Genomic DNA, 121,896 nt, shown 5'->3' with positions numbered 1-121,896 from the left:
TTTTGAGCCGGGGGCCGGGTTGCTGTCCCTCAGACAACTGGGGGGCCGAAGCCAAAAAAATAAATAATTAAATAATTTTTTAAAAAATTAAATAAATAAATAAACCAGGACAAAATTTTCAAATGGAGGGCACTTTTTAAATAAAAAATGGAGGTCATGCGAAAAAATTTGCTGATTTTAAAAAAAATGTTAATATAAATGCATGTTTCTGAGGCGTCTATAGACAATTGCCCCACCATGCCCCTTGCGCGAGACGCCAAAGGCCCCGGCGGCAATCAGCGTCAGGACCGGGCTGGGGCCGGTCCCAAGGCCTCGCCGGGCCGCATCCGGCCCGCGGGCCGCAGGTTGCCTACCCCTGCCTTACATCTCTCTCATACTTTGCAAGTTAAGCACTGATGTTATTCTCACAATGTGACACAGGTCTGGAGAGGGAACCTGTGCTGCTTGTCATAATACATGCTTCAAGTGCTATGCAATGGCACTTTCCTAACCACATTCCACACAGATTTGTAATTTGGGAAACGAAAAACTCAGCAGCCTTTCAGCACCTCCCTCCCCTTTTTATTTTTGGGAAGTAATTGGAGATAACAGGTTTATTTAAAGCTCGGAAATTTTGCTTTGGGGAATTGTGCTCTGATTTACAGCCCAGGAAAGTGTTGCATCAGTACATTTTCAGTGAACATATTTCTAAACCCCAAAAGATAAGGTTCCCAAGCAGTGTTTCTTTAATTCGAGTTTCTCCAAGGAAACCAATCTATTCCCTGGTCTATGACCAAGATAGAAACATAGAGTTGGAAGAGACCCCAAGGGCCATTCAGTCCAACCCCCTGCCATGCAGGAATCCATGATTAAAGCACCCTGACAGACGACCATCCAGCCTCTGTTTCAAAACCTCCAAAGAAGGGGACTCTCCAAGGTTGTGTCTTCCACCGTTGAATAGCTATTACTGTCAGGAAGTTCTTCCTAATGTTTAGGTGGAATCTCTTTTCATGTAGCTTGAATCCATTGCTATACATCCTAGTCTAGTGATTTCCAGACTCTAGCCTTCCAGGTGTTTTAGACCTTGGCTCCCAGAATCCCAGACCACTGTCTTAGATGGCTGAGGCTTCTGGAAATCACTGTCCTAGTCTCTAGAGCAGCAGATGTTACTCTAAAATTCACATGTCAATCCTAACTCCATGAATCACCATGGCCACAAGGATTCTGAACATTTTACAAAGATTGTCCTAGTACATGGCTGTTCCCTTTTGCTGCTATAGGCAAACTCAGTCTATTAGTCACTTGTGGTGGGTCCTCTTGAAATAAATGGCAAGTCAGCACAGGTAATCAATACTGTGTATTGATCTGCAATATATATCTATTTCAAAGGCATAATTTTATGCTAATTGTCACCCCAAACTTTATTCCCATCACCAGAGGAGTTAATTAGGCAGGAGTTATGTTTGCAAGGCAATGACTTCTATTTGATTTGTTTCATGTGAACAATGAAAGCAAAAAGAATCATTCAGCGGCACTTTTCACTGTTTGCACTGCCAAACAAATTAACATGGCACTATTTGATGCAAAACAACTGCTTACAGAGAGGGCAGCAAGACAGAATTTAAGGGGAGTTGTACACAAAGTTTGGAATCCTTTGAAGAAAATGTTTTGACAGCCTGGCACAAAATATTATGAATAGCTGTTTACATGCATTGTTCCATGTCTCACAGTTCCTTTATTAGTACACTTATGGAAATAGCAGGGTATGGAAAACAAAACTAGTCCCAGCATTTTCCAAACCAGTCAGAAAAATTATCAATAGGCGAAAATTAGAGAACCTTTGGAGATTTTCCTAACTTGATTGTCTCCAGCAGTGCTGATTGCAGTTCTTAACATATCCTGCCATTACTAGACCACTACACAGGGAGGGCACCTCCCAACATATTGTTGTTGTTGTGTGCCTTCAAACACTTCAATACTCAAACCATTGCAACATGCTGGATCTACTCCATCGTGTAGCAGGTGACATATTTATATGCTGTCTTCCCCAGAGCAGTGTATATGTGTGGTGTGTGTATGTGTGGTATGTTTGTTTGCTCTGAGATATCATGCAATGCCATTAGGCTTCTTTTAAAATTCATTTCCAGCTGGATCCCTTTTGGAATCATATGCACTTTTTAAAGGGGTAGTTACATTATTGGAAATGTAGTTAAATCACTGTTGCTTAGCCATCGGGAACAGCCTGTTGTGCTGCTCTTTGCTATAAAGGTGGTGATTAGAAACATGTGGTGGGTCCAAGATTCTTTGCTTGTACAGTCTCTCCTTCTCAGAAATGCCAGTCCCAAGAAAAATCTTTTGAGAGGAAAACACTTGGTAAAAGACTGAGTTCCTGTAGAATTCCTATTTAATATCTTCTTGTTTCTAGAGAGAAAGAGAGAGAATCCAAGGCAGATCTTGTTTCTTATTTCTGATTTGCAGCACCTTTAGGAAAGGGGGGAAAGGCCATTAAAAAAGTGGACACGCAAGACTTAAACTTCAGAACATAAAATAATAAAACCCAGATATTTTATTTTAGGAATCCAAGCAAAATTCTTTGTCTTTGTGGACTGGTCCCAACAATCTAGGAATGAAGGGGTGGGCACCAGGAAATTATGGTGAAATGACAGACCATGGGCCAAGTTTTGGGAGTTATCTGAAATGGAGCAGAGAGTTCTTTCCTATACAGGTCCTTAGATTTTGTAGTTATCTGTGGCTATGGGCAATGGTACGCAGAGATAGAGAGAGAGCTATACTGGGTAGGTGTCCAGCATTGTAGGCTTATATCTCTGCACCTGCCATTACTCTCAGTGTCTCATTCGCTCTGTCTCCCCATATGAAGTTCAGCCAAAGGCTCAGACCATGTGTTTTTGCCTGTGGATCTAATTGCTAGAATAAATGTGGTCAGAGGCTGTATTCAGGTTCTCCCTTTTATATGAATGTGCAGCATCAGTTTCTGAGCAAAAGAAATGGCTTTTGTGATGTACATTCTTGGAGGAAAACTTCAAGAAGCTGTCTAGTATACTTTTTAGAACCAACCAACCAACCAAAAGTACTACAGTCTACTTCTTGAACCTGGACAGACATTGGAAAGTTCCCTGCATGGTACTGTTTCATTATGTGCCAGTTACAAGTGATTTGTGAGTATTGTTTAAAGAGATAACAAGGAGTCAACATTGTGAGTCAAATATCTGTGGGTCAAACGCAACAGCCTGAGCAAGAAAGTGTGGTAATTAGGATTTCTGATCCATGATTTTGAAAATGTTACTCCTTTGAATTGTATTTAAGATTAAAAAGTGCCAAAATTTTAAATACTTGGGAACTATGACAGACAGCACACTGTTTAATTGTGCTTAATTCATGGATTATTCCTTTCCACTTTACCTGGATTTGCTGCTGATTTATTCTCAGATAATGGTGGTGGTGGTGGTGATGGGAAGACTTCACAGATCACATCTGTATGAAACAAAAGAAACAACTAGCAGAATGTGTTTGTCACTAATTCATTTTGAAGACAATAAGCTTTACAGTCCTGTCAATGGTCACAACCATTTAATTCACACAGAGATTGATCAAACTCATATCCTATTTATCTCAGCAGGATGTACTAACAAGTGTTTATAGAAATTAAATCTAAAAGGCTACACTGAACCTCAGATACATGCAAAGGTGATCTGTCTTGCTCACTGTAACAATAAACACTAAAAATAAAACTCTGTCCAAAGTAATGAGTGCATGTCAAAACTTGGGTGTTTACTCCTAATTGTTGCTCTATTGAACAGCAAAATGCTAGTAAAATTTTAGAATGATGACCAAACCTTGGAGACTACATTCAGTGGCCATGAGGCAAAACAAAACAAACAAAAAAAAACTTCTTGGCAGTTTTGGAAAATGCACAAAAACAAGGCATTTGTGCTTCACTATCAATACTGCCCAATGCTTTCATAATTTACTGGCAGAGGTTGGTTCCCTATAATTTTGGAACAATCATGCCCTTGGCTGAGTCAGTTTCATGCCAGCCCTATTATCACAAAAGAAACCTAGTCTGAGCTATATTTTAGAAGATGGTGCCATCACAGAATTTGGACAGCTAGTGTGGGCTGGTTATCTTGAAAATTAGTAATGACATTTTAAATACCTACCATCAAGAGAGAACTCTGCAGCTGGAATTATTCTGGGTGTAGAAAGAAGATAATGGGGATCATTCAGTGAACCACAGAGAGGGAGCAGATGAACAGTCAAACATATATATAAGGAAGGTTCTTAGCCTTCATAATAATGAAACATCATGAAACTTTGACTGCAACCCTACATCCAAAAAGAGATGCATAGTGTAATTTTATATGATCCATTTAGAAGAAGGATCCATTTAACACAAGGAAACTAACTTTTGCACTGTTCCTCTCTTCTCCTGTGGGATTTTCCTACCATGCTGCATGTCTGTTCTAAAGAAAGCACTCCACTGATTATTGCACCTGGAAATCCCACTGGGATAGACATGAGATTGAAAAGTCAAAAACGGGTGTTACTGCATATTGCCATGGCAGCGCAAGTGCATCCTGTATGCATCCTGGACCCCACCTGTGCTTACTGTATTCAAGCAACTGTTTTTTTGGGTATCATAATCTCCTTAGTTCTGACTCCACTTTCCCCCCCAAAGTTTCCAGCAATTGTGATAAAGGACCAACACATAATATACAAAAGCCAAACACAGTCCAACATCTTCGTTTAACAACATATCACTCAAATGGCAATAATGTATGTATCAACTTAGACATAAGTCCTGAGGTCAGTGGGGATTTCTCTCAATTAAATAACTGGGTACAAGATTGGTGTGTTAATACTGTAATATCAAGTGATATCATTACCATTAAGTGATATCATTATCATTTCTAATTCTTGAATATCATTTTCTAAAAAAGATTTGAGATGTCTTACAAGTAAAATATACAAAAATTAATAAACATTGTATAGAATATAAACCAAGAAACCATCATGGTTTGAGCATTGGATTATCAGACCAGTACTTACCATGGGATAAGCACTGGTAAATTGCTGCTGAAATATTGAGGAAGCGTGCATGTGTGAAAGCCTGGTGTGCTTCCTAAACATCAGGGAATCATCGGCTCCCCTCCAGTGTCACTGAATCATTCAGGGAGAGGGAATTTTCTCTGATCGCAAAGTTTCCATTCAGAGGAAGCTCCCTCTCTCTGAATGATTCAGTGATGCTGGAGTGGAGCCGACAATTCCCTGATATTTAGGAAGCGCACCAGGCTTTCACACATGCGTGCTTCCTCAACGTTTCAGCAGTGATTTACCAGTGCTTACCCCATAGTAAGTGCTGGTCTGATAATCTTCTATGACTCATGAGACCTAGGTTTGAATCCCCTCTCTGCCCTGGAAATGCACTGAGTGACCTTGGGCAACTCATACACTCTCATCCTCAGAAAACCCCAAGATAGGGTTGCCTTAGAGTCACTAAAAGTCGGGAACAACTTGAGGGTGCAGTACAAAAACAACGCAAAACCTCCCAACAAGAACAAACAGTAGGGGCAATCTATTGGTCTAAGCCATCCAATGCTTGGGAGGTGGAGAAATGTCTTAATCCAGCACCAAAAAGATGATAATGTTGGAGCAGCAGCCCACGATCTGAGCAGTGCCAGAGGGGACTTCATTATCCTGTGTCATCCTTTGCTCGGGGGGGGGGGGGGGAGAGGTTGAAACCCCAACAAAAAAGGGGTTTCCCCCAAGAAAACCCTATGATAGATTTGCTTTACGGTTGCCATAGGTCAGAAACAACTTGAAGTCACATAACAACAAAAACAAGCAACCCCATCAAAGAGAACAAACAAGTTTATATGAGCCTGCCCATGTTTTGAGATCTGTGGGGATGGCCATCTCTGTCTCACCTCTCTCACAGGTACATTTGTTGGGAACATGGGAGAGGACCCTCCCAGTAGCTTTCCCCAAGGTCTGCAACTCCTTTTCTAGAGCTGTTAGACTGGCATGCACCTTGCTATCCTTCTTTAAGCTGATGAAGACTCTTTGTTTCAGCAGGCTCAGATGCAAAGCAATCCTTGCCTAGTGTGTGATACTGTATGTATTTGTTGTTTTCCTTTTTCATGGTCATGCTTTCAACTGCTTTGAATTCTATTGATTACTTAAACATATTTTTAACTTTTGTATGATGCAAAATTTTACCTGTATTTGTTTTAACTTTTGCCAGATAAAACTGGAGAAAAGGTGGCAAATAAACTAAATAAATACATAATATTTACCCTGTCTATTTCATAACACTGTACAAAATAAACAAGTCACATATAATACAATCAAACCAGTTTATATGATAAAACTACATCCTGAAATCCATCTGATATGTATCCAAAAACTGGTTTCATACAAAAAAGTATCTGGAACCAGTTAACAACCTCTCCTTAAGGGTCTTGCTCAAGAAGGAGGCAGCTGAAAAGGAGGGCCAACAGAAGATTAATGAGGACTGCTCCTGCCAAATCAGGCCAGTTGGAGGATATGAGAAAGACAGAAGAAGAAATTGGTTAGCATGGGTTGGTGCCTTATTCAGATGAACTTTCTCCTTGATAAACAACTTGTGACTTAAGGTCTGGTACAATCCATTATCTAAATCTAAGTATAATAATCTCAAGTGGGTTTCTTTTTCAGACTTTGATCACATACAACATGTTCTGTACTGTGAATCAATTTATTGTGTTTTCCAGCTTGATTTTTTTTTTTGGTAACATATGCTTTTTACAATACCACACTACACTGTCATAGTACACTTTTACTGCTATGGCTGCCTCCTGTGGAATCGTGGGATTTCCATTTTAAGGAGGGGCATTTAGAATTCTCAACCAGGCTTCACTAAACTATAAACCCCAGAATGCCTCAGGAGTAGGGTTGCCATAAGTCAGGACCTCCAAACCGGGACAAATGTAGGACAAAATTTTAAAATGTAGGGCATTTTTTTAAAAAATGGAGGACACGCGAAAAAAATGGGTGAGTTTTTTAAAAATGTCAATATAAATGTGGAGGGGGCCCTGCCTGTCAGGAGGGGAGGGGGCCAGGCGGGGAAGGAATCCTCCCCTCAGGGAGGCTTTCTTTCCCTGCCTGGGCTCCGTCCCTGCCGGCGGAGCCAAGGCAGGTAAAGAATCCTTGCTGAGGGGAGGATTCTTTTCCCGCCTGGGCTCCGTTCTCGGCAGCGGGGCCCAAGAAGGGAAAGAAGTCTGGCCTCGGCGAAGCTTCTTTCCCTCCCTCGGCTCCGGCGGAGCCAAAGAGGGGAGGGAAGCCCCCTCGCCAATGGAGAGAGGCCTACACAGGCTTCTCTCTTTCCCCCGCCACCGCTGTTGCAGACTTTGCAACAAAGCCCGGGTGCGGGGAAAATCCCAGGGGCGGGGGCAACCCGGGGCGGGACCGTGCGGACCCGCCCAAAACTGGGAAAGTCCCACCCACAGGCGGGATATGGCAACCCTACTCAGGAGGCAATCACTGCAGTAAAAATTGAATAATAGTGCTATAACTGAATAGTGCAGTAGTCTGTTTTTCTCCCTTTCATTCAGTCACTGATCAATGGGCATTTCAGTATTTGTTTTTCATTGTTAAGCTTATTTCCTATTTAAATAGCTCCTTAAATAGAACTTAAATAGAACTGTTGCAGAATTTCTGCCCTACTCTTGGTCCTTATTATCAGTCAGTATGAATTACCCTTTTTCTCATGAAAACTGATCATTCTACATTCATTTAAGCTGAAAACAGTAATTCAATGGCCAGGTTTTTTTCCCTCCATCATAATTTTATGAAGAAAGATATGGAGATCTAACTGCATTTATCTGCAGTATTCATTCCTTTATGATTTCACTCACAAATGCTAAGACTTGCTACTAATGAATGGAAAACACCTTATCAGATCTGATGTGATGCACCCATGGAAAAACAGAAAAGAATTTACCTGCTCCACTGTGTTTGGTTAATGATTTTTCCTGCAAAAGTAAGAAAACAGAACAAGATTGGAGACTGATGCAAAACAACTCCAATAAAAAACACTTTCTGAGTTTTGTTACCAGGGCAGATTTGGTATGATGAGGTTCAGTAAACAAACAACCCAAGGAGCTGCCATAGGTGTGACATTTGTGAAATCATGTTCAGAACTGGATAATGAGCCATGAGATCAGGAGAAGGAAGCAAGTGCAAGATTGCTGGACTTGGACTGAATCCACACCTGCAAAGTAGTTCAGCTCCAGTGTGCAGTAGTGTGACCCAGTTTGACCATGGATTAAAACACTCACCTGTTTTAATCCAAACTCCAACTGACCTTGAAAGCCACACATTTCCCCCACCTGAACTCACACTGGTACAAAAGGGCCATTGCCCATGTGTTGAGTGAATTAGATTGTTTTAGGTCATACGACCACAGTGGCTGTATTGTTTTTATTTCTTCCCTGCATGATACCTGTATCAACTAATAGGCCTTGTTTTTCTGTCACTCTTACTACTCACCTATATTCCCAATGTATGGCTCCCTTGCCAGATGCCCTCTCCCTGGGAAAATTAAATACCTCCTCACTCAGTTTAGCCCATGACATTTAAGGTTTCCTAGCTCACTCCTTCATTTAGGTTGAGGGAGTGGGAACAGGGCAGGGGGAGTGAGAAGAGGGTGGGAAGGTGGCGCATGGATTTCTGTGGCAGATGGAGGGAGCAGGACAGGGGATGCCACAAGTCACTGTACAGCTACTGGAGAGTGAGCAGCCAACAGTAACTCCTGCACTGCAAAAGTCAGCACTCATATCTACAAACTCTCTAGGCATGTACTATGAGGGACAAGAAGGGTGAAAATGAAGATTTCCCTTCATAATCTTCACACACATCCCATTTGAATGTCAACATATGCAAAGGGTTGCAGAGATTCTAAAATGGAGGCATCACTTCAGACATTCAAATACACTGCCCTAAAAAAATGCTGCAGTGCTTGGATGGGGAAAGAGGGCTGAAAGGAGCCCAGACAGTGCCTTCCACCTTACAATCGCCCCTCTCATTTCTCCCATTCCTTCCTAACCAACACCACTCTTTCTTTCTTTCTTTCTTTCTTTCTTTCTTTCTTTCTTTCTCTTTCTCTTCTTTTTTTTGTTCCCCACCCCTTTGTCCTCTTTCTCCTCCTTTTTTCTTCTGCCCTCCATGTAGGATTGCAATAGTGCTGGACCTCCAAACCGAGAAAAATGTAGGACAGAATTTTCAAATGTAGGACACACAAAAATGTGTCCTACATTTGAAAATTCTATCCTACATTTCTCTCGCGATTGCGGCGGGGAGCGCAGGCCAAGCGGCGAGGGAAAGCCTCCACTTAAGGAGGCTTTCCCTCCCTGCCTGGGCCCCGGGCCTCGCTGCGATCGGAGGCCAGGATCGGGGCCTCGCGTCGTTCCTGGCCCCCGCAGGGACCAGGAAGGAGGCAGGGAGCCTGGCGGCGATCGCCGCGGCCTTGCCTCGTTCCTGGCTCCCGCGGAGGCCAGGAAGGAGGCGAGGAGCCCGGCAGCGGTCGCCGGGGCCTTGCCTCGTTCCTGGCCCCCGCGGAGGCCAGGAAGGAGGCGGGGAGCCCGGCGGCGATCGCTGCGGCCTTGCCTCGTTCCTGGCCCCCGCAGGGACCAGGAAGGAGGTGGGGAGCCTGGCGGCGATCGCCGGGGCCTTGCCTCGTTCCTGGCCCCCGCGGAGGCCAGGAAGGAGGGAGGAGGCTGCAGGGAGGCGGGGAGGTTGGCGCGGCTGCGCCCAAGAGGTGCCGCCTCCCTGCAGCCTCCTCCGCCCCAGGCCTCGCTGCCCTCCTTTTCCTCCACACGGCCATGCGCGGTGGAGGAGGAGGAGGGCAGTGAGGCCCCAGGGTTGCCTTGCAACCCCGCTGCAACCGGGCTTTTCCCGGTTTTTGGCTGCACCCGTGCCGTGACCGAGCAGGTGCCGCCAAAACCGGGAAAAACCCGGTTGCAACCGGGTTATGGCAACCCTACCTCCATGGGCTTTCCTGGGACTACAGCAAGTGAAGTGGCTGCCACTCCACACACCCTAATTCCACCTGATCCTGATTTGGAGGACAGGGCACACTTTTTTTAAATCTAGTTTCTTCAAGAAAGTGCAGAGAAAAGGATTTTTTTTTAAAAAAAAAAATCTCTTTAAAGCCCTCAGGTGTCAAAAAGAATTGTTTTCACTTCAAATCGTGAGTAACATCAGGTGCTCAAACAGGATGAGGATTAAGGTAAGTATGAATTATTTTACAGATATGGATTCAACCTTGGATGCTCCCTTCATATTTCAAGGGCTGCATCATGCTTTGTCTATCTTCTTTCCAATATCTCTCACCTATAGAAGTCACCTGCATGCAGAACCCTTTTCTAAGAATGTAGTTTTGGATGTTTTTCCAGTGTTGACATGCATTTGAAACAACCAACTCATTTTTAGGTAGTGTGCCCTTGAAAAAGAGATTTTATTTCTTTGGAAACACAATTCTCTGGTGCTTATTTAAACCTGCATATTTTCACTGCATGGCAGGGCCCCAGGGTGGGAGGATATGCAAAGAGGATTAGTGTCTGCATATCCTCCCACCCTGGGGCCCTAGCTCTCTTCTAGGCCTGCACCCTCTGAAGATGCCAGTCACAGATGCTGGTGAAATGTCAGGAATAAACTCTTCTAGAACATGGCCACATAACCCAAAAACACCACAAAAAACTATGGATGCCGGCCATGAAAGCCTTTGACTTAAAAGTAACATTCTATCTCTATGATAGATTTAGAAGATGGAGGATACACCCAAGGTAATTCAAACTGCATATAGAAGTATGTTACAGCAAATATGCGAAACGGGAGAATGTGAATAATACAACAGGCCCTTGGTATCCAAGGGTGTTTGCTTCCAGGACACCCCCCCCCCCAACATGGATACAAAATCAGTAGATGCTCATGTCCCATTAAATACAGTGGCATAGTAAAATGATGCCCCTGATATAAAATAACAAAATCAAGGTTTGTTGTTTATATATTTTTATATTTTTAAAAATATATTTTCAAGTCATGGATTCTTAAATCCATGGACACAGAATGCCGACTGTACTGGGACTGTTTGTACACCTTTTATATTTAAGAGCAAAATCTTCAGTTATTTCTCACATATGATTTTTTCATATTCACCATAACTTACAATTTCAGCTAATATAATTTCCTCTTTGTGTTGCTGAGGCTGTGTGGTAAGATATGTTCACTTACCATGTACTACTTGCATCAGTGTGTCCAGATTGGAGATGTAAACTGCTGTGTGATTTCGAACACTTTGAATGTCTGATTGATCCAGATGCACTGTTAAGACTTCCACACTGCCATTGCTGAAATTCTCTTTCTTAATCCTAGTATGCACAAGAAGTCATCAATCAATGTATGAATAATTCCTCACCTGATTGTTACATTTGCCACTCCTAACAGGAGCTACCATATTTTCCATAGGATATAGATAGAAGGTACTGTGCATGCATTGGTATTGTTAGCATCTTATGCAATATTAGAATTAATATTAATGGATAGCTGATTATATTCCTGTATGCAAGGAGTACTGTTTAACATCTTGTTCAAAACACATTCTGTTTTCATTCATTAAGTAGAGAATTGAGCAGGTAAGCTGCACAATAACCTATCCCTCACAGTGTAAGCTACACTTCAATCCAATCTACAATATGTTTCTTACCGTATATACTCATGTATAAGTCGACCTCATGTATAGGTCGAGGGCATATTTTGGGGCCAAAATTTTGGATTTTTGATATGACTCTTAGATAAGTCGAGGTTAAAACTTCGGGATGCGTAACAAAGGATATAAAAGATGAAGCAAAAGAAAAAAACAGTGCCAGAGAACTAGCAGTGATTAATTTCTGTAACTTTATAACTTTCCATAAATTTTATATTTTACAACTCTTTTGAGTGCAAGTTTGATCATGTAGTAAAGCACCAACTTCACATTTTAAAAAAAAGATTCATTACAAAGCAACATCATAATATCCTGTTTAACATAAGGATTGTCTTTACATTGAACTGAAACGAACAGTTTGATAAAGAATGGAATGTACATAGTTGGGTCATGCTACAACATCTTCTGAATACATTTTTAACTAGAAGTATATTTTAATGAAACCAATAACATGCTTCAATGGGTTATTACAGTTTAAAAGTTTGCACACTGGTTGACCCAGCTGAAATCACAAGGACTGCAATCACAAAAGAAGTGAATAGGCAATCCCCAAGGCTATTGTTCATAAGTTTCCAGGAAGCTTTTCAGTACTTTTTTTAAACTATAACTTTGCCTGATTTTAACGCAGAAAACTACTAAACAAACCCCTATCACCACTCTGTTTCTCTTGCCATTCCTTTGGCTTTTGCCAGAAAAAAAGCCTTGCAAAGGAGGTTTGGGATAGAAGGTTGATCTGGTGAGTTTAAGAGATCAATGATACTTGCTGAAATGAAATACTGAGTGTAGTTTCCAAATATCCTGAGTACTTCCATACCTCTATATGACAGCTACAGAAAAAGAGATTCCACCTCAACTTTAGGGGAAACTTCCTGACAGTAAAAGCTATTAGATGTGGAACACACTCCTTCAAAGTGTGGTGGAGCCTCCTTCTTTGGAGGTTTTTAAACAGAGGCTGGATGGCTATCTGTAGGGTATGCTTTGATTGGGAGTTCCTGCATGGCAGGGGGTTGGACTGGATGGCCTTGTGGACTGTTCCAACTCTATGATTCCCTCCATTTCTCTTTCTTTCTCTCTTGCCTTCCTCCCAAACCCAGCTTTGCAAAGGAGGTTTGGACTCTCTCTTTTTCTCCCAGCTTTGGTGATCCCAGCCAGACCCGTAGCTGTACATTTGGGGCCCTATGTTTTTTTAATGTCCTGAGCCCTACTGTGCACTGCGGGCGCCATCTTGGCGCACCACTGTTTACATGGGGCGCGTGTCAATGATGTGGCTCGTGCAGCTCCTTTGGGGTAGGGTTGCCATAATTCTCTACCACCAAACCGGGGGGAAATGTAGAAAAAATATAATAATTATAATAATTATTATTTTTAGCCCACTTCTCTCTTATGGATTGAGATGGGTTCCATAAAAATCCACAACAGTTACATCAAATGAAAATCATAAAATCACAATCCTCAACCCCAAAATTTGTAGAACAAAATTTAGACCAAAATGTAGGACAAATGTTGGACAAAATTTACCCCAAAATGTGGTGCATCTGAGAAAAATGGAGGCCATAGCCAACTAAAAGCTAAAAACATTAACGTTTTTTTAAAAAAAACATTAATATAAATCCTTATGTTATAGAGATCTTGTTGCACCTCTGAGACTAAATGCATCTGAGGAAGCAGACTCTTTCAGTTAATAATAATAATAGACTTAAGGGACATGTATATTTTGGAGCACCTCTGAGACTAAATGCATCTGAGGAAAGAGGCTTTTGAAAAGCTCATGCTGACAACTTCTTTCTTTCAAATAATAATAATAATAATAATAATAATAATAATTGAATTGGAAGACATGGAGATCTCTGAGGTTAAATGTATGTCAGGAAGTGCAGCAGGAGGCAGCGGTGGAGGAGGCCCAGGGTTCAATCCCTTGCTTGGGCATTGAAAAACCCCACTGGGCTAGTCACCTTAAGGGAAGGTAAATGCCAACCCCCTCTGAACAAATCTTCCAAGAAAACCTTTGGGAAAGTCACACACTCTCAGCCTCAGAAGAAGGCAAAGGTAAACCCTCTCTGAACAAAGCTCCCAAGAAATCTCCTTGCAGGCGCGCACACACACACACGCACACTCACACACCCCGAAGTCACATTGTCTCAGCCTCAGAGGAAGGCAATGGCAACCCCCTTTTGAACAAAGCTTGTAGCCCACAACACAGGAGGTGCCAAACCCCTGGGAAGAGCCTCCCTAGGGGTCTTGTTGGAGGGAGCCACTTTGTGGCAAAGTGGGGGGGGGGGGGGAAGAGCAGGGTCCCAACAGAAGGGAGGGCTCTGGGCCTCCTTTAGCCAGGGCCCGATGGCACCCACCCAAGGCAAGCCCCAGAATGCCCTCCATGCTCCAGCACACACACACACACACACACACACACACACCCTGGAGGGGAGGGAGGGAGGAGGAGGAGGAGGAGGAGGAAGAAGAGAAGGAGAAAAAGAAGGAGAAAGGGGGAAAGGAGGAGAAAGAAGGAGAAGGAGAGCAGCAGCAGGAGGAAGGTGAAGGAGAAAGGAGATGGGGAGGAAGAGGAGGATAGAAGGACCAAGAAAACCCCAGGTCCAAAACGACTTGAAGGCACACAACAACAACAACAAAGGAAGGGGTTGCTGGAGCTTGGCTTCAAGAGAGGCCATCTCCCTCCCCAAGGGGCTCTCCTCTCCCTTTCCTCCTCCTTCAAGGGCACATCCTCCTTGGGCTGCAGCGAGGCCAGAAGAGTGGCAGCTCCATGGGCCTCCGCCAGCCATCTTTTCTCTTCTAGCCCAGCCTCTTGAAGCAGCCAGCAGCATCTCTCTCTGCTTCGTCCTGGCGGCTGCGATGGGGATTACCGTATTGACCCTTATATACGTCTACCCTGGGATTTTGAAGCTCATTTTGAGGCACAGATTTTTCGACTTATAGTTGAGTATATATGGTATTTATCAATACTCATTTAGAAATAAGCATAAATAAATTATATCCCTATTCTAATCATCCTGCATTCTAGAAATTACCTGCCAGCAATTCAGATTACTAATGGAAAGATCTTATAATGTGTGTTTGAATGCCAAGGAGAAAAGCAATAGTTAACATAACTGTATGGCTCCTGCTAGTCTCATCTTGAAAGCTGTGTCTGGCCCCATTCCCACTGAGCTATAAAGCGAATCAAGAATCGGATTATAGGGACATTGTTCCCATTTGAACTCGTGTGCGATCCTTGTTTAAGGAAAATCGTTCCCATTTGAATTCACATTCTCTCCTCCTTTGATCGATTTCTCCAGCGAAAACCCGAATCAGTGGTGGCTAACCCAGGTTATCCTGACTGCACTTTTCCAGCAGTTTTTTTTTTTGGCAGTTGCTGTGTCGGATCCAGGGCAAACTAATGGGAATGACGGATGTCTGAATTGGTATTTTAGGAGGGGGGGAGCAATGTTCAAGGGGCTGCCCCGTGGGTATCACCAGCTTTGTTCTCTTTCCTGCATTCCCAGCGCAATTTCCCCCCATGTAACCTTTCCCCCGGTGGAGCGGGAAGCAGGGGAAGGCGATCGCGTGTGTAGACAAATTTATTTATTTTTTTTTTAAAAAAATCAGTTTTTGATCGCCTAGGCACTCTGTCGTGTGTCCGATCATTGCAAATTGTTCCATTGGCCTCCAAACGTGGTAAGCGCATGATACGCCCCTGCCAACCCCCCCTCCTCCACATAGATTGATGTATGAGGAGACCTGCTACACACCCTTTATATAACTATTATTTCTTCTTTTTCCTTTTTCTGATTTTGCTGAGCGCCTAAGCGCCTCAGCGCTCCAGCGTCTGGGCAGCAACCACAATGATGCCTGACTGCCCAAGTACTCAGGCGCTTCAGTGATCCATTGACCACAAAAACCGCCCCAGAAAAACAGGTTTGAAAGACGCAAATGGGAACCGGGAACAAAAATAGCCCACGTCAAAATGCATCGAAGCAACTGACTTCACTGTGACATCTAATTACCTAAGCACTTCATTGACAGCTTAAAAAAGGGGGGAAAAAACGGTTCCAGACAGGCAATGGGAACGGGGAACAAAAAAGTCCGTGTCAAAATACAACAGAGAAATATCAATGGGAACGGGAACATGCGTCAAGAAAAACTGAGTCTGTTTGCTCTCTTTTGTAATGGGAATGATGGATGTGATTCGAATACGACTCGGGAACTCACTCCGAGTCTGGCTCGCAGCAAGATTCATCGCTTTATTGCCCAGTGGGAATGGGGCCTCTGTCTTGTTCATGGCCAACTGATCTGCCCCAGAGCACCATCTTACGTAGAATGGGCCATATGTTGGACCAACAATAATGCCTATATCTTATTCATAGTAACAAAGGCCTGGGACAGACAGTCCCGAAGCGGCATGCCACCACCACTTCTAGCATTTGGGACCGTGCACCAACTGCACGGTCTCTAACCCTAGCATGGCACGGTGGCAGCCTAATGGCGGTGTCCCGTCCACACGGGCACCACCATCCTGACGTAACTGACATGCAAGTCGCTGCATGTCGCTTACGTCATGCGTAATCCAGGTTCTTTTTACTCCAGAGGGATGACACACAGTTTGGCGTCTATGGCGTCCCTCCGGAATTAAAATGGGTGCCTGCAGATCACCATTTTCAGGCAGTCTGTCTCGGGCCACAGTTAACTCCAGTTATTCTAGAAAGTTATGTGGAAGTTATGATTCTAGAAAGTCCAGTGGAACAGATAGTGCCACTGGAATGGAATGTCCCTACCCTCACAGTCCCTTATGTACCTCCAGATATGCATCTCTGAAGGTGTAGGGGCATGCCTGGAAGGAAAGAAAGATGAAGACTCATTGTGTGAACAGAAGCTCACTTACATGATGAGTAGAATCATAGAATCATAGAGTTGGAAGAGACCACAGGGGCCATCCAGTCCAACCCCCTGCCATGCAGGAAATCCAAATCAAAGCATCCCTGACAGATGGCCATCCAGCCTCTGTTTAAAGACCTCCAAGGAAGAAGACTCTATCACCCTCCAAGGGAGTGCATTCCACTGTCGAACAGCCCTTACTGTCAGGAAGTTCCTCCTAATGTTGAGGTGGAATCTCTTTTCCTGTAGCTTGCATCCATTGTTCCGGGTTCTGTTCTCTGGAGCAGAAGAAAACAAGCTTGTTCCCTCCTCAATATGACATCCCTTCAAATATTTAAATAGCGCTAAGTAGGTGACAAATACCTTGGGCTGCCTAGTTGCAACCTGATGGTATTTACCATGCATTTACGTGCCGCTGAGATGTTGCAGACCCAGCTTTACCCTTACATTTTCCCCTAAGCCTTCTCTCTCTGTAATGAGGAGTGGGATTCCAGCTCACTCCAGATACACAAACGAGGGATGAAATGCCACAGGTAGAACATGCCCATAGCTCCTTTTTTAAAAAAATAAATTTAAAATATTTCAAATAGTTTAAATATCAGGATACCAACTTCTCAAGCAATGTAGTGGTAAAATGACAAGGAGCAATCAGGTCAGTGACCACCAGTGATAATAATTAACAAGGATTCAGTCCAGAAAACACTAAACAAAATGGCAGCCAAAAGCCACCATCAGAAAACACAAGAAAACCAATGAATCATCAGAGCTTTCATAACAACCTACAAAGATGGGACCAAATGAAATCCAGAAACAATGCTTTCCAAAGGAGGTTGGCAACTCTTCACAGGGCATGCTCCTTTGTACTCACAAACTCAGGGCCTAAACAAACAGGCCGAAATAAAGCTGCTTCGGGTCACTTTGGAGGTATGCTATTTAAATGATGCATGCGTCCTAAGAGGCCGGAAGCTGCGCCAAAGCCATGCTCCAGTCCTAAGGACTGAAGGCTGCTTTGGCACAGCTTCTGGCCTCTAAAGATGTGTATGTGATTTAAACAGTATACTTCCAAAGTGACCTGAAGCAGCTTTATTTTGGCCTGTCTGTTCGGGCCCTAACTCCTCACCCACCCCATTCCTTCAGTAGGAAACCTCTCCTGGTTCCTGGTGCCATCAATTAATAAAATGGCCAATGTGGACCCAAGCTATTAAATGAAATTAAGAAAACATCAGCTGTTCTACGGGTAAAATGGTATCCATAAATCAAGCTGTAGAAATTTGGCATGTACATTCAGATGTTGATTACACAAGGCTCCATGGTGCTAAGTTTCTCATCTCATAAAATCATAGAGAATCACATAGTTTGAAGGGATGTTAGCAATCATCCATGTTCCTCTTCAGTGTTGATTCTAGACTAAATTGCAGGGTATATTAAATATTTATATGTAGCATGCAGCTGGGTCCTCTCTTTCTTTAGGACAACACTGTAAACCCTTTCTTCTTTCATTAGCCCCCTGTTATTTTAGTAAAAAAAGCAGTTGGGATAAGAAGGTTTAATTTTCCCTCCCCAGGTCCAAGGGGATTCTGATCCAGATGGGGAGGAGATGTGTTCTTGTTTGAAAGTAAAAAGAGAGACTTAATATCACACTTTGGCCTAAATCAAATTGCTGTTCCAAACTAGAGCAGACCCAATGAATCAATTCTTGAATGCTAAGTCAACCACTACGTAAGTTCCACTGATTTCATGGATCTCTTTCAGATGGGATTCATAATTGGATTCAGACCTATTTAACATGTATAATTTGGCCCTAAGAATGTTTTCATTTAGATGACCATTCTTTTAAAAATCACTTCGATTTACACCGAGGTACTATCTATGTTAACATGCAAATACTGGGGAAGATGTAATATGGACATTACCTCTTTTGGAACAGCTGAAAATCCTACAGGGAGGAGGAAAAAGGGAGAAAATGGTCTGAGTGAAAGGTAGAATGGAAGGGATTTAGCAAACAAAGCTTTACTAACTGAAGCAGAACAAACTTTACCTGGACAAAGGCCTGAGCATCTGTTTGTTCTTTCAATGCCTGTAGATCTTGAAGGTTCTGAAGAGCTTTATCCTTCTTCTCTTCCACTTGCTTTTGTAAGGCAATAATGTCAGCCAAATGCTTTTTCTCACTGGACTGAATATCACTGATGATCTGCTTCTCTTTTTGATCTACCTGAGCTTTGATCTCTTGGAAGATCTTTGACAGCTGGTCTGTCAATATTTTCTTATTGCTCTGAAAAGAAAAAAGGAAGAGGCCATCCATCGACCATGGATATGTTGCTACACTTAAGATATGGAGTCAGACACTTTAAATCATGGGTGAGCAAAGTGCAGCTCTTGTTGATCCAGCCAAACGTATGGTGAGCTTTGCTTGTCTCCGTGGATTGGGGTAGTCACTGGTAAGAATTTATTTTGCTCCCTGATCAGAAAGAAAAGGATTGAAATGCCAGCAGGTGCTAAATATCAGAGAGAGACTAATTTCCCACTGGGCATTTCAGGAAGATGTTTAGTTTTAGGCCACAAACCTTTATTTGATCCGCACTCTTCTGGAGCTGCCTGAGGGCTTGGTTCATGGCAGTTCTATTTTCCTGCATTGATTTCATCATCAAGGAGAGAATTTCCTAGTTAAGAGGGAGCAAAAATCAATCAAAGCAGAATAATAGGCAAAATTCAGTAAAACTGTAAATGACAATTAGTTGAACTGGTAAATTAATCCACTACATGTGGAATACCTCATGTGGAAAGGGGGGGGGGGATTCTAATAGGAGAAGACCAATTTTAGTGGGGCTAAAACTTGAGCACACACTTTTTGGAGGGATGTTTTAATTCTTTTCTATTACTGTAAATAAAAAGGTAAAGGTTTCCCCTTTGACTTGATTGTCAAGTCTTGTCTGAATGTAGGGGGTGGTGCTCTTCTCCGAGGGAGCCAGCGTTGTCAAAGACAACTCTGTGGGTCATGTGGCCAGCATGACTTCACAGAACACTGTTACCTTCCCACCAAAGTGCTACCTATTTATCTACTTGCACTTTTACATGCTATTGAACTGCTAAATTGGCAGAAGCTGGGATTAGTGATGGGAGCTGACACTGTTCCCTGGCACTTGGACCTTGACTTGCTGACCTGCCGATCTTGCAGTCAATCAGAGTCAGTGTCTAAATCACTGAGCAACCACATGCACAATACTGTTATTGTAATACTGTTACTGTAAGGGGGGGGGTAAAAATTAAATTGTCAAGACAGGCTTTCCTTTGAACAATAATAGCTAAACTAGCCAAACCCAATTGTTAATTCCAACTAGAGTAAACCCAATGAATCAACAGGAAATCAATAAGTCAACACATGTGTAAATTCCACTGGTTTTCTACACTAAGGCTATACACCAGACTTACCCAGTCACAGTGTGATCTGTCCAGATGGTGGACAGCTACGTCCACAGTAAAACCACTATTTTAACCCATTAATTCAGGAAACCAGAGAACCTTCAGTTTTCTTTGCTGTCTGGACAGCTAGATCAGGTCCAATTAAGCCTGATCCAGTTGTACAGACAGCAAACACAGCACTGTCTCCCTTACCCTGTGCTGAGCAGCACAGGGAAGGGGATGGGTTTCCTTTGAAGCTACTGCTGCTGTGCCAGCCAAACAGCTGTAATGAGACCCTGGCCAGCATCATTGCTTCTACTGAGGCTGGAACATGGCCTGTATTTGGTCAGTCATGCATAGGTAGAGCAACCCTCTCTTTGTTGATCACATATCTGGACACTCCGTTTTGACCTCAGCAGAAATAACAGTGATAGCCAAGCTCTCACAGGGAGCTGCTGGGCTGGCAAGGCAGTGGCAGTGGCACTGGGAACAAGGGATGGGCCAGCAGGGCTGATGTGGTGTTGGCCTGGCTGACCCATGTGTACAGTGGCATGGAGTTACACCAGATTCAGCCCAGTGTGTGAGGTCACCAGGGTTAGTCTGGAGCATAATCCTCTGGACTGGCCCCAGAATAAGTGGTCCCATCTTCAGTGGAACTAATCATTGGATTCAGGCCTTAATGGGATCTCTCTTCCTCCAAAATTTCTCAAATATTAACATTTTAGTAATAAGCAAATTGGTTTATTGAACTGATTACTACAGAGGGGAAAAAGGAGAGGTAAATCAAGTCTTGTTCCAAATCATAGCTCTAAAAATAGCACTGGTCTCTTCATGAGTTAATTGCTAACAGTTTATATACTCTGAAAAATCCACCAGTGATACCTTTAAAATTTATATACTCTGTCATTTGTGTGATGCAGATGTCTTTTTTTTTAAGTCCTGCAAGATTTGGCATTGTAGAGTTAAACTCAGAGGTGTGGATCTATCACGAATCATTTATCAGAAGTCAGTCGAGCACAATAGCTGAAATTATGTTTAGACAAGGCAAATAAGATAATCCACCTAGCCTTTTCTATCATGTAATGTACATTTTTTTACTTGGCACTTTTGTATCTCCCTCCTTTGTAATCTCTGTGTGTGGGATGGGGTAAAATCTGCTTCCTGCTCCCAAACTGGAGTCACATTTGCTTACTTTAAACTGCATTCTACATGTTTACTATAGCCCTAAAGCCCTAAGAAGTGTAAGCAACAGGCCTCTCTCCCATCTAATTGTCCCTAAGATTGCAGCCCTTGCACCAGGATGGGAATCATGTGTTGTGAAATGTAAGAAATAGCAATGGATTTCTCAAGCAGTCACAAAGTTGACAAGGCATGTGTGTGTCCGCCCACACACACAGGGTCTAGCAGAGAAAGAAGCAAGCTTGGTTGTCTTTGTAAAACATATAAAATTAGCTTTACTTACAAAATTTGTCCATAATCAGATACATGGTATAACGATGGACACAGAGAAAAGAGGAAACATCTGCAGGTTAGAGGGATGCCAGAAGAAACAGGGTATGGTAAAAGAAACAGGAAATCTACAAACATGCAAACTAGCAATTAGTGATACAAGCACCCAAAGACTGGTAACTCTTAAAAGCATGAGGCCCTCCAGGTATTGTTGGATTGCAAGTTTCAGAAGCTCTAGCCAGCATATCCACTGGTGATGAACTCTGGGAGTTAAAGGCCAGAGAGGAGCACAATTCCCATCCTGGCCTTATAAACTATATTTTACTCATATAATAGTGTTTCAGTACCACATATAAACATTTCTATGTTGGGATGAGCATTGCTTGTTTGAATTAAAAGGATCCAATGTAGGAAAGGTTAGTCATGCATAATGGATTGCAAGTAGTTCTACAGAATTCAACCAGCTGCTTTCTGTTGGACAGTATGTTTAGGATCACAGTCTTAAGATTGGAATGTACAGTATATTGATTTGGGAGTCTCATCAGTAAACTCTGGAGATACTGTTGTTATGTGCATTCAGGTTAACTGATTTATGGTGACCATACCTTAGGGTTTTCTTGGCTAGATTTATTCAGATGAGATTTTTGATTGGATAGTTGATGTTGTTGTTTTTAATCGTTGCCTGTTTATTTTAACCAATTCTATTTTATATTATTACCTATTGTTTTATACTTATTTTATAGATTGTACGCCATTGGCAGGTTTCATTTTTATTGATTTGATCATTTGTATGTACAGCTCTGTGTACTTTTACAGCCCTATAAAAATAAACTATAATAATAATAATAATAATAATAATAATAATAATAATTTTTCCTTTTAGGAGTGTCAGTTGCCCAAGGTCACCCAAAGGGTTTATCTCATTTAAACCCTGATCTCCCAGAGACCTAGACCAACATTTAAACCATTGCACCACACTGATTCATGCTGTAAACATTACGTCTAAGGAAATATGTGTATGAACAACCAGCGTGTATAGTGGTTTGAATGGTGGATTAGGACTCTGGGAGACCAGGGTTCAAATCCCAGTTGGCCATGGAAACTCTCTGGCTGACCTTAAACAAGTCACACACGCTTAGCCTCAGAGAAAGATCATGTCAAACCTTATGGCAAACAAATCTTGCTAGGAAAACCCCGTGATAGGGTCACCGCCAACCTGAAGGCACACAGCAACAACAGTTCTTGGTTGTCTTACCATCTTTCTATTTTATAACTTTATTCCTTATGATTATAAACATGGTTGCAAGTACAGTTAACTATGCAAACGTGTCCCACAGAAAACATAACTCAGCTAAACTGACAGGAAGCTTTATGAGAGGCCAAAGTCCTAATGGTTTCTGCGGGACAGAAGCAGGCTGAAAGTCATTACAGAAACCTGTGCAATTCATTGCTATTAAATTTGACTCAGTATATAATTTTAAAAGTTTGAAGTTTAAAGAGCACGCAATTATTAATAAGGAATCTCCCAGATAGGCCTGTTAGCTGCAACCAGCAACAGAAGATTCAGTAAACTGAATTCACTGCAATTTTCAAGAGATTGATAGAGCAGAACTTGGAAAAGTTACTTTTTTGGTCTATAGCTCTCAGATGCTGGTTGAGAGATTTTCACAGCTTTGGTCTCAAATGTAGCTTATCTATGCTCTGAAACAGAAAGAGGATTGCCATTCTGTCAGTCATTAAGATGGAGTGTGTGTTTTACAAAGCAAGGGTACCTTCAGAAAGTGCAGAGAAGGCTAAGCAAGGTCACATTACTAACAAGCTGGGGCCAAATAATTTTTTGTTTGGTGTCATGGTTCAGTTCAATAAGAGCTTCTGAAAATAGACTGACTCTCCAGAGGACAATGTGAATTCTAGTGCAATTCTAAATATATTTTTACTCAAGTGAGAAGTCTCACTCTGGCCTGTTACAGACTGCCAAAATAAAGCTGCTTCGGGTCTCTTTGGAGGTATGCTGTTTAAATGATGCATGCATCCTAAGAATCCGGAAGCTGCACCAAAGCTGCACTCCAGTGCTTAGGAATGGAGTGTGGCTTTGGCGCGACCTCCAGACTCTTAGGACCCATGCATCATTTAAATAGCATACCTCCAAAGAGACCTGAAGCAGCTTTATTTTGGCAGTCTGTAACAGGCCTAAGTCTGCAATTATAACTACACTTATTTGGGAGTAGTAAATGCCACTGAGGTCAATGGGGCACCATAGAGACCTTGCATAGAATTTTGCCTGGATGAAAGCTTAACTAAAATGAATTGTGGTTGTCTACTCAGTACTTACACTGGCCACTATGGGATTAGCTCCTCACTCAGCATGTGTGCTTTGATTACAGCCTTATTCTTCAGCTTGGCAAAGTTACTTTGGCTAGCATTGTGTGGAATCATAGGTGAGGAGTAAGACTGTTAAACAGAGTACAATGGGGCTGGTAAGCAAAGTCCCTGAATAAGTTGTATGGAGTGGGCAGAGTTTGGAGAGGTTACATTTTGGACCACAGCTTTCAGAAGCCCCTATTTTGGCATGGCCAGTGGCTGGAGATTCAGGAAACCCCAAAAGCTCCAAACTCTGTGTGAAGAATGCTGGTGAAACATCAGGAAGTAACTCTTCTAGAACATGGCCACATAGCCTGAAAAACCCACAAAAAACTATCTGTGTGAGGAAAATTATATAAATTATATGTGTGAATTTTCTGTAAGTATTTTTCTTATATCAGTCCACTCTTGCTGACCAGATTTTGTATCAAGTGGCCTATATATCCACCATCCGGCAAACTCCTTCAGGATACTACAGAAGGAGGAAACCAGAGGAGAAATGAGATGTCAAGAGAGCATTAGAGATGGAAGTAGGAGAGTCTTCCAAACTGTGTTGAAATTCCCTTGTTAGTAATATATCAAGGAGAAAAAAGTTTAACTTGTTACTCTTGAATTTCCATTTATCAAACTTTTAGAACTATATACTGAGGAAATTTGATATATTTTCATTTTGTGGTTCTCTCTTTTTTGCTCTCCTATTCTGACATCAGCTTGTGCATGTGTGTATGCATATAACTACACACATATATCCTAGGAAACTTTCTGACATTGCGTGGTTTGATGCTGATGATTTCACTTATCATTGGACTGCAACAGAAATTAAAATCTGTTTCACACCAAGTTATATATATATATATATATATATATATATATATATATCAAACCTGGCAATTTTCTTGGGGGGAAGTCACGATTTACCCATTGCTCTCCAATATATTCAAAGATATTTGGTATGTCATCCTAATTTGGTCAAAAGTGGGTCATAAATCAGTTTTTGACAGCAAAATTTACAGAATTGTTATTGTTTCTATTAAATAATACTCAGTGTTTGATGACTCGGTGATCAGATGTACGGATCTGTGTACCATAATAGATAGACAGACAGATAGAAAGAAAGAAAAACAAACACTTTAAATTATAAATTATAGCTGAGAGAGAGAGAGAGAGAGAGGCTGCATCCAGACACTGCAGAAATAATGCCATTAGATAGCACTTTTACTGTCATGGCTCAATGATACAGAATTCTGGGTTTTGTAATTTTGTGTGATTTAGCCTTCTCTGTCAGAGAGCTCTGGTGCCACAGCAAACTACAAATCCCAGGTTTCAATAGCATTGAGCCTTGGAAGTTAAAGTGGTATCAGATACAACTATTTATTTCTGCAGCCACATATGGCAAGACAGACAGTACACCCACCCACACCTAAAAATGTTGAATTAACTTGGGGAGACCCTTTGGGGTACACAATGTCTGGTTGATTTGGTTGAAGCCCCTTACCCTCTGCTTGTCATATTCATCCTTTGTGTGAAAGCTTGTGGCACAAACACAAGCTGAGTTGTCCAGACAGAAGCCTTCCAGCAGCTCTGTGTGTTCTGCACCAGTTTTCTCCTCCTCCTGGGCTTCAGCAGCAGAGACAGCCACTAAGGCATGGTCTTTCTGGGTGCTTTTAGAATTGTGTTTGTTCAGGTGGGCCCGACACAGGGATGCCTCACAGGTTAGGCACATCGTTACTGCTGAGTTAGGCTTCTCCAGGCAGAAATCACAGGGAATCATATCCTTTTGTCTGTCCGAGCTTTTCCTTTTGGACTTCCAAGTTTTAAGGACAGTTTTCTTTCTGACAAGGGAGCAAGAAACCAACTGGATTCACAGCTGTACATTGCCAGCTCCTCAGTGTGAACCTTGAACATGTAATAGGAGGTGCCACCCTTGGACTGTTACATGGCATTCCACATGCCCTGAGCATAGTCCTTACAGAAGTTGTGGCCACAGCTCAGAGACGTAAACTCTGCAAGATAATCTTTCAGCAGTAGGTTATTCAAAATTATGCTGCTCTCTCTGACATGAATCCCAAATTTACACTGATGACCAACTATGTGTCAGTGAACAAAAGAAAAGTTAATGGGAACAGGTTTTTTCCCCATTTCAGTCCTATGGGTAACTTCTGGGGGAATAGTTTCCTGTTGGGTTTGTATTAACTTGAAGAAAGCATTACAATGGATAGGAATCATGCCATTCCCTGATTAAATTGTATGTGTCTAGCATTTGTTTGTACTGGGTGTCCCAAAGCCAGAAATCGGTGTCTGTTTTGGCACATAACTATTACTTTAAAAATGTCTTGGGGAAATATTAGGGTGAGAGCAGTGCCTTGAAAATATTGTTTTAAGATACTGTTTGTCGCTGTTCTCGCAGCTGCAAGCTTCTTCAGACAGAATGATATAAACATGAGCCCTAATGGTAATGAAATGTGATAACTTAAGCACCACCTACAGTTGCTTTGCAGCCGGCTTTCTCAGATGTAATGGGACTATTCATTAAGTGACTGAATTTATATCCCACCTTTTTCCCAAAATGGGATCCAAGGCAGCTTACAACTTTAAAATGCTAAGAATCTAATAGAGAGGAAGGAAGGAAGGAAGGAAGGAAGGAAGGAAGGAAGATGCTGATGCAGGTAGGCAGGAGAAGTAGGGCAGGAGAAGAAAGAGACTGAGAAAGAAATGAATTGGGCAAGAATAGGATGTGTAACAAGGAGAACTGGGGAGGGGAAGAAGGAGAAAGAAGATGAGAGAGAAGGAGGGAGACTAGGGAAGAAGTGAGAAGATGAGTGTAACTAGAAGATGTGGGAAGGGGAAAGAAGGAAAAACTAGATGGGGGCAGGGGAGAGAAGGAAGACAAAGAAGATGAGAGAGACAGAGAGATGGGGAGAGGCTTCACTAGGAGTTTGCTTTTGGAAGAGGGGAAAGAGAGAAAAGAAATGAAAGGCAATAGCAAACAAGGGAGAAAATGAGTTTATGCAGGACTTGCAAAGGGGTGGGGAATGAAGAGACAATGACCAAGAGAGGAGGGAAGGAAAAGATGGTTAGGTGGAAGTTGTGTTTGAGGAAACAAGAAAGAAGTAAAATTAAGAATGGACCGTTGAAGAAGAAAGACTTGTGTCACATGTGTTTTGCTAACGATGCCACAGTTCATTTGCACTTTAGAGTAAAAAGGGAAGTTGTACTGAGTCTTTAGCCATTTATAGCAGGTTGAGGAAAGTGGGAACAGCACTGGGGAAGTTACAAATAAGACAGGAAAAGCCACAGAACAGTCATAATGTAGTACCGCATTCTATAACTCCTGACCCAACAAATATTGAGGTAGTTATATATTTTGCTGTGCTGACCACTCCTGCCTGCTGAGCTAACTATAATTTTTGAAAGTTTGGAAGCGAAATGAGGGGGGAAGCAGATCCCCTGGAAAGTCTACAGTGGCTAATCTGAAACAACCTGCAGACACAGAGGCCAGCAGCACATACTACATCATGCATGTGTGAATAAATGAGAATGATCACTATAGACTTTATCACATGGAAGAAAATTGGAAGTTTAAGCAGTTTATCCCATGAAAATTGTACAATTACTATTAAATTGTAATTAAGATTTTTAAATACAGCATGATAAAATAGCCATTATCCTGGGAATAACCAGGGAATAACCAGGCCATAAACTTCAAGAAAGCATTTTCCAGATTTTCCTGTGAATGATTTGTTGCTGTTTATTGCCTGGTTATTCATGGATTAATGCCACTTTCATTGCTTTTCAACACAACGTCGTGTGGAAAACTTTATCGCAGTTGCTCAATATTCACGGGATATTTCTGGGATAATGGCTGTTTAATCACAATATCTTGTGAAAATCTTAATTGCAAATGCATGATTTTCATGGGATAATCCCAGTTTATACTTCCAATTGTTCCCATGTAATAAAGTCCTATATCTGTGGGATTCCTCTCTTCACTCTGAAACTCTCTATTGATAATATGTGAACAAGACTAAAGCTACTATTTCCACAATCCTTGCAAAGTTTTTCCACTTGTGATATAGGGAGTGGTGGGTAAGTTGAGCAATTCCTCTTTCAGACATCTCTTTGTTTATTGGGTTAGTTGTTCTTACTTTGTCTTGAGGTTTGGAAGGAATTGCATGGCTGTGGAACTGATGAGCAGTGTTACTCTCTTACAGTACAATACAATAAATATCTCATTCTTTGTTCATCTGTCTTCTTTGCCTTCAGTCTCTGACTAGCCAATCGTTGTAAACATAGTTGGTGTTGCCAAGAGGCAAGGAGAAGGCAAATTATGTGCACAGAGCAAACATATAACTTAAAAAGAGAGAGCAAGAGCTGTCCTCCTCATTGCATTTAATTTGACCTTGCACATAGATCGGAGAAATTTGGTCCTACACAGATAGGTGGTGTGGAAAATTGGAGAAAAGTCATACTGTAGCTCTGTAGGAAGGGTGAGACAACAATTCAAGTGACCTGAATCCAAAGGTATGAGTAGGTAGTAAGAAACAAAATCCAGGTGAAATTTAGACGCCTGTAATCAAGAAGCGACAAGTCAGTGGTGGAGCAAATGCTTTGGATGTAGAAGGCCTGTTTCAACTTCCAGGTAAAGGTGATGGAAAAGATCTTTGTCAGAACCTATAGAAATGCCTGTAATCACTACTGGACTAGATGGTCCAATTATGTGACTTAGTATTAGCTTCCTTTGTTCTTGTAATGTCATGAAAGGACTTGCCAGAATTTACAGGGACATATGTTTGGCAGAAGGAGGAACTCTATGGAGAATATCATACGGGGACGGGATAGGGACGGGATCACTCCCCCATCCTTATCCATCCATGACCCATCTGTGACCTGAGTGAAAGTGATCATGTGATCACTTTCACATGAAAGTGGGCTGAAAAGTGCTTTCAGCCATCATGGTAATAACGTGTTCTTCATTATTAGAAAACACTGTAAATGGCAGGAGAAAGAGCTTTCAGCTGATGGCTGAAAGCACTTTTCAGCCTGCTTTCATGTGAAAATAATTTGCACACTTTCACTCACACTTCTCTGCCAGGTCAATGCCGGCTCATGTGTGAAAGTCCTGCCCACAATCGGGCAGGAAGGATGGGAGAGGAACGGGACAATGACTCCCCATTCCTCATGTGATAATCTCCTATGATCATATCCAGAAATTTTAAAAAATCCCATCTGAGTGGGAAGAATAATATACTAGTTTGCCTGTATTCATAAATAAATCTTTTAGTCACTATGTGATTTAGAACATATTTTCTCCTGCATTTTGCTGACTGTGGTGCAAGGCAACAAGACTATTTATTTAAACAGATTATAGCAGGAATAGTCCAGTGGCTGTTTAAGGGATTACTGAACTTGCGGGTTCCCTTAAAATTAAATACACTAGGCTTGTAAAAAAGGTTTGATAGGATCAACAATATGCCAATATGTGTATTTGTCAGTTGTGTGACGATCCCTATTATTAAGTTGCCAAGAATAAAAATGACTAAATGGAAGGACTAAACCAACATACTGTATGTAATAAACATTCTGAGTAGTTTTACAGATCTGCAGGAGAAACCCTTCACTTAGTCCCACCATCTTCATATGTAAGTTTGGTGGGGCACAGGAGTTGGTCTTCTTGGTGGCTGCTCACAGACTGTGGCATGTTCTTCCTGGAGAGATGAGGTTAAACCATAACCCAGCGCCATTACTCTTCTACTGGCAGGCAAAGACTAAAATAAAATAAAAATGAGCAAGACTGTCAGTAACTAAAGATGAGCAAATGTGGAAGAGTGAGGGGGGGCACACATTAGCACCCCCAGGAGACATATAAGGGCCACATTGCTGCTGCAGCTTCCCCCACAAACAACAAATTTTGTTTTGCTCTCAATGCCCTTTAGGGCATTTTCACCATTTGGGGGGCTTTCCTAAGATATTTTAGGCCCAGGAGAGGCCTTTTTTGAACAACAGGAAGAAAGTAGAAATCAATTCCTCATCAACTCCTATTCCAAAAAGGGCTTCTCTTGGGTTTAAATTGTTCAAAGGGACCTCTCCAAAGATAATGGAAATGCCTTTCACACACTGTAGGTAACTTTTAAGAACCAACTTTCTTTTTGCAAAAGAAAGACCAGGAACCCTGGTGGCACAGTTGTTAAATGCCGGTACTGGAGCTACAATGTTGTGAGTTTGATCCCAGAGGGCTCCAGGTTGACTCAGCCTTCCATCCTTTCATAGGTTGGTAAAATGAGTACCCAGCTTGTTGGGAGCAATTCAAGTCACACACCGTACCACACACAGAGTTGTAATTAAACACAGACTTCACAGGATATTTGTTATGGTTTATTTATTTATAGGCAGATCACTTCACTATTTACAGTACATGAATGTAGAGATTCTACAGTCTTTGTGATGTAAACAAGTAACTCCACAGCAGGGGAGTCTCAAAAAGAAGCCAGTTCTGAAGTATTTACACAATTTAAAATAGAACTTTTATATACCCAGCGGATAGATATAGAGAATACATTGAGCAATTTGGTTAAATCATCTACGAAACTATAGAATCTGACAATGTAAAAATACAAGAAAACATTCTCTCATTTAGAAGGTAGACATTGAAATCGCACTAGAAAGAAATATTTCTTTAAAAAAATGACAATAACAAAGGAAAGGCATAAGAATCTATGCCAATAAAGGTTAAAGTATATTACATAAATAAGGACACAACAGAACAAAACTAGGGGAAATTAAGTGAAATATAAAAAATTCTCTACTAATTTTTTTTTTGTAAAACCACAAAATAAAAGCTTGATTTTATTTATTAGAAAGGGGGCCAACCCTGCTGCTTTTACTTATCCAGGAGTAAGTTACCACTTAGTTAATACCTGTAAAAGAGAGGCAGAATTGGCCCTTCTAATTATTAGCAGTGTCATCTCCAAAACAAAAAGTAAAATCTAGCTTTTATTATAAATAACACATAGCAAATGTGCCCCCTTTTTAGGTGAAATTCTTACACTCTTCCCAAGAAATGCATCAATTTAGTTTCCTTCATTCTCTCTGGCTCACACACACTCATAAACACACACTGAAATAGTGGTATTAATTATTCTCCCCCGCCAACTCGCCAATAAATAATTATACCTTACGCATCAACTGCTGTACTAAAACCAGGCTCTTTGGGGAGGGGGGTACCTCTGGCTATTCACATCATACCTAGATTCTTCCATAAATAAATGAAACATATGTTTCCCAGAAACAGTGTTCTGAAAATGTGAATGTAAAATACGTTTTTTTTCCAAAATCAGCACCTAGATCCAGTGGTTTGAGTGCAACTTGGCACACAGTACGGTGTGCAAACTAGACTGCCCCCAGTCTGTCTACTGTTACAAAATGCTATGGGAGATACAACTCTCCATCTGCAGACAAAATGGGGGCAGGTCCTCCACTTGTAAAGCTCTGGATTTACACTGTGAATCACAGGCCAGGCCAAGGATGTTAAGAGCACATGAAACGTATGCTGACTGAGACCATGTGGCCACCTTCAGGAATGTAGCAGGTGGTGGTGGGGAGCAAAATGAGGACATTGCCCTTCCAAAATAAGAATTCTGCATCCCTCAATATCATTTCCCTTCAGTCCCCCAACTTCTAGCCTTGCAATTTAAGCAACCACAGAAAAGGGCAGACAAATAAGTTTATCGCATGGGGCTTCAACCGTTCCCCAGCGCGTTCTAACGGGGGCGCGCAGGGGCGTGCACGGAACGCGATGGGCACTGGATGGGGCCCAAAACGCGACTTTATCGCACGGGGGGACGCCGCCGCCGCGCGTTCCCATCGCGTCCCAATTCGGTTCCAGAGGGTGCCATTTCTGGGAACTGTTTCAAAGTGTCCCCAGAAATGGTGCCCTCTGGAACCGAATTGGGACGCGATGGGAACGCGTGGCGGCGGCGGCCCCCCGTGCGATAAAGTCACATTTTGGGCCCCATCTGGTGCCCATCGCGTTCCATGCACGCGCCTGCGCGCCCCTGTTAGAACACGCTGGGGAACGGTAGAAGCCCCATGCGATAAACTTAAAAGTTACAGACAAAATGCAAATACAAGAGTTCTAGGTCTTAGTCTCAGCAATGCTAGAAGTTTGGGGACTGAAAGAATTTTTTGTGGGGGGGGGCAGAGGAGCAATTCCTTCATTTTGTCCCCCCCCCCACACACACACATAGTACATCCCTGAAGGTGGCCATCCTTGAATTTGAGCTGAATCACAGGATAAAAGATAACTCCTTACTACTGTATTTTTATTTCCATGGATTCACATAACCCAGATTCAAGCAGTAGGACATCTTAGTCTTTAGTAAGCCTATGTCCATAATCTCCCTGACATGATCATTTTCCATGTGGAGGGAGCATATTCAGTCATGTGAGCTCAGACACAGGTTGCAAGATACAACTTAAGTCATAGAAACCCCAATGTGAGGTGCATCAGATCTACAACAAGGCCTGTGTATGTATTATATTTTGTACCATTGATTCTAAAATAAATTGGTTTTACTCCATAGTACTTGATCACCTCTAGTGCATTTCCTCTAGGCACTGCTATTAGTAGATATGCAGTAACTTGGAGGTAAAATGCAGAATGCACTCACCCTTGGTTTATTTTGGGGTGTGTGCTGCACTTTAAGTGGAAGAAAAAGTACCTGCAATTTAAGTGCAAAGAGGTACCTGCAATCAAATATCAAAAATTTCTAGATGGGTCACAAAGAGAGTCATGAGAATCAGTAATGTAGGTGTCAAGATCAATTGCAAAGTACCTAGAGGAGAATGAGGCCTAAACAATCTGTTTTCCCCACTGAATCTTAATTTTAAAAAAGAAAATGGAAAGCTGATGGCTTCATATGGTCATATTGCTAAAGTGTCATGAACAGACTACCCTGCTGTAAGAAGAAACTGAGGACTTGCTCAGCTACAAATGACATTATTTTCATCCAGCAAATGAAAATAAGAGTCACACATATATGTGCTTGGTGCATACATGCATACACACATACACACTGTTCTAAGGCTTTTGGACAATCTAATACTACCCATGGAAATTCAACATGAAGCTGACAAGAATGTTTCATGAGGGTAGCATACCTCAAACTGGGTAGAGGGAGTATGAGATGGCTATTCCCATCAGATGAGGGTGAAACTGCATTTCCCCCCTCCTATGCTTTCCTGTGTTCACTGTCTTCACCTTGGGTGTTTCCTCCCTCTATAGATTTCAGATGCTCAATTCATTGGTTTTGTGTTTTGTACAAAACAAAGGTTTATTAAAAGGTCCAAGGATAAAGAAATGGCTTATGACTTATTCCTATCTTAAGGTTTTTTCCTGATTTAAAATAAAGGAAGAGATTTCTCTCTCACACACGCATACACGCACGCACATACATATATGCAGGCACCTACATATATAGATAATTCTATTTAAAAAAATAAATGTCTCCCTTATGATTGCCTTTCTTAATACACCCTTTTCCCCGAAACACCCTGGAAAATAAATTATCTTTATTTGGTTTCTCTTACTGCTTTCACAAGGGCTTGGTTTGTTCTGCGGCTTGTTATTATGGCTCGGCCTACCCCTGAAATATGGGGATGCTGGCATTATTCATGTTATTAAGAGAAAGAATGGGGAAGAAATGTAGGCAGACTTTGCAAAAGTCCAGATTGGAAAAAAGCATTGGTGCATGCTCTTCCTGAAAAAAGTGACCATTCAATAAATACCTTCCCTTCGCTAATAGACACCTCTCTGCCACTGTTCTTAGCCAGGCAGTGTGGTGTCCGTTTTCTGTCCCTGTGAAGTCAAAATGTTCTGAACAGAACTCCTGTAAGGAAGAATCTGCCTGAATATTTTATGAATGGCAGTTTTGGCTATACTGAGATATCATAGTCATTTTAACCCCCCTGTCCTACAGAAGAAATTAGTGTTCCTTTCCCCTTTGCCAGCTCCAAACTGTGGCTCTCAATTGCATTCTGCAAGTAGTGTACATATATTGTGGATCCTGCTTGGTCAGTGAACAATGGGGGAAGGTCTAAGACCACACTCCATATAGAACAAATTCATGCTCTACAGTATGATCAAAATGCTTACGCTGTGTTCTGGACCAGGACTGTACAAATCACCAAATGGATCACATCCTACTTCAGCTTGGTTATTGGCCTTCAAGTAATTTCCAACTTATGGCGACCCTAATGCAAATCTATCATAGAGTTTTCTTGGCAAGTTTCTTCAGAGGGGGGTTGACATTGCCATTGTCTGAGGCTGAGAGAGTGTGACTTGCCCAAGATAATCCAGTGGGTTTCCATGGCCAAGCCAGGATTCAAACCCTGGTCTCCCAGTGTCCCAGTCCAATGCCCAAACCATTACACCACACTGGTCCTTTGCAGCTTGTAAAAGTACAGTAATTAATTCCTGCTTTCCCCCATTTTTATTTCATTGTATTTTTCCTTCCCCAGTCCTAGCAAGGAACACAGTCAGGAGGCTTGTCAAGCCTTGAGCTAGATAAGTTTGGGTTGGTGGGTCACAGGTTCTATAGGTCTATTATAATTACATTCACATGGTAAATCTGACTTGTGGGTAGGACCTCCATGGCTCCCAAATGATTGTCCAGATTCCTGTGCTATACGGAGCAAGACTTCATCATCAGAATCCCAGGACTACTTCTTGCAACACATGATAGAGAGCACTGCAGTGTGCTGCTCCACAGGGGGGAAAAGGAGGATCTTTAGTGTGTTCTGTCCCTCCTGGAATACCCTGGTAACATTACTTTTGGGGGCCACAACTCTTGTGACAATTCTGAGGACCAAGGGCCAAAAAAGCAACTTGTCCAAGCTCTGTGCTCTGACAGAGACTTCTTCCCTAAAGTTCTCCAGTTGCAGAGTGAACCTTCCCAAGCTACTAGAAGAGTAAATAAGAGGCAAGAACTTTCACGTATTGCTCCCTGTGTAGTCAATACAAATTTAGCTGTGCTTCTGTTAAAATAAGCCACAGGTACTGGTCTGCCATAGCTAGCATTCAATGTGCGTGCTTTTCAAACCATACTACTCAGGTTCTACATTCAACACAGCTAGCTTCACAGCTTTGGCTGTGTGCCCAGCAGCAGGAAGAGGGGTTTTGGTGCCCCTTCCTTTACCACCACAGCTACCTTTCCTTAATATATGTGTGCGTTTGTGCACATGTGTGCATATTGCATAAAATTCTAGTGAAGTTTCTTGCAAATAAAATAAAATAATATTTTTATAGGCTTCAGGCAACGCAAAGACCACTTATTGCACCTCTCCCTATACCTAGGAATGAGAGGCCATGTGCGTTACAGACTCTTCTTTCCTGCTCCGAGAACACGCTACAGGCATGTTCTAGTATCATTGGCATGTATAATCCAGCCTCTGAAAAGCAACTCAAGATACAAAACCCATTGAGTACAAAGCCATGTGTGCAAATGACTCATGCTGAAGGCCACTCCTCCCAGAGAGCAGAATGATGACAACTCCTCTGCTGCATCCAACAACATACTTAAAATTTGATGCATTTTCCATCTCTCTGACCAAAGCCAGTCATGAACTTTGATCTACCCTTGAACCCAAGTCAGGAGATGGAAGAATTCCACTTATCGATTGTTGGGGTGGTTACTATTATAATTATTATTTGTTTGATTGTTCTCTGAAAACATCAGCACAGCACAGGACAGGACAGTCCTACCCACCCTAATGTGTCACTATGTACATTCTACAGTAAGCTCTATAGCAATCACATGTAAACATCATTGTGGTGAGGAAATACTAAGACAGAAAAAGGCAGAGCTACAATGAGGCACTTGTCAACAGCAGATGTGTCACCCAGACTTTGATTTGGGAAGATTACAGAGAGCGGGATCTTCTGGCCTTGCCCAAACAGAGATGGTGTATGCAACACAGCAGCAGCCAATACAATGACCGTTAACTTTGGTGTATGAACCATAACGTTAGCTTCTGCATGAAATGAACTCTTGCTATTGTAAAAGCCCCAAATCCAAAGACATAAATACAACAATCAAATAACTGATTACTGAGCATGCAGTAAGTTACATGAGCTGACTCCTCGTGGTGTTTTTGACACACGAAGTCCCTCCCAAGATAACAGGACAGGCAAACCTTTGGATGACATGCCTTTGGCCTGAGGGTCTTTGGCAATCTATGGCATTTGATTCAAATTAAATACATGTTAATGCCAAAGAGACCTTCAGGGAAGAGATATCTATCTATTGGCAGAATTAAGGCTGTTGTAGTCTATCTACATGGGATGGTGCAATCCCAGAGGTCTCAGCTTTTTGTGGAAAAAAAATGAAACAAAAGACATGGTGTTTTCTGGAGGGCTTTGCAAAGTTATCTGAATTATCTCTTTGATGTTCCTGTTGTTTTTGATCTTCTCCACATGCCCTTGAACATTAAATCTAGGGAGAGTACCAGAGTAGCCCTACTCCTCATGTAAGTTGCTCATTTAGCACAGTGAACTGTCTGCTTGAATAGCAAGAATTAATTGCTTTACCTACTGTGACAGCTGAAAAGGAACATCTTTCTTCTAATAATTTATTCCGGTTTCTGACCATACAAGCTATTACCAGGCATCCCAGCCAACATCAAAGACTGCTTTTTTCCATAAATAATTTGTCTACATTATTCTAAATTATTCTGTGCTGACTCCCTGCCTTTGCTACATTTATATTATGTTTCTCCTCCAATGACCTCAAGGTGATGTTTATGGCTCTCTTCCTTTCCGTGTTATTCTCCCAACAAACCTACTAGATAGTTCAGGCTGAGTGAGAAAAACAGGCCACCCTGTACATTTCATGGGAACTTCAACTTGGATCTCTCAAGTCCCAGTCCAACATTTTAATCACTACACAAGGCTGGTTCTGAAGGACTCTTCGGGTTTTTGAATCTTTATAAAGTCAATCAAGGAAGGGTGTGCATGCATGTGTGACACCAGATCAGAGCCACAAGCAAGACACAGCCACAGGCAAATAGGAAGCAGCATCTATGGCTTTCCTGATGGAGAATGGGAGGGTGAATGAAATAAGTAAACTGTAGCAATAACTGTTATGTTTTATGGCTTATATGGCTCCTCTCATAGGGAATGTCATGTTGATACACAGACCTAGCCATCTCTGAGCACTTTGTATACATGACCACTCCACAGGCAAGGATGCCCTTGATCCCTTTTGGACTTGAAGAGAGAGTCCTTCAAACCCTAGGGAAGAGATTTTGCTTTGGTTAGATGACCAGATGGCTGAAGATACTATTCCTGAGGCTACTAGTGATATGATGTATGGCCTTCATACAAATTGTTTAATGTGTCGGTACCTGTCGGAGATGCTTTGATTTAGATTTCCTGCATGGCAAGGGGTTGGACTGGACGGTCCTTGCAGTCTCTTCCAACTCTACGATTCTATGATTCTAAACTCCAACATTGTGCAGAGATATCTCATGAAATGATGGCATCTATCATGTCATCTGTAAAGCTAAGAAAACTTTAGCATAATTCTCCTGGGAGTTGTTTTCAGATTTATTTTTTTTAAGTCTCACCATCAACTTTTGCAGGAAGGCTATGTCTATCAGTGGTTACCAGGAGAAAGCAATGCTTGTAGGTTTCTTTCAGGTTCAGAGGCAATCTAACTTTTTGGAAATAATGGCAGAGGACTATGTATCTATGTCATCAAGCCTTGCCTCTGGGATTCCCAGAATCATCTGGATCACACCTGCGGGAACTGGGAAGTTGGATATCATAGGCCTTTGGTCTAACCACCGGAATGACTTTTATTACATACCATTTCCTTGGCTTGGAAAGCTAGTGGTATTTTACTTCTTGGTGATCACTGCCAATCCAGGAAGCAAAGGAAAGTGGAAAACATCCCTTACAACTTTTCTTGCCCTATCATTTTTAAAAATTTACCATCAAACAATTTCATATTCATACATCCAGAGCCAGCTTGGCTGTGGAATCACAGTATGCCATGTCTAATGCAGCCAATGACTGGGGAGCAGAGATCCCAACATTTTACCCACGTGAATGGGAATTCTCCAACTTTACTTAGTAATGCCTTATAGGGCTGAATGTCCCACCAAGGAGGAGAAATAAATTTTGTGGTGAGCTGCTAATTGAAGAGCACCTTTTTGGATGGACACATCTGCTGAGGGGCAAGTGCCGCATTACAGTGCATAGTTAAAAATCAAGGAAGCGGTACAATAAATCTGAATTACAGTACATCTGAGCCATAAATACATTATAAGTATATATTTCTTTCTTCTATTAAAAATTAGTTTACAATCTTGATTCTATTCACAATTAACAATTTCATCATCACACACTACGGACAAAAAAGGAAAATAAAAAGAAGAAATGGTGAACACAGCTGCAATTTCACGGAAGAAGTGGGAAAGGGAGTCAGTGGGAAAAATGGGTGGAGGGCAAAGGAGGAAGAGAGTGGGCAGGTAAGGGACAGGAGGCTTTTGCAGGCTCATCCTAATACAACCAGTCAGAAGCAAAGATACTAATGTGTGGCAGTGGAACATCAACACCATGGGGACTCACAGACAGAAGCAGCCTGTTCAATGTAAACATCAATTCAAAAGGACAGCAGTCTCTCTCTCTCATTCGTGTTGTATACTTAATCAATTCTTTGAAACGTAAACATATTGGAAGTGCCTTGACTGAGGTATTGAGGTATTCCTCAAAGGTTAAGGCTGTTACCGATGCAGACTCTCCTGGGCCTCCTGCAGCAGGCTGTCAAAATCCATGGTCTCATATTTGCTTTTAACCGGGACTGGGGTGGACTCTTCTGTACTGGAATCTGCTGCCAGGAGAGACAGAACATCAGTGCTATTGAAAAGAAGACCCAGGGCCAGAGAAGAACCACAATGTGCAACAATATCTCACCAGTTTTATTGGCATTTAGTAGAGGGGACAGAGAGTGAAAACAGTTACACAGTATATTCAGCCATACCCCACACAAGGTAACAGGAATATGATTGGGTCTGACTGACAACACTGTATTATATTTGATACCTTAAATCAGTGCATCTCAAGCTATCTGATGAAGTGGACTGGCAATTTCCCCCCGGTGTACCAGAGACCACTGCCATATTTATCCATTGGCTACAACTGCAGCGGGCCCTCCACATATGATATGCTTAGATGTGCAGGACCCCATGGAAATTGAAAAATTGCAAATAAAAACACTATTTTTTTACTTGAGAGAACACCTATCTAGGAATCTCTTGGTCTTTCAGTGCAACTCTGTGGTCAACTTCCAGGAGAGTTGTGCTGGAGGACCTAGAAATTCCTAAAGAGAACGTATTACTCAAATCTGTGAAAAGCAAACCCTCAAAAGTCAATGCTGTAAATGTTGGAGGGCTGGCTGTATTTCTTTCCTAGAAATTCTCCAAGTGCCAGCAGACAAAGGCTTGGCTGTCATGTAGCAGCACTGGTCTATATACCTCTACTTTGATCAGCACTGTCTTAAATGATTTACCTAAATACTGATTACTTCACTGTTTAGTGCCAGCTCAATTCAGGTCCTTTAACTCATGATTAGTAATATTCCTAGGGTTAAGCTTAAGTGGAGGTAAAGAGGAAATAATCACTAGCTTTTTCATTTGCCTCTGTCTTATTCCAAGTTTAGTAACCATGGAAATATTATCAAACTAGTTATTTCTGAAAGACTGATACAGGTGGAATGCAGAATTCTTAGCAAACATAAGTGAGCAGAGTTTTGAATTATAGCATCATAAGTTTGCAGGTGATGCCCACCAATCTTTCACCTTCCCATTAGATTTCAGAGTTCTGAACCAGTGTCTGGAATCTGGGATGGGCTGAATGTGTTCCATGTAGCTGAGACTTAATTTAAACAAGGAGTCCTTTTGGGGAAGAATCCCTTCTGGACCCAAGCTTTGCTTCTAGCTGATTAGGTAGTCTCTGTGGTCAGAAGCATTTTTGTACAACTTTGGCTAGTGTGCCAAGCTGTCATTTTTCCTGAAGAAAACAGAAGTGGGACTTATGTGGGTCTGCTCACATCCCAGAAAGGAAGACTACAGTGTACAGATAGACCACAGCAACACACACTGTGTTGGGTTTCCTTTGAAAAATACTTCAAAAACTGCAGCTGGCACAGAATGCTGATGGGAGCTTGTTAGTTTAATATTAGCAGGTTTGTACTTCCAGTTTATTTATGAAGCCCTTTGAAAGTGATCATTCTCACCTTTGAACCCCCTAAATGATACACATGTTAACATGTGCAACACTGAAATAAAAGTAGTAGTGTGTAAAGGGCTTTCTCTGGCCTAGCACAGTTGCTGCCTCACCCAAGTCAGTGTATCTGGTCCAGAAGAAGTGCCCAAAGCTCCCACCACACAGCTGGAACAACGGCTCATTTCTTTTCCTCAAGGAGGCACCATTCTTCAAGGATAAGGCGGCATGTTCAGAACATCGATACGTGATGATGCCATATTTATCTCCCCTGAATAACAAAAGGGGATGTAAGCATCACCAAGAACACAGAAAGAAAGATTTGAGAAAGAGAGGGAACAAAATCCAGAAATAGGATTGTGTAACAACTTTTTGGGTACCACTAAAATCTTCAGGAATCTTCATCAGGTTGAATCAAGGCAACAGAAAATTCACCTACTGACTCAAAGCCCACAATATTGACAGATAGAGGGAGCCAATTATTCTTATTTCCTGTGAGGTAATGATTCCCACATCTCAAGCTGACACAAGTTTGCAGATTCTGTGTAACTACAGATCTTGTAGCTTCAACATTAGGTAGAGTGACTTGTGGACTCTTTAATTTCTTGCCTCATGCCCAGCCCAATCAACAATCCTTGAGGATTTCAAAGTTCACGTGTTTAATGATATTTTATTTGTGGAATAAAGTTATTACCTGGTACTGTTTTTGCATATTTGTACAATTCTGTTTCCTCCAAAGGAACACGGGGCTCATCGTTTTATGCTCAAACAAGGTAGAATACATTGAGAAAGAGAGTCATTAAGCTAAAGTGTTTGATAATGAATTGAAATTCAAACCCTGAGACCATTATTTCTTTCTTGACAATTAGGTGGTGAGGAAATGAATGACAGTTCTACTTAGCTCATAAACCAAGAGTGGTTAATGTACCTCTAGAATGTATGAGCTTATTTATTTTAGTTCTTGGTTTAGTAGGAGTATTGTTGGTATCCTTGTCTGATCACCAGAAATGGACAACATGTGGCAGGCCACTACAACTCACATAATCTTTTACCACTGGCTTGCCTGGCTAGGGATGATAAAAGGTGTAAGTTGAGTAACATTGGGAAGGCTACAAATTGCCCATCCCTGAAAAACACACTTTCCTGGCAGTAAGGCTCACTGAATTATGAGGAGATGTGCACAGAATTTCATTGTCAGGCAAGTAATTGGACTAGAATCATAGAGTTGGAAAAGACCGCAAGGGCCATTCAGTACAACCCCCTTGCCATGCAGGAAATCTCAGTCAACGCATCGCTGACAGATGGCCACCCAGCCTCTGCTTAAAGACCTCCAAGGAGGGAGATTCCACTACACTCTGAGGGAGTTTGTTCCACTGTCGAACAGCCCTTACTGTCAGGAAGTTCCTCCTAATGTTGAGGTGGAATCTCTTTCCGTGTAGCTTGCATCCATTGCTCCGGGGCTTAGTCTTAGATTTAGACTTGAAAACAAGTCAGCTCCCTCCTCAATATGACATCCCTTCAAATATTTAAACAGGGCTATCATATCACCTCTTAACCTTCTCTTCTCCAGGCTAAACATCCCCAGCTCCCTAAGTTGTTCCTCATAGGACATGGTTTCCAGACCCTTCACCATTTTAGTCGCCCTCCTTTGGACACGCTCCAGTTTTTCAACATTCTTTTTAAATTGCGGTGCCCAGAACTGGACAAAATATTCCAGGTGGGGCCTGACCAGAGCAGAATAGAGTGACACTATTACTTCCCTTGATCTAGACACTATACTTCTATTGATGAAGCCTAAAATCGCACTGACCTTGTTAGGTGCTGCATCGCACTTTTGACTCATGTTCAACTTGTGGTCTACTTGGACTCCCAAATCCCTTTCACATGTAGTTTCATTCAGCCACGTGTCCCCCATCCTATATCTGTGCATTTCATTTTTCCGCCCTAAGTGCAGTACCTTACATTTCTCCGTGTTGAATTTCATTTTGTTAGCTGTGGCCCAACTTTCTAGTTTATTCAGATCATTTTGAATTAGATTCTGTCTTCTGGCGTATTAGCTACTCCTCCTAATTTGGTGTCATCTGCAAATTTGATAAGTATGTTCCCAATTCTGTCATCTAGGTCATTGATAAAGATGTTGAATAGTACTGGGCCCAGGACAGAGCCCTGTGGGACCCCACTGGTCACTTCTCTCCAGGATGAAAAGGAGCCATTGTTGAGCACCCTTTGGCTTTGGCCAGTCAACCAATTACAAATCCATTAACAGTTACCTTGTCTAGCCCATGTTTCACTGGCTTGTTTGCAAAAATGTCATGGGGAACCCTGTCAAAGGCCTTACTGAAATCAATATGTACTATATCCACATCATTCCCTTCATCTAACAAGCTGGTAGATTTATCAAAGAAAGAGATCGGGTTTGTCTGGCATGACTTCTTTCTCTGAAACTCATGTTGACTTTTTGTGATTATGGCACTGCTTTCTAGATGTTCACAGACTCTCTGTTTAATGATCTGCTCTAGAATCTTTCCTGGTATAGATGTCAGACTAACTGGACAATAATTGTTGGGATCCTCTTTTTTCCCCCTTTTGAAGATGGGGACAACATTTGCCCTCCTCCAGTCTGCTGGGACTTCTCCTGTTCTCCAGGAGTTCTCAAAGATTATTGCCAATGGCTCCAATATTACGTTTGCCAGTTCTTTTAATACCCTTTGATGTAGTTCATCTGGTCCTGGAGATTTATATTCGTTTAGATTAACCAGATATTCCTGTACTATCTCTTTACTTATTCTGTGCTGAAATTCCCCTAGTCTGTCCTCTCCATTATCCTCAGGTTGAGCACCATTTTCCTTTTCTGAGAACACTGAGGCAAAGAAAGTATTGAGTAATTCTGCCTTTTCTCTGTCCCGTTAGCATTTTGACATCTTCTCCACGCAGTGACCCTACCATTTCTTCTTTCTTTTTGTTGTTCTTAACCTCTCTAGCAAGCCTGAGATCATTCTGCGCTTTAGCTTTTCTGTCTTTATCCCTACACGTGCTTGCTATTTGTTTGAACTCCTCTTGTGATTTTCCCGTTTTTCCATTTCTTATACATGTTCTGTTTAAAACTTAGCTCAGTTGAAAGTTCCTCAAGCGGGTTCCACACCGCCAAAAAGTATGTGCTCAGCATGTACTAGGGTTAGGAAGGGGTGTCCTTCTGATTCATGGCAACCCCAAGGTGATGCTATCTTGGGGTTTTCTGGGAATGAGAGTGGGGTTTCTATGGCCAGGCAGGGAATCAAATGCTGGTCTCCAGAGTCATAGTTCAACACTCAAACCACTATACCATACTGGCACTTAACAAGAATAGACAGGCTATCTTTACAGTACTCGGGTTTTCAAAACTATGGCCTGTAATAATCAGACGTGGATGAGACATCTCCAAGACTCCCTGTCTTCCACTGCTCTGCTTAAGTTTTCCAGACTCATGCCCATGATCTCCCTAATTGAGTCTAGCCATCTGGTGTACAGCCTTCCTCTCTTTATACTACTTTCAACCTTTCCCAGCATTATTTTTTTTCCCTAATGAGTCATGCCTTCTCAAGATGTGGCCAAAGTACAGCAGCCTCAATTTGATCATCTTGGCTTCTAGGGGTATTTCAAGCTTGATCTGTCTAAGGACCCATTCATTTGTCTTTTTGGCTGTCCATGGTATGCTCAGCACTCTTCTTAAGCACCAGATCTCAAATGAGTTGATTTTCTTTTTATCTGCTTTTTTCACTGTCCAGCTCTCACATCCATACATTGTGATGGGGAATGTGCCATGAACTGAGGTCAACTTGAGGGCAATTAACAACAACAAACTCAGATATTCTAATTGATGAGGGAAGGGAAGCACCACTTTGACCCACCTTTTATTCCTGGTCAAAACACAACATTCAACAATCTCTCCAAACACTTCAAAGCGCTTCTTCAGTTCAGTGGAGCTCATACTGTTGGCCAGGTTTCTGATGTACACTACTCGGCCTTCTCCCTGTTCAGGGACAAGAATGACTGCTGAGGCCTGTCATGCTAAGATACTTGTTATGACTGAACATTTGACACCTCTTGCCCCCCTTTTAGCACCTGTCAACAAGCCAGTCCCAAATGTACAAAGTTTGATTGGCAAAGAGCTCTTGGAAGAGACTGCTACAACTATTTCTTCACAAGTAGCTTGCATAGTAATACAACCTTTATCCTTTTTTTCCCTTTGTTCCTCTTTTTTAGTCATCCTTTCCTTTGGAAAGTTCCCTACAGAATTATACCAGGACCTCAATGAAATGAATTTGAAAAGCCTGCTAAATACTACCTCACAACTTTGTTTGAGGGGTACGGTAGCCACGGCTAGATTGATTTCTAAGTGACTGATGTTATGCAAAAGATTTTCAATCCAGTCATTTAAATTTTTCAAAGAACTCAGTGTCTGGTAGGAAAAGATGCAAGTGAGTTTGGTGCAAGGAATGGTGGCCTGTAGAGTGCAAGTGAGAAAAAGAAATGGCATATCTGTAAATTTTGTTAAGGAAAAAGCAACATGGGATATACAGTGAGTGAAATAAAACTTGTATATGAGAGTCAGGATGACTCAGCAGAAGCAATAAAGAGCCACACAGGTGTAGAAGGTAATGAAATTAACAAGTCCTGAATGCCAAGGACAGAAATGTAAAGTGGATAATTGAACACACCTGAGAATTGTTAAATGGTCAAGGCTGAGATGATGAAATCATCAATTCTGGGTAGAAACAAGAGAACCAATGAGAATGGATGTACACGCCCACTGGGTGGAAACTGACAAGAGTGGGTGGTATGATCCATGGACTATAATAATGGCTATGAATCCTAATGTATTTTGTGGGTAGTAGTTGGGTAGTAGCAGTGGATAGTAGGAGTGAGAAGTATTGTTGTATTGGATAGTTTTGGAGCTGTATATAGTAGAATAAAGTAGATCTTTTATATAAGACTACTGAGTTGTCTGGTGTCTTGGGTGAAGAAACAAGAGCCAGCTGGATCCTGAAGAAGTGGGAAGACTTCTGTGGAAGCAAGAGTGAGAAGGCATGGAGAGTTTGTCAGGGTCTTCAGCCTATTCTCTGTAACTCTGCTGCTTTTGAAGCAAAGCTTTAACCACTGACCAAAACTGGTCAGCGCCGGTGCGTAACAAGGTGGTGAGTTCGAGCCAGAGGTGAAGAGCTACAACTCCCATCCCTGACAAATTTTGCTCAATCTGGATGAAAAACTACATGGCAACCTGGCCCCTTCAAGTACATTAGTTTAAGGTGGGAGTAAGGGGACAGCAATGTATTTAATCAGCAGACGAATCAGTGTTTGTATGACCAAAAGGCCCTGCAGCCTGTGTTAACAGTTTTCCTCAGCCATGTCAGTGTTGTGGTCTATACAGTGGAGCCGTTCCGGACCCCCCCCCCCCCCCCGCATAAGGCAAATTCCGCATAAGCACAAGCACCATTCTATTGAATAGGGCTTGCGCTTGTGGCGGTGCGGGGCACACATCCCATTCATTTAATTGCAGCGCAGCTTCTGCGTAAAGTGGAAGCTGCGTATGGCACGCCCACGTATGGAGCAGGTGCACTGTATTACTAATCTTCCTTTATTGGTTATATTTGCAGTCCACCTTTTCTTCCAAGGAGTGCAAAGCAATATTCATATCCTGTGTGGTCAGTCAGCCTGCAAGAAAGTGTCTCAAGTTGCCTCTGGTTACTTCCCTGATTCAATGAAGACTTGAACCTGGTTCTTTCAAGTCTGACATTCTAATCACTACACCACACCAGCTTTCTTTTATTTGCCCAGCTTTCTTCTGTAATGGCAAGACCTCCACAATGCTGCTCTTAAAGTGCATGTTGATGAATTCTGCACAGGATTCTTACTGTGCCAAGAACTCAATGTGTTGCCAGTTGCTTCTACTTTTATTTCTTGCTTATATTGGCCTTGGGCAGAGTTATAGTGTAACACTAGCCAATGTACTGTTTTACTCCTATCTTGAGCAGAGGTTGAATGGAAATGGCTTTGTTTCCAAGAAGATATGAGTTTTAGAAAGAGGAAGTCATTTGATCTGTCTGGAAGCTACATGACTTTGAATTCATTCACTGCAACCCTCCCTGAAGCTCCTTGGTCACTTACAATGGCCTTCTCTGTTTTCTTCTCCATCTGCCCCAGGTCACTCATCGTTCCATCTTGACACTGCTTTCCATTTTCAAATCTAGGCAAACAAGGAGGCACAGTATTCAGTCCTGAATGGATTCTGTCTGGTCTGAGTACAAGCAACTACAAATAAGGAGAAATACACTCCTTACTTACAGGATTCCTTACCTTTCAATTAAAAAATAAACCTAGAATGCTGTGGACTAAGATGGTAGATATTCAGAAACATAGGCTTGGATCTATAGTTTCTATAGCTTGGATCTATAAGGGAAACAGGAAGGCACCAGATACAAGGTGGGAAGCAGAGGAAAACATTTTTCAAGTATCCACTGAACTGCCAGCCCATCCGTGAACAGAAGGAATCTTGTCCTTTCACTAAAGGGATACAGTGGATCCCAGAAAAGAAAAGAAGCACAGAAGTTCAATGAGGCCAATGCACTCTGAAAATCTTCTGTGCACTCTGAAAACCTTTGTAGATCCGCTTGCGTCTTTGATATTTTTATGGACCATTTTGTGTCTTTGGCCTCCAATGTGGTGGGCAAAAGATCTTAATTTTTTTCTGTGCTCCTGGGTGCTTTGTCTCTTTTTATCTTGGCTATGGTACAGCAGCTTTTCTGAGAGTGGAAGGACTCATGTTTACAGAAAGGTTGGCAAGCCAACAGAGGCTGCTACTCAGGGAATGGGAAGTAGAGGTGATTTTTCTCAGTTCCACTTGCAGCCCTTAGAGCTACTTCTCATGATGTTTCTGAAAGTCCTCCAACCTTCTGGAGATCTTCAGGAGATGCAAGGAGGAACAGGTGAAAATTAACCTCTCATTCATGAGTGAGATTTCTGTGAATGTCCAGTGTCTTCTAAACTGATCCTATTCTTACTTTTAAATTAATATTGATATTTCTATCTTGCCTATGTTCCGTGAGCTCAAGGCTGCACACATGGCTCTCCAAAACCTTCTGTTCACTTCCTAACAATACTGTGAGGCAAGTCAATCTGAAAAAGAGGGAAAGATCATGCAGTGCATTTCATGGCTCAGTGTGGATGTGCACTTGGATCTTCCAGAATCTAGCCATTACACCACATTAGTTAACTGAAATCATGCTGGTTTTTATAGCTTCATCGACATGTATGGTGCCCCAGAGAGTAAAATAAAAAGAGACAGGTCCCTGCCCTGAGAACCTTACAAGGCTTGGACTTTGCCTTTACACTGCTACTGGATGGTCACCAGTAAAGCAGCAGGTGGCTTTGTTTCAAAATGCCACTTGACATGAGATGTCAATTGCAAGAGTGTTTAAAGGCCAGCCAGTGTGATTCACAGAAGATCGGCCCACCATTAATTTACTTGAGCCCCTTTTCCAAGGACTGTGCAAACTCTCAACTGTACCTCAAAGCCCATCGACTTGCAGGTGACCTGGATCTGCAGCATGGTGATTCTGAAGCAGACCTGCTTCGGGAACAGTAGTGCAAATTGGTCTTAGCAAGAGGACTCTTGTATGGACACATCTTGGATTCCAATAGACTTATACAACATGTTTCCTCCTCCTCCTCTTCTTCTTCCTCTTCTTCCTCCTCTTCTCCCAGTGGTGAACCAAACTCACTGCAGCTGTCATCAAAAACAGTGTCATATTCTGGAGTCTTGTCAAAGGCCATATCCCCATCATCCAGGGCACTGTCCAAAAGGCCAAAGTGTTTTGTCAAGCTGGCTCTGATCTCATGGTCTCTCAACTGTTTGATGCCATCCTTGGCAGAGGATTCATCAGTAGCCTGCTCACTTTCTTCCTGATGGGGTACATCAGACACCCTCCGCTTGTGCTGGCTTTCCACATGGCTTGGGGGCACCCAGGATTTCAGCACCTTCCTTTGGAATGAGGTCTCGGGCTTCAAGACCTGGCAATAGTCATGGTCACCAAAGGAGCGTGAGAAAGGGCGTTTCAACACCCCATGTTGTTCAGGCTGAAAGGGGTTGGCAGCAGCCCGGCTCAGGTGGGCATACAGCTCGGTCCGCACTGGGTGCTTCTTCTGGTGCTTCCTGAAGGTTGCCCGGTCACCTGCCATTAGTGGTCGCTCAGAGCTAGTGATGACAGCAGCTTCCTTTGTGGGCGTCTGGTGAATGTCTGGCTTGTACAGGTCCTCCTCTGAAGGCTTGTATGGTGGAGTAGTTGGTGGTGTGAGACCTTTTCTCGCCAAGAGAGGGGAGGAAGAGGATAAAACTCTTTCAGCATGGAAGTATGAAAGTAACAAAGGAATCCCATCTCATCATTCATTATACACTCCCACATTTCCTATAACTGGCTATGCCGTTGGTCTTGGATTACACCCTGTTGTTGATATTTAGCTTCCTGCCTTTAGAACAGGGTGACAGTGGATCATTTGGCCACTAGACAGGTGCATGCTGTTGCGAAGCTACCTTTTTAGGGGAACTGGGGCAGGAGGAGAAGAAGACAGTGCTTAGTGCTGTTTAGATTCCCCTCCCTTCTAGTCAGTGGCCAATAGTGGAGTTAAAATTCTGGTCAATGAGATTTTTTTTTATTTTTTTTTGCCATTGCCTCACCTCTTCTCCATAACTTAAAGGAACTGCTTTATAGTGGCAGCCTCTTGAAATGAACTCTTGCCCTTACCTGCAGTGCCACACAGCTCTACAGTCAGCACTTGTTCAAAGTTGCACTTCCCAAATGTTGGTTCTCTAAAGAAGATTGGAAAGGTTGGGTTACTTGAAAGGCTGAAGTGTAGAGTAATGATGGAGAATTCATTGTTCACATCAAAAAACAGACAGAAATAAAAGTAAAATGACACTGATGGAGGTCACTCATACTATTCATCTCTTAAGTGTCAATCTCCTGTGTTGACATCCTTGCAAATCAGATCTGGAAATCAAAGAACTGTTGATGGATTGCAGCTCCCATCTCCCCTAGCCATGGTGAGAAATGCTTAGAATTGTTGCACAACAGCAACCAAAGAGTTGCATCATTTTCACTTCTTTTGGAAAATGTTTACTCTACTGGCAGCATGCCATGATGAAAGATCATCATCATCATGAGTAAAGACCAAGTAATTATACAAAGAAGATTTTTATGCTGGAGAGAAATGCATTTTCTGCTCCCTTACAGGGTCCCAAAATGTCACAAATGGCCAACTTCAGCAAGTCAACTGTCAGTTAAATATCTTGGGTCAACTGATTTGCACAGCTGCATGCTACATTTCCAAACATATAAGCCCTCATCTGTATGAGGACATACCACATTCACTCTCAGCAGGAAGCAATATCTAAGCTGTAGCCAATGAATTTCCACTGAAAGGCTCTAAAACTACATAACCAGTCTGCATCAAAAAGAAACCATTTGAAAGTTTGAGGGAACAGATAAGCAAGATTTCTGCAAGTCATCCAGGAGATGCTCTCTCACACAGCTCAGATGGAACAGATACAGTTCATGGAATCTAACTGAATTATGGATGAGTAAATATGCATAGGTACATTTGTTGATACAGGCATTGGTTAAAAATCACAAAAGATTTATTTTGATCTGACACTTACACATGTGCCAAGGGCAGCGACAGACACCTCGGTGCTTCTGAAAGAAGAAAAGGTCAGAGAAAAGCAAAATGACTAAAAGAGCCACATCCATGCTCTCAAGAACATAAGAAGGAGCCAATCTAGGTCAGATCAAAGGCCTATGTGGTCTAATGTTCACACGGGGATCAATTAGATGCTTATAAGGAGCCTACTGGCAGGACAAAAACATATCAGCATCTTTCACACCACTCATGCTCCTCACAAGGACTGGAAAGGTGGGGCTTAACCCTACTTGCTTGTGCAGTTTCCCTGATTTAAATCACCCCATCCCGACCCCATGCACACTACTAGGAAAAAGATATAAATCTGCATTGTACCCATCACCTCAAACCCCTGATAAATAGGAGTTGTTGGTGAAAGGGGCAAAGAACGAATGAAAAGTAAAAAAAGAAAAGGGGCTAACTGTCTTTTTACACTGCTGATGTCCAGTTTAGGTCTCTCTGCAGTGGAATACAGTCAGCTGGAGCTGTAAAAAGATGGTTGAGTGTCCAGTCATGGATTTCCCATAAAATGTCAAATCTAATCTTTCATGACTAGGTCATAAGACGATGGGAGTTCTGAATGGGGTGGAGACTGCCATGGTTGCTCTGTCTGGCGATCTTCGTCTAGGCATTGACAGAAAAAGCGTGACCCTGTTGATGCTTCTAGACCTCTCAGTGGCCTTCGATACAATAGATCACGACATCCTCTTGGAACGCCTGGGAGAGTTAGGAATCGGTGGCACTGCACACCAGTGGTTCCGGTCCTTCCTCTCGGGTAGATTCCAGAGGGTGATGCTCGGGGAGATGCTCCTCGAAAACGGAGCTTAAATGTGGCATCCCTCAAGGTGCCATACTGTCCCCGATGCTATTCAACATTTATATGAAGCCGCTGGGGGAAATCATTCGCAGACATGGGGCAGGGTGTTATCAGTACGCTGATGACACTCAAATATATTTATCCATGTCCCGATCATAAGCTATGACAACAGATGGCATTTCTCCCCTCATTCAGTGTCTTGAAGCGGTAATGGGCTGGATGAGGAAAAACAAACTCAGGCTGGATCCAGACAAAATGGAGGTACTTACAGTAGGGGCCCCCAAACCAGGTATAGGGTTGCAACCTCTAGTCCTAGATGGGGTCATGCTCTCCACAAAGGACTGTGTTTGCAGTCTGGGGGTGCTCCTAGAGCCGTCGCTTCACATGAGAAATCAGGTGAATGCGACGATCAGGAGCGCCTGTTATCAGCTTTGGCTGATACGCCAGCTGCGCCCTTTCCTGGAAGTAAAGGACCTAGATCTGTTGTACATTCACTGGTAACTTCACGACTTGATTTCTGTAATGCAATCTACATGGGGTTACCCTTGTGCCTAGTCCGGAAACTTCAACTAGTGCAAAATATGGCAGCCAGGCTGGTCGCCGGAAAAACTAGGAGTGACCGAATAACACCCATCTTAAAATCTCTTCACTGGCTGCCTATTAGTTTCCAGGCACAGTACAAGGTGTTGGTTATAACCTTTAAAGCCCTACATGGCTTGGGTCCAACCTATTTGAGGGATCGCCTGCTTCCATATAATCTGCCCCACACCCTCAGGTCTTCTGGGAAGAATCTATTGCAGCCTTTAAAAACCAGACTAACTGCTACCTCCCAGAGGGCCTTCTCTGCAATTGCTCCCAAACTATGGAACGGTCTGCCAGATGAGATCTGTCAAATTGCCAGCTTAGACAGCTTTAAAAAAGCTGTCAAGACAGATCTCTTCCGGCAGGCCTTTCCTGAATAAAAGTGCCCGGCCACAGAATGACTGCCCCTCACATCATATATCAGCCCACCACTCTGTCCTGTAAGGAAGATATGGGGCACTTGCCTTGTTCAGGCTGACTATGTGGCTTCATTTCTACTACATTCACCCTCCTCCAGTATGGAAATATTGACACAGAAGAAGACCAGGCCTCACCACCACCAGCCCCCCACCTACATACCTGTTTGATGCAAGAAGGTATAGCACTGGCTCTCATTTATCTCACACACTTCGCTCTCCACTGAGCTCTCTGGCGAGGGGGTCTGCAATTCCATTGGGAGGCCTTGAAATTTGTTGTCCACCTCATCTGCACCACTTACTTCTACCTCAGCTGCTGGTGCTTCTGTAACAAAGTTCTGTAAGGAGGAGCACAAGGCAGGCTCAGAAGTGGCAGACTTGTTCCCTGCTGTCATTGTGGACACAGCAGGGTCTGGGGGAGACTCATCAATGAATGACAACCAAGGACTGAGGTCAGGGTTGAGTCTTTTGGAGCGTCGCACTGCGTAAACAGAGCTGACCTGCTTGCGACCTGCCTTGCCAGATGCCAGCTGATTTTGGAGAATCTCCTGTTTCATAGTGCCATCTTCTGCAGAGCTGCCAGTCTCTATCTTAGCCTCGGACTCTGCTGTGGGAGTTTGCCTTGTCTCACTTTTCACATCTAGTGGCATTTTGGTTGTTGATGTACATATCTCTGTAGATCCTCCCCCAGCCTCAAGTGAGGAGGCTCTTGGAGATTTGGGAGAGTGTGACTTGGCCAAGGAGGAGTACACAGGCTTGGCTAATCTGTATGGCTTGCTTACATCACAGGGGAGGTCTCTGGCAAGCAGCTCTTTCAGGATGGAGAACTCAGAAGCAAGAGCTCTGGACTGCTTGTTGCCCAAAAGAGAGAGACACCAAGAGCTAGATGGACAACTGTCCTTATCACAGAGCAGAGGCCTCTGTAAGGGACAATCTGCCTTTGCTCTTTTTGAGGGGCTGTGAAAATGCTGGTGTTTTACATCAACAAAGTTTGTAGGGGGCAACTTTCTTGAAGGAAGGCAGTAGGTATGCATGTAGCGTATGAGCTCCACTGCAGCGTGTAGTTCTTTCTCTCCAGGGCCTTCCTCAGAAGAAGAGGAGGAAGAGGAGGAGGAGGGAGGAGTTGCCACAATATGACTATAATTCAGCAAGTCTTCACTGGAGTCACTGTCTTCTCCATTGGGGGCAAAATATCTCTGGGGCTTGCTGCTATTGCTATCGCTGTGGTGACACTCATTTGGCAGCCACCTGGCTTCTGTGTTTGGGCAGTGCGTCATGGCTTTTGCAGCAGAAGTGAGGTGCTTATGCAGCTCTGTGCAGTTCCGACTGTGAGCCTGGAGGAAGCTTGACTTTCTGTCTCGGCCAGCATCCACCTTCAGGAACAAAGAGAAAGAAACTAAGAGGGGACTTCCCCAGCTATGCTTTGTAGAGTCTCCCCTCTTTTTAATGTCCTTATATGGAGAGCTAATTGTGTCACAATAAGTAGCAGATTTCATACTGTGTATATTATGCAAGTATTATATATTCCATAGAACCACAGACATGCCTATCATATATACTCATCTATAAGTCTAAAAAATTATGCCCAAAAATTGACCCCAAAATCCCAGGTTAATTTATTTATGGATCACTGTGGTAATGTGATAGCAGCTCTTTCAGATTTCCTCATTCAGTGCAGAGAGGAGTTTATTTCTCTCTGCAGCCAAGCAGAAAGAGTTCTGGGTGATTTATTGATATTGCTGTTGATTTAAGAGTCCCTCTCCTGCCCATGCCTCTGGCTGAAACAAAAGCTGAAACGATGAAGCAAACACCCTCAACGAGAGTCACTCTTGCCATACGTACACATACACACACTGAAGGAGCCTCCAAGTTTTACCCTTGACCTATCCACAGGTCATGGCAAAATCCATAATTTTGGCCATAAAACCTGACCTCAACTTATACATGAGGTTGATTTATAGTTGTGTATGTACAGTATTTTACAACTTCACACCAGACATTCATTAGTGTCACTGGGGGGCATTTTACAGAAATCCATATCAACCACCTCTCTGTCTGTCTGCCTGTCTTAACAAATAAAACAAGGCATTAGCAAAATAAAGGAAGTGTCATTTCCCAGGGTTACTTTTGGGGTCCATCAGTATTGTTTTCATAGCTGCTTGACAGATGTAAGGATCTTGCCACACTAATTTCATTATAGAGAACCTCAAGAATCTGGAGTTTGCCTTCAGCTTCTTATGTGCCGGACAAAGAGCCTTGAATCTAAGGCAACCAGACATACTTGCTTTTATTTATTTTTTTCTAGTTCACTTTAAATATCAGAGAGTGCTGTGATGTCCCACCCCAAAATTTCTTCCAGCATTCATGTTGCAAATGGAGGTCATGGAGTCTCCTTTTAGCCTGGGCTTCCATCCCTGCTCAAATTCCTAAGTTTACATAACTGAGTAAAAGAGATGGACTCTAACTGGTGATGCCTGCAGCAGCAACACTAAATAACAAGGGATATTTTCTTTGCCCTGAATCAGTGGTGAGATGAGATCATCTCATCACTACCTACCTCTGTCGAGATCTCTGCTGTCTTTCATCACAGACTCAGTCACACAGTATTTATTTGCAAAAGCAATGCTGTCTTTCTGCTTTCTTCAATGATTTTCATGGTTCTGGCCCTGGACTCCAGGCACAAAAGTTAAAGGGTCAAGCTATGAGAGCATTTGCTCATCACTGTTCTCATTGCACAAGTTCCAGTCCAACAACAGTGGTGGCTGCCCTAACTGGTTATTGTAAATAGAGGGGGAATGATGACCTTGTTACAGTTTGGGAAGAACCTTGCGGGTGTTTTTTTTAAAGTGGAAACTGTGCACAGAAATACACTTCCTGCAAGAGCAGGGACAGCATCACTTGAGGACTTTTGTCTTCCCAATCATTTCCAGTCACTTCAAAACAACACAGCAAAAGTGATTGTCCAGACAGTATAGTAGCACTTCACACAATTCTTAAAATTTATTTTAACTTTACATTTTTAAAGTGTTTTAAACTATAGCCAAAATTGTCCAGGTATGGTAGGGATTGTAAAGAATATGAACATGAGTCAACAATGCGATGCAGCAGCTAACAAGGCCAATGCGATTTTAGGCTGCATCAATAGAAGTATCATATCTAGATCCAGGGAAGTAATAGTGCCACTATATTCTGCTCTGGTCAGGCCCCACCTGGAATATTGTGTCCAGTTCTGGGCACCACAATTAAAAAAGGACATTGAGAAACTGGAGCGTGTCCAAAGGAGGGCGACTAAAATGGTGAAAGGTCTGGAAACCTTGCCCTATGAGGAACGACTCAGGGAGCTGGGGATGTTTAGCCTGGAGAAAAGAAGGCTAAGAGGTGATATGATAGCCCTGTTTAAATATTTGAAAGGATGTCATATTGAGGAGGGAGCAAGCTTGTTTTCTGCTGCTCCAGAGACTAGGACCCGGAGCAATGGATGCAAGCTGCAGGAAAAGAGATTCCACCTCAACATTAGGAGGAATTTCCTGACAGTAAGGGCTGTTCGACAGTGGAACACTCTTCCTTGGAGTGTAGTGGAGTCTCCCTCCTTGGAGGTCTTCAAATGGAGGCTGGATGGCCATCTGTCGGCGATGCTTTGATCTGGATTTCCTGCATGGCAGGGGGTTGGACTGGATGGCCCTTGCAGTCTCTTCCAACTCTATGATTCTATTCTATGATTCTATGACACCTCACACACTATCCAATTGCTACTGCTCGGCACAAATACAAAACTATCTCAGCAGCAACAAAATAGGAATCTACGTCACCAGCTGCCTCTGTGTGTGCCATGAATGCTGGGGTCCTGTCAAAGGAGCTGCTTTAAACTGAGATAGTCCAGCCCTGACTGTAACAACCCCCCAAGGGTACCATAGTCTGGAGGAAAAACACCTGTATGCCCTGCAACCAAAGCGATATGAGTGCTCTCCTTAGCATAGAACTCATGAGCACAACTATAGGGGAACATTATGCGTGTAGGTGGGGGTGGATCCATTTGTTATCCTTCTATTTTGTATATATCCAAAGACTGAAGAAACTTCAAGTTCTAAGATGATGAGATGGATAAGACTAAGAGAGATCAAATGTTGAACTGGGAAGATGTTGAATGTTAATGGAGGATTTAAAGAAGTGGGGAGATGAGATAGGAGAGAAGATCTGTGTGCTTTTAAAAGCTCCTTTTCATAATTGCTCAGAGCAAGAGATCAGATGCTTTATATTCTTTATAACTATTTTTTCAGAGTGCATTATGTACATTCCATACAATGAAAGGTACATAAAAGTATGGAATGTACAAATGGCATTATGTACATTCCATACTTTTATGTACCTTTCATTCTTTCTCTTTGCTCCACCTTTCCCCATGTGACCTAAATCCACTTGCCTATTTCACTGTACAGTTTCCATCATCTAAATGGGAAAATCTTTAATGGCCTCTTGTGCAGATTTCAGGGGATTAGCTTAAACAACTGCACTGTTTCACCAATTTAACATATAGCTATTTGCTCAGCTAGATGTAATTCAATCAGCCACTAGGAAATTCTGTTCTAATTTGGGTCAAGAAAAAAGAAAGAGGAAAAAGATCATGACAAAGTTTAAACAGAAAGGGAATCTGATGAAAAGAGAAGTCTCTTTGTATGCTGTACTCAACAAAACAGCTCCACAGGACACACTAAAGAAAGCCTTTTGGGAAACTATGTCATCCTTGTTATGAAAAGGCTCACCAGGTAATGATGATTAAAGTTAAACGAAACACTACCTGGAGTTCAAACTGCACAGAAGCTTTCTTTCTTTCTTTCCTTCCTTCCTTCCTTCCTTCCTTCTTCTTGCAAGTGTATGGTGGATGTGACACAGATCAGGCCAGTCATTCATGGGTAGGGGGAATTACAACCTCCACAGCTAATTCCCTACTGTAAATTCTAGCACTCTTCAGAACAGGAGCTAAAAATATTCAATCTTCACCTTTAAAATAGGTGTGAGTAGGTTCAGTAGTCCTGGCATTTTGATTTCCAAACAATGGTTCAGGTCTAGAAGACTACAGTCCAAACACCTCGATGTGGAACTGCTGCTAAAACTGCACAAGTAAAATTTAAAAGATTTTAATGATGCTTCATCCTAAGTAAGTAAAGACAGGATTGCAGTCTGCAGTTATCCACAGACTTCCTGATATCTCTGTTCTGTCAAGCTTCTATTAGTTTAAACTGCTCTGGTATCACACAGGACTGGGTCTGCTTTAATCCAGGATCTTTGAGTAGAAAAGGGGATTGTATCTCACAGGAGTCTTATATTATATTAATGTGTCGCGCGCGCGCGCGCACGCACACACACACACACACACACACACACACATTTTTGTAGGCTTTCAGACCCCAAATTCTGGTAGGATGGCCACATTAAAAAACAAACAAACAGTACAGGGCTTGTAAATGGCAGTCTGCATAGAAAGGTATATTAGAGGCTATTTCCATTACATGCAAAAGCTCTGACCTCTTTGGCATCTGGGCACCCAAACTTCTGGGTGCAAATTATTCACGTGACAGCATGATGGCTTACAATTTGGATGAAAATACAGTCAGTCCTTCTTATACACATTTTTTTTTATACATGGATTCAAGTATCCATGGTTTGAAAATGTTCAAAAAAAGTATAAATTTCAAATGTCAAACCTTGATTTTCCAATTTTTATAAGGGACACCATTTTGCTATCTCATTATATTTAATGGGACTTGAGCATCCACGGATTTTGTTATCCACGGGGGATCTTGGAACCAAACCCCAGCGTATAGCAAGGGTCCACTGTATAAGGGAACTGGACAAATTCATGGAAAATAAAGCAATCACTGATTACTAGGCATGGTGATAGCTACTTCAGAAGCAGTATGTTTCTCAGTGCCAGCTACTGGGCAACATGAGCAGGGAGGTGGTATTGCATTAATATCCCGCTAATAGGGTTCTACTAGAATATCAGTTGGCCCCTGTGGGAACACAGCACTGCACCAGACTGGCCTCTTGGCCCAGGCTGGCTCTTTATGGCTGAGATCCTACATACTACACTAACACTACACAGTCCCTATACTGAACACCACCATAGTGTAGTGGGGAAATGGGGATACATATAACTCACTTCATTGCACAAGGCACAATGCACAGAGGCTGTACACAGTGTACAATAGCACACTACTCTAGGTGCACCATTACACATTTGCAATGGTTTCATGTGGGGAACTCTGCTCCCATCAGCATCAGCTGGATGTGCCTGTTCCACATTGTCCCAAAAGGTAACTCTGCATACATTGCACAACTTATGCCTGTATATGCAAGCAACAGAATTCAACAAAGGATAAACCACTCTAGACTGACTCTAGAAGATGGAGCAAGCTTGTTTTCTGCTGTTCCAGAGACCAGAATACGAACCAGTTGATTCACATTATAAGAAAAAAGTTTCCACCTAAACATTAGGAAAATTCTTTACTGTATGAACTGTAAAAGTGCACTGGAGGGTAGTGGATTGGATGTCTTTAAGCAGAAGTTGGATGGCCATCTCCCCTCAGCGCTTTAGTTGTATATTCCTGCATGGAAAGAGGTTAGACTACATGGAACTTGCAGTCCCCTCCAATTCTTATGATTCTGTGGCATGGATTAACTCTTTCTTATGGAGAAAAACATGCTTGCATGGTCTGAAAATCACTTTAAAATGCATAACTACTAAGTCATCCTCAATACAGTAATTGTAGATTTTCTATCCCTTCTGTTTATTCCATCTAAGGGCCACCTCCTTCTGTATGAACTTGTCTGGGTCAACAATGGATGATCTAAAATATAAAGAAAGCTGATGGAGCAGCCTGGTAGAGCTCCTTTTACTTTATAGCAGTGTCTAGGTTGTGGAAACTGTCACATACATACTTTCAAAGATGCCCACAAGCTTACCTCTTTACTGGTCTTTTGGCGTGTGGCCAAAACATAGTTTTCCTGGAAAGTCTTAGCAGTTGATTTAGAGTGAACAAAGGAATTTATTGCTGTTGTGGCTTTTTGGATTTGTTGGTAAAAACACTGATACCATTTTTTGGGGGTGGGGGGTGGGGTGGGGGGTCTGCCAATATATTTTAGAATTATATTACTATAATTCTAATCTGAAATGTTTTACAGAAAAGCAAGCTAGACATATTTTAATAAATAAACAAAAATCTACACAACACTTCTCACAACATTGTTGGGGAACTGACTTAGTAAGTGCTTATGAATGTACCTTTCATATTTAAGATGGGGGATGGGATTTAATAAAGGGCCCTATTTCTGTGTACAAGGTTCACTTGCAGAAATTCCCAGCTTGAACTTCAGCATTTCCAAAGTAGAATTAATCCAAATATCTGTCCCAAAAGAATTTATTGAACTTCAAGTCATAGGGTCATTAGAAGGAATCAGTCTTGCTAGAAGTCAGATTTCTAGCACTATTCTTAAAGGATTTAAAAAGTAAGCAATACTAGTTGGTGAATATGGAAATCTGTCCACCAAGGCTGAAGATAGTTTCTATCCATCTTCCCTGAAGAATGTGGGAAAATGGATTAAGACCAGGCCTAAGGGTTGGGAAACACTCCTATCTGAAACCCTGGGAAAACTACAGTTGATCACCATAGATAACATCAGGCTAGATAGGCTACTGGTCTGACTTGGCACAAGCTTCCCACACACCTATTAAAAACCTAGCTAGATATAATTTACTGGTTTGTTTTAGGTCAAGGTTAGTGTGTTTGCATGTTTGCTAAAAGGAACAATACCTTTGTACAAAGTCGTTGGGATCTGGGTTTGGGAGTTCCTTGATGCCATACACTCCCTTCTCTTTGAACCTCATAGCTTGGAGGCATATTCGATGGAGAAAGAAGCAACGTCTTCAGCTGCAAAGGGAATTGGTGAAAGAAAGAGTCAGAATTTCTATATAAATGAACATCAACCTTCACTTAAATTATACCAGGCTTCCCACTGCACATACTCCCACCCTAGGCTTGCCATATCCCACCTGGGGGCGGGACTTTCCCAGTTTGGGGCGGGTCTGCACGGTCCCGCCCCGGTTTGGCCCTGCCCCCGGGATTCCCCCCCAGCCAGGCCCTGGAGGCGGCTCCGCGATTGCTGAGCCTTCCAAGGCCTCTCTGAGGCCTGGGAGACAGCGTCTACCAAGCCCCAGAGGGGCCTTGGAAGGCTCTGTGATCGCGGAGTCGCTTCTGAGGCCTCTCTGGGACCTGGGAGGCAGCGTTTCCCAAGCGCCAGAGGGGCCTTGGAAGGCTCCGCGGTCGGAGCTCCAGCCGCGGGGTCCTCCAAGGCCTCCGCGAGGCCAGGGAGGAGGAGGAGGCTGCATGCCATCGTGGCGATTGCCGCGATGACAGGCGGCCCCCACACTCCTTCCCAGCCTGGGAGCAGGCCGAGGCTTCCTCCCAAGCCGGGAAGGAGGACAAGGTTTAAAAATGTAGGACTTTAAAAAAAAAATTTCCTGGCTAGGAAAAAAAAAAAAAAGTCCTACATTTTTAAACCTTGTCCTACATTTGTCCCGGTTTGGAGGTCCTCAGCTATGGCAACCCTATCCCATCCCCAATTCACAGCAGGATAAGCAGTTTGGGCACAGATCTGAATCAAATACTCCAACTCCCACCCCAGAGAAGTGTTTCAGTTTACCTGGGGCAGATCTATAAGGCTCTCCAGCTCCTGCAGAAAAAGCATTCACCCAGAGTCTGGAAGAGTTACTTCTTTGGAATTCCAGAACCCTTGTCTGAATTCCAAAACCAGCAATTTTTCCAGATTCTGTACAATTCCCCTCTACATGGATTAGGAACATGTTGAGGCTCTAGCATTCAAGAGGACACAAGCCAGCATAGGCCTGGCAAAGATCATTTCTGAAGCTTGCTTCCTGAATAATTTCTGGCTTGCATTCCCAACAAGCACTGAATATGTGCCAAGACCCAGTTCCATGAAGACTTGCTGCTTTCTCATTAAGAGTTCATCAAAATAATAACACACTTTAATTCACAGACACACATAATGAAAATCTGCAACTTTTATCATACACCTATACAACTGGCCAGTAGAATTTATGCTATTTTTTTACATTATAAAGTGTAAGAATTATAAAGTGAAGAAGCCCTGAAAGAAAGGCTGAGGAAGATCATCAAAAATACATTTTCCTGGAAAGCTGTTTGGCTGCAAGTGTCAAAACCCCTTGCTTACAAAAAGAAGAACTACACTCATCCCTCCACATTCACTACAGTTAGGGGCACAGGACCCCCATGGATGTAGAAAAATTTCAAATAACAAAAACACTATGTTTTTACCTAAGAGAACACCTCTCCAGGAATCTCTAGGTTCCCCAGTGCAACTCTGTGGTCAGTATCTGCCAGACATTGACCACAGAATTGCACTGGAGAAGCAACGAATGCCTAGTGGAGTGTTCTCTCTAGAAATCTCTTGTTCCTTCAGTGTGATTTTTGGTTAAAGGTGACCATAGAGTTGTGCTAGAAGACCTAGATATTCCTAGAGATAACATATTAATTAAATCTGTGAATAATCAAATCTGCAAAAGTCAAAACTGCAAATGTGGAGGGATGAGTGTGTAAGGTCTTCAAATAATTTGGAAGCCCTCTGCAGCTGTATCTCTTAACATCCCTTGCCTTTAATAAGACTAATCCTGATCTCACCTTACATCAAGGCTACCTGTGCAAAGTACTTTTTGTTTCATTTCATGTTTTGTCATTACCAAATGAGTTCCTAGAATGTCACTCGAGATAATGTTTGACTATAGTTGCCATCAGCTCTAGCCAATATGGCCCAATAATGAGAACTATTCTGTCATTCCAATGTCATGTGTAGGGGACCAGCTTCCAATCCTTGCTGCATGTTCAGAGAGCCCAAAAGGATGGAAAGGTAGCCCTAGGCATAAGTCACTTTTGACAGGGAAAAGCCTTCTGAATAAGCAGGGAAATACAGAAGTGTGTTGAAAAAACCCTGAAAATTACAGAGTTCATGTGCACTGACCTTATGGTGTTTTAGAAAGTTGCCAGGAGGGAGCAGTATGCAAGTGCAAGTCCTCAGAAAGTCTTGGGTGAGCATACAAATGAAGAAAAGCAACTGGGATGATAACTTCCCTTCAGCAAGGGGCATAGTGGAACATGGGCTTGGGGAATGGATGTCCTTAGGTATACAACAGATGACCACACACTCAGAAAGGAGAGCTGTAGTAGTGATGGGTGACTTCAACTATCCTGATATTTGCTGGAATTCAAACTCTGTCAAATCCTCAAGTTCTAGCAAATTCCTCACTTGCCTTGGAGACAGTTTCATTGTCCAAAAGGTGGAAGAGGCAACAAGGGGGGCAGCTATTTTGGATCTGATCCTAACCAACAAGGATGACTTGGTTAATGGAGTGCAAGGGGTGGGATCATTAGGTGGAAGTGACCATGTTCTCCTGGAGTTTGTTATACAACAGAAAGGAGAAGTCAGGCATAGTCAGACATGCCTTCTAGATTTTAGGAGAGCAGATTTTAGTAAACTTAGAGAAATACTGGGGATGATCCCATGGTCAGGAATATTAAAAAAATAAGGGAGTTCAAGACGAATGGGACTTTCTCAAAAGGGAAATACTGAAGGCACAATTTCAAACAGTTCCAGTGAGGAAGAAAAATGGGAGATGTCTCAAGGAACTTTCACTGAGCTAACTTTTAAACAGAGCATGTATAAGAAATGGAAAAATGGGGAAATCACCAAAGAGGAATTCAAACAAATAGCAAGCACATGTAGGGGTAAAGTCAGAAAAGCTAAAGCGCAGAATTAACTCAGGCTTGCTAGAGAGGTTAAGAACAACAAAAAGGGCTTTTTTGGATATGCCCACAGCAAAAGGAAGAAGAAGGAAACGGTAGGTCCACTGTGTGGAGAAGATGAAAAATGCCAACAGAAGACAGATAAAAGGCAGAATTAATCAACAGCTTCTCTGCCTCAGTGTTCTCAGAAAAGGCAAAGGGTGCTCAACCTGAGGATAATGTAGCAGAAGACAGAATAGGGGAAATTCAGCACAGAATAAGTAAAGAGATAGTCGAGGAATACCTTGTTTATCTAAATGAATTTAAGTCTCCGGGACCAGATGAACTACATCCAAGGGTATTAAAAGAACTGGCAAATGTAATATCGGAGCCATTGGCAATAATTTTTGAGAACTCCTGGAGAACAGGAGAAGTCCCAGCAGACTGGAGGAGGGCAAACGTTGTCCCCATCTTCAAAAGGGGGAAAAAGAGGATTCCAACAATTATCATCCAGTCAGTCTGACATGAATACCAGGAAAGATTCTGGAGCAGATCATTAAACAGAGAGTCTGTGAACATCTAGATGGCAATTCCATAAACACAAAAAGTCAACATGGGTTTCAGAGAAAGAAATTTCGCCAGACAAACCTGATCTCTTTTTTTTGATAAAATTATCAGCTTGTTAGATGAAGGGAATGATGTGGATATAATATATCTTGATTTCACTAAGGCCTTTGACAAAGTTCCCCATGACATTCTTGGAAACAAGCTTGTAAAATGTGGGCTAGACAAGGCAACTGATACATGGATTTGTAATTAGTTGACTGGCCGAAGCCAAACGGTGCTCAATAATGGCACCTTTTCATCCTGGAGAGAAGTGACCAGTGGGGTCCCACAGGGCTCTGTCCTGGGCCCAGTGCTATTCAACATCTTTATCAATGACTTGGAGGACAAAACTGGGGGCATACCTATCAAATTTACAGATGACACCAAACTAGGGGGAGTAGCTAAGACCCCAGAGGACAGGATCAAGATTCAAAATGACCTGAATAGACTAGAAAGCTGGGCCAAAGTTAACAAAATGAAATTCAACATAGAGAAATGTAAGGTATTGCACTTAGGGCGGAAAAATGAAATGCACAGATATAGGATGGGCGACACCTGGCTGAATGAAATGACATGTGAAAGGGATCTGGGAGTCCAAGTACACCACAAGTTGAACATGAGTCAACAGTGCGACGCAGCAGCTAAAAAGGCCAATGCATTTTTAGGCTGCATCAATAAAAGTATAGTGTATAGATCAAGGGAAATAATAGTGCCACTATATTCTGCTCTGGTCAGGCCACACCTGAAATACTGTGTCCAGTTCTGGGCACCACAATTTAAAAAAGATGTGGAGAAACTGGAGCATGACCAAAGGAGAGCGACTAAAATGGTGAAGGGTCTGGAAGTCATGCCCTACGAGGAACGACTTAGGGAGCTGGGGATGTTTAGCCTGGAGAAGAGAAGGTTAAGAGGTGATATGATAGCCCTGTTTAAATATTTGAAGGGATGTCATATTGAGGATGGAGCAAGCTTGTTTTCTGCTGCTCCAGAGACTAGGACCCGGAACAATGGATGCAAGCTGCAGGAAAAGGGATTCCACCTCAACATCGGGAATAACTTCCTGACAGTAAGGGCTGTCCGACAGTGGAACACACTCCCTCAGAGTGTAGTGGAATCTCCCTCCTTGGAGGTCTTTAAACAGAGGTTGGATGGCCATCTGTCAGGAATGCTTTGATTTGGATTTCCTGCACGGCAGGGGGTTGGACTGGAGGGCCCTTACGGTCTCTTCCAATTCTATGTTTCTATGATTCTACATCTTCCCATCTCATTTCCTCATCACCTTCTGAAGTTAGAAGGAGTCACAGTTTAGTGGATCATAGGTGAAGGCACTAGATGGGCTTCTGAAAAGTGAGGCTAATCCCCTCTCTGCTGCCCCCCACTCACTATACATGTTCACAGGTACCTATTTCTGTCTATGAATCAGCAGCTACAAAGGAAATCAGGTTATATGCAACATTCCAGAAAGGGCTCCAATTAATTAATTCATCAGCTTTTGAAGATATTCATTCTGTCCAAATGCCAAGTGTTTACTTGCGGTGCTTTTAAAGATGACCTTCATGAGGGATGCTCCTTTAATCCCATCAAGGAAGTTGTGGGTAAAGGAACAAGCTCAAAATTATCATACAGTATCTGGTATCTCAAGCCAAATGTTCCTGATTACATGGTTAGAATATTTCTGTTTTTTAAAGAAGGGATTTCACATTCTACACTTTCATACTGAAGGCAACATGGGATCAGTAACAAAATGGCAAATTTGACTCTTGTGGGAATGTGACAGCAGGGAGAAATCTTCAAAGGCAGTCTGGAAACTTGAAAAGCTCTTTAAAAATTAAGCGTATGACAGATATTGAATTGGTCAGTTCCCACGGTCAAATGTCTACTTTATCTATCACAACAAAGAGACATTCCTGGGGTTTTGTAATGTAGGTATCAAATAACCCGAGAATAAATTTATTTCCCTTCTGCAACATATACATCCTATATATACACATATGGATCTGTGATATATATATATATATATATATATATATATATATATATAGAGAGAGAGAGAGAGAGAGAGAGAGAGAGAGTAGAGAGAGAGAGAGAGATTATACACCCATACACACCATTGTGTGAAGTGAAAATGCATACTTCTCACCACTAGATGCTGCTATAACACTTTTAGAAATCATGACATTCTGTAATGATAAAGAGATTAAATGATAGGTTTGAAAGTCTGTACTTGCAGGACAGCTCTCCTTTACCAGCTCTCTGGTTACAACTGACAGGAATTGCTCCAGTATAATCAGTGTTTCTAAGATCATTTAAAAGAAGGTTGTGTTAAGAGAAGGATGAAGCTTGTTATAGAAGACTAAAGGCTCTCTGGCCTCTTCTCTGTGCACTTACTAAGCAAAACTAAAAGAGGGTCAAAGGTCTTCTCTATCAGGTGAGGCCTTCCCTATTAAAGAGAAGTAACCTCAGAGTATGGTTCACTTTCTGCCATTCACCTTTGCAGGCTGGGTAATAAGAGATGTGGAACAAATGTTCTGTAGTGCGAAAAACCCTAGTGTTTCCAAACTTTGCAACTCACCAAGTTTCACAAGCAATAGACAGAGCATTTTGCAGTCTGTATTATTCCACAAGCTCAAGGGAGAATATTGGAATATAGTTTTGAATGAAGAATTTAGCTTTGCTGAAAACTTTAATTTGCAAGCAAGGTGAAGGAAGCAGGCAAACACACATTTCAGGCTCATGTGGACAATACCTGAGAACTATGTGAACAATACCTGATAAAACCATAAGGCAATCTTATCAGGAAGAAAAATAATTTTTACGGTACGGTCCTATATCTGTCTACTTGGAAGGTGACCTCATTGAATTCCCAGGTAAGCAACTATAGAACTGCAGCTTTAGTCATCGCAGACTGGGGTTAGATTCAGTCTTTCACAGCAATTTTCTTTATGTCAGCACTGGCTCAAACACAATGAAACTGTAAAGACTGATTAAAAACACCTGTCTATTGAATTTATATAAAGAATCGAGGTTGCGGAATCCAAACTTTCTGGACTTTCAAAATTTTAAACCAATATTTATCTATTTTAGGTTGTTGGCATATTGAGTAGATCCAAGGACAAATTTTCTCTTCTCCAGACCCACCATGGGCCACAGTGCCCTTACTTCTGAAAGAAAACTTGAAGATGCTCAGACATTTTAATTTTTCTTATTTTTATTTTGTTTTATTTTATTTATTTTTGTGCAAAATAAGACTCTGCAGGGAGTGCAATGGAGGCTTGGGATCACAAAATCAGGTGGGATGGTTGTGCATGTTGCTCACTTCTGATCTGGATCACATGCACAATTATAGTAGTTTGATTCTGCTTTATCTATTATGGCTCCATCCGATGGAATCCTGGGGTTTGTAGTTTTGTGAGGCATTAAAGGAGCACTCTGGCTGGGGCTTCTAAGTGCCTCTTGTTCAAGTGCCAGTCCCAGTCTACAGGATAGAACCACAGCAATTATAGTGGAATCGTTTGGCTGTAACTGTGTCATGTGAAAGCACTTCTGATTTATTTATATACAAAACCTTTGTCTTAACAGCTTGTATCAAATTTAAAGTATCAGGGCACACATTTTAGATTTCCAGTAAGCAAACTTCTGTAATATTGCAGAATACGTTAAGCTCTGCCCATGAAGACTCAAATAAATATGGAATAACCTGGTGCTCAGGGGCACTACTGGACTCTTCATAGGTGCAAAAAGGTTTGTCTCATGCCTTCAGCTGAGCAGGTGAGTGGCATTTGGAGATTTTTTGAAAGAGATGTTGGAGATGAGATTAAAATGCTCTGGTTCAAAGCAAACAGATCTGGGATATTGCAAAGCCATTCACACACTCACTCTTTCCTGGCTTACAGAGATAACATGTGAAAAGGATCTAGGAGTCCAAGTAGACCACAAGTTGAACATGAGTCAACAGTGCGATGCGGCAGCTAACAAGGCCAATGCAATTTTAGGCTGCATCAATAGAAGTATAGTGTCTAGATCAAGGGAAGTCATAGTGCCACTATATTCTGCTCTGGTCAGGCCCCACCTGAAATATTGTGCCCAGTTCTGGGCACCACAATTCAAAAAGGACATTGAGAAACTGGAGCGTGTCCAAAGGAGGGCGACTAAAATCGGGAAGAGTCTGGAAACCATGCCCTATGAGGAACGACTTAGGGAGCTGGGGATGTTTAGCCTGGAGAAAAGAAGGTTAAGAGGTGATATGATAGCCCTGTTTAAATATTTGAAGGGAAGTCATATTGAGGAGGGAGCAAGCTTGTTTTCGGCTGCTCCAGAGACTAGGACCCGGAGCAATGGATGCAAGCTACAGGAAAAGAGATTCCACCTCAACATTAGGAGGAACTTCCTGACTGTAAGGGCTGTTCGACAGTGGAACAAACTCCCTCAGAGTGAAGTCTCCCTCCTTGGAGGTCTTCAAACCGAGGCTGGATGGCCATCTGTCGGGGATGCTTTGACTTGGATTTCCTGCATGGCAGGGGGTTGGACTAGATGGCCCTTGCGGTCTCTTCCAACTCTATGATTCTAAGATTCTATGATTCTTTCCACTCCTCCCGCCCTCCCCTCCTCCTCTGCTTCAGGCTCTTTCCCCATGTGGATGGCAATGGAACAAATCAGGTGAAAGCAATAGTGCAGCACATGTATACGTATACAATAAACATGTATATATAGATATAGATATATATGCTTTTGTACTGTAATAATTGTAAGCCTATAATGAAAAAATTCAGACCTTTGCTTCCTATCATACCCATGCAGCCGGCTTATCAGAGGTGCATCCAAATCCACCTTAAACAGTAGGAAGTAGGTTCTTACTAGAGACAGCTCATCAACCTCGGGGGCCAGAGGAGGGCCCCTTGTGACAGGGGCAGCAGGTTTGGGAGAGGGGGTGGGTGATGTGCAGCCGCTGTTGGGCATGTCCCCCTCGTCCATATTACTGAAGACTGCAAGACCCATGTCGTCTCCCTGGATGTCATCCAGTGTCTCGGTGAAAGCCGCCAGCAATGCTTCATTCTCGCTGTCTATAATCTGGGAGAAGAAGTCAGAAGAATGTGAGAGGGAAAGAGAGAGACGATGGGAAAGAGAGAGGGAGAGAGAGAGAGAGAGAGAGAGAGAGAGAGAGAGAGAGAGAGAGATGTAAGCAGTTTTTTGTAACATTTTCTGTTTTTATACACTTAATTATGTCATCCTTTGAATGGATCGATACATTTCATTCAGTCAAAGAGTAAGATGAGACTGCTTCTCAAAAAAGACCAGCACATAAGGTATCATGTTCAGGAAATGTATGTAGCATAGCATGTTGGTGCTACACAGGTATATCAGAGGCTGGAGGAGTTACTTTACTTTTAGCAGGTTTTAGCTTCCAGAAGGAGTTTTCAGCATGGCTACTGGTCATGCTGACCAGAGGTCTGTGAGAGTTATAGTCCAAAAAGTACTTCCCCAAACTTTGGCATTTGTGTGTATGTTCTCCAGATCATTCCAAAACAAAAACAAAACAACAACAACAAAAACCCTAAAAACTAAAAAGCTAAAATGAAAAAAAAAAATCAAAAGAAAACTGTTAATTGCTACAATAGTAAAACAATATGGGGCAAAGGATGGTCTGTAGGCGGCATGTGGTCTCCCGAGGTCAAAAACATTTTTGGGAGTGTTTTTAATATGGGTCACTGGAATTCTATATGGCCATTGCATACTATGTAGCACTGTAACAATGTTGCTATGCAGTGTATTCTGACGTGACCCACTCCAAGCTCAACTTACTGGCAAGCAGCCACTGGGATCAACTGGGATCCATTCCTGTTAAGAAGCAACTACCTGACATTCCCACCCCCTCTGGTGAAGACTTCAGTTGAAAAGTACCATTTCAGCCTGTCACTGTCTAAACCAAAGAATTTCTAAGGTGTTGCAGATTGGGGTGCTGCAAAACAACCTCTGCAGCACTCGCCCGGTAGGAAGGCATGTTGAGAACAGGCAGCCCAAGATACTCTTTGGGGTCTTGTCACAACTGCTTTTCTCATGGTGCTCCACAACTGGGAGAACACCACAGATGCTTTTTTCCAGCACCTTGATCTGCAGCACTTCAAAAACCCTTTGTTTGGGGGTGCTGACTGCATGAAAAGGTAGGCTTTGAGGGCCATGTATGCCATGAACAAGCATAAACTGGAATCCAGCCTATGATCTTGTGAACAGGATGCCAGTCAGGAATTGAAAACTTCCCAGCCACTTCATGTGTGTATGTGTGTGTCAAGAAATAAATATGGTACATATCAGTGAGGGGACTGTGGTGGGAAACGTTGCTCTCCAAGGTCTCCTGGGAGTAGAGTTGCTATGTCAGAGAACTAAACAGACCCTGAGATTTCAGGGCCATAATCAGGGACTTACAGATCATATTTTATGATGTCACAGGGAGTGAAGCCTGGTGATGTCATTAAACATGATGCATGAAATATCAACCACAGTTGCACAGAGTAAGCCATTCATTTTTTTTAAAAAACAAACAAACAAGACAAAACTACACACCCTGCACCTAGTTGGTGTTTTACATGTAGGTAAGTTCCCTTATACATGTAGTTGTACAGTGTGTCTGCCCCATAAGCGGGTTTGTCATCCATGGCTTTAACCTTATGCGGAAGGCAAGCCCTGGATATTACAATGGTGTGTGTGGCTATGGCACGTGCTGCCATTGAAACAAATGGGACTTGAGGTCCCACTTTTTGCCATATGTAGGGGAGTCCGGAACAGATCCCTTGCATATACAAAGGGCTCACTGTACTTTTTTGGCCATGGCATAAGATCCATATTCAGTTCACAGTTGTACAGTATAATCAAATTTTGTATGCAGATTAATCCCTGCCATCCAGATGACTATGTGCTGCAATGAAAAGCAACCATTAAAGTATTCATTTAGTTCTTCACTCACAATTGTAATTGTTGCACATGCATTGCATATTCTTTTACTGTGTTTGACTACTCATCAGTGCCCTCAATATGATTCACTGGGATTGTGGAAGCAGCAACCACATTTGCAGATACACTACTAATTGCACAATGTCTGTGTGCAGCAGAAGGGTGGTGTAGCAACAACCACCATGTAACTTTGTGAGTGTAGATTTATACTATGTATACACAGTGTAGGATCACAACTTAAATCTAACAAATAATAACAATCTATGTACACACACACTTTCCAAGGCAGCCCACCACCCTGAGATTCCTCCCCCTTGCATTGAGAACTGGAGAAGCAGATGCAAACCCTGAGATATGGGAACCCTATCTGGGAGGCCAATTCACCCTCCTAACCCCTAACAGTTGCCCACTCCTTCACAAAACCTTTATTGGTTAAACACAAAGGCAGAGTCTTTGGAAAGTTATTTTTCAGAAGAATAACTATAATGACATGCTAAAGCTACTCCTAACTGAGCAAGAGAAGGATGACTGGTTCAGACAACTACTGCTCAGTTATGCATGGTTTCAGCATGTCATGATATTCCCAGATTCTTAAAAATAACTCTCCAAGATCTGCAAGGTTCATCAGATTAGAAAGTAAAGAAAGCATGGAGGATAGGTAAAATGGTAGATGTTCAACCTATGTCTGGTTACATCCTCCCACTTACCAACTTAACACTGTTATTGGAAGCAGGCTCCATGGCTTGAACATGTCACTTTGGCCTATCACATTCTCATTTTGAATGGGTATCCATTAAAAAAAAAATTGGGATAACTGTATGTTGTGGTTGACATTTTACTGCAACATGGAAGTTGTAGTTCCTTTGCCTAATTCAGCTCTGAATGCAGTGTACATGAATGTCACTGTGCAGTCTTTGCAAACATTATTATTTCTGTGTTATGGGCCAGGGCCATCTTGCTGACCCACTTTCTCTCTGGATGACTGTATCCAGGGGGCAGAAAAAGGCATTCAGTGCATATCATAAGATTTATAGAGGATTATTTGAATCCATACATGTTTTGGATATCATAGATGTCAATAACACAGGAGCTGTATCTAATGGCCTCCATCAGACTATCAAGGTTTAGAAAATTTTGCAAAGTTCAGCCTCTAAATATGATAAGTGGGGAGAAATAGATTCTCTTATCTTCAGTAAGAAAGTCAATGTGGTGTAGCAGTTTGAGTATTGGACTATGACTTTGGAGACCAGGGTTCCAATCCCAGCTCAGCCATTTAAACTCACTGGGTGACTTTGGGTGAGTCATACTCTCTCAGCCTCAGAGGATAGTGATGGCAAATCTGCTTGGAAGAAATCTGCCAAGAAAACCCCATGATAGGTTCACCTGAGAGTCACCATGAATCAGAAACTACTTGAAGGCACACAACAACAATACCCAATAAATGTCCTCCTTCTGCCTTTGCTAATGTCTCTGTGTTACACCAGTCTCCCTGTCTTCTGGCAAGTTGGTCCTCATCTGGGCACAGTTTGAACATCATTCAAAAAGGCATGAGGAGCTTTAGCAGATTCATCCATCCATGAACGTTATTTCTACAACAAACGGATTTAATTTGCAGTTGCAGTCACCCAGGTTCACAGAGGTGAGTTTTATTTCTTCATGAATTGAAAACTGCATTCCTATATATGTATATGTCTGTTTCAGGAAAAGAGCTTATGCTGGAAGGATTATGCTGGAAGTAGAACTTAGTACTGGTGTCATAAAAAGAAACATAAATTAAAAACCCACTGTTTCAAGACAGCAGCTTCTGTCTTCACTTTAGACATTCCCTATTTTCTCTGATTCTCTTTTATAGCCCAACATTATGCATGTTTCTCTAGAGGTACATTCAACTGATTCAGAGTAAGTACACAATAAGATCACAGTCTTAAATATACGTCAACTAAGATACATGACATACTGAATAATGAGTTCCACTTTGATTAGTACAATAATCAACAAAGGTTGCAATCCTAAACACACTAAGACCTGTTAAACTCAGTGGGATTTATTTCTAATTAAGCATCATCAAGACCACAGTACACAGCTTTGATCTCTGAATAAAATTTATTCTACCGTTAATTGGTAGGTCTGAAATTGAAGGATATAAACTCGGTATAGACTGAATGGATTGTAGCTTAGTCTTTGTTCTGCTGGCTTTTCTTTTCAGTTTGTACTGAAATTTAACAAGCATTGCAAATTTTTCAGCTAAAGCACTCTTCAGCTATAAAATCTAGAAGTAACTAAATTGCTCATTTGAAATTAGTTTAAATGCTTTAAAATCCCAATTTGATTGCAAGATTTATGCATGCACTTAATGCTCTTCCACTGATGTCAGGAGGACTGAATAGTTTTTTAATCCCAGAACTTCCTCAACCTAAGTTTTAATACAATGACTAAAATCAATTTGAAATGCACAGGTGCATCATCATACAAGTAACCTCCAATATGGTTTGCTTTCTTCGTGGCAATGACACTGTAAAGATTATGGTAGACAACTGGCCTCACCCAGACTCCATACACATAAAAGAAAAAATATGTGACTCTGAGCATCAAAGAAAAAAAGAGAGGATAGAGTGTGATTACAGGAAAACTCACAAATCTTGAGAATGATGTGCACATATATGATTCTTGACATCGTATAATTACCTTGAAGAAATCTTACAAAGCTGGATGCCAGATGTTCATGCCTTAGCAGATGAACCTCTATGCACTAGCCCAAACCACACCACCTCACAGCATAGCCAATTAATCCATGCTATCTAGATGACTGTGTGCTGCAATGAGGCACAATCAGCAAAATACTGGCAAAATTCCTGGTACAGCTTTGCAGAATACCTCTGATGATTTAAGTCACTATCAAAACATACTACCACTGCAATGGCCCTAAGGTCACTGGAACCCACTATGAATTTCTAGGAAACCAAGCAGAATTGCCCAACCAATTCTGAATGTTATCTAACTGGAACGTGTATGTATTAAGGGTTGCAACTACTGTTTATACACACCAATCAACCTACTTCCTAAATAGCAGCCATGCAGGTATCCGAACAGTAATGAAGTATACTATCATTCCTGGAAATCCAATGAGAGGATAAAGAAGAATACAGTTTATATCGGATTATAGTTAAATTGGTGAGCCAATAGATTTTAACAACCAGCTGCTCTAATTTTACAAGCTGAATTAACCATGTGGCTTTTCTAGAGTTCTGACTTGTTGAAGTCCAGCCTTCTCAGCACCTTTAACCTCCCAAAAATTAGATATGGGTCAGGAGTCTAAACGCTAACTGAAATGCAGTCATGTAGAATTTAACTTTTGACAATTTATTTCAATATTAATTTGCTGAACTGGCTTTGTAGCATCTAAAGGCATGAAGCAATGTACTGTAGCTATCATAGCAATGTTTGTCCTCAGGTGTGAATAGAAACATTAACAACAACAACAACAACAAAAGAACTACATCTTGTTAATGACCATTTTTAGTATGATTCTGAAAAAATGCAAAGACCTGGAAAGCATCAGGTTATAGGAAGCAGAGGAGTGGGACTTGGGGGAAGTTAGCTATTGCTCCAAGTGTATACAGGGAGATGTCAAGCAGGGCCAGATTATCACTGGTTCAATTGCTCTAGATCCTTCATTGGTTTGTAGCCTGTTGGTGTAGTGGACTGAGTATTGGACTAAGACTCTGGAGACCAGGGTTTGATTCCCAGCTCAGCTATAGAAATTCACTGAGGCACAGTACAGACCATGGAAAAGGGGTGGTCTGCAGCCACCCCCTTTCCTTGACAGGTTGGAGGCAGGGCAGCCTCACCGGCCCCTTTCTCCTTTGCATCACTGGCACGGTGATGTAGAGGCTGTGCCAGCGAAGCACACAGATAGAAGGAGCTCCATTTCGGAGCTCCTTCCCACGATGCTGAAAGGGTGCCCCAAGAGCCCTGCAGCACCGCAGTGGCATCACGCACACACTGGTCTATGTGGAAGCAGCACGTAGAATCATAGAATCATAGAGTTGGAAGAGACCACTAGGGCCATCCAGTCCAACCCCCTGCCATGCAGGAAATCCAAATCAAAGCATCCCTGACAGATGGCCATCCAGCCTCTGTTTAAAGACCTCCAAAGAAGGAGACTCTATCACCCTCCGAGGGAGTGCATTCCACTGTCGAACAGCCCTTACTGTCAGGAAGTTCCTCCTAATGTTGAGGTGGAATCTCTTTTCCTGTAGCTTGCAGTTCCGGGTTCTGTTCTCTGGAGCAGAAGAAAACAAGCTTGTTCCCTCCTCAATATGACATCCCTTCAAATATTTAAATAGCGCTATCATATCACCTCTTAACCTTCTTTTCTCCAGGCTAAACACCCCCAGCTCCCTAAGTCGTTCCTCATAGGACATGGTTTCCAGACCCTTCACCATTTTTGTCGCCCTCCTTTGGACATGCTCCAGTTTCTCAATGTCCTTTCTGAATTGTGGCGCCCAGAACTGGACACAATATTCTAGGTGGGGCCTGACCAAAGCAGAATACAGTGGCACTATTACTTCTCTTGATCTAGACACTATACTTTTATTGATGCAGCCTAAAATTGCATTGGCCTTTTTAGCTGCCGCATCACACTGTTCACTCATGTTCAACTTGTGGTCTACTTGGACTCCTAGATCCCTTTCACACATAGTTTCATTCAGCCAGGTGTCCCCCATCCTATATTTGTGCATTTTATTTTTCCGCCCTAAGTGCAATACCTTACATTTCTCCGTGTTGAATTTCATTTTGTTAGCTGTGGCCCAGCTTTCTAGTCTATTCAGGTCATTTTGAATCTTGGTCCTGTCCTCTGGGGTATTAGCTATTCCTCCTAATTTGGTGTCATCTGCAAATTTGATAAGTATGCTCCCAATTCTGTCATCCAGGTCATTGATAAAGATGTTGAATAACACTGGGCCCAGGACAGAGCCCTGTGGGACCCCACTGGTCACTTCTCTCCAACGACGAAAAGGAGCCATTGTTGAGCACCCTTTGGGTTCGGCCGGTCAACCAATTACAGATCCATTTAACAGTTACTTTGTCTAGCCCACATTTTACAAGCTTGTTTGCAAGAATATCATGGGAAACCTTGTCAAAGGCCTTACTGAAATCAAGATATACTATATCCACAGCATTCCCTTCATCTACCAAGCTGGTAATTTTATCAAAGAAAGAGATCAGATTTGTCTGGCATGACCTGTTTCTCTGAAACCCATGTTGAGATTTTGTGATTATGGAATTGCCCTCTAGATGTTCACAGACTCTTTGTTTAATTATCTGCTCTAGAATCTTTCCTGGTATCGATGTCAGACTAACTGGACGATAATTGTTGGGATCCTCTTTTTTTCCCTTTTTGAAGATGGGGACAACGTTTGCTCTCCTCCAGTCTGCTGGGATCTCTCCTGTTCTCCAGGAGTTCTCAAAGATTATTGCCAATGGCTCCGATATTACATTTGCCAGTTCTTTTAATATCCTTGGATGGAGTTCATCTGGTCCCGGAGACTTAAATTCATTTAGATTAACAAGGTGTTCCTCTACTGTCTCTTTACTTATTCTGTGCTGAAATTCCCCTATTCTGTCCTCTGCTCCATTATCCTCAGGTTGAGCACCCTTTTCCTTTTCTGAGAAGACTGAGGCAAAGAAGGTGTTGAGTAATTCTGCCTTTTATCTGTCCCCTGTTAACATTTTGTCATTCTCTCGACGCAGTGGCCCTACCATTTCCTTCTTCTTACTTTTGCTGCGGACATATCCAAAAAAACCCTTTTTGTTGTCTTTAACCTCACTAGCAAGTCTGAGTTCATTCTGTGCTTTAGCTTTTCTGACTTTACCCCTACACGTGCCTGCTATTTCTTTGAATTCATTTTTCGTGATTTCCCCCCTTTTCCATTTCTTATACATGTTCCATTTCAAACTTAGCTCAGTTGAAAGTTCCTTAGTCATCCATCCTGGTTTCTTGAGACTTCTCCCGTTTTTCTTTCTCACTGGAACTGTTTGAAATTGTGCCTTCAGTATCTCCCTTTTGAGAAATTCCCATCCGTCCTGAACTCCTTTATCTTTTAGTACCTCTGACCATGGAATCGCCCTCAATACTTCTCTAAGTTTACTGAAATCCGCTCTCCTAAAGTCTAGGATGCGTGTCTGACTCTGCCTGGCTTCTCCTTTCCACTGTATAACAAACTCCAGGAGAACATGGTCACTTCCACCTAATGATCCCACCACTTGCACCCCATTAACCAAGTCATCCTTGTTGGTTAGGATCAGATCTAAAATAGCTGACCCCCTTGTTGCCTCTTCCACCTTTTGGACCATGAAATTGTCTTCCAGGCAAGTGAGGAATTTGCTAGACCTTGAGGATTTTGCTGAGTTTGACTTCCAGCAAATATCAGGATAGTTGAAGTCGCCCATTACTACTACATCTCTCCTTTCTGAGTCTGTGGTCATCTGTTCTAGAAAGGCATCATCCAATTCGTCAGTCTGACTTGGGGGTCTGTAGTAGACTCCCACAATAATATCCTTGTTGTTTCCCTCCCCTTTAATTTTTATCCACATGCTCTCCACCTGGCTGCCAGTATTGATGTCCTGGATCTCTTCACTGGTGTAAATATCTCTGACATATAGTGCTATTCTTCCTCCTTTCCTGTTTGGCCTATTTCTCTTGAAAAGGTTATACCCCTCTATTTTCACATTCCAATTATAAGACTCATCCAACCATGTTTCGGTGATGCCTATTATATCATATTTGCTTTGTTGTACTAGGAGTTGGAGTTCATCCTGCTTATTTCCCATGCTCTGTGCATTAGTGTAGAGACATCGCAGACCATGGTTCCCTTTTACTTGCTGCCTGTGCAAGTTTTTTTGCCTCCCATTGTTGGGTCCTTGCACTGTTTGCCTTGTTTCCTCTATGTCAGTTTGACTATTTTCGCCATCCCTTTCGCCTTCCTTAATATTGTCTCCCTTCCCCACGGAACTCAGTTTAAAGCTCTCCTGATCAAGTTCTTGAGACTGTTGGCAAAAACATTTCTTCCAACTGGCGTGAGATGCAACCCATCTGTTGCAAGAAGTCCCTCCTCATGGAACCGCAGCCCATGATCGAAGAATCCAAATCCTTCTCGGCGGCACCATCTGCGGAGCCAGTTGTTCACATCTGCTATTTTCCTCTCCCTTCTTGGACCATGCCCTTCAACTGGCAGAAGAGACGAGATGACAACCTGTACATCCATTCCTTTCAGCTTCCTACCAAGCGCCTCGTAATCCCTTTTGATGTTCTGCAGGCTGTGTCTTGTAGTATCGTTGGTTCCCACGTGGACCAAAAGGAAGGAGTATTGGTCAGTAGGCTTGACCAGTCTTGTCAGCCTCTCTGTCACATCACGGATCTTTGCACCTGGAAGACAACACACCTCTCGAGACATCTTGTCAGGCCTACAAATCACTGCTTCTGTACCCCTCAGCAAGGAGTCCCCCACTATGACCACACGCCTCCTCCGAGGCTTAGCAGTGACTGTTCCCTCAGGTGGGACTCTCAGGCTCCCCTGCTCTGTCCCTGAAGTCTGTCCATGCTGCTCTTCTTCATCCTCCTTGATAAGGGAAAAAGCTTCAAATCGATTCTCTAGCTGCAAGCTCCCTGAAGAATCCCTTCTTGGCCTACTTCTCTTTGTGACATTCCTCCAGCTGTCTTCCTCCTGTGTATGTGAAGTGACCTCCTCCACCTTAGCATCTTCCTCTGCGTGGTACTCATCCAAGATCGTTAGTTCTGTTGTGTCCAGGAAATCCTCTTGTTCCCTAATATGCTGAACTGTAGCTACTCTGGACTCCAGCTGCTGCACTTTCTCCTCCAAGAGCGCTACCAACTTGCACTTGGTGCATGTGAAGTTCTCCATTTCTGTAGGCAAGAAGACAAACATTCCACAAGAGTTGCAGGTGACTGCAGCAGATCCCTTGCCGTCCATACTGCAAGGTCTTTAGTAATGACTATAACAGGACTGTGGGCTTCCTCTTTAAAAAATGTGTGACACCATCGTTGCGTGTGCTGTATGGACGGTGTGCTTCCAAAATGGTGCTGTCCATACGAACTAGGGATAGGGAGCGTGAGGATGCTGCAGACTTCTCAGTCCTATTTTTGGCCCAATGATGGCGCTTCTGCACCGTCTGTATCGGGCCTGAGTGACTTTGAGTGAGTCACACACTATCAGCCCAAGAAAAGCTTGTAACAGGTCCATCTTAGGGTCACCATAGGTCAGAAACAACTTGAAGGCATACAACAACAACAGACTGAAGGAAGAGAGTAACTGGGTTTCCCTTTTTCCCTAGTCACCTCCTGAACCTTCCAATGACTCCATTGCTGGCTAGAGGACCATGAGCATGCCTGAAGGTTAGATCTACTGAAAACATTCCTCTCCTAGCTAGGTGATTACTGAGCATTACTGAATAATTACCGACTGAGCAATGTTCAAAACATTTCTCCAGACCAGAAGCCAAGGAACAAGGCAAAATAAGGGGCAACAAATACAAAACATTAGGAAGCTCTCTTCTACAAAAACATTTAGTGGGGTTTCTTGATATGGAACCCAGATGTTATGCAACATAAGATTCTGGGGCCAACGTAAGATTCTTGTGGCCAACCGAGTTGTCAAACAGGCCAGTACTTCAGCCTAGATGTTTCCCTTGAAGAACATTCCTAACTACATGGTACTTTACAGTTAGATGGATTGATTTAAATCAAGATGAAATCCCAGTTTAGAGAACCAATGTAAATAAAGTGAAACACAGCTTCCCTTATACCTTGTATTTTCTGAGAAATGGTGCAAATCTGATCATTAAAATCTTAATTTACAACCCAGTAGAACAGTTTACAACAGTTTACAACAGCTAAAAGGCTATAGTTTGTCTGTTTTTAAAAGGTAAGTTTATTTTTATTAGTTTGGAAAATAATGGTACATAACATGGTTACTACTTGCATTAAGCTTACATAACATGGTTACTACCTACATTAAGCTATGATGCTGCATCAGCATATCAGGAATGACAGGAAGTAAATCAACTGCTAACCTAACAACACTTAGGCCTAAATACAGTTGTTGGTCTCCACTCAGGCAGACCCACTAAATGGACAGGAACTCAGTAAGTCAATGTCTGTACAACTTCCACTGACTGAGGAAGCCTAGTTGGGACTAACAAGTGGATTTAGCAATAGTCTGTTAAATTAAATCTTAAATGCTACATAAATGCAACATTACTGGTTGATAGTTGTCCTTAAAACAGTTGTGTTGTTGTTGTTGTTGTTGTTGTGATCCTTCAACTCATTTCTGACTTATGGTGACCCTAAGACAAATTTACCATGGGTTTTTCTTGGCAAGATTTGTTCAAACAAGGTTTGCCATTGCCTTCCCCTGAGGCTTAGAGCATGTGAGTTGCCCAAGATGACTCAATGAGTTTCACGGTCGAGTGGAGAATCGAACCCTGTTCTCCAGAGTTGTAGTCCAACACTCAAACCACTGCCATATTGGCGTATGTTATGTATGTTACATTACGTATGACACACATACAAACACTTGTATGGCATCCAGGTGCTATAAATGGCAGCTCATAAAAGAGCAGACATATAAGGCACTATGAAACTATAATGGATGCAGATGGTGGTAGCTCTTGAACTATGTGGGGTCCTAGTGAGTCCACCATTAGGTGGGGGCCATGAATCCACTCTGGATGTTGTTGTTTCTCCTTCTCCAGCTGCTCTGAGTTGAATGGCAGCCCTGCTGGTACTGGACCCGAGCAAAGCTCCCATTCAGCAGCAGTAAATTCCAGACTAGCGGTAGATCCACCAACTACTTCTGAAACTGGGCACACAAAAAATAGTGCTTAGATTGGTTGACCAGCATACTATTCCACTTGCTTTTTTAAAAATGTTTTTAAAACCTGGAATTTTTATTTTTTAAAAGAAGGGTAAGTAGCAAGGATTATTGTCCCTCATCCCCATGCTAGAAACCTGACCCAGATTTAGATTGCCAGTGCTTGCTTTTGAATAAAGAAGTCAAAAAGCAGTGTGTGAGAGAGAGAGTTGCCAGCTGTGTCTTTAAAGTAATAGTAATCTAAACTTTAGTTAGCCATGCAGAAAGTAAAAAAATAGTGCACTGGTGGCACAGGAGATGAGGTCCCAAATCCTGCTTGATGGGACACATCTTTCCCCAACACACACAATACCCTGGCATCTTACAGAAAGTTTTCTTGTGTAGTCATGGTAGAATCCTTCACACAACTACTTTGCCTCAGATTGCATATACAAAATGGCTTGCTTTCTAGTCTTCTCCCTGATGTGCTGATGTTTTTCTGTGAATGCCATGTTGATGCAGGATTGCTTCCAAGCAAGTAATCTTTCACATATGAGTTCTGATGTGATATGGTCACAAGAAGATTTGTGTCACATACTCACCCAAACCTGTGCATTGGCTCTCAGAGACTTAACAGTATGCTTGCCTTTAAAGAAACCAAGAGCCCCCACTGGCTCGGAGCACTTATTTGGAATTGTCAAGAGTTGTCATTTACCCCAAGTATTTGATTCAGCTCTGTTAAAAGTTATCATGGCAGCATCCAGGAAGAAGACACCAAGGAGGCTGAATTCTCTGAGCAAATTTTATTTTCCTTCCGATACTGGCAAGAGATCTCTGCACGCAGGACATCAGCAGGATATGTTTCATCACACTCTGCTCATTCCTGAAAGACCTGTCTTTTGCATTTCTGCTCTGTTTATCTTGTCCTTGGGAAGTTCAGTGGAAACTATGCATCCCACCATGACAGCCTGTCAGTCATCCTGGACCTTTTCTCGAGAACAACATAAAGCTGGATGGCAAAGGTATCACTGTGGGGAAGGGACCTTTGGAAAGTAAGGATCAGATGATTCCACTACAAAATGCAGCCTGGCAAGTACCAACAACCTGAAATCCAAGATTATCCTTACACTTAAAAAAAGAAGAAAAGACCTGAAAACATTTCTTCACTATACAGCAAATGTATTGCTCCTGTTGAAATATTAAAAATGGAAAAGGAGGGTCAGCAACTGGGAAGAAGTGTCTTTTGCTAGTTTGTTTATCCTCCATTAGCCCAACTGCAAGCTCTTATCCCATGCTCTTCTTAGTTCATGTTTCCCTTCTCAATTACTCCTGGGAGACACTTCAAAGAGCTTCAGCAGACAGTCCACCGCCCCTGTTAAAAAGTGTCACAAGAATCAGAATATAAAGGGCCAGGCTCTTCTTTTCTTACAGGAACTAAGCAGCAATCATATTAGCTTTTATAACACAGATCTACAGTTCTTGTCCAATATTCTGACAAACCAGGATGTTACTGAGTCAGTCAGCAGCAGGATCTGTGTAGGACAAAGGGGTGGAGTGGGGGAAATGGGGAACCACAGGTCCTCATTTATGGAAGACTGCTATTTGAAGGGCTTCCAGAAGAGAGTCTTTTTTAAAAAGGTATCCTCTGTTGAAAGGACCATGCAGGACAAATGTTGCCCTTCCACAGTTAGCACTTGGATAGCAGGCCTACTGATCACTGTAGTAAGAATTCTTCCTATTTTGGTGTGGTGGGTTGCCATTCAACTTAAATTATAAAAACCATTTCTAACTTTGCATCTATATACATCAATCAGCACATGCAATTCTATTCATTTAGTTTTAGTTTTTAATTACTTAATTTATATCCTTCTTTCCCCTGGAAAGGACTCAAATAACTTCCAAAATTTTTAAAACAAAGTCCAGCTAACATAGATTTGTTATTGTGTGCCTTCAAGGTGTTTCTGACTTATGGTAACCCTAAGGCACACCTATCAGGAAGTTTTCTGAGGCTGAGGGTGTGTGACTTGTCCAAGGTTACCCAGTGGATTTCTATGGCTGAATAGGTATTTACAGAACTTTAGAAACTCTGTATTTACAGAAGTTTAAAAAAAATGAAATAAAGAATTCTAATTAAAAGCACACAGGTAAAATAGTTTAAAATACATTTAAGATATAATTAAAATGTAAAACTGCTTCATACCACATTCAAATTTAAATACCAAATGTCGGCCTAAATAAACAAGTCTTTGGCAGAAAGAAAGCAGAGAAGAACCCAACCAACCTCTCGTGGAAGGATGCTCCACAGCCTGGAAGAAGCCACTAAGACAGGGGTAGGCAACCTTTTTGAGCCGGGGGGCCGGGTTGCTGTCTCTCAGACAACTGGGGGGCCGAAGCCAAAAAATAAATAATTAAATAATTTTTAAAAAAATTTAAATAAATAAATAAACCGGGACAAATGTAGGACAACATTTTCAAATGGTGGACACTTTTTTTAAAAAAAGTGGAGGACACGCAAAAAAAACTTGCTGATTTTTTAAAAAATGTTAATATAAATGCATGTTTCTGAGGCATCTATAGACAATTGCCCCCCTTGCCCCTGCGCGCGAGAGGCCAAAGGCCCCGGCGGCAATCGGCAGCAGGACCTTGCTGGGGCCGGTCCCAAGGCCTCGCCGGGCCGCATCCGGCCCGCGGGCCGCAGGTTGCCTACCCCTGCACTAAGAGGTTCTCACCAAATATGCCTGTGATAGTGATGGGACTATGAAGAAGCCCTCCTCTGAAGATCTTAATATACAGACTCTCATAGGGAGATACAATCTTTAAGATACTTTGGACCCAAAACTGTCCAGGTCTTTAAAGGTCATAATCAGCACTTTGAAATCTGTCCATAGAAAGACTAGTAGCCAGTGAATTTTATGCAAACTGGTGTCTGCTATTTTGGTGATATGTATATTAATGACCATAAATACCCTAAAGTCACCAGATCTCATCTGATGTTGGAAGCTAAACAAGATGAGCTCTGGTTAGCATTTGGCTAGCAGACCACCAATGAATACCAGATGTTGTATGCTACATTTCAGAAGAAGGAACTGGCAAAATGTCCTCTGAGTATTTCTTGCCTAAGAAAACTCTATGAAATTTATGGGGTTACCCTAAATTGACGGATGACTTGAATGCACATGCACACATACATGCACACATACACACTATATTTGCATTAAAATTGTGTAAAATATTTTTCACAACATACAATGTTTTTGTACAAATAAAATTTTCACATAACTCTCTAATACAGAAAAATATAATTAAAAATGCACAAAAATTCAATTAATCTTAAGCAGCAGAGAGAAATGTATGGAATTTTCTGTTCTTATGTGCAAGGACCAAAAAAAGAAAAAAGAAGAAGAAGAAGTTTAACATTCCTAGTTTGTCTGCAAATTCACACGTGTACACATAGTCCCCTTTCATGTAACAGATCAAGGCCATTTTCTCTTCACCAATTCACACCAGATTTTAGGAACAACTTTATCATGTTTGTCTGGGGTGTGTGTGTGTGTGTGTGTGTGTGCGTGTGCGTGAGTGTGCTCATTCTTTCCCATTCAGTTTTCAGCCACTTCAGCCAATATAAAAAATGATTTGTTGTTCTCTCACTTTGTCTTATCTTCTGTTACTGCTCAGTTTGAGGTTACTAGGTGCGTGACACTGCAGGTGGTTTCCACAACCTCACCCTAACTACACCCAGAAATAGACAAAAGGGATCCAACTGTCTCATATCTTGAAATTATATTGTGTAGAGATATTTCTGGGAATTATAAAGTTTTGGAATTAAAAGGGTTCCCCCCCTAGAAAAACTGAATTTTCTGATATTTTAAAAATGTCATATTAGCATCTTTTACAGCATGAAAATTCCTTTGTTGTTTTAGTAATATAAAACATATTGTATACATACTATGGTATATTACACAACTTTGATTGCATAAAATTATAATGTTTAGTATATTAAAAATACAGTTCAATCAGAGAGCACTTACAAACTGAATTCCATTTTTTAAAATAGTGCTTTGTGACAGAAACCTGAAAAGTCTGGAGCAGAATATCATGCATAGACTGTAAGTTCTTCACTGTCACTTGTAAAAAAAATAGATGCATCTTTGGAAAGAAGGAGAGACCATCTCATTGCTAAGCCTCCAAAATGTTACTTTCTTTTTACTCATAAGAGCTGAGGAGCAAAAAGCAGCCTCACCAACATTTTGCTGGCTGGAAGTGAAGCAGGCTGGCAGAGAAAAAAGAGAGCCCTCTGTTGTTATCTTCACCAGTCTGCTTAGCTTCTGCACACTGGCCACAGAGGAAGGGACTTCTCTCTTTGCCAGCCTGTTCAGCACACTTGCTTGATGTACTCCTGCCTGCATGGAATTGGCTAGTGGTTAACACAAAGCTGGATCTGTGGCAGAGTTTTTGGCTGTGATCCTAAGCCTGAATACAGGGAAATTAAAGCTCTGTTTAGCGTGGCAGGAGTTTTTGTTAATTCTGGCCAACAGACAGATGAACTAGACTGAGAAGGCAGCAGCAGGTATATCATAGGCACATGACTAGAGACATGAAGGATGACTCAAGTTAACAAGGGGAGAACTGCAGCTAACAACAATTCATGACATGTCCAGATAATGAGAACATTGAGCATATCATGAGTACAATGCACCCTGATGGGAGACAAGGCATGTAATTCCCTGTGTGTGCAATGTGCATGTATCAAGGCAAGAGTAATACTGAAAAGAGGACAAAGATGTGGGCATGCAAAAGGACTCCCAGCACTTCCTCTGTCAGTAAGGTGTGTGGTTTAAAAATCTTCCCTGCTGGCTCATCACTCTATACACCACCGTCGGCTCTCGATGATTTGTATAATGGGACTGCATATATTTAGAGAGGACAAGCAACACACTGAGAGGGAGTTTCAGCTATAAATATCTATGTGCACAGAGTGGTAAAGGTGATGCTGAAGTGGAGAGTCAGATAAAAGAAGCTTTCTGCATAATGAGAAATTAACATTCTTAGGCCACGTCACTTTGTGCTACTCCCCATGAGCTTCCTTGCCCCCCTTCCATACTCCACACCATTCCGTTTTATTGCCTCCCATCCACCAGAGAACAATCCATCAGGTTTGGGGTTGGAAAACATGCTGGATGCTCAAGGCATTATCCTGCAATTTCCTTTTAATAATAGATCACAGGAGGACTGGCCTGGTGGCCTTCTTCTCCTACTCTTCTACCTCCTCATTAGCTTTACTACACTTGCTCCATTTAGAAACCAAGTGCAAATTAATGGAGCACTAATCATCTGCCGAAGAGATATTAATAGCCTGGACCCCCTCCCTACCACAGCCACCTTTCCTCAGCTTCCCCATGCTGTTCCAGAAAGTGGAAAGAAATGAGCCTGCATGATGAGGAATTAATGGGTTTTGTGCTAAGACTGTACAGAATGTCCCACGTCCGTGCATCTGTTGCAAGGGGCTTAGAACCAAGACAGGAATTGGCTGGAGGTACTGAGAAAGAGAATTATGGCTTTTGCCTTTCACATCCTCCACCTCTCAGTGTGTGTGTGAGAGAGGGGGGGGGGGGGGAGAGAGAATTTGACAAGAAGAATACCAGAAATAGTTGTCCTTATTTAAAATGATGAGGAATTTAAAGCAGCCTCATCAAACTAACAAGTACACAAGCAGAATAAAGTAGTCATGTTTAAAATGTTGGGACAAATGCAATTATTTTAACTTTTGGCATCTAAAGCCATACAACACTGGTATCAGTTTGTATGTTGTATACAGAAGGGGCATTTGAAAGGGTTGTACCTTCCTCTGGGGATTTCATGATGCACTTTGCTTACAGGTGGCACATAGAGAAGGGTCTCCCCTGATGGTCTTAATGTGCTGGCAGAATGGTAAGGAGGGAGGTGCACCTTAATTCATTTATGAAATTACCAGCATCTCAAATTTGGTCCAGGAAATAATAGGATACCAATGTAATTCTTCCAGAATTGGTTTGACATGGTTCTACCTACTGAAGCCAGAATCCCAGCTGCCAAATGCTGCACTAACAGAAGCTTCCAAACAATCTTCATGTACAATCCTCCTTATAATGCATTACAATAATCTGATCTTAAGTTTATCAGGCATTGGTCTCTGTACCTGGGAAATCCATGTAGAAGAAAGACAGTAGCTAATGAACCAGGTGAAGCTTGAAGAAAGCTCTCAAAGCAACCAGGATCTCATTTTGGATCTGGGATCAGCCCCAGGTTACACATTTGTTCTTTTTTGGGAAGAGGGGAATGCAACCCTATCCAGAACTGGTTGTACACCAGTGACATGTAGTATCTCCATCTATATAAGATCCACATTCTATCAGCCCTCATCCAATGCATTATCATCCAGAGAGAGGTTTAGCAACTCTACAGGCTTAACTAATCAAGACTACATTGGAAAACTGAGCTGGCACTGTAACGGACCCCCACTTAAAGATGGCAGGCGCTTGGGCTTTACTTATCCCACAGCTGCCACCAATTATGTAACGGTTACCCTTCTTTCCTTATTGCTGCCACCAATTTCGTAATGACTACCCTCTTTTTAAGGGCTGGCGGTAGGGTCTTTTCTTTATATAGTAGTGTGGAGCTGAGATGTATGACTGACAAGCTTTTAGGTAAACCAAAATATAAACTTTATTAAACAAAAAGGTTGAACATCTCTTTCTTGAACTGAATGATATTATGTAACTTCTAGTTCAGGCACAGGTTACTTAGTTATATTCATTCTTCTTTTCCCCAGTTTCCCTTTCACTGTATTGGGACTTTCGCATCCCTTTTAGACAATTCCTTTTCCTATTTCCGCCCCCAAGGCTAACAATATCTCTTATGATCTAATATAACCACAACCCCCTGTTAGAATTTGGCTATTCTGAGCCTCTCTTCCCTAGACTCATCAACCTAATCCAGTCCCTCTCTGGACCTAGCAGTTCTCCTAACTAACACTATCCCGCAGGATATTCTATTCCAGGCACTCTCTTTTCTAGAGCCCTGGCAGTATAATGGTAGGGAGCCTTTTCCCATTCAGACTCTACCCCTAACCATCTTTCTCTAACCCCTGAAAACCCTTCTTCTCTGGGTTCCAGGTCCTATGGGTTCCAGGTCCTAACTCTTCAACATTCCAACCCCCAACTGAACCTTCTCCTGCCTGAGTCCCAACTGACTCCCCTACTGACCATTCGGAATTTTCAAACGTTCCAGCCCACCGGCGATTGGCTGGCTCTCAGCTGCCTTCTGATTGGACAGCTGGGAGTGCTTCTCCGTTACAGGCACCTCACTCCAAAAGCTCAAATGACCTCCAGGAACTCACACAGATATGAAAGAGCACCGAGGAAAAGACAGAACCTCACATGACCTCGCAGCTCAAGTAACCAGTGGAATTTCCCTCAAAGCTACTTTCTGCAATTGTCTAAAACCATGAGCACAAACATCATGTCACTATAACCTCAGCATCGAGCCTGACTAACAAGAAAGCATGGCTGGTGGCATGTAAAGCCACTGAGAGATCAAGGAGAATCAACACCTCTATATTTCTCTTGTTAAAGGCCACTCATCAGAGTGACCAAGGTTGTTTCCATATTAAACTTATTCCAAATCTAGATTGAAATGGGTGTAGATAATACTGTTTCATAGACCACCACCTGGAGTTGGATCACCACCCTTTGATCACTTTGCCCTATAAGTGCCACAAACGGATTCTTAAGGAGTGATCTCACAACCACCTCAGCCAACGTGGCTGGGATCAGTTCTAGGACACTGCTACTCAAAGTGGTGGTTGGTTGACCAGTAGTGGTCTGCAAGCCATCAGCTACTGCTCTGTTGCAGATTTCCAGGAAAGAAAGAAACAGCTGTAGCCAATGGGCTCAATATATTGTACATTAGGAAGAAAAAACCTGCCAGTCCTCCATCTCAGATATCATGAGAAGCATTGCTTTAAGAGGCATATGTCACCTTCTGGACCTATCTAGTCAATCTTTTTTGTCTAGATGTAAGTAAGCAAGATGGGTGACTTGGGTGTGTGTTTCCACACAGGAAAATAGCCTGATTTAAGATTCCTCCCCATGCCATGGTCCTGATCCAAGGTGCTGGCAGCCACTTTTTCTTATTTAAATTGAAAGATATGTAAATATAATAATCCATTTAATGCATTCTCCAATTTGGTATTCAGTATAAGTAAGTCTCATGTGTTCATATCAACATTTGACACCAACCAAATATAGGACGTAAGGAAACTGGAAACTGGAAAAAATGTTCCTAAAGATATAGGGCGATGTGTTTTTACTTTAAATTAGGGCTTGGCAATTCTAGCTAGTTCATGGGCCATGCCCTATGAGGAACAACGCAGGGAGCTGGGGATGTTTAGCCTGGAGAAGAGAAGGTTAAGAGGTGATATGATAGCCCTGTTTAAATATTTGAAGGGATGTCATATTGAGGAGGGAGCAAGCTTGTTTTCTGCTGCTCCAGAGAACAAGACTTGGAATAATGGATGCAAGCTACAGGAAAAGAGATTCCACCTAAACATTAGGAGGAATTTCCTGACAGTAAGAGCTGTTCAATAGTGGAACACACTCCCTCGGAGAGTGGTGGAATCTCCTTCCTTGGAGGTTTTTATGGCTTCCAAAAGATGGCTGGATGGCCATCTGACAGGGGTGCTTTGATTGACAGTTCCTGCATGGCAGGGGGTTGATGGTCTCTTCTAAATCTATGATTCTACGATGGGCCCTTTCCCAGCCCATGGACTCACCATTGGCTACACCAAACCTTTTCAATGAAACAGGAAGTGACCAGAATGTCACTTTTGGTTCTTCCAAAAAGATGTATGTGTGTTTATTTTGTTAAACCAAAGTTTGGAGGCACAATTTGTGCCAAGAGTTTTGTTCACTGGAGGCCCAGTTCAAGTGTGGGTTTTTTAGTAGCAAAATGTCAAGAAGTTTGGGGGCTTTCGAAAAATGGCCATGGGTACTGCCTGCAAGCTGCACGACTCCATTCCTTTCTTTAGATTATGAGTAAGAACCCATTTCTTTACTTTGCTTATCTATGGAATAGCAATGTTTTGCAGATTGTGCAGATGCTAGAATTTTCCCTCCACATAAATGTAAAGAAAACAAGTTTAAAATGTTGTCCCAGAACTCTTGAAAGCAGGAAACTATATTCCTAGCTCCTCCTACCTCTGAATCATTGCTACAAAATCTATTAGTGTTTTAGGTTCAAATATTAATTCTGCTATAGGTAGCTACCACTGTCATTCTTCTGAAAAGGAATAAAGTCACATCCATACTGCCCACAATATATTTTCCCATTCTGAAACTATGGCCCGTTACAAACGGGCATAAAGTATGGACTGGGTCCGTATTAGGATTGGAAAGGGGCATCACTTCCGGACGCCCCTAACCCTAATACGGACCGAGTCCGTACAAAATGGCGGCGCCCATTCCACACAGGGGCCGCCATCTTTAAGTAGAGGACGCGCTGTGTCCACATGTTGCGCAGTGCATATGACGCTGCGAGTGCACCATTGGCACCTCGTGGCGTCATATCCGCACCGCAAAGAGAAGTGCCATTTTTGCGCTTCTTATTTGCAGCGCGGAGGAGCCTCGTGGTTTGGACGCTGGGGCTCCTCCATGCTGAAAATGAAGGCAGCGGCAGACCGCCCCTTCTGTAACGCGCCAAAGTTTCTTCCCTCCAGTGGGTTACTGTAAAAACTACAGTGTGCCACAAACAGTGGTATTATAGCTGAGGGGGAGATATCTGTGCAGGAAATGTATGCTTGACAGCCAACTCTGTAGAGTAACAGGAAACCCCATGATGTCAAATACCTGCAAAAGTTCCGAGTCGTCTGTGCTGTACTGGCTGGACTCTGTTTCGGAGCGCTCACAATCCCACTGCAACTCACTGAAGCAATTGGCTGAGTCAAAGTCACTGGCATCCAACTGGGACAAATCAATCTCTGGGAAATCAGAGTAAAGGTGCTCCTCACCAGACACTTCATGCTGTGGAGAGAAAAAATGGGCTTGTGAGCATGGCCATTTTTGGAGCTGCAAATCCTTGGGTACTTGTGACTGAATAACACAGATAACTTCACTGGCTATAGCCCAGACATGGCTGTCTTTGGGTGCCAAATGTTACCCAACACATTTAACATACGAGATGGAAGCCCAGACATTGACCTTCCTACAGCAAAGTAGATTCTATATTATTCCAAGTTCTATTCCTGCATGTAGAAGCTTCAAGCTCCCAAAATGCAGTATTTCCACAGCTGTTTGTTTAAGAATTTTCACCCTGCTCTTCATTGTCTCCTGGGCAGTTTTACAACATGTAAAAACAAAACGCAATCAATACAAACCAAAGAACAAAAGCAAAACTAAAATAAAAAACAACACACCAACAGATATCATTCCACCTGATTCTCAGCTGCCAGGAAAATACAATTGACAACAATGCAGAGAAAGTTATAGTCTAAATGCAGGAATGTATATCATGAGGCCTTCCAGATGCTGTTGGACTGCACCTCCCAGCAGCCTCAGCCAGTATAGCCATTAAAAAAATGCTGGGAGCTGTTATCTAAGAACACATGATTCCCACCCTTGGCTTAAAGAATAAATCTGATGTGCTCAAGTTTATACAATCAGATGGCAGCAATTAAACACTTCTGGAACAGTTTGTGAGAGAGCCATCTGTTAGATTGACATCTAATGTCAGATGTACAAAATGTATTGTTTATCTAGTAACTTACTGTCCTCAAAAACAATAAGGTTTTGGTAAGGCCTGGAGTATTCGGGAGGGGCTTTGAATTTTAGGGAACCTGACAGTTTTGCTGCCAGGAATAAAATAATATATAATTAATCAGAGGTTAAAAACTGTTTCTTCGAATTGGAGAAAGTGGGCATACCTTTAATTTTAGGAGAATCTGAACTTCCAGTAGAAAATATATGGAAGAACACAAAAGTTCTCAATTTGTGCTTTTGTTTGTTTGTTTATTTATTTACCTTTGTTCCAAACCATCACAACAAACAATATCAGGGTGTAGTTTTTTCCAACTGAAACTTTAGAATAAAATTATTTAAAAACACCACCACCACATACCACTAAATATTCCTACTTAACATCTAATATTTCCATTTGGGAATAGTGTTCTATGCTTGGCCAGCTTTCACAAGAAACACTTGGGTTTTGTATTTCCTGTATCAATATGATAATATCCTATTATGCAAGTTCAAAGATTTGGATTTCTATGCTCTTGGAAATATCACTCCCACTGTTTTCCAGTGTGAAGGAAGCCTAACCCCTGGAGGACTGACTCAGTGTTTTGTTTTCTTGTAGCAAAAAGAAAAAAAGGGAGGGGAGGATGAAAAGGGGTGGGGGGACACTGATAATATGCATATTTTAAATCCATTATCCCTTCATTGGAACAGGAAGATACCAATGTACCACCAGATTATTCAGATTAAATGGCTTCATTTCCAGTCTCAATCTTTTAAATTAAAAATAGCTGATTCCTGCAACATAGTTACAAATTCATACCAAAGACCACGTCCATCATGATTCCCTCATCTTTTAACTGTTTTCCAGGTCCTAGTTATCAGAACAACTATTTCATTTGAAAAATATTTGCTTTTCCCCCCATTTTCCCTTCCATATCCATTCTGGCTCATCAGTAAAGGATGATGGGAATTTGAGTCTAATAGATGGGGGCAAGAGACAACAGTCTGGTCAAGGTGGTTGGCAAGTGTGATGGATTGAGGGGCCCACTATCACACTATTCATGGGACTTTCCAAAAAGAACCAACAACCTTGAAGTGGACAGACATCCACTTCTGGGGCTCTTTCACACAGCACTAACATTCCACTTTACTTGCCATGGCTGCATGCTATGGAATCCTGAGGTTTGTTGTTTGATCAGAGGCACCAGAGGAGCTCCCTGGCAGAGAATACAAAATCATCCTCCATAAACTACAAATCTCAGGATTCCATAGGATGGTGCCATAGGAATAAAAGTGGATCCATATCACTATAATCATATACTGTAAAAATGTCCTGGTTTTGGGTAGGGGGGGGGAGGAACCATTTTAATATTAAGGAGTGCAGGGACAAAGTGAAACTTTAAAAAGGCAATTTTTGCTCCTGTAGGATTTCAGGAGAAGCAATTCATCCTTTTGGGAGAAAGCAGAAAAAAGGTCTGAACAGTTTGGAAGGATCATGAGTTTTTGTTTTTGTTTTTTTTAAAAAAAAAACATCCTAGAGGGCTGCATGCGTCCCTAGGGTTTGACTATATGTCCCCCCAACCATCCCCACCTAGGAAATGACTGCTTCAGGTGAGGGTAAGCTCTGGGACTCACACACCTCATACACTGCCAAAGCAGCTGCATGGATTCTTAATCTATTCCAGCCTTTGGTGACGTAATGCAGACATCCAGAGCTTATCCTACTGCCCTGATAGTCAGCAATTAGGAAGAGGCTTATAGGGTACACCAGACAGTCACGAATTTCTCTTGTAAGGCTTTGGAAAAGAGGCCTGTCTGTATTTTGAGGCCTTTTTTGGCGCAGTAAACAGACCGGTTTCCCTCTCCCTTTCCTTCCTCACCCCCAAAGCAGAGTTCATTTAGCCCTCCTTTCTCTTCCTAGGCCTTCCTCCTCCAGCTTCATCCATCACCTAAACTTAGCCCTGCCACATTTGTGGCACCGAAAAGCAGGCCCTTCAAGCTTGGCTATTTCCTCATACCCGTTGACAATCTCTCCTTATAGAAACAAGTTTCTCCAGACATCAATTCAATAACGGCTCTAACAATCAATTGTATTCTTCTCCTGCTCCTCAAACCCAGCCAAAATGTGAGTATAATAGAGCCGAATCAATGGCTGGCGCATGTAAGGCAATCTAAGCTCTAAGAACGGAGCTAAAAATATCCAGTCAATCACACAGAGCAGCTGAGACCCAGCCCCATTTCCACCACACTCTCAAGGCATACGCAATTGCATTAAACTCCCCACACGGAAGGCGAGAGCAAGTGACCGAGAAGGACACAGTAATGCTGCACTGCACCATTATGGCTAAGCCTACCAAAGGTCACAGACATGCTGAGGGTGCTGCCTTCAGAAACCCAGATGGAATACAGTGTGGAGAGGGGAGAACAGTTTAATACTAAGGCAAGGCGCACTTATACATTTGGTGATGGTGGTATCTACATTAGTTGGGATGGCGTGACATCCCCTGACACATAGATTTTGTTGGCATTTCTTAACTTGTAGCCTATATTTCACAGTGATGTGTTATTTAAATGCTCTTTGCTCTTCATTGTAGGAGTTCAGGCCAGGATATGTGGGGTTATCCCTTGTCATTCTCCAAATAAACCTGTCTGTTACATTAAATCGGTTGATTCTCAAGGCTACCCAGCAATCTTCAGGGCAGATCAGAGATCTGATTCCAGAGCACCTTATTCCATGTTTGCCCCAGGCCCTCTTAGCTAAAGAGATCCACTTGATATCCTTGAAAACTGAGGTTCTCTTGTTCTCTGCAAATGCAAATACCCTGTTGTTAAGAAAGTCACAGTCTCAATTGTAAAATTCTGGTCCAAAATTTAATGGCAGTAGTGTTGCATAGGCATTGTTCAGTCCTAACTTTTTGAGACAACAAATCCTTCCCAGGCAAACCACTGCAGAGCTGATAGATGATGATAAAGGCCTTTGTCTGCATGATGACCAAGAGTAGCATTCAAAACATTAACCAAGAGATGAAATTTCATGAAGCCCCCTTTTATGTAATGACCCGTTGATCAGTGGGAACTTCCTAACAATGAGGAAAACGAATTTATGTATTTTGCATTTAGCTTTCAGATCACAAGATCAACTGAGCATTTGAGAAGCTGTAATGAGAGAACAACATCCGAGGCATGACTTTGAAGTTTTCTAGAACCCAGCAATCAATTTTCACAGGAGGTTACAGGAACGAAAGAGACAGTATTCCTCCCACCCTGCCCACAGCCACTCCATTCTCTTTATTAACTGGGATAATCTCAGATTATAGGGCTTGTTTCCCGCAGGAATGGGACTTCATAATTTATCTGTGTTTTCCAATTTAGTTTGGGACACAGTGTCCTGTAACAGTAAAACCACTGGTCCCTCTCCTCTTCTGTACGAATAGCAGGTGAAAGAAAGGGCAACTGGTCAGTAGGCTACAAAAGAACAGCTCCAAGGAAAGGTCCAGTATGCAGGTATGAAGAAAAGGTAGTCCCAGAAATAGATTACAAGACAAACTTCACAAAATATGTCCAACGTGGGAGATGATTTCACCTTTCTGATGAAAGCCATTACAGTTCTCTCTGTTGCAAGATGAATGTCTAGGTCCTCACTGGGATTAAAACAGCCTAGCGTCTCACTATTATTTGCCCATCATTCAGTTTAAGGGTAATTTCAGAAGCTCCTAAATAAATTGAAGATTATGGAGGGCAGTTGCAAACTGTTCTTAGGTCTTGAAGCTCAGACTTTATCTGGGGAGCCTTTTCACAGCATGGAGCTAAACATTTCCATGTATTAATGTATGTTTATGAAGCTGTGGTTGAAGGGACAACCACAGCAGCAAGGTGAAAAGATTGCAGCTGTGTGGGTAAGACTAGCCAAGACAGGTGGAGACTTCCATTCTTCCGCCTTTCCCCATATATTTCCCATGATGCCATGTCCATGCAATACACATCCTATGGACACAACTGACTGAAGGGTGTTTAAAATCAGCACCACCTCTCAGTGACTGCTATTCAAACCATCATGGTCTGAAGGGGAAATGAATTAACTTATTCCAGTTTATCATATAACTCGATGCATGCAGACAACAACCTCACAGAAACTACAGGAGATATGTAGGCAATGCATGCTGCTTGTTGTCTTGTGCCCATACTTGGCCACTAGAAGAAAGTGGACCTGTTTGCTCCTTAGCAAATGGGTACTTCCTTTTTATTGCTTGTCTGTGGGACTTTTATATTATCCCAGCATTACATATGTACACAAATTTGAGCAATTTGAGCAAGACATACTCCAACCACCCATCAATGCCACCAGTCAAGGCTGAGCAAGGAATGCTAGAAGCCAGCAAAATCAGTCCACAAAACCATGGCCACCCATGTGGGTTTCATGGCTGAACTGAGGTGGGTTACAGACGGGCAGGGGAAGACGTCTTGAAGGTGTCTTCCCCTGAATACGGAGCCTCCAGACCGCCCGCTCCGGGGGTGTGGCTAAGGTGGATGGGGCTTCCACACTGGGGGTAGTGAAGACGCCTCACCTGGGGCCGTTTCTTACCCGCAGCTTCCATACCGCCGCCTTGCAGGACGCTGCAAAGAGAGAGGCAGCTTCCGCACGGGCGGCCAAAACACGGCTTTTTTTTTCTTTTGCCGGCTGGCAGATGCGCAACTGCGGCGGTCAGCACCGGCGGCAGAAAGCGTATGTGCACATTTAAAGCGCCCAGGCCCCTTTAAACTTTTTCCCCTGCCCTACCCAAGAACAAAGGTGGCCTCCTGCCAGCTGGTGATCAGCTGGTCTTGGCATCCTTGTCCGCTTGCACGTTGCCAGTGTCACCAGCATCATGGATGCCTCCTCTCCTTTGGTCCCCGCGCTCTTGCTGAATCTGCAATGCACAGCCACAGCTGTCGCTGCTGTCGCTGCTGCCACCGCTGTTCCCCTGCCATCCCCCATCACCTCCCTTGTACATATGTAAATATTTAAAGTTTTAGCGTTTTTTTATTGTTAGGTGAAAATGGTGCAGGAATGTGTGTAGGGGTTCACTTTAAATTCCAAACTTTCGACAATTCTAGCAGTGCATGCGTACATGTTGCTCTAGGGTTAGGCTGCAGCTTCCACATCTGCATGGCATCTGACGCTCTAATTAGAGCCTCAGTGCAAACTGCGCATGTTCCAGGACCCCGACTCATTATGCGACGCAGCAGACACGGAGCTTTTAAATGGGCAACTTAAATTAGCGGCGTAACAATTCTGGCGTACCGGTGCAGCAGCTTATATACGGAGATGCGCACGTACACCGCTTATCAAAAAGAAGCGGGAAAAAGCGGCACCTTTTTAATGCCGCTTCTTCCCGCTTGGGGCGTGCAGGTGGCGCGTTCATGGCAGCATTCAGGTAAGGGCTGTCTAAAGGCTATACCTTCATGACGTCATGAGCACACCCCTTTTTGCCCGTCTGTAACCCGCCTGAGAATCGAAACCTTGTCTCCAGAGTTGTAGTCCAACACTCAAACCACTATGCCACATTACCTCACTGTGGACACATACCCACTGTGATCTAAAACTAAATCATATTTCATGTACCTCTGATCTATAAACCACATTTTCTTTACTAGCATTTGTATAATACAGGGGTAGGCAACCTGTGGCCCGCGGGCCGGATGCGGCCCGGCAAGGCCTTGGGATCGGCTTCAGCCTGGCCCTGCCGCCGATTGCCGCCAGGGCCTTTGGCCTCTCGCACGCAGGGGCAAGGGGGGCAATTGTCTATAGACACCTCAGAAACATGCATTTATATTAACATTTTTAAAAAAATCAGCAATTTTTTTTGCGTGTCCTCCACTTTTTTAAAAAAAGTGTCCACAATTTGAAAATGTTGTCCTACATTTGTCCCGGTTTATTTATTTATTTAAATTTTTAAAAAATTATTTAGTTATTTATTTTTTGGCTTCGGCCCCCCAGTTGTCTGAGGGACAGCAACCCGGCCCCCGGCTCAAAAAGGTTGCCTACCCCTGGTATAATATCTTGTTCAGTTCATCAGATGTCTTCTGAAACATAGGTAGTATTTGGTTTCCTATACATGCTAAGTGGTCATATTCTCAATGGTTTCGCTGGAGAAGACATTTACAGTAGTCTCTGTTGCAAGATGAATCAGCAGCAACCATTTTTTGAGTTACAGCTATGGGCAGGGTGAATACCAGCTCTCTCATAAGGGCACACTAATAAAGTAACAGCATAGCCATGGCACTATTGTGGCAAAGAGGAGCTGCTCTGTAGTTTGCCCAAATTATTTGTTAATCCAGTCAATGAGATCTTTTCAGTTCACCTGTTATAACAGTTAGAGCCTGTTTTCCATCAGTATTTCTCCCCCCTCCTCTCCGGTCCCAAGTAAAATAGGTTTTCATCAAACGCTCTGCTTTCACTCAAATCTTCCCCTGGGAACAGAGGTAAACATTTTTATTTTTAGAGTATCTTTTAATATTCCTCTCTCTCTCTCTCTCTCTCTCTCTCTATATATATATATATATATATATATAATCCAGCAAAATACTCAAATTCCTTCATTGTCTTTGATATGTCACAACAGAAGAGATCCTAATTCTACAATCACAAGCCATAGCTGACATGACAACTTGGGACAACTTTTGATAATCTCTACAGACATGACACCTCACCACTGCCAACAGAATTGGGTATAGATAAAACTCCTGCAATCCAATGCCTCTTTGGGTTGCCTACTTGGCATGCTGAGATCAGCTGTAAGATTCACCTGGTGTTCAGGCAATGCCATTTTGTTCAGGTTCCACTCAAGGTGATATGGGAGATAAGGAAGTTTACTCCTGACTGCAAGTGACAAACCATCTATAATGCTTCCAGGGCCCTAATCCATCTACCTCCCAGGCCAACTCTGGCTCCAGGGTCTGTCAGAATGAAAAGTATTTGCCGGTGCACCAAAACAACAGAGCACTGATCGCATGAAGAAACAGTGTGCCCTTCCCTTATGCAGGGGATCTGTCCCGGACCGCCCCCTGGCCCCGTGCAAGGGAAATATCACATATGCTTGAACCCCATTGAAAACAATGGGTCTCACGCACACGCCATTGCCCCTTCGTATAACGCAGGCACACTGTATTAAGAGCAATACAGCCATAAAACCCAAAGCAAAGACAAAATTAGTTCACATCCATTAGCTGACTGAAGCAGTCCTTCATCACAGCTACTGTCCACCTGGGTGCTCACAATGAATATATCCCCCTTGCCCAAGACAATACCAATTATCTCATCTTCCCTGATCTTTAAATATCCCTTTCCCTTGTCCTCAAAGTTTTCTTTCCTGCACCAAGTTAGTTGGCTGTATTGGTGCAATTTGGCATGCACAAAGTCACTTCTAGCACCCATTTAGACAGGTTTTCAGAGGATTTGTTTTCTCATTCTTGTATTTCTGGGAGGCATGGAAGGCTTTGGAAGAATTAGGGGAAGCAAACTGCTGCATTTTTAGGTAGCTTTGGAAGATTATGGACAAAAAAACCCTGAAAAACAGCCTGAAATAATTTAAAATTTGGGGGGTTAGTCTGAAGGCTTTGAGGGGCTTCTGGGCGGCTCCCAAGGATCACATGTATGGGTCCCAAGAGCTGCATGGCCACACTTTGCCTATACCTGCCCTAGAAGCTGCTGAAACTTTTAACAGACAAGACTGATGGGGAATCTCCCCATCCCCTTTCCTCCAGCGCAATTCTGCTGGATGTTGATCATAGGGTTGTGCTACAGAACCTACAAGTTCCTAGAGAAAACACCCTCTAAGCATTTGTAGGTCCTCCAACCTGATTTTATGATCAACATCTTGCATGCATGTAGCATGGAGTTGCACTGGAGGACCTGGTGATGCCTAGAGAGGTGTGCTCTCAGGTAAAAAGAATAGTGTGGGGTTTTTTAATAATTATTTGTGGTTTTTCCACATTCACTGGGGTCTTTCACTGCACCACACATATTTTCAATCTTTTGGGACCTGGCATCCTGCAATTCAGTTTGCCATTGATATATTTATTTTACTGTTGACACACATTTGTCTCCTCTCTTTTCCTTCAGGATTTTCCCTTTTCTTCTTTCCGTCCTGATAATTTTGGAAGTAGTGTTTGTGCCCTTACATATCCATATCCATAAGTTATGGGTCATGGCTGAAGACTAGATGAAGACTAGAGGCCTGGTTTCAAGAACTCTCTCCAAGAAAGTGCTGAATGTTATTCTGTTGAGGTAACACAGCCAGGAACAAAGCTAGGTCTTGTTTGTCAGAGATGCTATACAGACCGTCCAAAAAGGTGGTCTGCCGGCGCCTCCGTTTCTGCCATCGGGAAGCCTCAGCCTCCAGACGGCGAGGCTTCCCAGCGGCCAAAAAAGAAGCCCCAAAAAGGGGCTTCTTTTTGCGCTGTGGAAATGATGCCGCAAGGCACCAATGGTGCACTTGCTGCGTCGTTTCCGCGGCGTGACGTGCAGACGCTAAGCGTCTGCTATGTCAAAATGGCAGTGCCCATGTAGAATGTAACCCTAATACATGCCAAGCACTTTCCGCCCATGCGGAATGGGCCTAAGTTAGCCAGTAAAAGTGTTTTCAGTCTCTGAGCACCAGTTTCCTTCCTCTATTGCTTTAGAAACAAGAACTATGCATCTTTGGCTGCATGCCTTGGAAGAATAAGAGCTGAAGCACTTAACAGAAGGCAGAACAGCTGATGGTATTTCCAGTTCTTCTTTCCACCCCCAGTTGTGGGCAGGTGGATGGTACAGGACACTACTAAAACAAGTCCAATACGTATGAAGGGGTAATGGATCTTGGCTGGTCTAGTATTCCCCTTTCTTACATTTTCTTCTTCTGCTTGCAGAAGAAGCAAACTTCATTTGAATTCTACCCAGGAGAACGAAAGCAGCCCTTGGTTTCTGGGAGGCAGCCAACAAAATGGCTAGGAATTCAGAACCATCTTTCATTCCAGACACCTCCTTCTTATGTGCCGGAGCACAGCAAAACACAAACACTAGCCCAGGCATTCAGCAGAATCAGTCCACCCTCCCCTTTTAAATATTTACTAGGGCACGCCAAAGGGTTCACAGTGGACCATCATGCAAAACACAGGAGCAAAACTGAGTAGGACACTAGCATGTCAACTCCCAGGTGTGCTTTATACTGGCTGGGAATCATGCAGATCTCCAAAAGCTGTGAAAAGTTCCATGCTGATTGCTAAAAATGCCAACCATTTTTTAAATCCAAATTGGCCAGAAATCCACTTTTCATTTCAAAAAACTGGAATTTTTGGATACTGAACAGTGCAAGTGGTATGAGAACCAGTTTACAAGATCTACTGCTACTTCTGGAGAGTACCAGGATTCAAACACTCATTTTATTTATTTATTTTATTTTTTTGGCCATACAAATAGCAGTCCAGGAAATCTGGAGGACAAAAGCCAATCTGGGAGGTAGACATGCATGCAGTTCCAGGGCTTCATTTGCCCGCTCCAGTTTAAAAGGATGTCAGCTAGTTGGTCTAGAAATGCTTCTGAATCCTCAGCAAGTTGTGGTTAGACTAGGAATCTGAGAGACCAGGGTTCAAATCCCCCTCATCCACAGAAATCTACTGGGTGACCTTGAGCTAGTCATACACTCTCAGCCTCAGAAGAAGGCAAAGTAAAATCTGCTCTGAATATATCTTACTAAGAAAGCCATAAGATAGGGTTTACCATATGGTGGACTTGACATAATAAAAATAACAAACAATGCTGACCTAGGTGGCCCTATGTTCAAATATCTTTCACGTGTTCATCCTCCTCACAAGTACAAAAAAATGGGAGAGCATCTTGGAGAGAATTCTCCAACACCCTAACCCTTCTTCAGAATGGCTTAGGATGTTGGTACAGTATGAAGATGGACTCTAATTAAAAATTCAAAGATGATGGGGGATTTTATGGTCCGTTATTCTGCTGCCTGACTCCCCCTACAAAGAACTTATTTGGAAAGTGGAAAAAATCAATTTGCCCTTGTCAGGTACATGATGAAGCATTTTGGACTTCAAACTGTGTTTTGTTAATTAGGACACACAGAAACCAAGATTTTGTCCATTTACACAGCAGTTGGGCAATTCGTCTTCAAGCTGCTCATTCCAATACTGTCCCAAAGTTTCGTTTAAAATGTGAATGTCTTTTAAACTTAGGAACTGGTGGAGAATCATAACTAATTCTTGATTAAAGACAAAACAAAAGAGGGACAGGAAAAAAGAGCCAACATATTGATTTTTAGATAGTGTGGGGTACTCCAGTAAAGAAAGGCAGATGCAGCACTGGCTAGATGCGGCACTGAAATTATTATTAAATTATTTAAAGTAGTGACAGAGGTCCCTTCCCTCTGGAGTCTGATCTAAGCAGACAGTGCGGAAGGCATGGGCAAGGAATTCAAAAAGCTTCCCTTTTGGAGCTTTCTGTACTGATGTCTTAATTATAAACTGGTGGATGATGCCTTATGAGCAGATGCATGGCAGGTACTGTATACTGAGATAAGATCTGAAAAAACAAGAGCTTTCCTCACCATGAAGAGGCTTGTATGTGTGACATGAAAGGCTGCACTGATCCTTGCTCTAAATTGGTCACACTGAAAACTCACAGAATTACCTTCAAAGGCCATCACGCTGTGCTGCGACATTGGCATTCGGGCCTTCACAATGACAGACGGACAGCTAGATAATTACAGAAGCAGAATTTTCATCTGTCCACCCCCACCAGCTCAAGAGGGAAGACAGGCTTCTGAACCAGTGAACACTTAAGCACATGGATGAAAGACATGCTGTCAACTAGCACCAGCAACAGAGCTGTCTCCTTGAACTCTAGTCAGTTTTAGTGAGATCATATGAAACAGTTGACTGTCACACATCTCAGAAATCTTTGTCTGAATAAAAACTAGACAGTATAACCAATAGCTTCACATGATTTATCAGGGCAAACTGCATGGGGTGGTGGTGGTAGTGGCAGCAACTGTTTGAATGCTTATTCTGACACACTGGGTTGGGGGGAAGTCCCTGAATATACTGAACTGGTCAGAAAGCACCTATCCTACCCTGTTCTCTGGCATGCTCACTGTATTTGTGAAAGGAAATTCCTCTCACTACCATATGCACAAACACCAGGGTATGAATCCTCAGATTGTTTTCATCAGTTCACAAAAAATTAAGTCAGATAACGGCAACGAGAAGTCAAGAGGTATTTTATTTTCAAATGGAGCATGAACTAAAGTTTTGACACCTATGAAGTGTTATTTGACTTTGGATATTCTCTGAAATTAAAAGCAATTGAACCTGTGACCTTCACCATGCAAAGCGGGTGCTGCTTAAGCTTTGTTGCTGAAATATGGTCCCTTTCCCCCTCTTCCTTTAAAGCAGAACTCATTCAGTCAGACAGCCTTTGCTGGCAATACGTCCAAAGGGGCTCTTAGAGAGGCTGAATGGAGTCTGACTGGAGAGGCTAAATCACAGCCATCATACTGCTTTTTTCGAGGAACAATACTGAGCCACAAGCCCAGATGACAGAAGAAAACAAGGATGTTTGTTGCTTTTACCTTCATGAGCTTTTCATTGTGAGGTCTGTTGTGGCAAAAATGAAATTTGTGCCAACAGACAGTAAAGCCACTGTTTTTTGTGGGATTTGGGGGCTATATGGCCATAAAAGATGCCAGCCACAGATGCAGGCGAAACATCAGGAATAAACTCTTCTAGAACATGGCCACATAACCTGAAAAATCCACAAAAAACTATGGACGCTGGCCATTAAAGCCTTCAACTTCACAGTAAAGCCACTGTTGTAAAATCAGCAGTGGGCACTATGTGCCACTCCGGATGCTATGATACAGCTTTCATTAGCTCTGGCCAGCCTAAGTATTTATGAGGATTACAGGTATTTGCATTCCACAATAGCCAGAGGGACACATTTTACTTGTGGTTGTTTGCCTTTTGGTGCAGTGGTTAAATGCATGTACTGCAGCCACTCACTCAAAACCATAAGGTTGCGAGTTCAATGCCAGCAAAAGGGCTCAAGCTTGATTCAGGCTTGCATCTTTCCGAGGTCACTAAAATGAGAACCCAGATTGTTGGGGGCAAATAGCTTACACTTTGTAAACCGCTTAGGGAGTGCTTAAGTGCACTGATAAGTGGTATAGTTTCAAGTTGTTTCCAACTTATGGTGAACCTAATGCAAACTATCATGGGGTTTTCTGGGACTGAATGTGTGCCACTCACCCAAGGTCACCCAGAGGGTTTCCATGTCTGAGGAGGGAACTGAACTCTGGTCTTCTGCATCCTGGTTCTGACACTCAGACCATTAAACAATGCGGGAGCAGCTGAGGTCCCATCTGAACAGACTGGGAAAAACAGACTGGGAAAAACAGAAAGTCCCTGTTTTTCATTCCTAACTGAACCCTAATCTCCAGAGTTGTAGTCCGACACTCAAACCACAATACCATACTCAAAACTATTAATACCCAACTAAAATCAAGACAAAAACAACTGGAAACGTCTTGAAACTTCCCTGTCTGGATGAACCCTGAGTTTGTTTGTCACTGTACTGCCTACTTCTTTCCCTACAGAAAACCTCTGACAATATGACTTTCTTTGCTGAACCTGCATGGAGAGAAGGGTGAGGTGCTTTGATTTCTACCTTTTTGTTAGGGGGAAATGTGTATCCCTCTTAAACTTCCAGGAGCTCTGGTGGTGCAGTGGTTAAATGCCTGTACTGCAGCCACTCACTGAATTATACCACTTATCAGTGCACTTAAGCACTCCCTAAGCGGTTTACAAAGTGTAAGCTATTTCAGTGAGTGGCTTGCATCCCTCCGAGGCTGCTAAAATGAGTACCCAGATTATTGGGGGCAATTAGCTTACAGTTGTAAACCGCTTAGACACTGTTAGTTCAGTATGAAGCAGTATATAAATCAAGCTGTTTTTGTTTTTAAACTGGGGCAACAAAAATAGGGCTGGGAATCAGGAACTGAGGCACAGAGAAAACATGGCTTAACGTCAAAGAAAGCATCTGTAACCCAGTGTTCCTGCTTGGCCAGTTTCCAGATATCCTGCTTTTGAACTTGCTGCTTACCTGTATCTAGAAGCAGCAGAGAGCTATTTTGATGGAGACCATGGAGTCAGCAGTAGAGACCTCCCTCTCCCATCAATGGCTTGGAAAATGTAACAAACAATCCATATGAAGCCCACCAAGGCACCTGTAATACTCTCTGAGTCCCTTGCTTTCCCCCTAAATTCTGAATTTTAAACATCTCTTTGCCTTGGCCCCACCATTGCTTTAAGCCCTGGAGAGTCCTTATTAAAACCAGAGTACTATAGTACAGAAGTAAAGCAGAGTACTATAGTGTATGCCACCAGAGCTCCTGCAATGAGTTGTGGTGTATTGCGTGCTACTGAAAAAGGTTTGTATCGATTGGGGCAAAACAAGAATAAAACTAAATTTGCTTTTTAGAACTTCCCTGGGCCTAAATCAGCCCCGTGTGAACAACAAAACAAAACAAAACAAAAAACACAAAACATGCTGAAATTGCTTCCCATTTCCCCAACAATGTGTATGGGCAATTTTGAATTTTTAAAATCTAATACTGAAGTGGTGGTGGCTCATCCCACATCTCTGAAGGCAAGGACAACTGCTTGTTCTCCATTCCCATGTCGTTTATCACATGAATGTGATGAGATCTGTGTGGAAGTGTCTGTGGACAAACATATGTGATTGCACATACATGCACCCCGGCACCCTAAACAGCAACACTAAATGGGGCTTTCAGAATCAAGAAAATTGTGTACCCCTGCTATAGGTCATGTACAGAATTTGAAAAGTTTCTTCTGGTGAGAATTATCCTTTAGAGCAGGGCTGGGGAATGTGTGGTCCTTCGGATGTTAATGGACTCTATATCACATCAGCAGCCTGACCAATGGTGTGAAATAATGAGTAGTTCATCAGCATCTAAATACCAGAGGTCCTGCATTAGACTCCAGTGGGTTTTAGCAAAGAATCAGCAGGTTGCCAGAGGTATCAGTGGGCATCATGCAATGGCCTGCAGTTCATAGTGTGAAACTGGAAGAACTTTGCAGATTGGAGGGGAAAATCTGCAGTTGCATGAAACTGCCTGTTAGCTATTACAGCATCTTAAAAGGATGGGTCCGTTTTCTTTTCTCTGCAGCACAACAGAAAATACATCAAAAGGAATCACACAGCAGTCTGTGAAGTGGTAAGCTTTTACCAAATAGCTGCTGCAGCAGCTAAAAAGATGCTGCTGGATGGACAGAATGCAGCCACTTCTCAATAACCTAATCCCATTTTAAACCCTGAAGGCCAGATTTATGCTGTCATTTGCATGAAAGCCACAGGGATGTTGTGCAAGAGGGCTTGTCATTCAAGCACTACTGTCGTGGTCTCTTGTTATGAAGATGGTATCAGGAGGTTGAAAGGAGACAATGGCCTTGGAAGGAGCATCTGGAACAAAACATGACTAGCTAGGCCATGCTCAAAGAAACAGTGGTTTCTGCCAGTGAGTCATCCAGTTTGATTCAGAACTTCCCACTCATGAGTAAGTCTCTACGCATGGCATTAAGAGATAAATATAACTTCAGCACCACCATAGAAGAGAAAGCTCCAAATTAGCAAGCAGCATTTAGGTAGCTGCATTGCAAAGCAGCATAAGGTGAGGTAAATTACAAAGACAAAGAAAACTAGTACTCCAAGTAGTACTGGAGGGCAGAGCAGTGAAAATGCATGCACATCTTTGCAAAGATGTGGGAAATCATTCCGTTTCTGCATTCCCATCTACCACCCCCCCCCAAAAAAAAAGAAAAAAAAAGAAAAGAAAATCTCTACACAAGAAGATTTTGTGAGAGCTGTCTGGATTTATCAGGGAAATCTGTAATTACATACTGCAGGCAATGTGGATTATGGCCCAGCTGAGAGGGGAGATATTTTTTTATCACCATGAACTATTGAACCCTGTGACGGGGCAGTCTCTTTGGAGTCTGCATCTATGCAATTAGGGATATTTTGAGGGACACATTATTATTTACATCCAGTGGAAATCACCCAGGGGATTATAGGGTGCCCAGATGTGTTACCAGTGTTTTCTTCAGAAGAGGAATGGCTTTTTTTGCTGGAGATGAACATTACTAGGGAAGAGAATAAAAGCTGAAAGTTCTTCACTACTTCTGTGTAGGTGGAAGGAAGCTGGGGGGGGGGGGGGAAGTATGCGAAGGAGCAGAATACATGTGTGATTGTGAATGGATCCCTTTTTTTGTTCCATCAATCTCAGCAAATGAAGCCAGCTGAAACCAAAGTCAGTCATCCCAGTTTATATCCTACAAATAGAACTTAAGATGAAAATGTTGCCTTGTGGAGCACTCCTGTTTGCTCTTCTTGTCAGCCACAATCCGTCTGGATACACCATCCCATTCTTCTCTCCATCCCTAAAAGACACTCAGCAATCTATGGGCACGAGGCCTGGTTTTAGGCTTTGCCCCATGTGGGTCCTCTCCCCAGTATATTTTTGGAGGAGAGTCTCATGAGACAACCCTTTTTCTAGCATAGAGTAGGAAAGGATGTTTGTCAGCCTCTTTCCTCTCCCAGTGTGTTCTTTTAAATGCTGGCATGCAAGAAGTAGGCTGTGACTGTGTTTTGAAATGAAGGTTTTGAGGCAAGAGATCTGGCGCAGTATATGCCACAGCAGGCTGCACGACCTGGAATTTTCGCTGAATGCATTCATCAGCACACACTTCTTCCTAGAAGCTATCCTTTGTACAAAGTCACAACAGAATAGTTACACTTTATGCTTCATTTCTGTGGAAGAAAGACTAGAGCATGTGTGTTGTAGGTCACAGGCACATAAAAGAAAAAGAAAAAACAGAGGAAGGAAGGAAGGAAGGAAGGAAGGAAGGAAGGAAGGAAGGAGAAAAGCAAGCAAGCATCTGGCAATCAGCATGAAGGTCAATACTGCCAGGAAATATGCCAACCCCTGCTATGGCATTTTACAAAATGTCATTTTAAAAGGGGAAGTGTAGTGCTGACTCCTGTCCTTTGTCAGGCTTCTCCTCTTGACAGGGTGATATTTATAGCTGAGGCCTCAAAAGAGCCAAATGGTACTCCCCAGGAGTTGTGACTGGAGAGGTGGCCGAGCTAGTGGCTGGCAAACATAAATATTTGACATGGTGGAGGGAGGGAAGAAGAATGGCCTCCCGCTGGGCAATGGCAAGGAAAGAAAAATCCCTCCCAAAGGGCAAAGAGAGCCCCTTGTACTGGCTTCCCACTGATTGTTCAGCCTTGTAGAATGCAAATATCCCAGTCAGAATCTGTGGTCAAAAGCTCCCAAAAGGGTGGGTCAGAATTTATGCATTTTAAAAAGACAAGCAGGTTGTTGTGAGCAGCAGCCTCTCATTCAATCCTGCACTGAGCTTAGCTCCTAGTCACAGGGAAGGTAAGAAATAAGCAAGCCTGTAGTTAGGATGTACATCTAAGGCAATATTATTCCCACCCTAAAAAGGAGTCTAAACCCAATGTTTAGTCCTAATATACACAGGTCTTATTGCGTCAATGGGTCTACTCTAGTTGGCACTGACTATTAGATTTTGGCCTGTACATTTAACTTGCAACATACTTTACAGACTTTTAGTCATTTGCTTACTTGTCAAACTGAGTGAGACCTATTATTCCCATTTCATGGGAACTGATCTACAAGCTTGTCCAAAGTAACTCAGTGATAAAAGCCAGTGGTAAATGCCATGCCTACCTATATTTCTCCCATGAAACCATCACAATTGAGACATGAAGGGGATAATTATCTAACTACTGTGTCATTTCTTATCATGATTCATGCCACAGCCAAACCATCAGTGTACTTGGTCTTTCACTAACTGGATCATAATAACAGTATTTTATTCTCCCCCCACTTTTTTTTTTTAAACTTTACTTTTCATGGCACTAAACTAGGCTAGCCAGCAATTACATCAATTGTGTGAGAATTAGCCCTGATGGCAAACCGAGACTCTCTGTCCCATGGTAGGGCCTGTCTGTCTGTGATTATGACAAGCAAGTACAACTGCTGTGAAAGGAAGCCAGAAAACCACCCTGGTCCAACTCTGGTCTATAGTCTGCTTGCTGCTACAGCAGAGAGAGGTTAATGGTGCAAAGAGAAAAGTTTAAAGTATTTGATGTCCAGCTTAAGCATTTGCAAAGGCATATTCAGGAAAGAGAAAGTACTGCCCGAAATCATTCATTTCCTGAAGTCTGACTTGGAAAATAAAACAAAACAGCAAGAGCATTTTAGAAAAGTATGGGGAGGATTAGGAAGAAAGTGTACTGTATTCCGTCAAAGATTAATTAGTGGCAGTTTTTCTTTCTTTCTAAGGCACCTTCATTTTTTCACAGACATATTGCTCAGATACTCCTAATTATGTGGTTTCATCCAGTGCTACTGAGAATGAGAGCAGTATAGACAATTACATCTTAGGGTCTATTTTGATTTATTTTCTACATAATCAGACAAGTATGAATAATGGTACACAGCTAAATAAACTTGGATTTCCATCTTAAATAATTAAACATTCTTAAGATAAACATTCTTAAGTGATCAGGGAAAGTAGTCGGTGCTAGGATAAAGCCCAGCATTGACCTAGAACAACTTAAGAATATTGAACATTGTACAGTTTTAGGCAAATGATGGGGGGGGGGACCTTTGCCAATGCAGCAAAATAAGTAGCCAATCCAGATAAATGAAAGATCAAGTTGTGTTGATATGGAAATAGGTACATGGGTTGGCATTCAATGGCTAATGTGAGGTAACTACAGTTTCTGCAGAGATTCGGATTCCTTTTATGTGTCTTGATTATTTGTAACTGTAGGTACTAGCTGCTTGAACCTTTAGGGGAAGAGGACGAAAGAGCGGAAAGAGCGGAAATGGAAATAACTAAAAATTTAACAACCTACAGTCCAAACCTGTAAAAGGTTCTAGGATTCAGTGCTTCAAGAACCAGTCCTGCTAAGTGAACTTCTCAAATTATGTTGTCATCAGTTACTTCCTAGAACTCCAAATCCTGAACCCAACAAAACAATGGATTCAGAAAAAGACAAAGGGAGAGGGGAGCAGTTAAGCTCACTGATCAAGTCTATGAATAGTTGTTGTTGTTGTTGTTGTTGTTGTTATTATTATTATTATTTTGTATATATTTTCCAGATTGCTTTGATTTCAGTAGTTGTGCTTTCTTGGTGCAGGTTTTCTATCTCACAGAACCTAGAGTGGGGAGGGGGTGATATATCAGGGAATGGCCTACTACACAACTGAATATTGATTATCACATAAAAAGCTCTTTCAAAACATTAAACCCAGAGTCTAAAAATATCCAACTGTGCTATTGAGAGTGTGCATGTCTGTGTGTAAACACTATGTTTCTAGGTCAAAAAAAGCTACAACAAAATTGAGGTTTGATCAATGCTGGATTTGTTCTGAATTGGGACTGGGCAACAATGATACCCTTTAGATTGCAATTTCCATCATCCCATCTCACCTTTGGCTATGCTTGCTGGGGCAGAAGGAAACTGCCCTAGCTTGTTCAAGCAATGCTTTTTGTCTTACATTCAAGATAATTGAAAAGATACAATATGCTTACCACAAAATTCCCTTACAAGTAGTCCAATAGATTCCTATATTGAGAGGCATATATCTGCTTTTAAGCCATGGTGCTGATGCACAAAAAGGGGGGCATGCTTTTCCTTATAAATGCATCCAATAATTCCCACAGGAAGTGAAGCAACTGTTATATTATTAAGTATATAAATTATTATGTATAAGTCTAGAAATTTTAGTCAAAAAATTGACCCGAAAAACCTGAGTCGACTTATCCACGGGTCAATGTAAGTACTGTACCATAACTCATTAAAAAAAAAGTATCCATCTCCTGGTGAAAGTAGGGTTGCCATAAGTCAGGACCTCCAAACCAGGACAAATGTAGGACAACATTTTCAAATGTAGGACACATTTTTTACAATGGAGGACACGTGGAAAAAATTGATGATTTTTTTAAAATGTTAATATAAATGCATGTTTCTTAGACGCGATCAAAATGGAGGACATTTTGGCATTATTCCTAGACAGATGGCAGAAATGTACTTCCCTTTCTGGCCAAATACGTCCCCCCCCTCCATTCCAAAACACACACAACAGCACATTTGGGCATTTGACATGGCTTCTTGCATATTTCAGAGGCTTATTGCATAACCAAACCCTTTGGGTTTAACATTTAACATGGTTATATATTTAACATAGCTTATTACATATTTCAGTTGCTTATTCCATAAACAAGGTTGCCATAAGTTGGAAAGGAGCTGAAGGCACACAGAACAGCAGCAACAACAACAGAGGAGGAAGAAGGGGGGAGAAGAAAAATGAACGAGAAGGAGAAAGAAGAATATAAGGAGAAAGAACAATAGGAAAAATAAGATAAAAATAAGAGGAGGAGGAGGGGAAGAAGAGGAGGAAGATGAAGAAGAAGAGGAAGAAGGGGAGGAAGAAGAGGAGGAAGAGGAGAGGAGGAAGAAGAAGAGGAGGAGAAAGAAGAGGAAAGGCTTCTTTCCCTGCCTGGGCTCCGTCCCTGGCGGCAGAGTCCAAGAAGGGAAAGAATCCTTGCCTCGGCAAGGCTTTTCCCCCCGCCTGGGCTCCATCCCCAGCGGTGGGGCCTAGGAAGGGAAAGAATCCTCGCCTCGGCAAGGCCTTTCCCCCCGCCTGGGCTCCATTCCCGGCGGTGGAGCCCAAGAAGGGAAAGAATCCTCACCTCGGCGAGGCTTTTTCCCCCGCCTGGGCTCCGTCTCTGGCGGTGGAGCCCAAGAAGGGAAAGAATCCTCACCTTGGCGAGGCTTCTTTCCCTCCCTTGGCTCCATTCCTGGAGGCCGGCGGAGCCAAAGAGGGGAGGGAAGCCCCCTCGCCAAAGGAGAGAGGCCTACACAGGCCTCTCTCTTTCCCCCACCACCACTGTTGCAGGCTTTGCAACAAAGCCCGGGGGCGGGGGCAAACCCGGGACAAAGGGCAAACCGGGGCGGGACCATGCAGACCCGTCCAAAACCAGGAAAGTCCCGCCCCTAGGCAGGATATAGCAACCCTAGGTGAAAGTCAAGCACTGAGCTCCCTCTACTCTATCATCACCCAGCCTTTAGGTGTGCACAAACAGTCATGCCTGCTGGGATTTTGTAAGTTCTTTGACATTGTTTTCCTTTGCCCCATCCTTTACATCCTTTATTACATGCCCTTAGATTTTACCGTCAACTTATCCATGAGTCATATAAAAACCCATAATTTTGGCCCCCAAACCTGCCCTTGACTTATACATGAAGTCGACTTATAGTCAAGTATATATGGTTATTCCGAACTACCTGTACAACCTGCAGCTGGACTGCTCCTTTTGCAGAAGAGAGCAGTCAACAGCAAATTCTACATCCTAGTATTGTAGCTTCATTAGTCAGAAAATCTATGGAGGAGAAACAAAAACAAATGCCAACCAAAGGGGTGGTTTAAGATCACACAGCTGAAATCCCAGAGGCACCCATAAGCCCTAGCAATATTTTCTAATAAACTTGGTGTTATCTCCTGCCATACAGCAACAAAGAGCAGGATACATGGACAGCAATAATACAAAGTATGTGTTGGGTATGGCACAAAAATGTGGGTTGGAAATCGGAGCCACATGTAACAAACTACTCAAGGCTGTGTCCCTTTGTTGTGCTAGTAAGAAGGAAGTTACCAGGTAATATCTGAGGCAGATAAAAAACTGATTTTCAGAAGTTTCTTTTCTCCTGAAATAACTGCTGTATAAAACTAAACCTGACTTCACTGCAAGATATAGTGAGACCTTAAAAGCATATTGATTTATTAAAACACTTAAAGAAAAATAAACCTACCTTACCCACAGGTCTGTACAAAGCATTCTGGGAGGAAGACCTGGCTTCCAAAGAAATAAATATTCAGAGAAACTTAGCTATGTTCTAAGCCATAACCTTTATATGCAAACCTTCAAAAAGTTCTAGCCCTGTTGGCTAAGGATTTCTGGGATCTGCACTCCTGTTCCTTTATGCAAGTGATTGGAAGAATAATCTCCAACCTGCAAGAAAAGCTTTGCAGTCTGGCTGATGACTCCAGGAGATGTTGAATGTAATGCCTTGGGAACCCTTCTTGCAAAAGCCATAATGAAACAAGGGGAAGTTACACAACTGACATGCATTTCAATGGGGGCTTTGCACAAGAGAGATCTGAGGCTGGCTGGTGAGAATCATCTAGTCTAGTCAATTCATTTAAATGACATCAAGCACCTGTCCCACAGTTCCCCCAAAGAGCTGATCTCTGCTTATTGTTAAATCTATTAAATTGCCTTTGACTTAGAGCTTGGAGAAGTTTCTTTTGTCGATTACAGCTCCCAGGTTCCACCACCCATCATGTCCACTTTTCTAGGCTCTGATGTTTAGTCCATTTAATGCAGTATTGTCTACTCTAATGATCTTCAGGAATCTTCAAAATTTTCCCAGCTTTGCTATCAAGAATCCTTTCTGGTGAAGATGTTGTGAAATGAACCCACACTCTTTTGCATGAAAAAAGAAAAAGCATGTTCTAGTCTAGTCCTCCGTGGTTACCTGAAGCATAATTATTCAGTGCAGAGAAGTCCATTGATCCACTGTGTAAATATATCAACAGTGGTTTCTTTACAGCAAAGCTGTGCAGGAATAGGAAATCCATGGTGTAACGCAGGATGTGGCTCACAGCAATTCCCTACCTGACCACAGTTTCTTCTGTTATCTGATGAGTGATAGAAAGGCTACTGAAAGAAAAGGAACTGAGTTGTGGGGAACTAGGTTCTGTTTGAAGCCAGGATGGTGTTGCATGAAACTGAACTGGGCCCTTCACTAACCATCTGTGCCTGACTCTGCCTCCAGACCTACATGAATTAGGCAGAAGATCTGAAAAGGGAGGCTACTCATGTTTGGTGGAGGGGAAACCTACACACCTTTTCACCCGATGCAGGAAAGACTGGGAGCAGAACCAGCAGCGACTGTGGTACTACAGTTGTCAAAGTCACTATATTCAACTCCACCTCTCCACCACGCATGCTATTAACATCGCAGGGTTCTAATTTCTCATGGGGTCTATAGTGAGCCAGTGGGGTGGTTCGCACATTGGACCAGGACTCTGGAACCCAGGATTCAATTTCTCGCTCAGCCATGGAAACTCAATGGGTCATCTTGGACAAGTCGCACACTCTCATAAATCCCTGTGATAGGGTTGCCTTAGGGGCACCATAGGTCAGAAATGACTTGAAGGCACAAAACAACAAATATAGTGAATAGACTATATCATTGTCACTGTTCCCATTCTATGCTATGCAATCATAGCATGCCTTCCTAGGTAGCAGACATTCCGAGATAAAGGTTACCTCATGCAAATAGTTCTAGTTAGCTGTAAACCAGCATGTTCCAAGGATTCATTAACATAACTTAATTTTTTTTAAATGAAGAAAAATGATGACACCGATCAAGCCGAAGATTTCTGAGAGGATGTGCATTTCACAACTGTATCATGGGGGCCAAATCATCAAAGGATTTGGTGGCATGCAAAGAATTTGGTAACAGTCCCATGTGTGCTTAGATAATTGATTAGACAATACTGATCTGAGTACAGTTTGGAATAGTTCAGTTATTGAACAAAAACTCCCAGAATCTCTCATCCAGCAAGGCCAATGACCACGTTGGCTGGGGGATTCTGGGAGCTGTAGTCCAAAAATGTAAATTTTTGCACTAGGACAGCTCTGCAATCCAAGTGTATAGAATCTGCACACACTAACCCTCAGGCTTAGAGTGTTAAAATATTACCTTTTTGCACTATAATTTCCAGAATCCCCTTGCCAGCATGGTCACTCTCCATGTTGGGTGAGAGATTATGAGAATTTTTGTTCAAATCCTAACTTTTAAATTCTGGGCCTCAGGGTGAGTGTTCAAAGACCCTAAACACACACCTATCCCAGCAGCTTCTTCTTTTAAGCACTCTCTCAAAGGTAACCTATATTTTGCAGGAAATGCTATTTACAGGGGTCAGATGGCCATAAGGAAATGCTGTATTAAATCCCACACAGGACTCACAAATAGGGTTGTCATATCCCACCTGTGGGTGAGACTTTCCCGGTTTTGGACGGGTCTGCACGGTCCCGCCCTGGGATGCCCCAGCCCCCGGGATTTCCCCTGCCCCCGGGCTTTGTTGCAAAGTCTGCAACAGCGGTGGCAGGGGAAAGAAAGAGGCCTGTGTAGGCCTCTCCCCATTGGCGGGGGCTTCCCTCCTCTCTTTGGCTCCGCTGGAGCTGAGGAAGGGAAAGAAGCCTCGCTGAGGCCAGACTTCTTTCCCCGCCTGGGCTCCGCCACCGAGAACGGAGCCCAGGCGGGGAAAGAATCCTCCCCTCAGTGAGGATTATTTCCCCGCCTTGGCTCTGCCAGCAGGGACAGAGCCAAGGCAGGGCCAAGGAGCCTCTCTGAAGCGAGGCTCCTTGGCCCTGCCTGTCTGCCAGCAGAGGGGGCCAGGCAGAGAAAGAAAGCCTCCCCTCAGCGAGGATTCTTTCCCCACCTGGGCTCCGCCGGCAGGGACGGAGCCCAGGCAGGGAAAGAAAGCCTCCCTGAGGGGAGGATTCCTTCCCCGCCTGGCCCCCTCTGCTGGCGGACAGGCAGGCAGGGCCAAGGAGCCTCTCTGAAGCGAGGCTCCTTGGCCCTGCCTGTTCCCCTCCACCTTTATATTGACTTTTTTAAAAAAAATCACCCATTTTTTTCACGTATCCTTCATTTTAAAAAAAGTGTCCTACATTTTAAAATTTTGTCCTACATTTGTCCCGGTTTGGAGGTCCTGACTTATGGCAACCCTACTCACAAGGCTCTGTATAAAAGGGAATGAAGAAATCCATTCAAGATTGAACAGGAAAGGACAGGGTCGGCCACCAGCATCTTTCCTTAATCATTATGTTACAGAGGGATCTGTGGGACTAGTTTGGGAAAAAATGGAATTTGTATATGGTTAAGCGATACAAATAAAAAATAAATAAAAAAAGATTGAACAGGAAAATATGTTCAACATGCTTTTTATAGAGGTGCTCCCCCAAGTGGACAATAGCGTCTGATTAGCATAACACTGATTTTCCTTCCCTATTCGTCATGCATTTTTGTGATTGCTCACTAGAAAGCAAACATGAGATCAATTTGCAGGATTGCTGAGGCACGTATGTCTGAGGAAGATTAAGGGTTACTCATATGGAATAGACATTTCCTTAATGTCTAGGTGAGCAAGTTTAGGAAGGATACTTCCTAGTGATGGAAATCATAAACCTAGAAGGAAAAACAAAGTGCACAGAGCTCTGGTGCTATTCTCAGAGATCATACGCAAGGGCTGCCCATCCTTCTTTGCTGATCTTGCTAGCATGTTTGAACTGGTAATCAATGAAGAGTCAGGTACTTGCATCTGGCTTGTGAAAGTTAATGCCTATACCTTGTTCAGTGTATCAGCCACTCACAAAATCAAACAGAACAAACAGGCTTTTGGAAATGACTTTGCACTGCTTCAAGGCACAGAGAAGTCAGCTCTCCCATTTTACAAGGACATTTCTTCCCTGATTCTCCCTCCTCCCTCCTTTTCCCTGCACCTGCAGAAATGATGGATGGATTTGTCCCCATTCCCAGGTCTAGCCAACTTGCCTGAAAAGCTGCGAGGAGAAGGAAGTTTCCAGTCAGAGCAAAAGAAAGAGACTGGAAAGGAATGTGATCTAGTAAAATTTTGGAGGGCTCTTTTACATTAATTAGATTATGCATCTAATTAATTAATTAACCAACTTATTCCCCTTCCCACAAACACACATCACCTAACTCTTCAACTAGAACTCACAAGCTGTGAAGCGGAACTGGCTCTCATAAGTACAGACCCAGGATTGGGCAGAAAGATGAAGCAAAAAATTATTCCTTGATTATCCTGATGACCTTTAGCAATGTATGTTGGTCACAAAATTCCTTGCAGCAGCAAATCTGTTGTGCTGAGCAGAACAACTGATTGGTGTGTGTGTGTGTGTGTGTGTTTTAAATGCACTTCAATTGATTTTCTTAGCACAAGAATAAAATAGATTTGGGCTATCAGAAATATTAGAACAGATTTCTCAGGGATACATATTGCACAAAGGGAAATCATGAGGCTTCCCTCCCTGTAGGTAAAAGTGAAGACAGCGAGCATGGTGTAGTGGTTTGAGTGCTGGACTATGATTCTGGAGACCAGAGTACAAATCCCAACTCAGCCATGAAACCCACTGGGTGACTTTGAGCAAGTCATACATTCTCAGCCTTAGAGAAAGGCAATGGCAAACTGTCTCTGACCAAACTTTGCCAAGAAAACCCTGTAATAGGTTCACCTTAAGGTCGCCATAAATCAGAAATGACTTGAAGGCACACAACAACAACAACAACAACAACAACAACAACAGGGAAAAGAGCCTCTTCACTTGTTTGTGACATGTCCCTCACAGCTCCACTTCCTGGGTTACTCTGAAAAACTAAGGCCTTACTCTTGGATATTCAGCTTTTCAAGTAGGGTTGGGAAAGCATAGGAGGATCTGAACCAGGGGCGAACTAGGCAGCCGTCTAGGGCAGCAAAATCTAAGGGCAGCTTGGTGGCTTTTTTTATATATATATTGCATAATTAAACAATATTAAAGTGAAAACTCATTACAGCAAGCGACGTAAAAGAAAACTACTGTATGATGGTTTCTGTATGGCCAAAACATAAATGTGTGCCCCCCTGTGTCCATGGTACGGAACACGGAACACTAGTCACCAATCATCTTGAGTTTACTGTTTACAATAAACTGATTTGATTTTGAATGTTTGTCTAGTATGTTTAATAGAATCACAGAATCATAGAATAATAGAGTTGGAAGAGACCACAAGGGCCATCTAGTCCAATCCCCTGCCTTGCAGGAAATCCAAATCAAAGTATCCCTGATAGATGGCCATCCAGCCACTGTTTACAGACCTCCAAGGAGGGAGATTCCACTACACTCCAAGAGAGTGTGTTCCACTGTTGGACAGCCCTTACTGTCAGGAAAATTCTCCTAATGTTGAGGTGGCATCTCTTTTCCTGTAGCTTGCATCCATTGTTCCGGGTCCTAGTCTCTGGAGCAGCAGAAAACAAGCTTGCTCCATCCTCAATATGACATCCCTTCAAATATTTAAACAGAGCTATCATATCATTTCTTAACCTTCTCTTCTCCAGGCTAAACATCCCCAGCTCCCTAAATCGTTTCTCGTAGGGCATGACTTCCAGACCATTCACCATTTTAGTTGCTCTTCTTTGGACATGCTCCAGTTTCTCCACATCCTTTTTAAATTTTGGTGCCCAGAACTGGACACAATATTCCAGGTGGGGCCTGACCAGAGCAGAATATAGTGGCACTATTACTTCCCTTGATCTATACACTATACTTTAATTGATGCAGCCTAAAATTGCATTGGCTCTTTTAGCTGCTGCGTCACACTGTTGACTCATGTTCAACTTGTGGTCTACTTGGACTCCTAGATCCCTTTCACATGTAGTTTCATTCAGCCAGGTGTCCCCCATCCTATATCTGTGCATTTCATTTTTCCGCCCTAAGTGCAGCACCTTACATTTCTCCGTGTTGAATTTCATTTTGTTAGCTTTGGCCCAGCTTTCTAGTCTATTCAGGTCATCTTGAATTTTGATCCTGTCCTCTGGGTTATTAGCTACTCCTCCTAATTTGGTGTCATCTGCAAATTTGATAGGCATACCCCCAATTTTGTCTTTCAAGTCATTGATAAAGATGTTGAATAGCACTGGTCCCAGGACAGAGCCCTGTGGGACCCCACTGGTCACTTCTCTCCAGGATGAAAAGGAGCCATTGTTGAGCACCCTTTGGCTTTGGTCAGTCAACCAATTACAAATCCATGTAAGAGTTGCCTTGTCTAGCCCACATTTCTCAAGCTTGTTTGCAAGAATGTCATGGGGAACTCTGTCAAAGGCCTTACTGAAATCAAGGTATACTATATACACAGCATTCTCTTCATCTACCAAGCTGGGAATTTTATCAAAGAAAGACATCAGGCTTGTCTGGCATGACCTGTTTCTCTGGAACCCATGTTGACTTTTTGTGTTTATGGCATTGCTTTCTCGATGTTCACAGACTCTCTGTTTAATGATCTGCCCTACAATCTTTCTTGGTACTGATGTCAGGCTAACTGGATGATAATTGTTGGGATCATCTTTTCCCCCCTTTTTGAAGATGGGGACAACGTTTGCCCTCCTCCAGTCTGCTGGCACTTCTCCTGTTCTCCAGGAGTTCTCAAAGATTATTGCCAATGGCTCCGATATTACATTTGCCAGCTCTTTGGATGTAGTTCATCTGGTCCTGGAGATTTATATTCATTTAGATTAACCAGGTATTCCTGTACTATCTCTTTACTTATTCTGTGCTGAAATTCCCCTATTCTGTCTTCTGCTCCATTATCCTCAGGTTGAGCACCCTTTTCCTTTTCTGAGAAGACTGAAGCAAAGAAGGTGTTGAGTAATTCTGACTTTTCTCTGTCTCTTGTTAGCATTTTTTCATCTTCTCCATGCAGTGGCCCTACCGTTTCCTTCTTCTTCCTTTTGCTGCGGACATATCCAAATAAACCCTTTTTATTGTTTTTAACCTCTCTAGCAAGCCTGAGTTCATTCTGCGCTTTAGCTTTTCTGACTTTACCCCTACATGTGCTTGCTATTTGTTTGAATTCCTCTTTGGTGATTTCCCCATTTTTCCATTTCTTATACATGCTCTGTTTAAAAGTTAGCTCAGTTGAAAATTCCTTAGACATCCATCCTGGTTTCTTGAGACACCTCCCGTTTTTCTTCCTCAATGGAACTGTTTGAGATTGTGCCTTCAGTATCTCTCTTTTGAGAAAGTCCCATCTGTCTTGAACTCCCTTATCTTTTAGTATTCTTGACCATAGGATCATCCCCAGTATTTCTCTAAGTTTACTAAAGTCCACTCTCCTAAAGTCTAGAATGTGTGTCTGACTATGCCTGGCTTCTCCTTTCCACTGTATAACAAACTCCTGAAGAACATGGTCACTTCCACCTAATGATCCTATCACTTGCAGCCCATTAACCAAGTCATCCTTGTTGGTTAGGATCAGATCTAAAATAGCTGACCCCCTTGTTGCCTCTTCCACCTTTTGGACAATGAAATTGTCTTTGAGGCAAGTGAGGAATTTGCTAGGCCTTGAGGATTTGGCTGAGTTTGAATTGCAGCAAATATCAGGGTAGTTGAAGTTGCCCATCACTACTACATCTCTCCTTTCTGAGTGTGTGGTCATCTGTTCTAGAAAGGCATCATCCAGTTCCTCCATCTGACTTGGGGGTCTGTAGTAGACTCCCACAATAACATCCTTGTTGTTTTCCTCCCTTTTAATTTTTATCCAGATGCTCTCCACCTGGCTTCCAGGACTGATGTCCTGGATCTCTTCACTGGTGTAAATGTCCCTGACATATAGGGCTATTCCTCCTCCTTTCCTGTTTGGCCTATTTCTCTTAAAAAGGTTATACCCCTCTATTTCCACATTCCAATCATGAGACTCATCCCACCAGGTTTCAGTGATGCCTATTATATCATATTTGCTTTGTTGTACTAGGAGTTCAAGTTCAGCTTGCTTATTTCCCATACTCTGTGCATTAGTGTAGATACATTTAAGACATGTGTTCCCTTTACTTGATGCCTGTGCAAACATTTTTTTCTCCCACTGTTGGGTCCTTGCACTGTTTGTCTTGTTTCCTCTATGACAGTTTGGCTATTTTCTCCATTCCTGCTGTCTCCCTCCCCCACATAACTCAGTTTAAAGCCCTCCTGATCAAATTCTTGAGACTATTGGCAAAAACGTTTGTTCCAACTGGTGTGAGATGCAACCCATCCCTTGCCAGAAGTCTTTCCTCATGGAACCTCAGTCCATGATCCAAGAATCCAAACCGTTCTTGGCGGCACCATCTACGGAGCCAGTTGTTTACATCCGCTATTTTCTTCTCCCTTCCTGGACCATGCCCTTTGACTGGGAGAAGAGATGAGATGATAATGTGTTGCATAATTACGACAAGTTTTAAACTAAGTAAAGAGGAGGTTTTAGTTGTTTAGATCGAGTACTCTGTTTATTATTACATTATCTTAGGGGATTGGGGGGGGGGCGCACAGCCACCCTGTATCTTATGTCTTTTATCATTACGTAATCAGAAATCAGAAAAAGAATGTTGTTCTATAAAAGGCAATAAATTAGGCTACAGAGACAATACAAGCAGAAGGCTAAAACTTTAGCAAAAGGTGATGAACTACTTATATTGACTATACAGTCCAACCTATACAATAAAACAGGGGTAGGCAACCTTTTTGAGCCGGGGGCCGGGTTGCTGTCCCTCAGACAACTGGGGGGCCGAAGCCAAAAAATTAAAAATTAAATTTTTTTAAAAAATTAAATATATAAATAAACAAGGACAAATGTAGGACAAAATTTTCAAATGGAAGACACTTTTTTAAAAAAAATGGAGGACACGCGAAAAAATTTGCTGATTTTTTTAAAAAATTGTAATATAAATGCATGTTTCTGAGGCTTCTATAGACAATTGCCCCCCAAAGGCCCCGGCGGCAATCGGCGGCAGGACTGGGCTGGGGCCGGTCCCAAGGCCTTGCCGGGCTGCATCCGGCCCGTGGGCCGCAGGTTGCCTACCCCTGCAATAAAATAATACAAAGAACATTCATTAAATAGCAAAACACAATTGTAGCCAGCCTAGTCATCTCACTTATTTAGTCTAACCTAACCTACTTAGTAAATGTACTTTTTACTCTCATAATAAAAAAAAAATACTTAAAACTTTATGTCAAAAATGATTGTATAGTTTTCAAACACAATTTAAATAGTAGCAAAATACATATATGTTCTATAAATGGCAAGGTTTTTTTACTTGTATTGTTTTTAAGTTTAAGTAATAAAACTGATCTCAAATTACAATTTTTTTAAAAAGAAAACTTTATTGCTTTAACGTCGCAGCAATAAAATCTGTAAAAACCCTAATTGGCTTTTTGACTAATTCTCAGTACTATGACGAGAGATTGGAACCTAAGTTTTATTTCATGTTTAGCTTTAAAAAATGAAACAGCGGAAATCAAGGGGTGAAAATAATTATGAGGGGCGACAGGGGGTGCCAAAGTTTTTCTCGCCTTGGGTGGTCAAATACATAGAGCCGGCCCTGGCCCAAACCCAAAATTTAATTATGTTTAGCTAAATGTAGTTACTCTCCTCTTTGTAACTGGGCAGTCCTCACCATGTTCACACTGTGTTTACAATGTTGGTCCCCTGAAATGGGCAGTATTTCTCTGTATTGTGACTTCTGCAGGCTGTATCTCAAGGGTATCTTAAAAAGACCTCAACGATTAACAAGCATGCCAGTTTTTGAGAACATTGTTTAGAAAATCCATATCTTCCCTACAAAAGTGGTGCATGTGTCACCTTACCACAAAACCTTCCACAGAATTTGCACTACAGTGATTAGGTTGTCTTAATTTCCTTATAAAAAGAAAAGTAAAGAAAACCAAGCACAACTTTTAAAATGGCAGAAATGTTTTGCAGAGAACAAATAAGGCAACGCACTCAGGAAAACATAGCTATGTATGTACGTGCCTTCAAGTCTCCTGTCAACTTATGCTTACTCCATTCATTTCATAAAGTTTTCTTAGGCAAGGAATACTCAGTGGATTTGCCAGTTCCTTCCAGCAGGAGAACCACCACTCACTCATTGATCCAGCTCTACTGATGTCATGCGGTCTTGTGAGCACTAGGGCCTACACAGGAAGAACACTTTCCCAAGGCAAAATCATGTTTTACTTACTAGGCTACTTTGATGTCCACAGTAGCATAACTATGAACATCAAGCATGGACAATTCTAGAAAAATTGGCTCCTAAGCAGTTGTAGGAACTAATTAATTAAAATCAATAAAATTATCAGTTAAGTTATAAATTTTCTAACCAAATCAGGCAACTAGATACAATTTATTTTTTAACTTAATTGATTTAACATAATTACAGGATTAAGTTAATAATTAAGTTATTAATTAAATGAAAGGCTGTGCTAAAAGCAAACAAATTCTACACTCCCTAGCTGGTTCTTT

At 42.4% G+C, this 121,896-nt stretch overlaps 2 protein-coding genes across 2 annotated transcripts; both read right to left on the bottom strand.

Moving 5' to 3' along the window:
• Positions 1–1,513: 1,513 nt before the first annotated feature.
• On the bottom strand, positions 1,514–25,586 carry LOC149321930 (uncharacterized). Its single transcript, XM_089519747.1, has 9 exons — positions 25,311–25,586; positions 19,171–19,266; positions 18,645–18,878; positions 18,520–18,542; positions 11,269–11,405; positions 7,979–8,009; positions 4,158–4,189; positions 3,400–3,471; positions 1,514–2,460 (listed from the first exon to the last, which is right to left on the bottom strand). Exons 1-9 carry the CDS (start codon positions 25,584–25,586, stop codon positions 2,441–2,443), a joined length of 921 nt encoding a protein of 306 aa, XP_089375873.1. The 3' UTR covers positions 1,514–2,440.
• Positions 25,587–31,903: 6,317 nt separating this feature from the next.
• PPARGC1B (PPARG coactivator 1 beta) lies at positions 31,904–90,212 on the bottom strand. Its single transcript, XM_089519612.1, has 12 exons — positions 90,201–90,212; positions 89,739–89,912; positions 67,895–68,107; positions 59,432–59,548; positions 51,784–52,993; positions 49,786–49,822; positions 48,872–48,936; positions 47,638–48,427; positions 46,239–46,317; positions 43,982–44,103; positions 40,211–40,365; positions 31,904–38,703 (listed from the first exon to the last, which is right to left on the bottom strand). The coding sequence occupies exons 1-12, from the start codon at positions 90,210–90,212 to the stop codon at positions 38,597–38,599; spliced, it is 3,081 nt and encodes a 1,026-aa protein (XP_089375738.1). The 3' UTR covers positions 31,904–38,596.
• Between the last annotated feature and the right edge of the window lie 31,684 nt (positions 90,213–121,896).

The sequence above is a fragment of the Sceloporus occidentalis genome, unplaced genomic scaffold (genome assembly GCF_023333645.1).
Source record: "Sceloporus occidentalis isolate IW3139 unplaced genomic scaffold, rSceOcc1.0.p SCAF_1, whole genome shotgun sequence".
Classification (NCBI taxonomy): domain Eukaryota; kingdom Metazoa; phylum Chordata; class Lepidosauria; order Squamata; family Phrynosomatidae; genus Sceloporus; species Sceloporus occidentalis.
This window is presented reverse-complemented; position numbering and strand designations above follow the sequence as displayed.

Bases quoted from the DNA above. Each gene is read 5' to 3' on its own strand.
- PPARGC1B (XM_089519612.1), bottom strand. The intron at 59,549-67,894 runs GTAAGAACCTAC...TTCCCTTTGCAG, and splicing joins AGGTTGATGAGCTGTCTCTA to CTGAAGACGTTGCTTCTTTC. The intron at 38,704-40,210 runs GTGAGGCAGCAA...CTCTCCTGGCAG, and splicing joins GACCAGATACACTGACTTGG to CAGATTCCAGTACAGAAGAG.
- LOC149321930 (XM_089519747.1), bottom strand. From the start codon at position 25,586: ATGATTCCCTGTGATTTCTGCCTGGAGAAGCCTAACTCAGCAGTAACG. The intron at 11,406-18,519 runs GTAATGTCCATA...TGTGCATACTAG, and splicing joins TTTCAGCTGTTCCAAAAGAG to GATTAAGAAAGAGAATTTCA. The intron at 3,472-4,157 runs GTAGGTATTTAA...TGTTTCATACAG, and splicing joins TGCAGAGTTCTCTCTTGATG to ATGTGATCTGTGAAGTCTTC.